This window comes from Xiphias gladius, chromosome 18 (genome assembly GCF_016859285.1).
Source record: "Xiphias gladius isolate SHS-SW01 ecotype Sanya breed wild chromosome 18, ASM1685928v1, whole genome shotgun sequence".
NCBI classification, from domain to species: Eukaryota; Metazoa; Chordata; class Actinopteri; order Istiophoriformes; family Xiphiidae; genus Xiphias; species Xiphias gladius.
In genome coordinates, this window is record NC_053417.1 from 25,214,705 (window position 1) to 25,358,883 (window position 144,179).

Consider the following 144,179-nt stretch of genomic DNA (forward strand, 5'->3'; position numbering starts at 1 on the left):
CCTCCACCACTGGTCACGTCACATAAAGACAGATACTGCCATCTTGTGGATAACCTTATGAAGGACCCGTGCACAACAGTGGGTCTTCTTCCCCCCCAGAATAAATTGAATCAGCGATACCCACCCCTTAACAAATGTCTGAGCAACAGTTACACCCTTTCGTCGTTTTTCAGCCCCGGGCTAAAAGGTTATGAGACTGCTTTGCGCTGATGCTTAGTGGAACATAATGAATCCTCAATGACGCTTTGCCCTTTGTGCACAACACACCACTCAATGGTGCAATTAAGCCGGTAATTAATAATAGATTACAAATCCACACTGAGTGGAAGGCAGCATGACAAGCACGCTTCATATCGATTTGGCAAAATGGCAAAAAGTCAGAAACTGTGACTGAACAAAGCCTCTTTGGCATTAAAGCACACACACACACACACACACACACACAGTCACATAAACACACACAATTTTACAGGCAGTGGCCTGCCAATGCCCTCGTCTGCTGGTTCCAGTCAGGCAATGTGGTCCAGATTAGATCATACTCCTGGTTGCCCATTTCGATTCTAAAAGCAGCCGTACGGCACTTTGTTACCATGGCGACACTCACAGTCTGGTCCGCTGTCTGCAGGCATAAAAATAGACAGGGGTTGTGGTTCAGTTCAGGACTCGCCGGGATGACAGTGGGCAGGAGACGATCAGGAAGGAGCGGGACTAGGATCCTGTCTGTAGTAGGCTGCTGGAGGAGTTGGCAACGGCCTTCAATCAAACCATGATGGCGCAGCAACAAGCTGGAAGCCTCGAACGTGAACTTTCCTGACGCGTACACAGCCTTCACAGTTCACAGTTTGATCCGTTGTGACTGAGGTGAAAACCGGTGCGGGGGACGGAGGGGTGGCCAGGGTTTACCCCCCCCCCAGAGTTGCAAATTGACTGAGGAGAGATGCAATTTGACCACAAACAGGTGCAAAACCACTAAGAAGAGATGCAAAATGACCACAAACAACGCAGCCAAGACACAAAACAACCAAAAAAGAACAAAAAATAGACATAAAACAAAACGAAGAGAGACAGCAGAGAAATAGCAAATGAAATATCCCTGTTTGGTGTCTGTTTCTGTCTGGGGGTCTCGCTCTTATGTAGGACTGGTGGTGGACCTTTTGCATGTCCGTGTCTCTAGGCCCTTTGGAGATACTACTAGCAGCTATTCATTGATTTCATGTCATTTTAGAACATTTAAAGTGGTTTATTTGGTATTCATTTACTGTACTGAATAAACAATGTAAGTATTAATAATGTATAGTTATGATTATTAATGCCAAGAACCAGGGGCTTTGCATGAGAGTTTTAACACATTTATAGTCAATTTACAAATGTGCCCTCCCTCTGTAAAACTCTACCTCGGTCTGGTCCCCCAAAAGATTCTAAACGCGCCTCTGGGGTGAAAGGTCACGTCTGGTCAGCCAGTGTGATTGCCTGTGTAATGAAACCCTCATGCACTGTTTCCCCCTGCAAGCGAGGCTAATCTACAGTATGCGCTGCTCGCTCACATCGGAGCAATGCAATCTCCGTCCAAGAAGCAATGAAGTGTTATTGATTAACTCCGGCTGTCAATCTGAGTGTGTGTGTGTGTGTGTGTGTGGGGGGGTGTTATATATGCTTGAACCAATAGGGCAGATCAACCGTGGGGACCAGTGAAGCCATAAATGCTTGACTCTTCCTTGATGGAGCGAATTTTCCACTGCATGTTTTTTTCTCAACTTTTAAATAACTGCAGTTTGGTGCGAGTTTAACAGTTTCCTGCTTTTTTCAGTTTGCTTTAGCGTCTTGATATTGCTTCTGCTGGCACAGTCTCCGTTTTAACACTTCACCGAAACTGGGCTTTTTCCTCCAAGAGTTTTCTGGCATCTTCTTTTACTCTCTTTTTATTTATCAGCTTCTTTACCACTTTGTGTAGTTTTGTTCTATTATTATGATGATCATTGCATATTTTTCCCTTCTGCGTTGTTTGAACTTTATGGATCCCTTTTATGATTCCATGTTTATCTTTATTTCAAAATATTACTGTTTTCATCTTACAGCTCTTATTGCATCCATCCTTCTCTGAGAAGCCTTTAATGTTTCCTTTCCAAACTTAGCTTAGCCTTAGCATTTATAAACAATATTCAAACATTTAATAAACGGTTTATAAGACACCATAATGTAGTTGTAAGCAGATCTACTGTATATATGGCCAATAACTTTGTAATATCAATCTCATATTCGTATATTCTGCTTTCGTGGTGACTTGATATGGAACATATCCTCTAGGTTAATGCATTTACAGCAATTTTTGTTGTCGTGCACCGTCCCTGGTAAATAAGCCAATAAATAAATGAAACAATGTAGCTGCAGTAGCATGCTGTAATGAGACTGATCAGATTTAATCATGAAGCTGTGATAGCAGCGTACGACTTAGATAGTGTAACAGTTTATAGATTAATATATGGATTAATATATAAAACTGCACTCTTATTTATTGCTTCAAAACTCAGACAGAGCTATAAAATGCCGAGCAAACGAATGAGTGTCATCTCGAATGAGTCTCCACTTGTGTTCTGTTTGTGCTACGATCCCTGCTGAGATGGCCTGAGACAGTGTGTACAAAATGTGCAACAAACACACATGCACAGAGTGCGTGATTTTTTTTTTTTTAGGACAGCAAGGGGCAAGAGGCACAAGGCTCCTCCCTGAGAGTTTGTGAAAACATTCCAGCAAAGTGAGCGCGGTCGAAGAATTGGAAACTCTCAGAGCGGCCTCTTACTCTCTATCCTTCTCACCCCCTCGCACATGTAGGTGCACTGTACACAAGTGTTTATAGCTTGTGTGACGCTCTGAGGACAGATCTGCGGGGGGAAAAACACATCAAGGGGGAAAACGTGGAGAATCCTCTAATCCTCCGGGCAGACAAAGAAACTCAGCTGTCCCATTAATCGGCTCACAATGAAGCCGGTGTTAGTCCTCCTTGTTTCCACGGCCTGGACTTTCACAGGAGCCCAGTATTATTACCAGGGGTTGATGGATTATCTCGACAACAGATTGATGGCTATTGAGGTAAGACGCAATCCCCAACTGAATGACTCATATTTGATCAATAAAACTGTTTTTTTTTTTTAAAAACGCATAAAGTGGCAGCACACATCTCTCTGATGTAACAGTCATTAAAAAATTGGAAATAGCACTTGGTATTTTTGAGTTCCTGATGGCCTCCTCCTCCTTTCATTTGAATTTAATGCCTTAACTAATGCAACCCAATTAAAGCAATCTCTGCCCAGCTCATCAACTTTGCAGGGGCCTCACGCAACACGCAGCTTCTGTTCGACAACATCACAGTACCTTCAGCATTCAAAGCCAATGACGCACCAGTAATGAGTACAAGCCCAACATTTGCTGCCATGGCATCAGGCATCCCAACAGCCTAATAGAAAGATTTGTTCCGCAAAGGAGGAATAAATCTGTATTACAACAAAGTGCCTCAGGGAAGGAGTTTAAATTACTGAGAGTTTGTTATTGTTTTAAAAGGGGTTGTAAGGGAGTATCTGTGTCATGAAAGACAACAAGCAAAGTTTCTGTTAGGAAAGACTTTTCACTTCTTGTTCTAGTGTGATACGAAATGAAAAGATTTTACACGTTTGTTTACCTCAGGGAGTAATGTCAGTGAACTCCAATTTACATAATTCCTCTAACGTATTCTTTTGGAGTACGTTTTCGGAGTCCTGAATTTTCTTTTTTCATCAACCGTGCGGCTGTGATGCAAGAATGACAATTTTAAAAACTGTTATCCGCACGAAATGAATCATGTATTTACAGCCAAATCCCGCTCGCTTCGTCCCCTGTGGCCTCCCTCCAGACTCAGTTCCAATATGCTGGCTCATCCTCTGTATTGATATGAGCACGGCAATTCATCAGCAAGTTTTCATTGAACTTTCATTTCCGCCTGACCACAGGCCCACAGCAAGCGAAGGAGGAAAATGAAACCGAGGCGGAGGAGACAGCGGAGGAGCCGTCAGCTAATACATCTTCCTTTGAATAATTCACCCGTCCCTCTGACTGTGTCAATCACTACGCCGAAACACAGCGCTGCATTCTAGTTGGAGATGGTGATAATGCCTTGTTTGAAACACGGAAAATTTATTATGGCAGGCGGCAAAACTAGCAGCTCTGCGAGGCTGTACTGAGGCACAGAGGTGCTTTTTCAGGTAAATGCTAACCTCAGCATGCTGACATCCTCGTGATAAAAGCGCTAGCAGGTTGGTGTTTAGTGCATATCACGCTGCATTCACGCAAAGTCGGCAGAATGGGAAGAACGAGAAAAACGGTCGTTATTCCAACCTGGGAGCGTTCACACATTATCCCAAGGTGGTTAGCTGTAGTGCTAACCTTGTAGTCACACCAGAAAAACAGCCTAAACTTGCTTCTTTCATCGCATTATGTGTTTATAGCAGTTCATTACCACGTTAAACTCCATACAAACGGCCTGTAACTCGTAAAATTAGCTGAATTGATTGTATTAGAGTTATATTCGATCTTATTTTGCCGGCAGGGGTGCTGCATTCGTGGCCATTTGCCAACAGTTTGTTGACAGGTCTGTAGTTGGCTTCACTAAGTGGGAGTTTTTGTAAGTGTCAGAGGTTCCCGATATCTGCCATTCAGAATTACAAGTCGGAGGCTGACGTTAACTTTTTTTCCCCACTTGGCTGCTCGTCACTATGGTTTAAACGATATGACGCGGTATAACTATCGTGTTCACCATCTTATTTTAGCGTGTGTTGTAGTACAGGTCACATTAAAATTTTGACCTCAGTGCGACTTTTTTGTACTGCCTGTTCTGTGACTGCAAACTGTACAACTCTGTTAAGTGAAACAAAACAGTGTTAGGTGTCGTTAGCTATCGAGACAGTCAGACACCTGCCCCGTTCTCCACTGATTCTCATCACACCACAGCTCGGTTTCTTGCCTAATCCTCCCAATTTGTTCCCGGTCCCAAGGATGCATAGATGCGTGGATGCATGTGTATGAGCATATATTTTTGGAGTCACCGGTGTTCATATAAATTTTGGATATTCAAGTTGCTCTTTAACGGATCAGCAAAGTTATTAATCCTGAGGGTAACATGAATATCTCTACCAAATTTCATGGATCTAATATATGTCACGACATTTCAGTAAAACCAAAAAAGTCGATCTCGTGGTGGCGCCAAAAGGAAAAAGCCAGGGGATTCATCCTCTGGGGACTATGAACGTCTGCACAAAATTTCACAGCAACACGTTCAGTAGTTGTTTAGATATTTTAGTGGACCAACAGGCTGCAGTCCCTAGAGCCATGGCAAGAGTGTGGATTAAAAGTCGAACAAAGTAAACAGTGTTTTTCCTGGATTGTTGGCTTTTGTAAAAACCAGAAAAACCTTATCCTGCAGTACATTACAGGACTTGTTTTGCTCTCCCCATGTCTTGTAGGACCGTATACAGTTTTGGCAGGAACAATCCCACCGCTACCACACAGAGCTGCAGGATTTCAAGAAGCTAACTGGTGAGACCATGGACGGGCTGAGGAATGAGCACAGCATGCTGTCCCAGGACCTGAAAGGAGCTGCAGTGCGAGTGGACCGGGTGGAGCGAGAGATGGACTACGTGGAATCCCAGACTTCGCCGCGGGCCTGTGCGAACAAGGCAGACAAGGTGGTGGAGCAGGGGGTCTGGGGGCTGGAGGAGAGGAGAGGAGAGGAAGAGGAGGAAGAAGACTGGGAGGAGCTGCACTCCAGAGTCTCCGGTGAGCTGCGGGGAAATACAGACACACTTCATCCAAACTACCTCTGCAGGATGTCTGCGTTTGATCTTGCGTTTTCATTCGGAACACTGTAGGATAAATAGGATGCATGTTCTGCAGTTACATTTAGCACTACACATCTTACGAGGCACTGCACCACCCCCTTTTGCTGAGTTGCTGTCTCGGAAAAGCCATGTGGCTGGAAAATGGGAAACAAAAAGAGTGCTGTTACAAGTCATTAAATGGAGTGCTTTCAGTTAGTGGACAGTCATGTTTTCCTGGAGAAATGTAACTCGCAGAGCTACTCCCCTGCTTCTGCTGTTTGTCTTTATAATCTCCGTATCCAAAGGCATGCTGCTACAAACAATTCTTAAATACAGCTGCAGCACTGAGTCATTTGACTCAGGTAATACAGGGATTTATGACCCCCTCAACGCATGATGTGGAAAGTTGTGAAATCGGATTTTAATTCCATGACACACATCGGGCTTTATATCGGCGGATTTCACAGAGCGCGGCACATTAAGCAACAGATCTATATATTCGCACTTAATTGGTTCCAGGTGTTAAACCCCTGATGACGGATCAATAAATTCCTTCGGTACCATTTATACAGACTCTTCTTACAAAGCAAATGAGAAAAGTATTGATGTCTTTGTTGTTCTTGCTGACTTAATAAGACAATCAATAACATAAATTCATGAATTATGTAGTAATATGATAAACCTCTGTTCAGAATCATAATGCTAGTCCTCCTCTTAATAATTCTGGGATTCAGACTTCTAAATACAAAGTGGGTGATAGCACAATGCAGAATAAAGGCCTCTCTTGTCGTGCCTATGTGTGAGATCCCCTGTGCAATCTCTGCAAGAGAGGAGGGACAGGAAACTGCCCTGAGGACAGCGTTGTTTCTCTCCAAGCTCGTGTTCGCAGGAGGGAGGTCTGCACACAGTGATCCATTGTAAATGTCTGTGAAGTGACCCAAAACAAACTCCACCGCATTATAGGGGACAACACTTCAGATTTGTGAGCATAATGCTAATATTGCTCTGGGACACTGCGAGGGGGAACTCCTTTGTTCGTGTTTTTTGGTGAAAGCGCGGAATTAGTCTTACTTCGCTTACAGAAAGCATCTTCGCGTCGTCTCATGCTGTCTGTGCGCTGTGCTCATACTTCCTCTCATTATGAGTCTGTGTGTCCAGTTTCCCCATGACTGCTTGGATTTGCCTTAATTCGGAGAGTCAGATATTGACTGCTGCAGGCTGCTTAAAATTTTTCAAAATGTTAGGTTGCGGATGCACATTTCAGTCGGGGAATGGCTCTTTACTCAAACATGCTAATGGAACTAATTGTGACAGGGGAAATTCAATTATTATAATTATATTAACCCCCCCAACTGCTGTCCCAAATATTTATAGAACACAATTTATTATTTATTTTTATGTAATCTGAGGTGTAGCATCTGGATGCAGCCTTTTCCAGTATACAGTTCTTTGACATACAGTTTTCACCTTTTATTTCCCTTCAAGTGGATGTAAAGCCCCCAAAAACATTTCAAATCGTATTAATTTCTTTATAACATTAAATATTCATGACTACGCAACAGTCAGAGTTTAAGTTTAAAAATGAAATACCCTTAGGTATTATTTATTAAGAGTTAACTCTAATTTAAATGGAACGTTACTGCATTACTGCATCGATAGAAATATTGTAGATGTTTCATGTGTCTTTTTACACAGTACCTCAAAATTCAGCCCGATATAAATGGTGTCTTTGAAGACACTGGGATCTCCACTCGGATTAAATATGAAGTTATGTGGGTTTGAACAACTTTTGACTGCACAGAACGAGTTTTTAATGACTGGCCCATGAGTCAGTGGGGTTGCCTCCCTCAAATTCTTGAGATGAGCAACACGGTCCTGCATCGAGTAGACTGGGTGTCTCCACATACCGAAGCAATGTGCAATGGTTGGCATTGAAAAAAAATTGGAAAAAAAAAAAAGCCCTGTTGACATCTAACACATCCACTGTTTTGTATTTCCATACTGTGTGGAAGCCAATTCTGGATGCCATCGAAATTTAGGGTAATTTTAGCAGCTCTATCGTGCTATTAGTTGGAGTTACACCAGCAACGCTTACAACAAAGAGTTCTTCAACAATACCATAGGAATTCATTAAATAAATTAAATTCAAAGACGGTACGTCTCCGAGTAGGTCAGTAGTGTAAGCAATGTCTGTGTGAGTGGTCTGGAGTGTGTGGGTGAATGGACTTGTGACACGAATGACAAACAAAAGAATAATGTCAGTTGGTAAGCCAGGGGAAGCGAGCGAGAGAGAGACTCCTGAGCCCTGCATACTCAGGTGAACTTCATCTCTGACAAGGTCTCCACTCTCCGAGGTACAGGCCTAACCGCGAGGCAGTCACAATCAAAAGCAGTCATCCGGAAAAATTAAAAAAAGTCAGACGGACACCAGGTTTCCAACCAAATTAAGGGTGAATTAATGCTACCTTAATTAGCTCCCATTAGTTTTTACCAAATGAAGGGTACGTTAATGCTACATTAATTAGCTCCCATTCATTTTTACCTCGGCCAAGGAGGTCGTGTCTCCACCCATGTCTGTTTGTTGGTTCACCTGCTGAAGCGATTTGCACCAAACTCGGGGGAGGGACTGGGCATGGTCCAGGAAGGAACCCATTACATTTTGGTGCGGATCTGCTCAAAAGGGCAATTCCAGATTTTTTATTTTTTTTTATTGCTTTCCTTTTATTGCTTTATTGCTTTCCTTAACACTGCAATTTTCCAAATTTTTGGTATGAGCTCTAACGAGCACCACTGGAGTTTCCATATGCGAGAGGTTTATCCAGATATAGACAGTGTTATGTGACGTGGGTTGGCATGAAACTTTCCCAGCTGAATTGTGTATAAAAGGGATTTAGACCTGAATTAGAAAATATCCTGTTCTTTGATAAAAAGTCGAAGGTACAAGCCTGTGTGCACAAAACGTCGGGGTAGAGGTTTAACTACGACTCCCAAGGTGCAGTCTGGCAAGAAACATCCATTCGCCAAGCTTAAAAAATTCTGTCACCTGAGCTGCTAGCGGCGGGTGGAAGCTAAAGATTATGGTGTTGAGAAAACTAACAATACCATCTGCTGCTAAAATGAATTTACTTTTGGATTGTAGGTTAATTTTAGATGAAGTTTTTTTGGTTTCCACGAATTTGATACCAACAGCAACACCGAAGCATTTTAAATTTGCTACCGCTCCGAGTCGCGTCTCCGACTGGCTTCTTCTACGTGGCAATGGCACCTGGCCGGTCTGCCATGCCAAAACGATGGACAAAACATGATTCCTCAGAAAAGAAGTTGGAATAATTAAAACCGGTGGCCATAACATATAACGATGGGAGCATTACAATTTCCGGGGGAGCCCCGTTTACCTGTGAGTAACATTAAGGATTTAATTGTAGAAAATTTAGAAATGGGAATGCATACAGAATGGGCGATGAACATTTTAGGAACCAGCAACTCCTCCCTTCATTTCACAACTCCGTTTTGTGCCGTGTGAGAGTGGAAGGCTTGATGGACATTGGGACAAATGCTCAGTTGTGTACATGTTCTTCCGTAGTTATTGCTAAAAAACATTACCCTTCTCCTTTGTGATTGTCTCTCTGCAGACTGTGTGGAAATCATCTCTGGCATCAGATCAGTGAAGATCCTGAAGAGAGTGGGCAGCCCCAAGGGCATGTGGACCAGAGACCCCAGGTCCTCCAAGGTGTATGTTTTTAATGGGACATCAGGAGACATTATCTACCAGTTCAACTCTGTACGTGACTTTTCCCGCTCTCCGGGCGTCAATGGCAGCAGGCAGATCAGGCTGCCGTCTGAGTGGAGCGGCCCTGGCAGCGCTGTTTATAACGGCTATTTGTACTACGTCAACCAGGAGGCTGATACAGAGGTGCAGGTGGTCAAATATGACTTGCTTAGTGGCTCGGTGACAGATACTGCCATGTTGCCAGTGGACAGCCACACCACTGTTTACAACCTCAACCCGGAGACTGTTGCCGACCTCGCAGCAGACGATGAGGGCCTCTGGCTCCTGTACGCCAGCAGTGACAGTGAACCAAACATCAACCTTGCGAAGATGGACCCTGCCACGCTCGATATAGAACAAATCTGGGACACTCGTTGCCCAAGGGAGAACGCAGAGGCGGCTTTCGTGGTCTGTGGGACTGTCTATGTCGTTTACAACACCCGCCTGGCCAGCCGCTCCCGGGTCCAGTGTGTGTTTGACGTCAACGACGTGGTCATCACCGAGGAGGCGCCGCTGCTCTACTTCCCCAGGAGGTACGGAGCCCACACTAGCCTGAAATACAACCCCGAGGAGAAACAGCTCTATGGCTGGGATGATGGCTACCAAATCATTTACAGACTGACCATGAAGAGGAAACTCCTGGTTTGACAGCAGGGAAGTGGTGTCATGTTTTCAAAGGCAAGGAGAAAAAATAAGAGCAGTGAATTTGTTATGCTATCCACCTTATTCCTAACCTCATGATACCTTGCCTGTAAAACTCCTTTAACTGAACAGGCGTCTTCGATAGTTAACTTATGTGCAACCTGTGTTCCCGTTTTTCTTTTTTTTTTTGAGGGGGAAGGGATTTTTTGGAAATAAATGATGTGTGAATGCAGACCGTCTGACCTTAAAGGAAAAGTTTGAGCATGTCTGGAAATGCACTTATTCGCTGAGTTAGATGAAAAGAATGATACCACTCTCGTGTCTGTATGGTTTTTACACTTTTTTTTAAAGTATAGATTAAATGAACGAGATATAACGTGTTGATATGTGAGCTTTAGAGGAGCTAGGAGATGGATTTCTGTTACCCTTGGACAAAGACAGGCTAGCTGTTTCCCCCTTGTTTCCGGTCTCCGTGCTAAGCTAAGTTAACTGGCTGCTGTCGCCGGCTTCATATTTAGTGTGCAGATCTGAAGGTGGTGTCGATCTTCTCATCTCACTTTCGGCAGCGAATCGTCAAACTTTTTCTTTAAATAGGATAATGTGATCATACATCTGGCTGGGGGGGGGGGGCGAGGGCGACCCGAAGAAGTGACAAACTAAGTTATCTTGGCGTTAGTTAAGGGGTGTGGTGATGCAGGACTTTGCGTTTATTTCTGCTTTGAGATAAAGAGGGCTCTGTTCTGCCTCCTTCGGTAAAACATGCTTGACATTATTACTGTGAAAGTACCGATGAGCCTCAGAGCTTTTCAGGTTGATCGTCAGCAACGCAAGAGTAAAGTAGCGGAATATGCTACTGTACGTTCCTCAGGTTGCCCTCCCTAGAAGAAGGCAGAGGTGTGATTATATCATCCCGTTTAAGGTGTGACAGGCTGTTCTAACAGTCAATTATTTTCCTTTAATCTCTAAGAAAAAGGAGGACTATTGTAGTGTGCCACTAACTCTCTCAGGCGCCAGTTCAGTGACAGGAATAACTGGTGGTCGCACCCATAACGGGGCCAGGAATATGGTGGGTACCAATATCTTACTGTAGGTGTGCACTCTTACCTCACAGCCTAGAGATGCTTCATTCATGGTAAATTTAAAACAGTTCACGGATAGCATCACGCATTTTAAAAATAAAATAGGCATTGAAAGTATTATTTATTAATTTTATCTTTTTTTCTTTTTTTCAACTGAGTAAAATACCAAAAAAACAAAGAAAGACATGGAAATGCCATTCAGTTTATTAGAGGCTGTCAAGTCTTACTGCTATGTGGTGTGTGTGTGTGTGTGTGTGTCCTCTCCTCATTTAATTTGACCATTCGGTAAAAATCTAATTTCATTTGTGCCCGTTCCTGCTTGTTAAGCCACTGGCTGTGCTGTTACCTCCACCAAAGGGGTTATGTTTTCACCTGTGTCTGTTAGTTGTTTTCTTTTTCTTTTTTTAGTTATTACAAAACCAACATCGCTGAGCCCATTTTGCATGAGTCTTTTAATCAAAGAAATGAAAATCATGTCACAAAACCGATAACACATCACACCCCATGGGAGAAAAAAAAACAAACTCTTTTCTGCGGTTGATTTTCAGATTTTTGTTGAAACAAAAGAATTATTCTTCATTCTTAGGCGGAAATGCTGAATGCTATTTTCAGTTTACTCTATTACACACTGGGTCACTCATATTGTGAGTCTGGATAATGATCTAGAATCTAAACTGAACTCATAATAGACTTTTGTCTGAACTAACAACTGTTGATTTAAATCACCAGAACGCTTTTTCAAACATTTCTATTATTACAAATACAAAATGTTCAATAAAAAATTGGAAATTCAGTGCTATTGTAATAGTTGGAAAGGATACAAGATCATATCAAGAAACATTACAATAGTAGGCAAAGCTAGAAGGTCTTGAAACAGTCCCTAAACTGAGGCAATTGATTTAACAGGTTTCTTCTACTGTGAAAACACACCACATTTTCAGAGAAATATATGACCATCAAAAAGCACGTTTGAAAAAAGTGGAACAGAAACTACAGTAGTATTTAACCACTTGTTTCGAATTTTACACTTAAATAAGAAATCTATGAATAATGCCATTAGTCTAGAGAGGAGTTTCACCACCAAAACAACAGTGTGAATGAGAGCCAATTTCAAACTGCCACATCTGCGGAGGGGTGTTGACGCCATGATGGATTACGTCAAGCACAAACAATGATGCTCTGACTCATTCCTGCTATAACAAGTGCCAATTAGAGAAATGCCACTTCTCTGTAGATGCTGACCTGTCCACCCATCATCTGCCCCCGCGCTGTCATCTCAGCCTCGCACCCACACTGAGGCACTAAACAGCTCTGGGTAAACCTACCCATGAAGGAAATGGCTAAAACAGACTCTACGGGGTCTGCTGAATGCATCTGCTCCTGTTTTGATGTGAGGCCGCTGACATTTTCACAAACTCTGTGATATATAGCGCTTTTATTGTACTGCATTCTGAGCTGTAGTATTACTTATGCTCTGTTCCTGAATACAAATCAGATTCAAGTTGCTGTGGGCTGCCGTTAATCCAAAACGGGATGATGTGCAATCAATGGTCGTTATTAGAAAAAAGAAGTGATCTGTACAGGTCCTCCCCAATATAAACTCTGAATGTTTCCTGGCAGTTTTCCTGCCTGACTGTGTAGCTTAACATTTCCTGGCCTGAATGCACTGATCGTATCTGTGTCTTTGCAATTACAGCAAAAAAAAAAACTACTTGTGGAGGGTAAACCTTAAACTGGAAGAAAATAATGTTAATTGCAAAGATATTAAAGATATGAAAAGCTGTTGACGGGTTTCCCATTATAAACAACTGAGGATGCAGCAGGGGGGTAGAAAACATATTGTCACAATGTCATGATAGCATACAGTATAAATGGACATTTTCTGCATTTAGAAATAAAGAAACTCGCTGTAAACCAATCAAACGATTGTTAAGAGGTGACTTTGTCTGTGGCACTCACGCTGAGAGACGCCTGTATGCTCTCGGTAGCTAACATGACATGGCTGCTGCACTGCAGTGAAAAAAACAGTGAGTGCACTGCCTCTGCAGCATTGGTTTAATGGCACCCGGCTGGAGAATTAGCGCCACCAACTGTTTAACTCGATATGCCCGACCCAAAAAAGTTTCGTACGACAGTTGTGGACGGAAACGCGTCCTGATTTGCATTTTGTTTTTTCCGATTTTCCAGAAATGTGGTTAAAATTTGCGCTGATGGAAACTTGGAAACTGGACTAATTCTCGTGCTAGTAACACAAAACCCACAAACTACACAAAGTTAGCTTTCGCTGGTAGGTCAAGTCCGGGTAGCATAAAAAAGTTACCTTAGCATTAATGAAATTCCTGCTGTTTTGCCCGCTGCACAAGTTAAGAGCACAGAACCTCCTTCATGACGGATGTTGCATTAGTAATATCAATAGTAACAGAAATCAGATAGTAATAGTAATATACCACACACTAGATAGAATTTTTGCCAGATCTAAAGTGTATCAGCAAAACTGCATATTAGAAGCAGTGTATACAGGCAAAGCTTCATTCCTAAAAAACCTATGTAAATACAGGATTTTTCAGCCACACAGGATCATGAGGAGACTCCGCACACGCTTGTGATTTTTTGATTTTTTTGGGGACCGACAAATTATAGCCGTGACAATGTGATGCCTTTTCCATCAAAAAGCCATTAGTTTGCCAATTCTCCTTTATTAGCCGTCACTGAAAATCTAAACGCACGTCAAACCGATCACCTAAGCGCTGATCACAAAGTCTGACAGATTGTCGCAATATTCATTCAACAGCCGTAAAAAACACGGTGTTCCTTAATCACCATGTTTCTGTGCCAAACAATCCAGCGCCTTATTAAAATCTGACGAGAACACTAGATAATAGGTTATTTTTTTCTTCATGGGATATTAAACATTTTCCAAGCATTGCTTTTGTAGTTTGTTTAGTTTATGGTGCAAATACAACTTTTCATGTTCATCTCCATATCGGCTCCCAGTAATATGTCGCCCCCTCCCCCCTCCCGCATGCACTGACATCTTATGATGATGTCGCTTGGAAACCCGTGTGTTACAGCAAAACAAAAACACTACTAGTCCACTACTACTAAACTGGAGGAAAAAGCTATTTGAAAATAATTGAATCAGTTACAGAACAGCAATCCAGCCCATTACTTGAATTCTGTGTATCTTTTAACGAAGATTTAAGTTATTGCAAATAGAGCGAGTAACGTAAGGGGACCCACCAAAAGCAATGAAAAAACGATGGAACAGCAGCGCTGCAGTCTTTTTCTCATCGTATCAAATATTTTCAAAAATAATCCGTTTACCACATGTTACAGATCAAGCATCTGGATGGCAAATTCATGTACACGGTATCCCTGTACAGCAGTATGATTAATGACAGAATAAACATCAAGAAAGTTGCAGGTTTCTAAGTTTCAGAGTTTAGAGTTTTCTCAGTCATAACCACCAACAAAGCTACATATATATGAATGTCAGTATTTTTCTTTTCTTTTTTTTTTTCTTTTCTTTTTTTAAATCTATACCTATCATCGTATCTTTTCTGTTTTTCTGTTTGGAAAAAAAAAAAAAACGTACACAGAGTAACCAGCAGACGGCTGTACATGATATCAACACATCCACCAAAACCTGCCCAGAAAAAAACAACGAAGGGCCTTTGAAGAGCGTCTGTCTGATGGAAAACATGAGCGTTTGTGTGAGTTTTCACTTGGAAGAAAGGGTGAGATTGCTCAAAAGCAAACATCGAACAGAGGAGGTACGGGTGTGTAACCTGTGCTCATAATTTCCCTGTTTACAGTAACCTCCATGGGTCCATTCACGGAAACCTTCTTTTCTTTCAAAATGACTGTCTCTTTTAAATTCTTTTCTTTTTAGATTGGCTTGTAGTTATAGTATAAGCTATTTGTGCGTTTATCAGGCAATTTAACCATCTCCGTCTTGTAGTGAGAACCGACAAAGATTGAAAAAGAGCTGAAATCAGTAAAAAAACGCTGCAGCCAATTTGCTCTTGTTTGAAAACCAGTAATCCTGTTGTTTCTTCTTCTTCTTCTTCTTCATTACATAAAACCGTTTGTCATGGTTGCTTACGATACCACACTAAAGCTTCAAATTGTCAAGCTAAGAAGATTTTAGTTTCAGCCTGGTCCAGCGTCTCCTCGGTTAAGACGGAGATCGGCTACTTGCTTACGTGATCGCAGAAAGTGGAAGTACAGTGAACTCAGCTGGAGCTTCGAAATTCAGTTCAGTGTTGTTTTTCACAAACAAAGCCGGATGGAGCGCTTTTACATCTAATAGTTACAAAATGCTACAGTTCAGTGTTGTTTTATAGTAAAATTCAATGTGAGAGAGCTGCAGAGTTTTGAAATTGCTTCCGATCCTGTTCAAGATCGCCTCTTTTTCAACCTCGACACGTGTCCTCAGCCTCCCCCCGCGAACCCTCTGCTCCTCTCAGGGAGCGAGGGTCGACTGAGACTTCCCGTCAAAGCGTCTCTGCAGCGCAGAGCTGAATCTTCAGTGTCTGGAAAGTCTCCCGCGAGGAATGCCGGGATCCGTTTGCCTCAGCCCCGGAAGGCCGTATATTAAATGTTTGCAGACTGGATGTCCAGCCAGTCTCCTGTGAGGACAACAGGGGCAGCTCTGGGTCATCACAACAACCACAATTCAAATCAGAGACCCTACAACTTTAATCCGAAAAGACTGCGCTTCACACAACTAACTGACTGACGGTGGTCCTAGATCAGTTCTTGACAGGGCTCTGGGACTAGACTTGAGGAAGGGAGGACAGAGAGAGAGAGAGAGGGAGGGAGGGGGGAGAGAGAGGGAGAGACAGAGGGGTTGTGTTTCTCCTCAATCAGACAGACAGGAAGTGGATCAGCAGGAGGGAGGAAACCCCCTTCTGGGCTGCTGGGTCACAGGTGGCTCTGCTCAGGGACTGGCAGGGGGCCTGGGTGAGGGGCAGGAACCTTGGCTGTCGAAGCTGGCTGTCCTCGCCTTCCACTGCAGAACACAAAGACCCAAGGCAATGATTCATGGAGCACATGCTGTTTTTTGTTTTTTGTTTTTTTTGGTCTTTTTACAGCACCGTTGCTCTCAGGTCACTTTCAACGCAGGGCAAATATCTGCACAGAGGAGAGTGTCTGTTTTCCAGGAATAAAAGAGGAATAATTTTTTTGGTTTAGTGCTTTGTGACCAAATTTGATTAATATCTGCCAAAATACCCACATCCGGTCTCATCAGACACAGCAAGATAAGGAAAAAAAAGTTAATTAAAGTTACGACTCCGTGACGAAGTACGATAACTGACCCAAGTACCTTGATTGGCTCCATGAGCAGCGTAGCCGCCACTGCTGCTGCTGCTGCAGCTTGACAGTGTTGGAACGTGGTCCAGATCAGCTGACCACACCAAAGTGACCAACTTCCAGTTGTGTTCAGAAGACCAGCATGCACCTGTCCCCTTTACCGCCTCGTGTCTCCCCCGCCCCGCCCCGAACTCTCCTCACAGTTCAAAACCTCTGCCCCAGAGCCATTCTGTTCAACTGGGCTGCGAACTACCAGCGAGGCCCCTGGCTCCTCATCCTAAACAATGAAAGCGTGGGGGATAAAAATGACTCCGGTCCCGAACCTACCTCCTTCTCTGATTTCTTGGACTCCAGCAGGGGGTGCCAGTGTGCAATCGGCTTGCGTGGATAAGCCAGCATTTCATTCCAGTGGTCCCTGCCAAGTCCCTCAGCACTGCATCCAACCCGCATCACACCAATGATCTCATTATGACCTACCCTGTGGGGACAAACACGTACTGTATAAATACCCCTGACTTGACCTGACACGACATCTCACGCATCAAAATCGTTTTTTGTAACTTCACAAGGGGCATTTTGTAATCAAAGGAGGCACAAATCTGAATCCGCATGTCGACTGATACAGTAGATCTGCCGCTGACTGTCTCAGTGACACCGACTCATCTGACGAAGGCCAGACTTTGTTTTTGATGACATAATCCCTAGATTATTAGCACAACCCGATTTAATCCAATCATAAAAGCAGACTATAAAGAAAACGCGAGGGACTAAGTTTCTGATCCTGGGAGTATCCGCTCCTTTTATACAACACAATTGAAAAACTAGCACACACACACACACACACACACACACACACACACACACATACTCTGACCTTTAACACACATGTTCTCTCTCCGTCAGCTGTCTGCACTGCACCCATTTTCTCCCTTTCCTGCGCTACATAAAAGTTGTGCGTTACTTTTTCTCCAAAGAACCTCAGTTCGACTGACTCTAATTTCAACATGAGGAATAATCTGAATCTTTTTTCGTTTAAGATTAACCTCAGACATGTTTTCAGACTATAACACTGCTATTATTAATAATATCGTTCATCGTCCTGCATAGTAGCGCTCAAACATCCAAATGAAGTAACAATAAGCCAAATATGTTTTTAAAATGGCGGTGTGCTTTACTGTTGTCCTGATCTGTTGGTTTCTAGCATTTTTTTAGACTGGTGCAAAATGAGATTGGTACTACTACACTTGTACTTCGGCTCCAGCTAACAATTACTTTCATTATCAATTAATCTGCCGATAATTTTTTTTTCCGATCAATCGATTAATCTATGAAATGTACAAGGTGACGTCTTGAAATTTTAAAGTTTCTCATTTTAGAGGCTGGAACCAGAGTTTGTTTGGTATTTTCCCCACTATTTTGGCCTGAAACGCTGAGTAGATTATCAAATTAGCTGCCGATTTCTTCTCATCCACGCATCGATTAATCGACTAATCGTTTCAGCTCTAGTTTGTACGTACAAATCGTAGTCCATGACGGAGATGTGCAGGCTGACATGGTCCATACTGTCCGGCGGGATGTCAAAGATGATTGCCTCATTGTAAGTGGGATTCAGAGTGTTCTTTTTTATGCTCGTCTTCTTCTTTTTCAGACGTCTCCCGTCACATATGAGCGACACTTTGACATAGGGATCTAATGGGTGAGAGGAAAGGAGTGAGAACAAGGGGGCAGAAAAAGTGACTTGACTGTTAAATATCATCATGTTCGGACACCCTCCAGGTTATCCATCATACTTAGGAATCCGCCAGAGCAATAATTAGCGTGAAGGTCAGGCCTCTGGGGTTCTTAAAAAAACAGTGCTTTTACTATGTTTACCTTGACTACGAAAACCTATTCAAAAATGTCCGTGAAAGTCGAGCCATCGGTGGCCTATTTCATCACCCAGTGTGTGATTTATTTCTATTTTTCTTAATTTTTTTTTCGGTTTCTACTCAAGTATGAAAGAAACCCCGGCGGACCCGGCCTCAGTAATGTGCAAAAATCTAGATGAGTCAACGCCTTGTGTAAACGAAGAGGATGAGAGGCCATAGACGGCTTAAAAAAGAGTGACTGAGGAAGCTTCCCGATGAATGCTGATTTCAGTCTTCATCCGTCAGTGGCAGGTTGCCTGGTATGTTCCATTATGCCGCGCTTTAGCCCAGATGCAAGCTGCACTAAATCTCTAAACAACAAACAGCCCAGTATGCTTGGAGGCGAAATTTGATAGCTACAGGTTTACGATGCACTGACTGAAATTATGGCAGACAGCTGAAACCCCTAAACACTCGGGGGGGGGGGGAGTAAAATTGTGACTCACATTAAAACCGTGAAATGTCACTAAACATGGGAAGAAAAACGTCACATTCAGTCACATTTGCACCTGAACCTCTGGCATTTAAGGCACAATAAATGTCACATTTTACAAGTGAGATCTGCATTTTAGGGGAAACACGTAATGGAAAAGTGGAACAGCAATTTATTAAAATAAACAGACAGGCCTGGAACAATTTGCTGACAATGTCTTAATATTGCAAGTGTTGAATATTAATAACTGCTGAAATAAACAGAACGTGGCAGTAGAAAGGGCTCTCCACTGTGTTGTTCATTTTATCTGACACTCTTACAATTGGATATTCAAATGGGGGATCATTCATTCCGACTCATTTGGAGCTTCAAGTGAATCAAACAAACACATGCCGGGCCACGTACACCACAGTGCGCACACACACACACACACACACACACACACACACACACACACACACACACACACACACACAAACATACCCGAGTATCCAGTGATGTCCATGGCCTTGAGGTTCCTGCACTTGATGACAGTAAGTGTGAGTCTGCCTGCAGTGGGCAGGTAGCATAGCGAGAACATGATCTCTCCAAGGTCAACGCTTTCCTGTGGAAGCACATACACAAGCAAAGAAGAAAAAAAGAAAAAAGAAAAAAAAAATCTCTGTCAGTTTCACATTTATATTCAGCGCAGACGCTTTGATCCAGAGTGATGTGCAATAAGTGTAGGGTCTTTTTGCTCAGTGTCTGTTTCTGGGATTAATGCTATACTTTTTCATGGTCTGGGTAGAGCAGAGAGTTGGTGGTTTTTTAAATGGATTATCTGGTACCCTTCTAAACCTCTATCACGAAACTGCAAAAACCCCAAATTTATGGCTCATGTTGTTACAAAACGGTCAAATTCTCACCACTGAGACCAATAAACTTGCTATTTAGAGCACAGATTACTCAGAAACACGTGTTAAAGTGTGACACAATGCAACTTAATGTGACTGTTGTTTGGTTTACAGATCAGGTGCAGGGGAGATGCAGGCGAATTTTGAGTTGTGTTGAAAGACAAATGGATTATGTTGTATATAGGTTGTAAAGCATAGTGCACTTAGAGAATGACTTGTGTTGTCTGTACTTTTTGTCAGGGGAAGGTTGTTTCCTGCCCTTTCCTTGTGTTCTCCCTCTGTTTTTGCCCTCCGTGGGTTCTTTGTCCCCAGTTTGCCTTTCTCCCTGTCTTTCGCTGTGTGTCTGCCTGAAGCTGGGCGTGGTTACCTGGTTCATCGCCCGCCAACCCCATCTGCACAGCTGAGTCTCATCATCTCATCAACCCCACCATCCAGGCCAGTATATAAACCCCGGTCCAACCCTCCAGTCTTCCCCAGATCGTTCAGTCTACCAGTGCAGTAAAAACCCCGCGGCCAGCGTCCTGGTTTTGGTCAAGTCGGTTTCCTAGTGTTTCTCCTGCTCCATGCTTATGCTCTGTTCTCCTGAGCCTCAGATATCACTGCCTGCAACCCCCCCGTCCAGCTCAGTCCACGTCTGGTACCTGTTTGCATTCAGCTCCAGTCTGCCTGTCCTGCTCTGCCATTACTGCCATTCCAATCTCGGCTCCACCAGTTCCCCTGATTCGCTTGACCCCCTTCCCATCGACCCCTTTACTTATCCTGCGGCTCAGCCCGCACATTCCAGCCCACGCCCCTTCTTCCAAACCCATTTCTATATCAGCAATGAATAACCCTTTAAACACCTGCCTCTCGAGTTGTGGTCTGTGTTTTGGGTGGGCTAGTGAACTTGGTTGCTAACGGAAGAAAAAGCTTACACAGTTTATTCAAGGGCACTGTTTACAAGTATCTATGTAAGTTCTTATGATTTTTTATATTTATTTTATTCATTTATTACGTATTCTTCACACCAACTCGCGTTTTATTAGTGTTTTTCAAATCGCTCCTCTTTTGTGGAGCATCTTATACTCCGACGGAGGAGGTTCAATAAAAGTGGATGATGCAGCACAGCTAATCCACAGTAGCTTCCTCCTCCTTCCGGCGCCCTTGCTCTTTGTTCCTTTTAAAGGTCAGCGCTGTCGAGACGGTGTGTTACTGGTCAATGGCACGAATTTGCGGGTCAAACTTCGACCGAGGCCGAACTCGGAAAAATTCGTGTGGATTTGTTTCACCGCAGCGTGCAAAGCCACCAGTCGCAGTGATTCCATTTGGATTTGGCTGATTTTAACACAAGATTTTGTTTTTATTTGAAAGTTTTCAGTTTTAAATGCTGTTGTGACCAGGCCTCGTTTTTGACCGGGCCTTTTTAAAAGCTCACTTATTAACATGTTGTCATTTCATTATTTGGTACACCTAACGAAAATGTAAAAACGAATTGTGGTTTTACGATTCAAGAAAAACTAAACGCAAAGTTGAAGGTGCCACAGGCCTCATCACCAACAGTGGAGAACTGAAGGACCGGGGGCTTCTTTCCACGGTTATCCAGCTGTCAGTATCTCACTGAAGCCATTAAGTCTCTAATTTTGATAATAAGGCTGATCAGCTATATGCATTTGCCAAACAGCAAATTTCCTCGTTCCCATTGCAGTTTTCGTTACACTATCAAAAAGCCTATTTTTTGATAATGTTTCCAGATGCTCTTCATCCCTCAAGAAACCAGAGAGGAAATCAAATTTACAGCTCAGTACCTTAAGATAATGTAAACCAATTACCCACATAATGAACGAGTGAATAAGTCTCCTAATAAGTTTTTTTTTCAGAGGCTTGTATCATCAAGATCCCTCGTGTAAGACTGTTTTCTGTACTCTAAATTACTTTTGAGACAAAAACTTTCCAAGCAAAACCCATCCACCAGATAAAATATCAGCTTTCGTTTGTGTAGACAGTCTCGTATTAGTCCCCTCTGAGATAACAGTCTCCAGTTAGTGAGAGTCCTGTTATCTGTCCCATGTGGGCTCTTAGCCCCATCCTAGAAACAGTATTAAGGTTGCACAGACCCCTAATCACTCTGAACGAGCTGGGTGAGAGCCCCGCTGACTGGCAAATCCCAACACGTCTGTCTGAGTGCAGCTGTGCAGCGGTCTAAACGTCTCCTCAGAACGTACAGCTGCGATTTCGGCTTTCTCCGCCGCGGAAGTGAGGGATTTCACTTGAAGGGTGTGAGGGTTCAGCCATAATGTGAAAGCGCAGCAGAAATGTCAAGTGTCGTAAAAGCATGGAGTGACACTCTTGAGTGCCCTCGTGGAAACACAAGGCTGCATTGGTGCCAGTCAATATCATATTAACCATTTATTAGCCACGCCGACGGTGTCGCTCCGCGGACGGCCATCAGTCCATCATCATGCGGCATCATCGTCAGGTAAAAACATCAGTTTGTCCAGCGCTTTTGGTTTATGACCTGACATCTTGTGAAAATTACCCTCGCATTCAGCTGTCACAATTGAATATAACCAGGACCCACGAAGCCTCTCCATAACCGAGTGCACACTTTCCACTTTCGGTTGCAGCTGCCGTCACCAAATTAAAACGGATAATGAAAGTAGCATTTTATTACAAAGAGAATTAGTTCATACACATAAATGAGTAACTTAATAGTTTTCCCTCTTCCTATCATGCATGTAGCCTATTTCCCTTCCTGCAGCCGTGAGAACGATTTCTTTTTTGTTAGTTCCGGCATTTAGATATTAAAAGAGCTCCCTTTTTCATTATTGTTAACTCTTAAAAGATAATTATTCATGTTTTTATTTGTGTATTGCATTCATTATTAGAAATAACCTCCCTTTTTTTTTTTTTATGCCATCAACAAGAAGACGGAGGCAATTAAACTCATTTCGTGGTTTTGAGCTGAATGTCTCAGCAACTATTGGATGGGTTGCCATGTAGTGTGGTGCAGACATTCACATCGCTCCCGGGATGACTGACTTTTTTGACCTTGCATCACCATTAAGACAGAATTTAATTGTAGCGTACTCGTCTCCTTCAGACTCTTTATCTTACAAATACTTGCAGGTTGGTGTTATTGAGAACTATCTCTCCTTGATCCATGAACTGAAGAAAAGCTGCTGGCTCTTTTCTGTCACCCTTCCTCCCTCTGCTTGATACCGCCATCTTCTTCACTCATTAAGCTGTGCTTTTTAAAGCAGCGTCTTTATCTTACCCAAGACTTTCATGACACACCACTTCATGTTTGTTTTGTTTATTTATTTATTTTTTTTCTTTCTACTGAAATCCCACCATCTGTGCATTCTTTATGTTGCCAACCTTGGATTTGATGTGAGCAAGAGAGTTTGTCATATAAATCATTTGGTGGTTCAATAAAGTTTGTGTGCCAAGGAGCGGGCCCCTGTGTTTTTGCCCCCTAAGCAATAACGTTGAGTTTATTGAGCAATCCTTGAAGAAGCTCAAGTTCGACAACCGGAGGGGGGCTAGCTGTCTGATGCAAGGGCACCGAGGAGGTGATATAGTGACGAGGGGTCTAAGGTGCCCAACGTGGTGCCAGAGACAAGGCACACTTTGTTCCCGAAACTGGCCCCCGGACATCAACAACTAACAACGCTAACAGAAACAATTGCATGAGCAAGCTGTGGCTGCAGATAGTCCCTTTGGGTATTTTAATAAGCGAAACAAATTTTTTTTAGACTAAAAAAACTGAACAAATGGATCTGGTTCTTAACAATGCATTTGCTGTTTGATGCATTTCTAGTGATTTGTTTCACATTACGGGGCCGGATTTTAATTTCCTCAACGCTCCCCTTAAAAATGTTTAGCCACACACTGAAAAGAGATTCTCTAAATCTTTTTCTTGCTGATTGGCTTTTAATCATTCAGCGCATTGTTAAATTAAATTATCTGTGTATTTCTGGAGATTAATACTTAATTAATGTACGATATCATATTCATATTGTAATTAAATAATGATTAGAAATAAACAGTAAAAACAAATAGTTTGGTGAAGCCGTTTATATGGTCGCATCCATCCGACACTGTTTCAGGCATTATTGTGCTGCGTGCCTCAAATCGGAGGCTGCAGATTGTTGTCGAAGCTTTTCATACAGAATATGAAATTCTTACAGATGCTGTAAGAGTCACCCATGTTAATATTCAAATAAATGCAGATTGTTCTTCTGACATTCCTGCTTTAAGCAAATTAAATGTTGTTGTTATTTCATGTTGATAAACGCATCTTAAATGCATCTACCGGTTGTGATCAACGTGTTTGTGTTAACGATGGCTCAGTTCAATCCATTGTCCCAGGAAGCCGTGCCAGTGAGAGCAGCATGCATCACACCAGGACCCTGGAACTAGCTCACCTAAATTGAATATAGTCTAAAACGGTCTACGAGGCTGGTCCCGGGCAGAGCCAGGTCAATTCAGCGCTCCTGTATGGCAGCGCCGAGGTGTTGACTTTGATGAGCTACTGCTGAACAGAGAGCCTGCATCTGATTGGACGACATCTGTCAAGCCAACTTAGCTCCAGATTTGTTTCCTTTTATGGACCAACCGCAAGCGACAAAACTCGAACAAGACGTCAAAGACGGTGAACACTGCTTGGGCTGGCCACCCGTGGGACAGCTGATGATAACTCGCGGTAAGCCCCAAACAAGCCCATATTAATGAGCTGCAGTCTGTGAGCCAGGCAGCCCAGGCAGTCAAGTCTGCCGCCACACTCACGTGACTTACTCCTCCCACTGCAAAAAAATACCCAACACACCCTCCTAATCACAGTAGCGCTCCTCTCGTTCCTTCGCTTGCATGCCCGCTGCCACGCTGCACACCTGAAAGCAATGCTTCCGCTTGTTGCCGCCGCTGCACTTTTCCAACAAAATACCGACAACTCACTTTGGGTGGTCTCTGCGCTGCCACAAAAATGTCACCCATTCAGTTTTAAAAGCACTTGAATCAGCAAATAAAACGCGTACGTTTTAACAGCAGGGTCTGAACTTCCACTTGTGGTGCAGAGGACATGTCCGCAGTATCTTAAGTGGTGATAAGGGATATGTATAGATTCAAATGTACACTTGAGTTTACCAGTCTACGTGAGACATACAGGTCATGTAGGATATACTGTCAGCCTCTGTGCAATCTGTTATTGGATACTGAATCTAGAATGAACAGAAAAAGCCAATAGATTCTTACACTGGTGGCATATTGGATGTCTCTCCATATGTTTGTCTCCCTGGAGAGGTCTGATGTCTCAAACAAGTTGTCCAGCACCACCTCCCCGATCATATCATGCCGTGAAAACCGGTCAAAGTCAAAGACGCTCATGTGGAGCTTCCTGACTGCCAGCTCCTCATAAGGCACGGGAAACTGGAAGCTCTCATTGAAAGTGGGGTTGAGAGTTTTCCGGTGGACGCGTGTCTGGAACTTCTTGCGGTCAGGCAGCAGGTAGACCTTCACGTAAGGGTCAGATGTGCCGCATAAGTCCTTGGCGGGCAGGTCTACTGCCGTGAGGATGTTGACTAAGAGGGCCTCGGCTTCATAGTCATACTTGAGAGAGAAGTTAATCCTGCCACAGTTTTTGCTGCTGCCATTCTTAGAGGAGTCCTCCGATTCCAGGGTCTTCTGTTGGTACAGCTCTGGCTGGATGCGGCCAAGGCTGGTGGGCTTTTCGTCTTTTTCCACCACATAGTCATTTCCCAGGTCTAGACTGCCTACCTGCATCTGCCTGGGCAGGTGTCTTTTGAATGAATTGTGCCTGCAGGGACAGAAAAGACAGGAAGAGAGAGAGAGAGAGAGTGACAGGGAATAGCTGCAGTTTGTGTTGAGGAGCTGTAGCGCAGACGGGTAGGGAAACTCTGGGAGGTTTTGAATTTAAGGGCTCCCACACACCAAGCTGACCTCAAAGAACTAGCGCTGACAAAGGGTGACTGATGGTGTCACTTCACGTCTCCTCACATCTTCTGTTAAAGTTGCAATTGATCAGACAAAGACAACAGCCAACGCTAGCGGAGTCATTTCCTGCGTGAGAGGCAATAACTGGTGGCCTGTGTTTATATTGTTCTTAAAAATGCATGAAAACAATTTCCCTTGAAAGCTCGCCTGTTCTCATGCCACTGTCAATCCCGAATATGCTTGGGAGTACCGACTGAGAACATATCTGTTTTACATCTGCCACTGTTTGAAAAGTTTTGCTTTTCTTCGCTTTGCACTGACATTGTCTTGTCTTGCTTGAAGAAACGGGGAAATGCAGTGAAAGGGTGTAGGTTAAAAATAAGGATAGAGGCCAAGTCAAGATAAAACTGCACTAAAACTATCCAGTGAGGATCAAATGGGGACCCAGGGGTGACTGATGATTTGCTGTGTCAGGACCCTGAATAGGAATTTTTGCTGCTGTAGTTAGAGGACAAATAGATGTGCTTTTCAAGGATACCTGCATACATGAGCAGAATGGACTTACTGATTAGCACTTTGAAAACGTGCAGTCCTGCTAGTATTGCTAGTACAGCAATTTTTTTTTCTTTTTTTTTTTCTCCTCCACTATATTCCATTTATTCGCATGAAGAAGCCATCACATGTAATTAGCTTTACCATAATGACCTGCAAGGAAATGCCTCTGGGGCAGAGAGCAACAGAATCTACAGAATTTATTATAATTAACTTTGTAGATGCCAAATTGCCTAGATCGAAAATATCTACACTCGTTAGTGATATATTAAGGGTGTTTGGTTCCTACTCCACATGATGTTCTGTCTTAAATTCTGCTTATGTGTGCGTGCATGTGTTACTGTAACCCTAAGCATATTTACACGTGGATAACCGTATCACACAGCACACGATGCAGTGTATGAGACTAACCGAGTGGAGGAGGCTGGCTCAGTGGTCTGTCTCTGCATGCGTTGTGTGCGGCGCAGGAAGTGCTCCCTCATGGAGAGCTGCACATCGGTGGGGATGTCGGGAGATGTATGGCTTATCTTCACTGCCGCCTCCAGGAAACCCATCGAGCCCATGGGGTCCTTCATCTTCTCTGTCGCCATGGCGATGGGTGACTGCTGGGAACTGGGCAGCTGGAGAGGCGGCTGGAGCGGGCAGCGATCTGGGCCACAGGCCGAGATGAGGGACGGACTTGGGAAATGGGCCTTAGTCCTCCAAGGCACCCAGCACAGCTTCCAGGTAACGAACGTAAGAAGGCCCAGCAGAGACAGGCCGCAGACCACAAACACACCAAGCAGGAGGCCAAAAGTAGCGTCTGGTGGCGAGCCAGGGGGACCAGAAACAGAGGATCACACAATATGGACAAACAGATGGTGATTGCAAGGTTGAGAGAGGAGAGAGAGAAAGAGACAGTCTATTAGAACTTGGTTTTTCAAATGGTCTTGTGGTACGTCAGTGGTTTTTATACACTGATCAGCTGCAACATTAAAACCGCTTTTAGTGCTTTGGCTGAATGGTGTATATACACACCATTCAGCCAAAGCACTAAAAGCGCTAACTGGTATTATTAGCGTATATTAGACTTAAGACAGCGAGCCAAGTATACTGGGAGATGTGCTCCATAAATAATAAAGTAACCTCCATTAGTCTTCGGTTCAGCCAAGGGATAAGAAAAGCATGGTAGCATAGTAATGTAAACATAGTTCAAATGTTGGTATAGTACACAGTCATGCACAGATACATACACGGATAATCTTCTCGCCAGAGACGTGAAAGTAATTATAGTCTGACAAAATAAACCCAAACAAACAATATCATCTGTTTCCATTTTTAAAAAAAAAAACAAATGACTAATGGGATCATAACCAAGGTGTCAGGAGGCTTCCTCTGGGAACTTACGCTAAAAGAAATAAAAAAGAGCCGGGCACAGCCAAACTCATTTATTTGCCCATATTTTGAACATGATTCCTTGGGAAACGGCAGACAAAGATGCACCAAGAATGCTGACAAGCACTATTCACACGATTCACCGGGACCGAAGAAAAAACAGAGCAAACCCAGAAAACATACAGCATCCGTATCTCTGACTTTTTTCCCTTGGGATTAAATTCTCTAAATTTTGCTGGTGTGTTATTTTCAACGCAGCAAGATTGCTCGGATTTATCTGCAGTAACTCACGTTGAGGGGGGTCTCGTTGGCCTCTCAGAGGATCCCTGAAGTCTCCGTCTCCGCAAAACCCTCCAGAGACAGCAGCAAGCTGCTTCGAGGCACATTGAATTGGCTCTTTTTCTAATATTTACCTGGCTCAACCTTGTGAAGTAAAACACAAGCATCAACAGGCGCTGAAACCCGCAGGTGATTGTTATGCTTATTCAGGGTTCGATTTTTTTATGAAGTAGTTCATGCATCATGCATCAGTGTTGATAATGTCATATACACTAATATATCCGTCGCAGTGGCCATTTTACTCCATAATGTGTACTTTTACATACATTTTCTAGTACATTTTGCTGATAATACCCATGTACCTTCACTTCAGTAGTATTTTGAATACAGGACTATAGTGGGTGACCTAGGGTGAGCTGATTTTAACTATTTTATATACTGTTGGGTAGTTTAATCTGTAGCAAAGCATCATGTTTTATAAAGTCATCTCAAGTCTTCTGTGTAAAATCGGAATCTGCAAAGTAACAGAGTAAAAAGTACATTGTTTCCCTTTGATACGTAGTGGAATAGAAGTATAAAGCAGCATCAAATGGAAATACACGAGTAAAGTAAATTCTGTCACTGGTCTTTGATGTCATTAAGTTCAAATACATGAATAGTTGTGTGACGAACAACTGCTTTTATGTTTAAACTATCCTTAAATTAGTAAAAGGCTATAAAAAGACTTTTTCATACACCTTATTTTGCATAAATTAAGAGCTTTCATGTTCAAAATTCAAACTAAATGGTGTGTCCACTAAGGCGAATTTACAGCTTAGCCAAGCGATGGACAGGATTTGAAGTCTGGAAGATTTATGTCTGAGCAGGATTTCTCAGCTGTCCACGGCCCTGGCCTTTCCATATCATTTAAAATTTCACACAGCTCTCCACAAAGCTTCATCTTGACTGGACTGTCGCCTGGCCGAGTCTTCATCCGCCTCCACGGCAAACTGAAGCCGACCCTGCGCCGTGCACCGAAAATATACCAACAAACACCCTGTGGCGACAATCCGTCGCTACAAAATGCGTCGGCAGGTCAGAAAATCGGTTTTTGAGTATGTAACTTTGGCTTTTTTATGCTTTTCCCACAGCAGCGGCAGCAGCAGCACCCTTCAAAGCGAGGTAACCACTCAGGCAGGAGTTTCCTCAGTCGGACAGAATGGGCTACCCCCAGACAAAACTGAGCCTCAGCTTTGTCAAAAAGGTCAATGTTAATGGAATCTGTCACTCGTATTATTATTATTTGACCCACTTAGATTTGAGGGATGCTGAACTCATGCTCCGATTTCAGAAAAATTAAGTTTCCATAATGTTCTGGGGGATGTAAGCAAGAAGCACAATATTGCCGTGGTTCAACTCCAATAAGTTGAAAGACGTGATGATTTTCAGGCAAGTTCTGAGAAAGAGTTATGAGGAGTGTCTTTCTTCTATGATTTTGAAGTGGATTTGTGGACAGTTATTGACGATGGACATCGAGATAACGATATCCTTGGAAAGTGTAAGTGACAGTGAATCTAAAAAATGAGCATCATGTCTGTGTGTTCAGATTTGACTGCGTAATGACTCGGAGAAGGAGTGAAGATTTTAATAGCGCCCATGAGCTGCGCGCCACGGCCTCTGCTGCGGTTCCGAGCGCTGACTGTGTTGGCGAATGGGCCAAATCGCTTAACTACAAAAACTGACGGCCCGCTGCGGCATGCACCGCCACTTCACAGTTTAAAAAACCCCCTGCACGTAGGTAACACCAAAAAATAACAACACTCCAACTCATAATAAATGAGTTGGAGTGTTTGTGCATGGACCTTGTGTTCACATCACAGCTGCAAAATGACACTGCTACTCCACCGACTATTGCTTTTTGAGCTTCTGTACTTTGCATGACGGATGCCGTAACTGAAAAAGTTATGAGGTATGAATAACTGACATAAAGCATGAATAACTGAAAAAGGTAAGAAGCAGTTTTTTTTTGTTTTTTTTTTAAACTCATGATGGTTTCTATGATAATCAAAGCGGCTGTATCTGGATCCTGCACCTGTCACCTCTCCAGTTTGGTGCGATCAGGTTAATGAGAGAACTCCAGCACCGCAGTGCCCAGGGCCCAAGCCGTTTCTACCGTAATGACTGAAAAACCAGCGGAGTTGAAGCTGAAATCCCGCTACTCTCTCAGTCCTCGTGGCCTCTGCCTTCCGGTGTTGAGAAGACGAGACGCGCCGTATGCAGAGAGCTAATGTTGCTGCGATAGTGAGACAAAGACAGAGAGCCGGGCGCGAACGTTAAAGAGAAATAGCGATTGATAGAAAAGCCATTGTTCTTCCTCTCCAGACAGATGGGTAATGGAGCAGTGCTGTGTGAAAACATTGTTCCCTCTGGACTCAATCTACCCTGACTGCGTGGGACTAGACTGACCTCAGGGTTTAGTGCACTATTAATGATTACTGCCATGCCACGGAGGACTATCACTATCCCCCATTCAATCAAAAGGATCTTTTTTGGGTCCTTTCATGCTGAAAAAAACCTTTTCACAATCAATACTTCAAAGGCTGAATCAATCTCACCTTAAAGCTCCTTCACTAGGGTTTTAGAGCAGGAGCAAAGGGCATGGAAGCGAGAAAGATGGGTTAAAAAAAAAAAAAAAAAGCCCAAACATCCAGGTATTGACTTCTGACCTGGGTTACTTGCATATAAATGCAGTCACAGTTCCAGCGCTCTAAAAACGTTGTGGCATGCTTGCCCTTTCCCACAGGATGAACCGGTGGCTTCTCGCCTCGCCGCCACCGTGCGCGATGTTTGTTTGATTCAGTCGTGGCCGTGGATATGATCAGGTGTTTTCTGAGGGTGTGCAAATGTAATAAACGTTTGTTGTGAAGGGGGAGTCAGAGAGCAAAGTGAAGCCTGAAGGCTTTTCCTTTTTTTTTTTTTTTTTTTGCCCTCATCAAGTGCTTTCAAATCTAACCTGGTTTCCATAGTAACCTGGTCATTAGAAAGAATATGCGATTGCTGTTATGAATTGACTCTTTATCAGCTCACACTGAAGACAACACACACAGGTCACAGAGACATCAATACGCTGTTTGCAGTGAGTAAGCTGCAGTCTGTCAGTTTGATGGGGACACATTATAGGCTCTGGTACACCAAGGCGAAGGCAGCAACTTTATTGCGGTGTAGGGACTGTGCGAACATTTCTTCCTTCGTGCTTATGGGAGTGTGTTCTGAATTATTTCTTAGATTTTTGTTGCTGTTGTTTTGTTACCCCAGACGTATATTTTTTATTTCAGCCTTCAGGATTGGTTTAAAAAAAAAAAACAAAAACGGTTTTATTGTGGGCCATAAAGGTGCACTTTGCAGTACGCAGATGACAACAATCCAGTCTCTGTCTGCAAAATCCACAAATAATAGAGCCACCATGTCCGTGTTGAGAAAAACAATGCACTGGATCACTAAATATAATCATTTACACATTATCTCTTCCAACAGTCGTTCCCACCTTCATAATAACGAAGTAAACATTAAATGTGTCAATTAAAATGAAACCATAATATAGACGATGACAAGGAAACAAGGTGCAGAATTGGGGCAGAAAACACTTTTCAACAATAACATTACAACAAGAACATTTTAACTATTTAGACATAAAGCAACTTGCTGAAAACCTTTTGAAATTATTGTCAATTCATAATCAGTATTATTGATCAGCCACACAGGCTCATGAAAAGAGACTTTGTACACCTGTTTAATTTTTTTCTCTGGAATATTATAAGCATAACATTTTCCATCCAAAGCCATCAGTCTGCTCCTCTATCAGCAGTCAGCGAGTCCCAAACTGAAACTCTAAACAGCGGAGCCTTAACAATATTCCTTAAACATCCTGAAACACACAGTGACGGTCTGAGCTGTCTCACCATAAAACCTGGTCTTTATACCTGCAGGCTCCTGCTGTAAAACCATCCACAGCCTTCGCGAAATCCACGGCACCGACCAGATCACTGGATCTGACGGCTAACGCCGCTGCCTGAGCTGACAGGCAGGTTTCCTCAATTGAGATAATAAGCACTGAGGCTGATCTCCTCTGTCATTTTGGGTGATTTTCTGCCCCATTTCTGCACGTGCGTCTCGCAGATAATGTCGCTCTGGAACTCGTAAATAATTCATGTGCAGCCGGACACGTCGTTGGGCCCGGTTCGCCCGCTCGCTCACTCGCTCGATGGCAGTCATAACCGTTTATCTAGCTGCTCGTAATTTTAACAAAAGGTGACCGATATTAACCATTCTGTTACGTTTGATATCGATTTGGCAATTGCTAATTCAAATTTTAATATTCTGTTGACCTTTTTCTAAACCCTGAGGAGCTTTTTTTTTTTTTTTTTTTCCCAAAACCAAATACACAAGAGCCAAAGTGTAAGGAATGGAGGAAGCAGTGTGTCTATCTGTTCTAACATGAGGTGTGAATGATACCATTCCTGCCGTACTACTACAGTCATGATCTAGCGTTATTTCCAATGCAAGGGGGGCATATCATTAGCTAACTAGACTATTTTGTAGGGTTTCAGTTTACATTAGAAAAATGCCTGTTTGGGACCGGAACATCCACGGCAGTGGAGTCAAGACGCCGCTTTGTCAGAATTTCGTCACAGTAGCAGCTACATCCTGCTTTTTTTTTTTTTTTTAGTTTGGGGAAGTTCAAAAGTTTAAACAAGACCATTTTTACTGGCTTTTCATATTTAAACCTATCAGCTGGAAACATGCAAAAGTCAGCTTTCGTTTTCACCAGCTAGCTACAGCTGATAAAATCAGGCAACAGAATTCACAGTTGTCGGCTTGAAATGTTACATCTGCTTTTATTTACTTTTGTGGGAAAGGGAAGATCCATCGTTTCAAAACCTGCTGTGAATTTTTATGGTAAATCTGCCACGGTTGTCACTGAGCTTCTTAAAGAGTAACTGCACCCTCGAATTCTGCTGGAAGCATCTCTCCCAACACAGTGTTTAAAAAAAAAAAAATGCAACGGAGGAGCGGGGGAGCTGCGACTGAAGGAGGCGTGACATTGTGGCTACGTAGCGGATGAGGCGGTGGAGGGTCACAGGACGCGGGGGGAGACTGACTTGACCGAGAAGCTACTTCTGGACTCTCCGTGTCCCTGCTTCCAAAATCGGGGAGTCTGGTGGAGCTTTGACGATTAGTAGAAGCCGATTATGGCCCTTTTGAGAGAGCCGCTGTGTGGGTACCTGTGTTGTGGCGGAGTTAGCGGCTCTGCTAACGAGAGGCTCTCCGGTGTATGTGTCTGTGGGGGGGGTGTCAGTACATCGCCATGACCCTGCTGTTCATGGCAATTTATGTTACTGTTCGTCAGCCCTGAATATCTTGCGAACAGCACCTGTGTGTGTGTGTGAGAGGACCGAACTGAGGCTATGGGTACCCAGTGTTGCGTGGGGTTAACGCACTACATTCACCTCGGAGTCTTGCGTATTACGTCACAGTCGGGGGCTAGCGCACACACCACATGTGTTTTGATGGAAAAATCATCTGTATTAACAACATATTGCCAACAAGGATCTTTGTGATTATGCGCACAGCACAGAAAATCTAATGTAGTGTGTAGTTCCTCTCCATTGTGCTTTTGCCTCTTGCCTCGTGCTTTTGCCACACGACAATAATAATTTCCGTACAGTCTCTTAACTACTCTCCGTGATCAATAGGAATAAAATGACTGCTACGTCGGGTACCGTCGTCCTCGTCTACCGCAGAGGCAGATGCCTTGAGGATGCTGCTGAGTGCCGGTGCCGTCCGAGCCCTGCAACCCACAATCTCTCACGCTTTCTGTCTGTCACGCATGGGCACGACATCTGACATTTCTGCGGGAAAAAGAAATGAGCTGCAAAATTTAAAAAAAAAAAAAATGTGACTGTGGGTGAGCCAGAATTTTTGACAAAGTAGATGGTTACAAGTAAAAATTCTTATTTTCGTTTTTTTGACATTTAATGTAATCCCATTTGACAGACTGTTACTTCGATTTTTCTGACATATTAATATATTTTTTCCCCAAAATTTTAGCTGTATCGCCTTCCAGCACTCACAGATTCACATTTTTCTCTGCAAGACATCGGTGCGTTGGTGGTACTGAATAAACTACAGCAAAGGTAATTTCAGCCCGAATATTAAGTGTAAGAGGATCCTGTTCAGCTGACTTGTTATTAATGGTGACAGTCTCCAAAGAAAATGAAACTGGTTCAGGAAGAGTTCCCTTTAATAAACAGGCAATGACATTTCACGAAATTGGAAAAGTGCAACAACTTCACACAACTGCTTTCAGCACAAAATAGGCTTTGTAGTCAACTACAATCTCCTTAAATTGTAAATGTTTCCCGAACACACTTGTTTCAAAGCTGTCAGCACTGGCTTCCCTGTCTTCTTTCCCTAAGGGGAGAAATAATACGCTCTAATCTTGATGTGGGTACATCAGCCATTTTTGGATTTCTGTATCCCATGGTGTCTTTTTCAGAGTAATCAGAAAATCCCATAATCCCCCAGATCCCCAAATCCTAAAGCTCCACCACATGCGAAGAGGAGTTTAGACCCCAGCAGATCAGCCGGAGGTGTGAGGCTGTGGAGGAAAAGAAATATACTTTCGCACTTCTCCAAGGTGGGAATAGATGTTGTGTTTATGGGGAAATTCTCTAAATTTGCCACAATAAAGTATGTCTCAGTAATTATCCTTACTTAAAATACTTAGAAACCTATTATTCTTTGCCTTAATTTTGAATTCATCTGTTCATCTGTCATCCACTCAGAGTGCCCGGCTGTGTTGGCAATAAAGATGAAAGGGGACAGAGCCTTTAAAAACACAATAGATAACTTTTTTTCCATTATGTGAACTCAGCAGCCTTTTAGTGGAAAAAGCTGAATATTGGATACTACGTCAAATGCAACAGTACAGACAAAAGATTTGGGGGATGCACCGTCTCTGCAATATCCACTTTTGATTGCCATTGTTTGTCAGCTCACTCATTCAGTCTGGATGACAGTTCCAACCTGCAAGGTCAAGATATTCTGTCAAGTGAAAATGTGTTCATACGTTGTTTTGTCCAGGAAACTGTCACGGTGAATGTGTTTAAACTCCGTGACAGCTGAAGGATGCCAACAAGCAAAGGATAAATTTTGCTGCTGAAATGCAAAATAATAAACATATTCAACGTTACTCTCCCCTATAATTTTAAAGGAAGATGGAATAGACCTCAGCTAGAGCGTCTATAGTTTCTGGACAGACTGTAAAAGCTCCACAAGGTGTTAGGGATCAAAGCCTTCGTTACTTTCAGATTCATTAGTTCGGGCATTGCACAGTATCTAACAGATGAAGAATATATCAGTGTTTGTCCCTCTTTAAAGGAACAGTGCGACATCAAATGTAAGTTCTGCATCCAGCGGGCGGTTAGCTTAACTTAGCATGAAGACCGGACTAGCCCGGCTCTGTTCAACAGTCACAAAAATCAGCCCACCGGCACTTCTAAAACTCACAAATTAATATGTTCTATCTCGTTTGTTTGATACGTACAAAAAAAAAACCCCAAAAAAAATGTGTAAATTCTCAATTTTATGGGAGATTACGGTCGGCTGGTTGCCTGGCAACCGCTCAAAGCCAAGAAATAGCATGACACATTACGCCCGTAATACGGCAATTTGTCATCATTACATTTCAGTCGGAGACACTTGCCTCAAAGAATTTACCGTTTATTCAAATGGTTATACAGTTAGATTTGGCAGGAGAGGCTCTGCTGTTTGGGGCAGCTGTGGCTGAGTCTGAGCAAATCATGAGGATTTGCTGAGAGCGCTGAGCCCCCAATCAATTTAAAAAAAAAAAAAGAAAGAAAAAGGGATACAGCATCAGATGCAGAAATGCACATGAACACGAGCCTATCAAGATAATACTAAACGTTCAATGACATGAGGAGGAAGCAATGAGCGTTGGCATTAGACAGAAACGAGAAACGGAGACGGTTTTATAAAGTCCGCCTAGAACATATGCATGAATATGATTGGATGATATATGTATTTTAACATATCAATGTCCATGGAGAGTGTTCCCCACCTGCTTCGAGACAGCCAACGTTGTGCCTGTACCTAAGAAGTCTGCAGCGTCTAGTCTAGATGACTACCTCCCTTTGGCACTCAGCCCCATTCCGACGAAGTGCTTTGAGAAGCTGGTTCTCTAGTACATCAAAGACAACACCCCAGCCAGCCGGGACCCTCACCAGTTTGCGTTCAGAGCCCACAGATCTCACAGAGGATGCCATCTCCGCTGGCCTCCGCTCAGTCTTCGCACATCTTGAAAGTAACACCACCTACATCAGCATGCCGTTTGTTGATTTCAGCTCAGCGTTCAATACAACTTTCCCCCCGCGAAATTGATTAGCAAACTTAGCACTCTGGGCTTGAGTACCACGCTCTGCAGTTGGATATTGGACTTCCTCACACACAGACCCAAGACGGATTGGACTGGCAGTCACACCTCCTCCGCTCTAGAGCTAAGGACTGTGTGCCCCCCAGGACTGTGTGCCCAGCCCCCGCCTGTTCACGCCGTGCGTCCGTGACCGCATCCCCGGCCTGGAGAGAACTCTTATTGGGAGATTTGCGGACGACGCACCACCTCCAAAAAATGATGAGAGTTAATATCGGGAGGAAATTAACGATCAACGTACTGCTCAACGTCAACAAAACCAAAGGAGCTGATTGTTGATTTTAGAAAAAAGGGGGCAAAGACACGCACCCCTGTCTACATCAGTGGAGCTGATGAGCCAGGCTAGCTGTTTCCGCCCGATTCCAGCCTTTATGCTAGGCTAAGCTAACTGGCTACTGACTGTAGCTTCACATTTAATCTACAGACATAACAGTGGTATCTTATCCAACTCTCTGCCGGAAAACTAATGAGCCGAAAAGTGTCAAACTTTTCCTTTTGGAAGGTGAAGTCACGTGCGGCACTCGTCTTCGTGTTTCCAGAAGTGGGCCTTCATACAAATGCACAAAACTAAATAGGAAAGTACATATAAAATAGCACAAGGCACAATGACACTATGAAATTAGCATAAAACTCAGTGACAAGCACCGAATCGTTCGTGACTACACGAGCTCGAGCTCTAGCTAACTGGCTCTAGCTAGCCAACACAAAGTCAGGGGAGAAATGACAGATTTTGGCACTAATGACTATCCACCACCTTATTAAAATCCAGGGACTCTGACTCAGATTGCAACATGCAAATACCTAATTTCCGCACTCTGAGCTAACTGGGAGGATTCCTAATGGGGACACTGACAATTTTGCACCCTTTACTTTTGCATTTCCTGCAGTTTATGGCCATTCTAGTTCTTTTCCTACCCCCCCACACCATTCCTCATTTCTGGCCATTCACAAACTGATTTATAATTCTGAGCTATTTAGGAACATCCTTAAGCATCAGTCACATTACAGATTTCAGCTCGAATGATATGTGATGATTGTTGTTTTGTCTGATTAACATTGAAGTTTAAAAAAATCGGCCTACTTTAAATTAATTTTCTGTCACCCAAAGGGCACACACTCCATGCCTTGTGTTTCATGTCTCCCAATTTAATGACTTGAGTTTGCTAATGGACTTCAGGGGGTTCATACAATGTGCCAGCGCTCGCACTCAATAATCCACCCAGGACAGACTCTCAGCAAGCTTTTACCTCCTCCACAAGTGTGAAGTTAATCAAAGTGCAGTCTCTGTGCTCCTCAACATCTCCAAATCCTCCAAATGACTCAGAAACTGTTGTCCACTATCCAGGAAATCTGAAATATTAAACTCATTACAAAATTCAGTACATTTTGGCCTGAGCACATTCTCCGTCTTGTCAAAAAAGCCATTTGATTGCTGCTCTTCTGAAGCCAGTCAGAGGCCGCGGGGGAGCCTCCCACGGGGCTGTGCGGAGTTCACTGCGGTTCCAGTCTTAGCATCTGGTCCTATCACACAATTAACCTGCTTGTTGACCAGGAGCGCCTATCTCTGTCGCACAGCTTTCGGCATGCCAGGTTGCCTTTATTCATGGGGGCCGTTTTGCAGAGAGCAAGTATTGAAATAAACTGCAGACCTTAACGGGCCAGTTGAAGAGAAAATAAACAGTAAAAAATCAAAATGAAGAATCGAAGTGGTACATGTTTGCCCATTTCACATTTCTGTAGCAATTTACATGACTTGGGAGATATGTGTGCTGCAAAATCAATCCATTACTCATTAACACTAAAACTGCATTGTGGCTTCCCTGGGGCGAACCAGGAGCACCATTGATTTACTACAAGACAGTCATTATCAGCACCATCTGACAAACAAAAAAATGTGTCATAAAATATACAAAAGATACAGAATTGAAAATGGTGAATGTGTGTGTAGTTGTCAACGCATTCAAATCAAAAAATACTTTGAAGAAAGAATCTTTTGTATCATTTGACACCAAAAAGACGTTTTAGAGCAGCAACAGTTACTTGATTAATTGATCAGTTGATCGACAGAAAAATAATTGTTTAAATATATTGAGTTTTAATTGATTTTTCAAGGAAAAAATTCACTGGTTCCAGCTTTGAAATGTGAGAATTTGCTGCTTCTCGTAGCGTTAAGATATGTGAGTATCTTTGGGTTTAGGATAGATATTAGATAGTACCAGAAATTTGACAACATCACCTTGCGCTTCAGGAAAGTGTGATGGGTATTTATTTATTTTATCTGTTTACTGTTTTTTTGACATTTTATTCATCAAATGATTAACTGATTAAGCAAGATAATAATCGTCAGATTAATCAATAATGAAACTAATTGTTAGTTGCAGCCCTAAAGTGTTTTTTCAGCTACACTAACACTATCAAACTCTGCTTTGTAAAGAATGGGAAATTAAACCAAAAACCTAAACCTAAACTTTACGTTTAAACCAAATGTTTTATAAATTCCATTCATTATTCTAGTGCATCTTTAATATATGTAATAATAGTAATAAAAAAGGTCTATATTTCGAATTATGCTTATTAAGTAAGACCATAATTCAGATTTTCATGTAGAAGTTAAACTATTTAAGTCAACTTGAAAATATTGTCTGCAATGTGTAAATTCTACAAAATGCTGACGGAGCATTTCAAACTTTGCCAACTGCCATATCAGTCTCAATCCGGTTGCCCATGAGACAACTGAGATTTGTCTTGTTTACTCAAATAAAAAAGAAATCAGCCATGTGACTGGTGGGAAATCTTCTCCTCCACCCTCAGGAAGTGAAACAATGAACCTTGCATATTTATGGCTCCATAACAGCAGTGAGTCCAGATATGTTCAGCCTCAGCCATCACTTTCAACTACGACGTAAAACGTGGTTAAGGGAGAAAAGTCTGGTGATATTCTACATTTTCTAATGGTCAGCACATACCATGAAAAAAAACAAAAACCAGCCATTATAGTATCTGCTCTTTGCAACTATGGCAAGCGTTAGGTTCAGAAAAGATGCGGTTTTGGCAAATAACATATGGTTAAGCTAAGGCCAAGGTTACGCAACGTTTAGGGAAGAATCGGGATTAAGTTCAATAACACCAACATGAATTGCAGGTCCGTAACAGGATGCAAACTCTAGTTACCTGCATGGAAGTTGAACATGCGGCTATTGCTGGATTAAAATGTTTTATTTGCTGTCGGGGCCCCTATTAAACACCACTTTATTTAATGGGCAATGGGTATTTAGGAACGTGTACCATGTGAGCACAGAGCCCCTCTACATAACAAGGCCACAAAATAAACTAATACTACATGGTCTGGCTTAGTTGATATTGTACGTTAATGGAGCAAATTTCTTAACAAATGTGCGATTGATTAATTGCCAAAAACCGACCAACCACACTCTGAATGTACAGACAGAATCTTTCATGTACGGGCAGAATTTTTCAGCTCTGGAAAGTTACCTCACGACACAAAGTAATCAACCAGGCACGCGCACCGCAGCATTAGGTGTCATGTCGCACTGAAGCAAAAGTTGAGCCTGGGTCAACTTTTTAGCACAGAACGTTGGCATAAGACGTAAAATACGAGTTGCAAGATTGCAGAATGTGGACAAAACTCCTGGGCTGGGACACTGGGCTGAGACTAACACACACTATTCAGTCTGCGTGTTACACCCACGGCAGGGACAGACAGGGATCCCTCTCCCTCTGTGAGCCACTGACCTCGAGTCGCCTCATCATTGCCCTCGATCTCCTCAGCACCCCAAGTCAGTTAGGTAACCGCATTGTTCCCCTGCCAGATGTGCTACATCTGCATCCTGCCTGATCCATCATCCTCCACGGCCTTGTCTCAGAGACGAGCCTTAACGCTCTGTAACTAATGAACTTTTACTGTGCGGAGAACTATAAATATTATAGCCAATATGAAGTTGAATGATTTTTTTGATATGATTTATATGGTCTGGAGGAGCAGAATATCGTAAACCTGCTGGAGTTAGAATCTCTATAATATAAGAACTCATGAGATCAGCGGAGCAGGTCTACTGCATGATGGTATCGAATAATAAAGGCCGACAATTTACGCCATTACAAGGGTGGAGAACCTTCATCGATTTGGCCCATGCTTCCTGCATGCCACTATATGGACGCTTTAATTTCCAGGGTGTATCACGATGAAACTAACAGGCTGCAATCTGGCCCCGTAAAAAAAAAAAATCGCTTAAGCTCATTTTCAGTCTCAGTAATTTTCACCACCAGGGATTTTAAATGGATGTGCTACATCCATTATAGGACAGAAGTTATAAGCCCCTGGTATTGCACGATGAAAGCTTTTGCTCCACTCAAAATGCTTCATTGCCCTGAAATACTGCATTGTTAATCATGGCGAATAAATATGACTAGCAGCTACCCTGTCGTGTGTGTAGAGAGGATGTGAGTGATGTGGGTGTGGGAAGATGCTATAGCTTCTTAATGTCTCTGATTAGGTTTAGGAACAAATATGTGGGAGAAACATAATAGAAACGTTAATATGTTTTGGCACATTGTTAAGGCCCCTTTTAAAATGTTTGATTGTTTACCAGAGGCTGCGAGAGCAATGGGTATTTAATAGTTTGTTTTAAAGACAGAGGGAGGCAATAGATATGTGTACATTTAATAATATTAATATGTATTGTTATGTATTTTTTGTTGGTGGTAAGTGAAGTAGTATTTTAAAGGAAGAGCTCAACAGTTGGGGAAATAGGCTTTGATGCATCATTTGAAGAGACCCTGGCCAGCTGGTTCCCCCAGTTTCCAGTCTTCATGTTCGGCTAAGAAAATCAGTTGTAGCCTCATATTTACCGTACAGACGTGAGCACCTAGTTTGACACTTTGGGTAATTACACTCCTTCGCTTTCTAGCCGAGAGAGATGAGGACGTTGAAACCACTCCGGTGTCTGTACGCTACATATCAGGCTGATAAAAGGTTAAAAAAATCCGCTTACTAGCATCTCTAAAGCTCATTTTAAAGTGCTGGTAGGTGGACTTTGTTGCTTTTGGACAGAGCCCGGCTAGCTGTTTCCAACTGTTTCCAGGCTTTATGCTAAGCTAAGCTAATTGGCTGCTGGTTGTAACTTCATATTTACCATACAGACACGCACTTTCAGCACGAAAGCGGATAAGCGTATTTCCCAAAGTGTGAGACTGTTCTTTTTTGCGATATTTGTCTTAATTAGGCTTAATATTTAATTGATCACATCGATCCCAGTTTTACTTCCCAAGGACACATCAAATTATGCTCTGTTAAACACCTCATACATTAAAAAAAAAAATGCCACCTCATCATATTTCTTTGAGGTGACAGGACCTTGGTTTGACCCGACCTTCGGCCTTGGGGCCCCGAACGATGGCAGCAAACAACAAGTCAGCATGAGGAGATGATGCATCCATCACTGACTCTGCTGAATAAACCGAGGCCTGACATTTGGGACCCACGTGCTCGGAAGCCAGTCGCCTCATGATGCATTATAGCTCCGCTGATAACAAGAAAAATGGCGAGCACAAAGTGTTTTATCATGAGGAGAGCGTTATCAGGCCAAAACGAACTCCAGCTACTTGCAAGGGGTTTAGCAGCTGCATCCACTCACTTTCCCTCTCGACATCTATCCAGCAGAGCTTGATGAATGACTATTGAATGTGCAAAGCGGATGCAACTCGGGGGCTATCTACATTGTATATGTGCAAGGTATATTATTGTTTAAAGCTGAAAAGACTCCAAAACTATTTCACATTTACAAAGAATGCAATGATTTAATCATCGATTGATGCAGTTTACCCTATTTTCTGTGAGGTGACTTTATATATTTAGTTTAGCCCCACCACAAAAGCACCTCTCTCCCCTATAAAACATTCCCGGATGCAACCTCCACCGCAGAAACTGTCCGTATTGACTTTTCTTCAAACACTGACCGTTCGAAGAAACCTAAATTTATATTGTTCTTTATACCAGACCGAAACAGTGAGAGCGGAAGGGTGCCTTTAGGGCGCTGTGGTATTGTCTCTGCTGGTGATGTTTGGGAAGAGATCACAGTGTTCAGCAACACCAACAACATCAGTTTGTGCTACAGTTTTAGGCGCATAGCTGCAACGTGAGTAACAGTGAGAAACAAAACCTGAGCACATGATGAAACAAAGGCTTACAGGCTCGCCGCTGCTCTTGACTGTCATGGATTTCATGATATTTTTTATTTATTTAATCTATTTTCTTGCAAGTTTAGCTAGAAAGTGTAATCATGAAACACGTTCACCAATAATTTGTTGAGTAGCTGTATGAAAAGGATGTCGAGGGGCCACAAGTAGACGCTGCTCTGTTTTTAAGACGTAGCAAGCCCACAAATTCGGTGTTAAGTGATAGTAAAGTGAGTGTTGGCGAGGCAACACGAGCAATGGGATGGCATAAGTGTGGGCCACAGGAAGTTGTCGCGGCCACTTTTAGAATTGTCTGACATTTTACAAAACTAAACAATTAATTGAGAAATAATTACCACATTTGTCAGATATCAACCACAGAGACTCTACTGTGTTTAAAGGGTGTGGGGGCCTTCACCATGTTTTGCCACTGCTCTGTGACATTCATTAACCCCGTCCTGACTCATTTTTGCTTTTGGGGAAAACGTTGCCACTCTCTCATTCTCACCATCAAAGAGCAATACATACAACACCCTGCTAGCAGCTTAACCTTTTCAACTGGCGCTGACCGCCGGCTAAAATGACAAACGGCGGCGGCAGCAGGTCATATCAGCTCTCGCTAATTAAAGTTAAATCCATGAATAGCCAGATAGCAGGCCAGAATTAAACTCGCCTGTTGGCCGGTTAAAGCGCTCTTGACTGTGCCAGCAACTCCTACAGAGTGATCCATCTTCTCTCTAGCTGTTCGCCTCACGTCAGTTTCAGGAGTCACACTCTCGCAGTTAAATCTTCATTTATATAGCATCGATAACTTAAGCCGATCAGCTTCATAGATTTGAATCAGGACCTTCAGTATTTGTGTCAAGTAGCCTCTTAAAAGTCAGATTTAGTAGCTACAGCTTTTATTTCAGTTTGTCAGATACATATTTCATCAACATTTAGATAAATATAAGTACTCGATATGAGAGATACCCAATACTAAAGGACTAGGACTTGGATAAGGACCAGAAAAACTTGGTCGAGACATCCCCAAACAGTAGATGAATATTTAAGCGAGCGATTAGTTGTTGCCCCCTTTTATCTTAATCAGGCTTCATATTTAATTTATCAGTAAAAGATGTCGCTATGTTCAGTAAATGTTTGTGTACATCACTGTTTTTTTCCTTTTTCCTTTGTAGATGGATGGTGTGTCAGAAAGGGGCGAAAGAGAGTATCTAAGAGAGACATTCGATAAGGGATTCTGCAGAGATCAGCGTATCTGGGTATTTTACCAAAATGGATCCGGCTATCAGCACCCATCCCCACAGCCATTTGCATTTCAGTAGCAGCTTTGCCCTGCAGAGCTTTTTCTCAGAGATGGAGCACTTGGCCACCTCACAAACGCAGACTTTCCCTCTTCTCTCATGTGCTTAATTTAACATTAGCTTCTTGTGCTTCCACTGAAGAGCTGCAGTCATTGTCAGTATAGCATGTCCCCCTTTTTCACAAGAGCAATAATGTTTCCCCCTCACGGACGGCCGGGGTACAGCCACAGGTCTGGCAAAATTCAGCCCAGTTTTATATTGTATTGAAACAAATTGTACCGGGAAGGGGGCCGTCAGAAAGCTCAGCATCATCTTACCCATCCTCCAGCCGTGCATTCCCAGCTGTGTGCTTTACTGGGTTTATGACACCGCTGTGCACGGCTGTTCACACACTAAGCTCTCGCACGGGGACATTTTACAGTCCAGCTTTAGTGAGTGACATTTTAACAAGAAGTCATAAAACATGTCACAGAAGAGAGGACAGAAGAAATGCCAGAATCCCTGAATCTGCTCACAAAGGGAAGCAAACGACCCCTGTGGCTCTCCTGATCACACACAATCATGTCAACCACCGCTCACTACACTCAGTCACGCACGCACGCTCACATGCATGCATGCACTTGGTCACATTGCGCTTTGTAACCACGTACATCCGCACACATCCAGAGCGGAGCAGCCACACACACACACACACCCACAAACACGCACGCACAGACATACACAGCCTGCCAGGAAAAGGCCACCGGGGTCCAGTCGTGGCAGGAGCCAGTAGAAAGCTGATAAGGCTTGCTGGACTTGTTTAATTCAGCCTTTTCCCAGAGCTGCTGCTGCGAGGAGGGGGAGAAAAAAATATAACCGCACTGTAGGAACAGGTGAAGGGAGGCAGGGAATCCAAGTGAACCGCAGAGATAAACATAAACAGGATTAACACTCAGCTCGTCATAACAGGTTGTAAATCTTTGTAGAAGCTATCTCCAACAGTACTTTCTGATATATTCAAGGCAATAATCTTTGTTTAGTATCACATCTGAAGTACTTTAAATCCTAAGTGACAAGGTGGCAGACGATGATCAGAATAACACAATTTCCCCACACTCAGGCGGACATGAGGCACAGCATGCATCCTGCTGTATCTCTCCCCTATTAGCCCCACAGCCCTGGCGTTTCATCAAAGTGTCATGATGCACGTTGATCAAACCCAGCAAGAGCGAGGAGGAGGGGAAAAAAAGTGACATAAGCATGTGCAAAAACAAGCAGACGGAGACATAAATAGAAAACACGCGCGCACACAGAGAGCAGCGACCTGACTTAACGTTTTATGCTATGCAGCTGGGTAAGTCTCTTCACCTCTGCCATGCAGGTGGAGCCTTGCACATCAGGCATTAGTTCAGTTGTTCAATAATTGATAAAAACCCGATTCGACCGGGTTTAGGACAGCAATATAATGGGCAGAGGTGTGTAGGATTCAGGGCGCAAAGTGCAGCTGCAGACATCCACTCTAATCAAATATTAACATGGTGCTTCATAAATGATAGACAAGAGTATGGTACGCTCAGGGAGGCTGCCAAAAAAAGAGAAGTAGTTTTACATCAGCATGTAATATTCAAAAGTAAATACACACTGTTAGACAAAGATTAAAAATTGAGGGGTTACAACAGTATTAATGATTGATTAAAAAAATAAAAAGCCACTGCTGCTCTGCATCTGTCCCCGCATCTGAGAGCAAAGCACCGTGTCTCACCCTCTCACATCCCCCAACAAACTGACAACCTGTTTCACAGCACCTCAGCACCACTGAAATCAAGCCAGAGAAATCAATCATCAAAAGCAAACAAAGAAGAAGAAAAAAAAGAGGCTCTAAGCATCAGATTTGAACAACTGATTCAATGTGCTGTGACAGCTATGTACTCACCAGTGACAGGCTCTCACTTTTCCTCTCTTGATCCCTCACTCTCTCCCTCTCTCTCTCACTCTCACCTCTCCCTCCCTCTGTTCCTCTTTTTCTCCCTGTGTCTCTTTTGTCTCCCCCCCTCACTCTCTCCTCCCGATCCTCTCCCTTGCTTGTTCCCGACCAGAATGAGCCTCCACTGCACTCAGGAACCCTGTTTCTATGGCAGTGTGAGCAAGCGAGCAAGTCAGCAGGATACTGTAGTGCAAATGTCTGGGGGCAGATCCCTCACTCAGCCCAGCCGAACAGTCTAACGGGCTCGATAGCCTCTCACTTCAATCTTGGTGTGCTAAAACACCCGCCGGCCCCCTTCAACTTCTGTCACAGAAAGCATTGTTGAGACCGAACACACGGTGAAGGAGAAAAGAAAAGAAGAAACCCAGTAAGGAAGTATTTATTTGCTCCCTGAAAACACGGGCAATGCAGCAAAAGAGAGGAAACGTGCACAAGTTCAGGAGCATGAATATTGATGAGGGTATCCTCATAAATATCAAAGCTTTTCTTTCAATAGATGTCCCGATAACACATTCAAAGAATTGTTTTATTTCTACGTAGAATAATATTAGGCAAATGCGTCATGAGGGATCAAAACGGAGTCTTTTTTTTTGATGAGCAACACATGCAAAGCCCCTCGCTTTGTTCCGTGTCAAAAGAGCTTGCGGTAAACTGCTGTGATGAACACATGTACATCCACACACTGCTTCAAGGGGCACACACCATTGATTTAATAAGCATGGGAGAAATTGCGCCCCAGTCTGCAGTTCTGACCATGGTCATGCGACATATTGCAGCACAATCAGTACAATCTTCAACAGAGAGAGACAGAGAGAGAGAGAGAGAGGAGAGAAAAAGGAGGGGTGGGGGAAGAAAGTGCAACCCCTCAGTCTTCCCTCTATCTAGATTAGCATCAGTTCCTCCAGCCGCCCTTGGTCCACAGAGGGTGCTTCTCTGACCAGAGGCTCCCACTGCAGGAGCACCTGAAATCAATTGGATGTGCAACACTGACAAAATAAATAGAAATTAATTGCATCTGATGCGCTGCACACATGTATGAAATGGTGCAGCTGGCGAGCATTCAAAATTGTGATCCTAGAGAGCGTGTTCTGGATAAGATGAACAGCACAGATCAACCAGGGCAGAGCGTTTCTTTGCTAACTGTTACAGATGCTAATGCATTATGCATTACTCCAAAATACTCCTGCTGTATGTTTTAAAACAAGTGGCACGAGAGGGCAATTTGTTGGCGTGTCCCTGATCTATATTTTATCTTGCAAGAAATCAGGACACCTCCCAGGTTTTGAGACCATCCTACCAAGAAGAACGACAGCATCAAGTGCCCCAATAACACATACATTCAAGTGACAAAGCCCTCTAGCGGCTGTCGTAATTATGACGGGAGCAACAGACGTCATGGTGGATGGATTGGTGAAGAAAATATAGGACTTCAACACAGCAGACCGCCGTGAGTCTCAAAAAACATGACCACGATCGTTTCCGAGCCTTAAACCTGCAATAACTGATTTTTTTGTCCACTCGGGGGCAGCAGAAACAAGTTGTAAACACGACACTGCCATATCCTTTTGAGTTGACATAGCCTACTTATTAGCAAACAATTGCTACAAAGAAACGTTGCTCATTTGGAGAGTCATGTTTGTGTCCCCTTGTGCGAATCTAAGTCCAATATTCCCTCTCCTTTAGCTCTGTTTTGGTCTCCACCAACTCCTGAGGGAAATGTGTCTGTTTAGCTGCTAAATGCTTCACTATGTTCACCAGCTGGTCTCTAACTGTGCCTGCTTGCCTTTTTGCTGCTCAGCAGGTAGTGTACACCAGGTTTTCAGAGCTTTTTTGCTGAAAACAGCTGCCTGTTGCGGCAGAAAACGATGCCATGAGAGCAGTGAGGGTGAACCAAAAATAGTGAATTTATGAACCAGGGAGCTGAACAATGAGCTGAATCTTGCTGTAAAGCTCCATAAAGCCGAGTGGAGCTGCAAATTTGAGTGATAATTCTGCGAAGGTCCATCACTGTGCTCTACCACGTGTCTGTTATAGTAACAATGACGACGTAGCTCAACTACAACTTTAACAAAATAGTAATTTTAAGCCAAACCACAATGTCTCCCTGAACCCAACCAAGATGTCTTTGTGCCAAAACCTAAGCAAACCTTAACCATAGTGTTTTCATGTTATAAAACTGGTTTGTTGTTCCACAGTGATTTGTAACAGTTTTGGGCTGCACAGACAAAAAATGTTTAACCTGCCGAAAGAGGCGTCAGATCAGACAACGTGGTGTATTATGTGTATTCTCAGTGTTCACACAGATAGTTTTTATCAACGTGCCGCGGATGGAAAAATTAACTGGTGCTGAGGAAATTATTCACTGGGGCTCGAGATCAACTCCTGTAAAGCCTGCGTCAGTAGACAGTTTTGTCTGAGTACGTCTGTCTGCTTCGACACTCAGCGCATCCCGCTAAGAAGCTTGTTGCGATTTTCACTTGCAGCACGTCCTTTAATTTCTTTAACAATTAAAATCAAATCAAGAACTTCTAAGCTGAACAAAGAACAACATGTTTAATATCAAAGAAACAGGCGCACCCATAATCTAGTGCTCCCGTGGCCGAATCACATCTTTCAGTTTCTTGTGATGCGGCTGCTGCAAAAAGCACACGCACAACAGTATCTTTTAAACATTAACAAAGCATGACAGATTGGTTTATAGGAAGTGAACACCATGACAATCGGCTGACAGCGGCCGGACGGGCGCTTGATCTTGCATTGATGGGTGTAAGCAGGGAGATAGTGATGCCTCAGCTAAAGGTAGACTGCTGAAGAGTGTTAGCCACACAAATGCCACTATTTAAAACGGCTCAATATGTACGAGGTGGGACTGTAACACGAAAAAAAAAAGTGCTTTCTCAAACACAATTTATCTTCTATTGGCCGATAACACAGTAAGGGTCAAGTCTACATAATTAACAGTCAACATTTTAAACAGACATGACATCTCAGACATATTTCATTTTGATTAAACTTGGACAGATGATTTATTCGAGTTTGTGTTCTGGATTTAAAAATACACTATATATTAGCCCAGTAATTAAAGGCCTAGCGGAGTCTAGATCATAAACATAAGACTCACTACACACATATCCCTACAAATCCCATTAATATGAGTAATTACAGTGCTATAATTAAAGAGCAAAATTTCAAACTCAGACTTTCTGCGACATGATTAAATGATTATTTTTGGCCACTTTGGGGATAGTGGAAAGACCTGTAAACACAACACTGACATATTATCACCAAAGATCTACAAATCCAAAAAAGTAAGGCTAAAGCTGCAGTTTGTTCCCTTTTTGTAAGAATTTGGCGTCAAATGTCACAGTAAACAAAACTTATAATAGTGGACCTCACCATATTACTGCAAAATGCTACTTGCGATCATATATTTTTGTATTTGTTAGTTAAACATGCATTCACTATTTTTTTTGGCCACTTGAGAGCCATGCAACAAACTGTGAACACAGCATTTACATATCATCACATTGATATAGCAAACCTGGAAGCAAGAAAGAACTGAATTACACACGAGGCAACATTTGTATTCCTTTGGAGTCGTGTTTCTGGCCACCTGACCGATGTAATGCCAGTTTTCACTCTTCTTTTAGCTCTGGTTCAGTCCTCATCAACTCCCGAGGGAACTACTAAATGCTGCACTGTGTTCGCCAGCTAGTCGCTTACTATGTTTTTCTGCTGTTTGGTGCTGGGCAGGTAGCGTGCAGGGGGGGTTGTTATCGGTATTTTTTGTTGCGAACAGCCGCCCGCTGCTGCTAAACTATGATGAGGGAAAGGGATTTTTGAAGATACATGCCACCGGGTTATCTGAATGACACACCTCTTCACCAGCCGAGACAGATCACTGAAGAGAAAACAGTATTGGAGCAACATCAGCTTCAAAGTTTGATTATCCGGTCTGGGACCATAAACACGGTTTATGATTCTAGTTAACAAAAATATTAACCACCAATTTCCCCCTACTCTAAGCTACAACCCGCTCTGTTTAGCTGCATGATGACATTATACCAGGTGCGTAGTGGATCAGGCTGGTAGGACCGGAGGTAGCCTTGTGCTGTGGCGGCGGCATTCATTCCTGCTGCTGCCGATTCAAAACAGATAACACCGATGTTGCTGGACGGCTGCTCGCTGAAAACAACTTCAAGGTAAAAGCAATGTAAACATGGCAGACGTTTAGATTTGCACGCAGCTGGTGGCAGGACAAGGTCAGCATCAACGCAAACTCAAGGCGAACATGAGATGAGAGAGGGAGTTCCCCATGCGGCCCAGAGCAATGAGGGTCATAAGCTGAGTCTAGGGTCTGAAGCAGAGCACACCAGGGCATCCTTAGGCCCTGAATCCATATGGTCCAAGTCAAGCTCCCGGCATGGTCCGCGCAGTGACCGACATGGGTGTGTGGGAACAGTCCACAACATTTTATGTGTGCATGCGAGGCACTGAGGAGCGGCAGGCACTTGTTTAGGACTTCAACTGGGGAAAGCACGAGGGGTGAACCATTAAACTCACAAAACTGATTGCAGAGCTACAGGCAGTGAATTACCCTCTCGGTAAGACGGCACTGAGGGCTGTCTCAGGAGCAGCTGAAGCACCACCAAAGTGAGAGTGTAAAAATGTTTTCTTCGTCTCGGCTAGTTTTGCAGAGAAAAAGGTCACCAGGTGCCATTTTGCATGCTTGTGCTACAAAAGATAACCTAACATGGTAAATAACTAAAAGCAAAGACACAACAGGGTGAAACAGCTGAAAAACAGCGGCGAACAAAAACACGATGGAAAGTCAGCCATGCCACCTGGGATGGTTTGCAAGCCCGGGGAAACTGGGCAACTGATGAAAACACGCATATACAAGATGTAAGCTAACGTAGGTGTGGAGGAGCAGGCGTCTAGCGGAGGAGCGGAATTCACTTGTAAACATGCGGGAACCAGCAGACAGAATTTGCCTCCGGTTAGATGGATGAAGCTATCCCTTCTGGAGCAGCAACCTGAGCATGTGTATCCGACTAACATAATTGGGTTAACGCTGATTGAGGATCGCTCAGGGTCGACTTCTACCCAAGGTACTAAACAGAAAAAATGGCTGTGCTACATAGTGCACGATAGGCTATAATATAACAGTCTAGAATAAAGCAAGGAGAGAACATTTTGCTGTTTTCACCCACTCTGTGTACAGGCCACAACAAAGCCAGGAAAGACCCACAGTAATGGAAAGTCACTAAGTACATTTATTCAAGTATTGTACTTAAGTGCAGTCCTGAGGTACTTGTACTTTACCTGAGTATTTCCATTTTATGCCATTTTGTAATTCTACCCCACAACATTTCAGAGGGACATATCGCACCTTTCACTCCACTACATTTTTCTGACGGCTGCAGTCACTAGTTACTTTTCAGGTTAAGATCTTACCCTTGCCCTTTGATGTGTGATATTCCTATGAGTTTTTTAACAGTTCCATTAGAGAGACAATCAGATTGTTACATTTAAATAACTGTTAAAAGGCCAAATAGGTCAAATAATCCAATATTTTACAGAACAAATCAACATAAAAGCAAAGATTCTAGAAAAGATGAAAATATGAACACAGATTTGCAAAGAAGAACTTTGCTTTCTCTTCGTTCCTCTTTTCACTCCTCGGTTTTATCTTGTGACACTTTGAGGGGACCCAGCCACTGGGTTGGGAACCACTTGACCAAACTACCTAATAATGTACGTAGATAAATCAAGCTCCACCAGTTACAACAGTTCAATGCTGTTAACGATCCAGTGATAAGTAATATTATAAATTAACGGGCCAATTTCTGCAGAACTAGTGCTTTTAATTTGATACTTCATGTAAATCATGGTGATATTATTCATGAACTGTAGGATCTGCATGCAAGGCTTTTACTTGCAATTTTGAGTATTTTTACTGGGGGGTCAAAAAGTCTGAGACCACTTACCCATTCAAACAAAAGGGAAGGTGGTCTCAGACCTTTCGCGTCCACCGTATATGGTGGATCTTCCTCCACCACTGCCCAGACTGTTGAAGAAAATGAGGGAGTACTTCACACCTTCCTGCCCCACTGACTTACTGAAACTGTAAGAAGCCATCAGCAAGAAGATAACAGATAACAAGATGAAGAGATTCCCTGGCGATACGGTCAATCAGAGACTTCGGTGCTAAAACCTCTTCATATGCGTATGTGTAAGTCATTTCCCTTAAGCGATCAGGAAGGAAGAAGGAAACACTGCATTTCTCTACCGATGGCTTTTTCCACTTTTTTAACAATGGCTCTGATTGCAGATGATATCATCACTTTACAAGCAGCTCACTGACCCATATTTGATCATTACTCCCATGATGTTTCCACTGTTTCCCTTGACAGTCTTTTCGGGTCAGTACTCGGCTCCAGACCTAAAACAACCCTAGCTCTGACCCCTATCTGCAGAGTACCTTTGCGCATTTCAAAAATGTTTTCAGTTTTTTCAGTGGTCAATCATGTTCTTTTAATTTATGTTCAATTGGTTTCAGATGTACAGCGGCCATAAAAGCTCAAAGCACTGCAACGTAAGAAAACACACGCAGATGAAGACATCTTCATCAATTTGCAATGCGTAGTTCTTACACAGACGATACATAGGCAGTGGTTTCCTTGATACAGAGAAACCATTCTCTGCTCCCAAGCTGGTTGAAATTCAGATTTTCACTCATTGCAATTCCTCACCTCTAAGACAAGGACATATTGAAAACTAAATATTCTCTTGTGGGAAGCTCTTGTGGCCCATCCACTGCTTATCATTCTCTTCATCATGGAAATGTCAGAGTGCTGTAGCAGAGTGTGCTCTGCTTTTAAAGGGAAGGACAAAGGGGTGATCCGATTGGACCCACTTTGCCTACTTAAAATGTTTTCCTTATCCCCCTGAGTTGTGGCTTTTCTACACAAAGTTATCAAAAATCAGTCTGCCCTTCATGTGTGCTTACCAAGCCTTATCTGTGTTTTGGTGTTGATCGACAAAACTAGAGCCTTTAATTCCGTCGAACCCGACAGTCCTGGTAGGATGAAATCTCGCTGGGTAACAAATAGAGCTGCATTTGCTGGATTTTGGTGTGAATATGATATCCCCAGCACCACTAGTCAGATTTTGACTTTGACTTATCGTAGAATTTACTTCTCTTTAAATTTAAAATGTGTTTGTTTATGACATGTGCGTAAACCTTTCTTTGTTAGGAGGGTTGACATAGTCCCTTGCTGTGCAATGGCCCGGATACATACATTACTTCAAAAATGTTCTGGCATATCAAGCAGGGTCAGCCCTCACCAGGGATGCACTCAGCACATTTCATCTTTCTAACAAACTATACATCAATCCTGTCATACATCCGTGTCCTCTCCGGCCTCAATAACACATTAGACCTGCTTGCGGCTGGCGGCCCAGCGAGAAAATCTAAGTAGAGTTCAAAGGGAACTGAGCTCAGGCTGGCGGCCTGCGTCCCCCAGGTACTAATGCTTCAAGAATAAAAACCTAAATCAGAAGCCTCTCAGGTATTCACCTGAGGAGATTTAATACAGCTCACTGAAATCCTTCTATGCATCAGCAAGACTGACCTGAAACTGTGAATTAACTTGGAAAGGGTGTGGAGAAGGTTAAAGGAGAGACTTAAGTAAGACTGGACTGAAGAAGTGCAGGCATGAGAGCATTTTCAGGGACTGCAGGACTTTTTCTGCTTCGTAAATGAAGGAATAGAAGCGATAGGATCTATTCTCTTCCTCCCTGATATCCGGTATTTATTGCTTTTCACAATACACTAATCTCATATAAATCTGCAAAACATGGCCCAGTTTTTCAAGGTCTTCTAACAATGTTTTCCTATGATGGCCCCAAAATAAATCACGCCCACAGACCCAACTGTATTATATACGGATCTATAATCCTTTTGTTAGCCTAGAAATCATCATTTAGATCCCCGAGAGGTCTGACCCCTGTTAGACCTCTATGGGGTCAACAAACCCAATAACAGAAATTCAAGTAGCTGACTCACATTATTTGGGATTTGGTAAGGTCACTGCTGAGTGAAATGTACCAATCGCAGACGTATAGCATATGAACAAGAAATGTATTCGGCATTTCAGAGGGCCTGGGTTCTCTGATCTCATGTGGGTATCCTGCTGAATTCCTGAGGTGGCTACTTCCCACCTGTGCAGGCTGAATTTCTACGATTTTTGCGTGACGCACTCCGGCGCCGCTGCTCCTGACCTTGTTCGTGTATATTCACTCAAATCCGTTTTTTGCACATGAAGTGAAGGCAATGGGCAAAGCGGCGCCACGCTTACAGGACTCTTTTGATGGTGTCAGTTTCAGCTGGCTAAAACTAGTCAGAGTGTATAGCGGCTGTAAAAAAAAAAGTTGGTAATGGTCAGCTAGTCCTCGATGTCTCTTTTAAAGCGATAAAGCACAACTCAAACCTCTGTCTTGCTCGTCCAAGTCAGAATCAAATAAGAGTCTGATTTTACATGGATGTTGAAGACAGATTCCTTACCATGTAGAACCTGTTGGTATACAGCCCCTGCTCAGCATGATGGGTTATTTTAGAGTGGAGCTGCGAGCCGACAGTGGATGTATGTGAGAGGAATCTTTGATAGGGGGGAGATTCAATCATTGTCAGCCGTATAACAGATTGAGAAGGGAAGTAAAAAAAAAAAAAAGTCAGGCCACTTTTGAAAAACCTGCTTAAAGCTGCACCGAAGACAGCACACATGGCATATGGGTGAGGCTTCAAAGTTGGGAGAGGTAACATTTACTAATCAAAATTTTTATATTGACAATTGGTCAAATTAAGAAATGTAATATAAAAGCTGTTGCTCACGGTGATGAACCCACAGAATTATTACAGTTCCCCGCATATCCTCATTCAGCTCGTTGTTTTGGTTTTACAGCCCGCAATTTTAACGTTTTGGTTCACGCTCACCAATCTAATTTACAGCTTTTTTTTTTTTTTCCAGTGAAAAAGCTATAAAAACCCACTGTACGCTACCTTTCCAGCACCACGCAGTAGACAGACAAAGTTAGTGACCGGCTGGTGAACATAGCGGAGCATTTAGCGGCTAAAGAGCCGGATACTTCCCTCAGGAGTTAGTGGAGACCAAATACTGACTCAAAAAGGGAGAGTGAATATTGGACTTACTGTTCCAGGCAAAAAGATTTTCTCCCATAAATAACTATTAAAATTATAAATAATATTGTTTTTACTATCAGAATTGGGTCCATTTGGTCCAGTAGCATTTGGAAAGTCTAGAAGAGTCTTTCTGTGTTTCCACTCTGGGTTTTTATACACAAATTGAGAAATGCACACATAAACAGGTGAGCTGAAATGCACTTACCCTCAGCTGACAGTTTATTTAGGTACACGTAGCTAAAACTAATGCTCTACTACAACAGTCCTACAATAAAATCCCACCTTCATTAAGGTTTTAATGTTCTATTTGTGCTGAATCTGTTTTAGAGGGGTGCTGATTCAACTTTGTGCAACTTCAAGGCTGCAGTTTGCGTTGCTGTCGAATTGTATTGCACTATACAGACAGGTTAGACAGGTCTATTATTTTGTCCACCTCACATCAGTGAGGCTGGGCTAAATAACAGAAACACCTCTCTGTAGCTAGATGTACCTGTCAAACTAGAGTGTTTGACAAGCAGAGTGTATAGTCATATAGTCATTTTACCTGCTGATAAATGCTATCGTGAATTTCTTTTATACTTATTGTGGTTTAACTTTCTAGCAGAAACTATAAAAACTGTAACTCACAAGTTGGAACTCTGTTAGAATTAGTTATACATTCCATAAAAGTTATACGTCTACTATTTGCATTTTCCTAACTCTTCTTGTCAAATTGTTTTCTGGGCAAATCTTGCGCCTCAGAATGAGTGAATTTCGAGTTATTTCGTCGTAGGGCACAATCTTTATCTGTATATTTATTACAACATCCAACAGGCAAATGAAATATGCAAATTAAATGGGTGCATCTGTTGATGAATAATGGAACATGGTCGCCAGAGTGTGTGATTATAACTTTGTTGTTTTCTGGTTATATGTCAAAAAAATCAATATACGCTATATTTAACGGCATGAGAACATTTTTTTTCTGCCAGTTTTTTTTCCAAGAACTCTACAGTTCTCATCTCCTGCGCCACAGTCTAGTATTTGTTCCACTGATGTATATATGATAAAAATGCAACCGGAATACATGGCTGATTTCACATCTCCGGTGTTTTCCACTGGTGGGGAAGCTGTAAGGTCATTCCATCAATCCTTGTCAACTCAGGTAACATCATTTCGGACCAGGCAGTGTCTGCTTTGCAGAGGGTGCTAATATGGTCACAGGATGAAATGTCACAACAAACCTCAAATTGCAGCCCTATTTCTCAAGGAAGGAGATAAAAAAAAAATAAAAAAAATAGAAAAAAATCAAATTCTGTCTTTGGGTTTGATGAAACACGATCACCCTGGTGTTCAAAAGCCTCCTGTTCTGCCAACTGCATGACCCTACTTACTAACTCACATAAAAGACACACATTTACGCACACATATTGACATGCTCGCAAATCTACATGAGCGCGCACACACGTAGACACACTTTTTTTCCGTGGCCTCCTTGTCTTTTGTCACGAGGTTGTTATTCAATTTGTCCTTCCCCCATCTCCCTGATTGTACTTCTTGTGGGTCATGTTTCCTCGGGGGATTGTTAATGGCAGTATAAGTGAAAACACAAAATATAGGAAGCAGCAGAGATTCCAGGAAATGGGAATTATACAGTCTGAACGGATGGAGGGCCTAAGGCACCATATGTTCTAGGTGCACTGTGAGTAACACATTTTCTGGCAGCTCACGAACACTGGATTTATAGGCTGGCACAAAGAAGCACTGTCTACAACCTGAAATAGATATTCTACATGTTGCATAAAGGACTATCTTATCGACTAATAAATAATAAATAGATTGGTGCTATCACTTTGGCTGGACCTTAAAATAAATGAAAAACATCTTCAATCACTGTCATAATACATGGCGGCGGAGTTCAGTACTCTGCTGGAATCAGAGCACGAAACAATGCAGTGTTGCATACATATTACACCCTTGGTTTGTCCCATAAGCATTGGTATTTGTAACTAATTTAGCCTTTTACGCATCCAAAGTTTTCATAGAGCAGATCTCCGCATTATCTTGCCATAGCCTGTGGAGGGTTCCAGTTTTAGTAGAAAGAAAAACATCTCACATCCTTCACCCACAGGCAACGGATGAGACAGCTCACATCCTGATGTTGACTGGACCTCTGAGATGCGTGTGAGAATAACAGCGCTATTTCACTAAGTCACTTCACTTACACAGTAGGAGACGCATGGACGTACATTTATGTAGATGCAGGCAGGTCGATGAGTATTTGGACAGTGCCCCGATGGTAGTAATTTTGCCTCTGTACACCACCACAGCGGTTTGAAATGAAGCCATTAAGATGTGATTGAAGTGTAGACTTTCAGCTTTAATTCAAGGGGTTTCGCTAAAATTTTGAATCAAACATTCAGGAATTAGACCCATTTTTACACATAGTCCCTTGTTTTCAGAGGCTCAAAAGTAAGTCTACAGTTGACTGACAATCAGTTTCATGGCCAAGTGTGGCCTCTTCCTTTGTTATTTCATGACAAATTAAACGGATAAAAGGTCTGGAGTTGATTCCCACTGTTCAGTTTTCATTTGGTAGCTGTTCATTGGAAGTTTCTATATGCGGTCCAAAGAGGTGTCGATGCAAGTGGAGGAGGCTGGAAAAACAAAACAAACCTATCAGACAGATGCCAGAAAACAATCTAAAAAAAAAGCCTGCCCAGTTCTGGAACAAGATTCGTACTGAAGACAAAAACATGCTGCGAAAGCAACACAAGAGCTTCTCAAGGCAAAGAAATGGAATATTCTTCAATGGCCGAGTCAGTCACCTGACCTCAACCCAAATGAGCATGCTTTTCACTTACCGAAGACAAAACTGAGGGCAGAGAGACCCACAAAGAAGCAGCAACTGGAGCTGGCTGCAGTAAAGGCCAGGCAAAGCATCTCAAGGGAGGAAACTCAGTATTTTGGGGATGTCCGTGGTTCCAACCTTCAGGCAGTCATTAACTGCAAACAAGTTTCATCCAAGTACTTAAAATAATCCTTATATTTATAATTATGTTGGTTTGTCCACTTACTTTTAAGCCTCTGAAAATGAGGGACAATGTATAAAAATGGCTGTAATTCCTAAACATTTAATACTATATTTTTGTTAAACCCCCCTTGAATTAAAGCTGAAAGTCTACACTTCAATCACATCTTAATGGCTTCATTTCAAACCATTGTGGTGGTGTACAGAGGCAAAATTACAAACATCGTGTCCCTGTCCAAATACTTATGGACCTACCTGTATCTATATACATGCATCTCCTACTGTGTAAGTGAAGTGACCTAGTGAAATACTGCTGTTATTCTCACACGTATCTCAGAGGTCCAGTCAAGATCAAGAACTATGCACAGCATGTTGATTACTTAAGTAGTATAACAGGATAATTAAAAAAAAAAAATTGCATTCATTCATTCATTCATTTATACGCTTATAGCAGGAATCAGCAATTAGATTCAATGGTGGGTCAGTTCTGTTCATAGTTCATTGGGAGGGCCAATGTTTCCCAGATACAGTGGCATGTGTGTTTTCAATATGTTTGGTGTATTGCATTGCTTAATGAATCTTTTAATTTATTAAGAATGAAAATTCATTCATAAGACTGATTGTTTTAGGATTGAACCCAAGGGCAGATGTCATTTTTACCACCGATATTTAAGGGCTAACGGAGTTACAGCAGCGTATCTTATTATTTCTTTGGCAAAAAAATTTCCTTGCAAGTATTCAAATGCGGGTGTATGTTTTTTTGTGTTGCACTCAAGGACTATAGAGCAGTTCCTATTCGGTGTTTAACGGTCACATTTATAAATATTTTTGGTGGGTGGCCACATTTGGCCCACGGGCCAATATTTGCCTACCGCTGCTTCACACTGTCTACTGTTTTGACCAGCAACAAGCCCTGACAGGTACGTTTTTTTGGGTGATTTCTTTGGCATTAGTTGAAAAAGCAGAGAGTGGATGAAATCTTAGAGACACCCTTCAGAGTAATGCAGCGCCACAAACAACAGCTTTCAAAATTACCGTAAAGTTGAATCAACACCGCTCTGACAAAGTCTGAACAAAAACTGAATACAGCTTAATTTATTGTGCATTTGTTTGTCTGTAATTATTCTAATACTTAGCGATATTATCCTCTAAGTCTGCACGTTAATTTGTGTGTTGCAGATTTCAGGCCCCACGTCTGACTCTACACCGATCAACCCTGCGAGCCCGACAGGGGAGTCGGCCGCAGAGGCCTAAAGCTTTCAGCGGGACAGACAGCTCAACGGGCCTTATGTCAGACCAGCCACATGAACGGAACCAGCCAGTTGAAACTCTGAGAGAGAAGAGGTACACGGGACTTCGTTCGAACAGAAGGGAAACGAGAAGGGGGCTTGGTCTCAGCGACGTGAGGACGTCGAATGAGGCAAGAGAAAAAAAAAAAAAAAACAGGAGCCCATTTCTTTTCTCCTTCTCTCAGCTTCTCCCCGAAATTTAATCTACCCCAAAACATAGCAGAGCAATCTCCAACTGACCTTTTGCCAAACCCCGCCTATGAACAGTGCTTGTTAAATCATAGCTTAGCAACCGTAACTAGGCACAGCAGGCCTATCAAGCTTGCCAAAGGGGTGTATAGGGAAGCAGTAAGAGCAATACTGCGTATGTACAGAGTTTGGAGGGTGGTGTCTCCAAACAGGAAGCGAAGCGTAAGTAATGGATTAAAAAGTGTGCTTGCGTGCTCTAAGCCGCAAATGTTCTCATGTTCGGCTAACTACCCAACCATTCCACCGAAGCATAACTTCCAGAGCCAGAGAACATTTTAAACTCTGTGGGGTTACAGGATACGCCTAAAAAAAAACAAAAACGCTCTGTTCACAACAACACATGCACTGTGTAGGGTTTCCGGTGGATGCAATGAGAGTGCCAGGTACGGCACCGCCACTCAACCTGGCCGCCAATTTTCCCCAGTGGCCATTTGTGCTACTGCAACAACAACATAAAAAAATCCTCGACTGCCCAAACAGCATTTTCCTGGTTTCCATAAAAACTTTGACGGGACACCTGGAAACACGGCCGATATTACTCTTTGTTTTATTCAATTTGGGAAAGTTAAAAGTCCAGCTAACCATGTCCGAGATAACAGAGCTCACATTTTTCCTTATCACACTGATATTACTCAGGCTAACTAGCATTGAACTGCAATACAAGAATAATGCTGTTTCCTTATTTCCATGTCCTCTAAATATTTCATCAGCTGGTGAGGATGCTGAGTTTTCTGCCTTGGAAACGCAGCTTTAGCTCGGTGCCTTATTCTTTAATCAATAAACCAATGTCACTGCTCGATAGCTCAGCAGAGGCCTTGCCCAGTGCACTGGCCTGGGTAACACACAGCAGGTTTTCCACATTACTCATCCTCCTAACGCTTTCGCCATTAATGACACTGATGCATTTGGTAGGCGAGAACCATGCTGGGAGCCCTGTCCTGTGAAGCACTTACACGAGGTACAAGACAGTGTGGTGTCATCTGCACTATCAAGTCCAAGAAGAATGATTTTTGTTATTTATTCATGGAGATGGATTCATATTCACGACGGGTCCTCCGCTGTTCAACTAAGGAGCAGATTACATCACTAGAAATTAACACCTTTGGGGACGTACCAGTTGCCACTGAGCTTGAAAATTAAAATGTGTGTGTGTGTGAGTGTGTGTGTGTGGGGGGGGCACCAGGGAAGCCTTCAGAGAAAGACTGATGAAGGTGTTCCCGTTTGTAATGCTGTTCACAGGCTGATTGGTATTCAAGCCACAGTTTGACTTTTGTCTTTACCGCATTAATTTTAACGAAAAGTGTGTTTCCCTTGGCCAGTCATTATTTCCTCCTGCCACTGAACCAGCTCACTGACCTCACCCTGCCGTATCTGCTTGATTTCAGACCCTGAGGTCATCAAAACCCCCTTACAGTAGATAATCTTACACCTCCCCACTTGAGCAAAGCTGCAAAGAAAGGATTAAAGGCTGGATGAATACGTATGAATACATAAACCTACCTAATGCTGTAATCTAGGGGAAGAAAGTACAAAAATGTGTTTTATTATTCTAGTGATTACAGCAATAATGGCGCAAGCCTTTGGGGACTGGCGTTTGGTCTTTTCATGACAGCTGAGACAGACATTTTTCCGTGTGTTATCGCTCACAACAGGAACAGACCATGTCTCCAGTGTTCCTTTGTGGTCTACAGTGAAATGTTGTATCAATAAAATACTGAGACAGTAGACAGTGGGTATGAATTATTGAAAGGCACAGTGGTTCGGATAGGGTTCTAATCTCCACAGTGCAGTTAATTTGATGTTCCTGTTTTTTCCGTTTTGGATTCAACCTGCAATGCACCATCCGTCCCTGCAAATACCACGGACGGAGAGAGTAACGGACCAGCGGGGACTAAATGAATGATCCGCTGATGCTAATGCCCTCTGCCAGCCAAGGTCTTGCTCAATAAACCTCAAGATGAGATGGGCGTGCGAGAAATAATGTGATCAAAAATAAGCCTCGTCAATTCAAGCCCACACACCTGAAGCTGCAGCTGATAATGAATGTGGCATTTGTAATGAGGGCTGGTGTTTTGTCTGTGTGTGTGTGTGTGTGTGTGTGTGTTTGGACGAGGGGGATGGAAGCTGGGCCATAAGTACATTTCACCATTCAGGAGCTACACGGGCTTCAGCAAAACACATCCCTTAAGGGACGTGTTTTGTAACCTGCATCAATGCTCTGGGGTGAATATCAATATCTAAAGCAGGCAGCCGATCAGTGGGAAATGTTCCCTCAGCAGAGTGCGAGCCGCTAATCTGTGCTCTCGTATATCTCACTGGAAACGTCTCGTGTGTTGCCTTTCACACGAACAGCAGATGGGTCTGGCACGGTGACACATCCAGCCTTGATTGGAACACAATCAGCCAGCTCAAGATTCAACAAATTGTTCAATAAAGACAGTGGGTTATTATCTGCCAGCCGCATCAGGACAGGGGGAATTAAAGTCCCAGGCTTTCTAATTAGTCGCTCTTATTTTATCATAATCGATTTGAAACCAGTGAACGGGTGCTGAGCAAACAGCGGGGAGTTTAGAGGGAAATTTGCGCGGGTGAAATGACTGCTGCTGCGAGCCTGATAGCTGCAGATCTACTCAAACAGCTGTATGTTCACAAAAATAATGTGCTCGTTTGCACTGTCACAGAGGAGAAAATGGGGCAAATGAAAACAACGGGGTTTTATGTACTCAAATCTCCCTAAAAGCCGATTTGAAGTAGAAAGAAAAATGAACATTATACATGCATTACAGAACGTGTGTAGTGTCTATTTGGGAACAGATGTGAATTGATAGTTTCAGCGAAAAAGCACTGCATTTGCCAACATTTGACAGAGAAACTGAAAGAAACCTTTGCACTAAAAATTGAAAAAATACGGAAATATATAGTGGTGTATGAAAAAACATAGAAAAATGTGGAAGAATTATATTGGGGTGACTTCACGAAGTGGCCGAGAAATTGAGAGGCTGAACTGAAATTTGAATTCTCACTTTTTGCGTGAGGAAATATAAACCATAATGATACTTCAGCTGTTGTACATAATTTTCCGTTTTTGGATAGAAGATAATGCTGCTCTCGGAACGTCCAGGTGAGAGAGGACGGCGATCCATTGACAACTGTGGTAGAAATCTTGGGAGAGTTGAACCTCAACTTTCTCCAGACACAAACAATGACCTGAAAAGCAGTTTGGCTGAACCGAGAGCGTTATTTACCCCTCCCTTTTTTTTTTTTCTCGAACGCTGCTAGAGAGTCCCGCTGAAACGTCTCGCGATGGTAGCCGGCAAGAATCTCTTACTACAGTAGGTGATCCCGCACAGTTACCCTTCAAAACACTGAGTCAAAAGCCACAGTTATATACAGTCCACAGTCTACAACTGTATTTTTCCTCGTAAAATTGCAGTTGCACAGATCCAAAATGACATCTTTACTAGTACTACTAATTTAGATTATGACCAGCAACAATTGGACTGTAGATATCTGAAACGTAAATTGCGGATATTTGAAACCGAAAGACCAATATACAGGAACGGCACAAGTGACATGAAGTAATCAATGTTATTTTGGCTCGAAAGAATTGAATTACTTACTGCGATATTTATCCAGTCCAGCTATTAAATGTTAAAACCACCACTTGTACTTTTCAAGGTTTTTTTCAATATCGTAAATTGGATTTTGACAAGTATTGTGTATATCTTTAATAACCATTCTGAATAGTGAGAATACAATTTTAACTAGGAGAAATGCTATTATGGATATCTAAAATGTAATTACAGATCGGAGTGTGGCCCGATTAAATGTTAAAACGGCTTGCCATAAGGGTTTTGAGGTGTGAGGCAGGTGCCGTCTGGACCTCTGGAGTGCTGTGTGCAGTCATCGAGGCTAAGCTAGCCGCTGGATGGTCCGTGTATCCCTCCACATCTTACGGCCGCCTGTTTGTTAAACTTTAATGTCTTGTTTTCTGTTTTCTCCACGTGTTAAATACAAAAGTTTCAACGTGTGCGCATGGAGGATTTGGACTTTTCTCAAGGCAGCTGACAGGTCGGTAATGGACATAATGATACGAGTAATGTGACACAATGCTTTTTGCTGCTCAGTGATTAGTGAAGTAACTTAATTATTTTTTCCATGAGTCTTATGTAATGAGTCAGTTATTATTGTGTTTATTCATCTCAAACAAACAATTTACCAGCTGGACATTAGCTTGAAACACGCACCAGCCCCGAGTGTCTGGGAGTGTGCCAGTGTTTGTGTTTTTGTTCCCAGTCAGCCCCTGACTGTCACTGAACTCACCAGAAACTCCAGTTCGTTATGTTATTTCCCCCCCAAGTCAATCCCCTTTTTGCCTCTCATCTCTCTACATCAGAGTCACGAAGCCCTGGGAATTTTTTGGCACATTTTTCTACTCCTGTCGATTCCTCTCTGCGTCAATTCAGTCCATCCCAGGCAAATTTTGCATGTAACTGTGTTTTTCCATCGACTGTGTATGCAACCATGCCTCTAAAATTAAAAAAAAAAATAAATAAAAATTTGTACGCACTACAATACACCAATGTAGGGGGCGCTGTCACTGCAAAAAAAAACAAAAACAAAAACGTATAACTTAAAACTTATATTTCTTCTATTTGGTAATTACAATTTTGAGAAAGTAGGTACACAAATCAAAACAAACACCAAGTATATACGTATATACGGATTTATTACTTACCATTATTTTGAATTTCAGTTAGACTTCAACTCACATATATAAAATATTTGGAATTACAGTAGTGTGGTAAGGATATTACAGCTTTTGTCTTACAAAAGGGAAAGGCACAATAAGCTGAAGCGTCAGTCTTTTTCTCACCAAAGAAAATCTTTTGTTTCAATTTCAATTTAATCTCCACTCTTCACGGTGCACACCACCACATATTGCTCTCTGCTGGATCTCTGCATAATAACAAAAAAACAAAAAATACATGCGAGGAGACATTTCATACAACCCCCAGCCTACACATCATGAAAAGCAGCTTGTCTTTGGCTTCCATGTGGCAGAAATAATTTACATCAATGGCAACATAACATGCAATGGCATTTAATGTCCCCACAGCTCAGTAGAGGATGCCAGTGGCACTGTGATGTACGTTCAATTCCTCCACTGAGGATGATGTGAGGTGACATGTGGATTTGGTCAGGATTGGTGTGACAAGCACTCTGCGAACAGGGACCCATCCTTGAAAAAGCGGCCAGAAAAATGATATTTCCTCTTCCCTGTGCACCTGCTGACAAAGCTTAAGACCCGTGTTTCTGTCAAATGCAGAACCTCGAGTCAGTTCTCATAAACTTACGACAAACTCTTTGCATGGAGGAAAGCACATAAATATAAATTTGAATGGATTCGCAATTTATTACAGATTACAGATACGGATATCTAATATGCAACAGACCACATAATTGGTAAATTTACGGCATTCAAAATCCAATTTCCAGATAAAAAAATAAAGTGTTTTTTTTCAAATTGTAGACACAACCGTTTTAATGTTTTAGCTCTGCTATCTAAAAATCTCTGCACTGCGAGTGCTCACAGAAGCCTGTATACTCCAAATCTCTAAAGCTACAATTATTCACACCTCCATTGTTCATACTGTATCTTGTACAGTGTTATCTGCATCGTAAAACTCAATTCTAAAGTGTAACTCTGCCTCTTAGACGAATCAGCCGATATTTGTCGGGTTGAACGGCGCAGTCTCACAACTAGAATTCACACCACAAAGACTCAAAACACACGAGGTCTGCCAGGACATGCATTCGAGGAAGGGGCGGCTTATTCCTTTAAATAGTGTGAAGCCCACTACGGGTGCCGAAGCAACAGATGCACAAGGCTGCAACATGTGTGTAAATCACCCCTCACGAGTAAGTCAAAAAATCCAGTTCTGGATGATGAAACTTTTGCAGAGCAGCTTTAACATTGCTGCTTTTGCACCGACTGTTCATGTGTTCGTGTTCGTCATTCACTCAGGCATTGGAAGGTGCTTTTCCCGAAAGAGGTTTGTTTGGTTCTCATTTCTTTTCTTTGTAAGCCTGAGCGGTCGGGGCGGCATCGGCTGGCATGAGTCTGCCTTCAGGCTTATCTGCTAACCGTACAGAAGCCCTGCTCTCTCGAGCAAACTGGGGAGACAATGTGAGTTTGTTTTACACACCTATTGCTCCCTGTTGCCCCGGGGTCACAAGCACTCATTAAGGATGTATTAACGGCTTAGAGCTCTCGGTCGAAGCCGTGTCTGGGCAACCATCTGCGACCGTACATGTGGTAAACAAAAGGGGGGAGAAAGTGAAACCACATGTTAAACGGCAAAAAGGCAGATTGTAGCTACCTTTGGCATTCACAAACAAAATCATTCAAAAATTAGCTTTCTTTTCGGGGGGGAAAAAAAACAACCAAAAACTGAGCACAGAGACTCACAACGTGCATCAGGAAAGCTACAGTCTTACACTCAATATAGATGAGGGGTTAATTATGGCACTTACCCTGTTCTTTGTGGTCAGAGCTCTGGCTGGACAACAGGAAGAGGAAATCCTGACAGGTATCCCGATCCAGCAGTGTGCTGTTGTGCAGGCAGAGGTCAACAATTAGGGTCACAGCTTTCTGACAGACCATGTCATACTCCTCTCGGTCAGAACTCATGCTCCCAGCTGCATCCTCAGCTCAGTGTGTGCTCATCCAAGGGGAGTAACACACCCACACACACACACACACGCACATGCATGCAGCAGCCGAGCATGCAGAAGATAAAGCCAACTTGTCTCTGTGCCCGTCTGATTCTTCTCCTTCTCCCAGGATCTCTCAAGTGTGTCTATGCACAAACACGCTTGAATGCATTTGCATGTTTGTGTGTGTTTGTGCTTCATTATGTGTGTGAATGGTGTGTGGGTGTGTTGGTGTGTAAACAGGGCAAGATTGTTAAGTGGATGAATATGTGTGTGCATGTGTGTGTGCGTGTGTGTGTGTGTGTGTGTGTGTGTGTGTGTGTGTGTGCGTGTGTGTGTGCGCGCGCACATGCAACCACATGCGGACGTAATGAACCATATTTGTCCCCAGGGGATTTAGGGGCAGAAATATTGCATCACATCAATGCCAAAGAAGCTAGTCAAATGAAACAAAACAATCACGGGCAATACTTGATACACCGACAAGCGCTGTGGCCTAGTGACGACCCCGCCCCTCGCCCCCCTTCCTCCGTTTCTTCCTCCCTCCGTTTCCCCACCGCTACCCCACCTCCACTCCTCAATCTGACTTATAATGCCACCATCAGCACCCCAGCGTGCACAAACCCCTCATAACGACCAGTGGGCTTGTTTTTCTCAGGTCGACTGACATGGCCGGTCCCTGTAGGTCAGAGTGTCTCCTGTGATAAAATTCCCGCGAGCTGAACCACCTGTGGCTGCCAGGTCTCGCCCGCTCCCACTGACAGTCCCCCATCGCTCTGATTGTGGTCCCCGTGTGTTTACAACCTGTAATGATGAGGGTTTAACTATGTCTCTGAGTGTGTGTGTGTGTGTGTGTGTGTGTGTGTGTGTGAGAGAGAGAGAGAGTGAGAAAGAGGGAGGGACACTGAAGGAGATGGAGGGAGATCATTACATTAGGCTGCATGCAATATGTACAAATGGTCACTTTGAAGTGCTGATATCCACCCAGTAGCCAGTTTATTACAGTAGGTGCACCTCGCTAAAACTAATGCAGTGCACTCGTACAACGATCTTGTATTTAATCCTATTCATGAAGGTTATAATGTTTGTTTTTTGTTGAAACTGTCTTGGTTGAAACTTTATGATAAGTTTATTATTTTGTCAACCCCTTTTATATCAATGAGGCCGGCTAAATAACAGAAACACCTCCGAAAAAAAAGAAAAAAGAACATTATTGTTGTTTTAGACTCCATTAGTTTTACATGTGCCTAAACTGAGTGCCTGCGTTTATTTTATATTAGATTTCTTGCACAGCTTTGCAGCTGTGTGTAACTGTGTGGATGTAAATAAGTGTGAACTGTTATGTGCAATTGCCTTTATGCATCTTTTGGGACACTGTCGCTAATGAAGCTCAACAAAAGCAAATGCGTTTCTAGTAGCTGATCCCCTTGCGTTTTTTTTTTTTTTCCATAAACCTCTGTGGATTCAATCCAAATTAATTTTTCATATCGTATCCAACTGTCCATATCTAGGCTACGAAGAAAGAAAAAAAAAAAAAACAAAGCCCAGGTGCAGAAAAAAACTAATTGGCTTGACTTTTTTGCTGCATAACACTGAACTTTATAGGAACTTGCTTGACCTTAGCCCTTAATTACGTTCCTTTCAACTTAACCATTAATTATAGAGTGATTTAATAAACTCTGAGACGAAAAAGTCATCAGAAAAATAATTTCATGCCTATCTAATTACAAAGTAATATTGAGGTTAACCAGATCGCGGACTCCCTTCCTTAACTGAGTTAAAAGAGGGCGTAAATACTAGACTGTCTACCTCGGTGGGTTATTGTTTTCCGAAATAGCTTAGATAACTGAGAGCTTATCTAAGCTCCCACCCTCCACCCACTTGAAGGCCCACTGTGTTTCCTGTTACCGAAGATTGGATCTCCTCCTCTTAGGCAATCCTGATTAACAGGCAAACAACAAATTGTTTCTGGCCGCGAGTTTTCCAAAGAGTCAATTACTTCCCTGCGTCTGCCGCAGCTGGTCCTGACTAACTCCCCCGGCACTTGCCCCGCGGCCTTGCTCGTGCGTACAGGTTCGCTGCTACCTGCATTCACAAGCTCAGATGTCAAAACAAAGCCACTCAATAATTCCTGCCCCCCCCCCCTCCACAACAGTTCTTCCTTGTGCCAGCACATTATTCAGAAGGTACTGTCCAAGGGTGTCCAGTGCATCAGACAAAATAATGCTGCTTTATGTAATGGTTCCTTGTTAACTCATGGTTAATCGTCCTTTTGATGCAGCTGGGAAACAACCTGCCATAAAAAAGACAATGCACCATGACCATGAAGAGCATCGCATTAATGATTTGTGTTTTTCAAGTCCGAGGTAAACTTGCCATCAAAGTGAAGGCACACGAGTACAAGGGGAATCCTATGCACTAAAACTCAGCAGAGTTATATCAACGGTAGTAGGCAGTAGTGCTAACTGAGGCAACAGCGGCTGAAAATATCAACTCAGAGAGGATCACTTGCCTCATTCAGGGCACATCTGATAGTTAACCTGTAGAAATGGCCAACCGCTTTCGGTTAAACAGAATAAAACGCTGATTGATAGGATTGAACTTTGCAGTACATTTTATCCTATTTGTTAATTATTCATGAGGCGCAGTTAGAAAGAACACAAAATAGTGTCTCTCATATAAATGCATTTCCATCTCTAAATAATTCAGAGCTCCGCAGCTAAAAAAGTGCTTTAAAGAAAACAAATAGAAGCCTTACTGATGCCAACGGTGAATTAATGTGATAATCAAGGAAACTGCTGTGAAAACTCGTTTTCAATTGTAAAACTACTGTGACTAATGATCCAACAGATTTAAAACATTTCTTTCTGCTGTCATTAGGGATTCTGCCTATAAACTATAAATAAATGAGAAGGGTTGTGATGGTCATATTGATAATTTTGTAGCAGGTGTGGGCATATTTTTCACAGTAAACGTGGGAGTGGTGGAACATGAGGTCCTTGGTTTGATATGCTAATCGGCTTCATCTCTGGCAAATCTCTGGGTGGTCACCGGCCCGTGGCTGCAGATGTTGGACTTGATTCACCGTGGCAAATGCGTGACAAAGGGTTGGCTCACTCGAAGCTATTCCAATCAAAATCAGCCCTCCCAAACTTCTCCTGAGGGCCACAGTGGCAGGATTTCCACAGTGCACTGTATAGTGAGGGGGTATCGGTGTGTCCTAGTGTGTGTGTATGTGTGTGTGTGTGTTTCATTGTCATGACGTGTTAATCAAAGATTCTCTACTCAGCTGTGGGGCCGCGAGAGAAATATTTCTATTTTGACTCATAGTTAAGCTCATTAGTAACAGTCTTAAATTGTGTAGGCAGGATTTGATGGATGATGCTCTGCATCTGCTGTACAACAGATGAAGCGATGATCTGAGAACAAATAGATCCACCGACGGAAATTACACTAGAGCCTGTAGGATTTACGATGAAACACACATGAATGAATGAAACACATGCTATTTCCGTGAGGCCCCTCAAACAGGTTTAAAATACCTATGGATATTCATAAGCCATATCACAGTGTTCGCAGTGTATCACAGTTCAGTTAAGGCCGATTACACAACACAGTGATGAACGAGAACGACATTAGGCCGTAGCGTGGATGGGGATCAGCGCAATCAATCTGCGTCCAGGTGAAATGTGCGCAGGGCGGTATCGCATCCAAACGTCCCAAATGCCGTTGAGATGAGGTGTTTAATTGAGCTCCTGTCAGCATGGCCCAGAGGAGCGACAGGGTCCCGAAGAGTCGATTTCTCCGCAGCCGCTGTCGTGCATTTCAATCCTTCAGCGTGTAAATGCTATCGGCTATCGGCTGTTCAGTATGCCCGCAATTGCTTTACAGGTCAACACAATGCAAACCCTCAACGAAAGGAATTAGAGGTTTGCACCCACTTTTTCTTGGAAGTAGAGACCAGTGGTGATCTCCGTATGTGATGAGAAGACAGACAGCAAAATCATCTCTGTCTCTGGTGAATGGCTCTGTTTGGTGGTATGAGTTAATGAAACCTACAATAATACCACTAACACCACATAAAATGCTATTTAATTCCCCCCTTTCACAATCATACTGGCCAAAACATCATGAAAAACAAGTAGGGGCGATATGGCTTAGAATGATTATTATTATTATGTCACATTTTTTCAGTACTTACCAGTGGCATTTATGGCTAATAATTTGTAATGATATAATTAATTTAACTAACACAACCTGGACCCAGATAAGCAGCAGATAGATTAACCAATTAAAAGTGATTGATTCCTGTGAGTTCAACGCTCGCCCATTATGAGTCAACGAGCTTTATCAGCTACTGTGGCTCGCAGTAGTGAGCGCTTGCTACGGGTGTGACGGTGCTGACTGAAACGCCACCGAAAAAAAACAAAAAAGGATCGAATAGCCTCTGTTGCAGCACAACCCACTGTTGAAACAATCCCCACTTTCATTTTAAAAGCGTGTAAAATCCCTCCCCATGAGCCAGTAAGCTGACAGAAAAACGTTTTATAACCAGTGCAGGAGCGACAAAGGTGAGATCTGCCGCGCAATGTAGTAGTAGGAGCTTTTAATAAGGTGCAGCAAGCAACGCTTCAACACAGCGTTTCCCCCACCAATTTTATGACTGGTGCGACAGCGTCCAGCAGGCAGGAGAGAAAATATTTTTAGGACTATGGAGGAAACGAATGCTTCTCAAGACTTTTTTAAGACCCACAGATGCCCTGATTTTACCCAAAGAATGAAAATGTTTTAACAGCATCCCTGAATGTCAGGGCATGCAAAAATGTAGCTCAAAGGCTGGATAATGAGATCATCGTCTCAACCCGCCAGGAATAGTTAAGCACAATGAGAGCGCTTTTCTTTTCTGATTTCAAGAGTAACTTGTTTTTGTCCACACAATAATTGAGAGAAGCAGTCCAGACAGCTGAGGTTGATTCCATTCTAATAACTTTAATGCCCCTCTCAGGTCCGTGTACATTAAGCACAGAGCTACGGCTAGAGAAAGATTTAATATTGGTGTTTGTTTAATATTTATTTTTTATTGGCTAAAAGTCGGAGCTCGACAGCGGAGTAATAACAGCCAGTGAGAGAGGAACAAACAGCGTAGCTCTCTTTAAACAGCTCTGATTGTCGCTAGAAAGTTGAAAAATAAATTCAGAAAAGGAGCGTTTGTGAGTTTTATGGATATGGACGACACCAAGTTACAATGGCGCAAGTATCCGCACCTCAGTGCTTGTAGTTTTTTTTTAATAAGGGCTGTAGTTTCTTTGTGTGCCCGCAAAGTAGTCGTTTATCTTTGTTAAAAATTATGAAGGTTTCGATTTCTTTTTGCAAGTGTGGTAGTGAAGCTGACTTGTCCCTGAATATGGAAAGCACACCCCCGGAGCACGCTTCATTCTTGCGGAGAGGCCGATGAAAGAAACGCCGAATGAGAGATTGCGGCGAGTGACTACAGAGGCTAGCCCGGATGTGACGTCACGACGGCCGCTCTCTATGTTCCTGCACCGGTGGCTAAAAATTAGCGAAATTTTAGCGAGACACATTTGTCACCGGGCCAACACGTCCACAGAGGGCTAACACAGACACGTACAGGCCGGCCTGCCAAATGTCAAAGTAACAGCGCGTCACTGGGATTAGCTCCGGTACTGTAATCCCTGAATTTCAAATAGTTATCCCTTACACTACTCGTTACTGAAAAAGTAACAACACTACTGTAATATGCTTCAAAGTCACACGTTACTGCCCAACCCCGTCTATTACCATGGCCAGATTAACTTCCTGTGGGGCTTCCTGTTGTTGATCCCCACCTGAGGAATAACTAAAGCAACTTTTTTTTATGCGGAACCAAGTTACAATGACGTAAGTACCCACGCTGCCATGCTTGTAGTTTCTTCATGGGAGCTGTAGTTTCTTCTGTGCTCACAAAGTAAGCGCTATTTAACTTTGGCCAAAATGACAAAAGCTTCATTTTATTGTAGCTACTGCTGCAGTGGATGCCTATTTTGTCGTAGAAAATGAAAAAGTAGGTCCCAGGAACACGCTTAATTTTGGAGTGATGAAAGAAATGCTGAATGAGAGACTGCATTGACGTCGTGACTTCGGTTCTCTGTAATACAGACATTGGGAATATCATTCATCTTCTTATCCCTGGACTATACCTTTAAAAGTTATGAATCAGTATGCAATATCATTAAAAAAAAAAGAGTTATTCATGTTTAGTTTTGTACTTGCTAATGCTAATGCTAATTGCCTGTAACTGCCATTCTGGATGTCCACTATAGCATCAGCCTGTGCACCAAAAGTCTGTGAACTCAAGACAGAAATAATCCTTTCTTTCTTTAGACACCACTTTGCACTCCCAAAGTCAGCGTTGTCCTTTATAGCATTAGAGGCAAACAAACACACACACGCACACACTGAGTACAGTAAACACAGCAGCCCCTCCAGTCTGCACGGGTTTGTTGTAGCAGACTGCTACTCCGCGGATCTGAGAGCAGGTGAAGGCGGAGAGGATCAGTCATGTCTTTGATCTATTCTCTGGATTCTAGAGAGAGACAGAACGTAGCAGAGAGGCTCTGCTCAAAGTTGGAACCTAAAAGGTGGTAACGTGTTGGAGGAGCATTTTAATGTTTCATGCTGTATTTCCCCTTTCATGGTCTTAATGCATCATGTAAAGCAGTTTGAATTGCCCTGTATAACATGTACTATACAAAATCACCTTTCCTGATCTCGAAAACTGTTAACAAAACGGCCTTGTCAAACTTTTATTTTCGGTGACACTTTAAAGGGCTTCAAGTTGCATGAATATTTTTTAAACCCTGTTAACTATTTATTCTTGATAGCCTTCTGCAAAACAGGGACGCGAACAAACAAAAACATTTAAACTATTCACAGTGCTTGATGGATGAAACAATTGGTTCCTGCATCCACATAAACTTGTTTATTTCGCTCTAACGTGCATTGGGGGACTGGAGGTACCCGTCCCTACCAATAACTTGTTTCTTACAAAAACATCCTTTGTGCTTTTCAAGACCTTAATGTCTTACACCCATGGGCGTTGACAGGGAGACCTTTGCGGTGGCACTGTAGCCAAAGGATTTAAATGCTTTAGACGAAAACATCGTTCTGCAAATTGAATCATGATGAAGCATGAAAGTAGCATTTACTGAAAATACTGTGAAAGACAAAATACTACCATTTTCTTCGATTTAAAATAACTTTATTTTAGACAAGAAGCAAGAAACTTTTTTTTTTCTTTTTTTAAATCTTTAAAGTCTTATGTTCCCACTCTGCAGAGTAGAAATCTTGGTAATAAAACCGGACCCACAGTTCCATTGTTTGCCTGTGAAACACTTTGCTGTGCACTTGGTTGGAGAAAACAGGTTCCGTGGAAATTTTATACTGCTGGATGGACTGCCGTGAAGTTTTCTACAGACATTCATGGTCCCCACAGGATGAAGCCGTCTGACCTCAGTGAGCCCCTGACTTTTCCTCTAGCGCTATTATCAGCTTGACATTTTGGGTTTTGAGACAACTATTGGATGTATTTTCATGACATTTGGTTCAGACATTCATGACGCCCAGACGATGAATCCTCATGACTTAAGTGATCCCTTAACTTTTCATCTAGACCATCAGGTCATCGAAGTTTTCACCAGTGATTATTACACAAAATACATCATGGTGCCTACATGATGCATCCTAATGATTTTGGCGATCCCCTGACTTTCCTCTAGTGCCACAATAAGGTTCGCATTTCTTTCTCTTTGAGGAAAATTTCTGGACAAGTATCGGATGGATTGCCATGAAATTTGGTAAAGATATTTCTGTCCCCCCACAGGATGAATTTTAATCACTTCCAATACATACTGTAGTTGCTGTCATTGGAAAGAAAGAGTGTCTTTGCTTTATGAGAAATGTGTTTTTTGCAATCACTCTCAATGAACAAGGTGCTCTTTGGGGTCAAGGGCCACAAAAACAGCAACAGCAACAACAACAACAACATCAATTTAGCAAATATCGGCATGCTAACACACTAAACTAAAATGGTAAACATGGTAAGCATTAATCCAGCCAGACATTAGCACGATAGCATTGCCACTGTGGGAATGTTAGTACGCTGGTGTCATGATTAGAAAAATTCATCCCTTTCACGAGAACTCTGCCTTTAAGCAACTGCAACTTTTCCATAAATTAAATATTGTGCTGTTGTCCTGTATCTCAGTATATGCTGTCGTATCTTGTGCTGCATTTTTAAGGCTGTTAGCCGGGAATGTCTGATCCATCCACCAGTAACTTGGACTATTCAAATTGTGAGAAAGTGAGCGAATCAGATAGCTTGTGTATCCTTTCAAGCATATGCTAAAGTGCTTTAGAGATCTAACAGCCCTCTGAGCAATAAAAAGACAATATACAGTAAAACATGGGCAAAACAAATCAGTTTGTCTGGTACTCCAGCCCCAGAGTTCATACTGTCTATCCCTACTTTATATTTTCTCCCTAACCTCAGCTTCCCCGAGCATGAAATCATATGGGCAGAATGATAGGATGTTTGGCTGTGAAGCAGTACCGTGAGATTTGTTTCTGTGCAGATAAACACAGCCTCAACTGTTGTCTCAGCAATGGAGAACACTTTCTATTTCAATTTTAAAGCATTCAAGGCGGAAAATAATCACACGAGAAGCAAATAGGCTCAGCGGTTCTCCTAACTGCCATGGAAATCTTAGTTGTCGGTCTTAACGATATGGGAAGAGATTTTTGATTTGATACTGCTCGGACGTCACAAACACTTTCAAATTACAGCTGTGTTTTTGCGTGTTTAAAAGAGGCTTCACAGTCACAACTCAGACGGAGAAACTAGGATAGAAACACTAATACAAAGAAAAGCATCAAGGCCTAAACTAAGCCACATTTATTAATGCTAAATGAAATGTTAGAGTTTTGTCATCTTCTTGTCATGTACCTAGGTCTGTGTAACCTGAAAATCTGAGGCTTACAGAATCAGTGACATCTTTTAAATTAATGCTAGTTCACTATTACCAACATGTCTAATCTCTATTACTATTGTTGTTTTTATCATATTGTGGGATATTTTCTTTATTATATTTATATCTAATTGAATGATTATATCTGCCTCATTGAGGTCTTGAAATGTTTTTCTTCTGTTTCAATTTACATATGAATCAGAATATATATATATATATATATATAGAGAGAGAGACATTCATATAACTACTGTAAGTATACAGAGATACATATATGTCTATATATATATACATTATAATTGGATAACAGGAGTATCTTTTGAATGCATCTCACTGTCAATTAAGTTATTTTTTCTAACGAGAGAAGAACTTGTTAGTGGACCTTTGAGTTGAGAGTATTTTGTCACAGTACAGTCAAGTACAGTTGTGTTGAAGTGTAATCACCAGGGTCGAGCTGAGCTTTTTATGTCAGCAAGAACGCCGCTGGTCCAATTGCAAACAGCCCTGCCGTCCTCGTTTGGACCTCTGAGTTGAAACTTGCCCAGTTCAGAACTCCCAAGTGCGGGAGTCCACAATCTGGCATACTCTGCGTCGAGAAAGGCCTCTGGTTTCACCTCGGCTCTTTAACGGGTTTACCACAGACTGCGTCGGCACAGTCCTACAACTCCCCTCTCTAGAGGTGGGCAAATAAAAAGAACCCTTGTGAAATAAAATGTTTCTTTTTTTCAGTATAAATCTAATATTGGAACTTTTTGTGGCAAAATCTTCTTTGTTTTGAGAGATAGAATGGTGGGATTCCTTTTCTAACCTTTCTGTGGGATAATTTTCAAGAGAGCGGGAAGCAGCAATCCAGCAGAGGCCAGCCCTTAGCAGGAAGTGCTCTTTGTTTCCTTAATAATCAGTTGAGATCGTCTTCTGCCCACCAACACTCGGTTATCTCAATCCATAATAACACAGCTGCCTCAGAAAAGTGGCAGGAGGCAGGAGCCCCCAAATCTAAGCGCCTTTGGTGAGAAGGAGGCAAAGCAGCTCTTCGAAAGACAGGCTGAAAGGAACATAAGGCTCTCGAGCCCTCCCAGGGTTTAATGTCTTATTATTTTACACAGACAGCACCAAAATGAACAGTTCTGTCAGCAGGGACACTGCTGTGTTGGTGTCAGGGAGGTAGCTGGCTGAGAAATGAGGGAAACTGGGCAAACTTGCTTTTTCGTTATTGGCTGCTCATTTAGCTGACATCTTATATCTGAAGATTATTTGGGAGGGTGCTGTTGAGGAATCAATCATGTACTCGGGACGAAAAAAATGAGGCTGAGAATTGGAATATACAAACATAGAGCCAAATATAGAATAATCCAATTATTTCTTGAAGTCGCTGTCTCAGTCCTGGAGTGTCACCACATCCGTGGCCCCGTTACTGTTATACCACTTTGACTTATTGAATTTCTGTTTAACACATTTTTGGATTACTGCAGTTTGTTAACTTTAACTAGACTAATCTCATGTGTCCTGGAGACCTCATTAACTGCATGTCATGAGCACAGTTCGGATGAGTGGGTTGAGATGAAGAGTTCATTCCTTTTTATTTATTTTAGAAAGTTTTTTTTTTTTTTTTTTTTTCCTTTTAGCTTTTCGCCCGGCTCAGTGAAAGGGCACGACATCTTTGAGGGTAGCTGATTGACTGATTAATGTGGGCTGTGAGTGTACAAAATAATTATGCAAGGCACCATGACTTACGCATACTCCAGCACGTGCATACTTAAAGTCTCCCGCGTGGTTGCGGTGATAATGGAAATCAGTTTTTTTGCACATAAGATAGCAGTTAACATCCTCTGCTGTTTAGTTTGAACGTGTCACTCTGGCAACCGTGGGCCATCTAGCACTCATGCATGGACTGGGTGACAGCTTAATTAATTGTGTCGTGTTCAGGGGTGAACTAAACCGGCAGATGGATATGTGAGGAATCCTCGGCAGTGGGAGGGAAGGAACTGAAAGAGAGGACTGGGTCGGTGACAAATGAAACCCCCAGAAACATTTCACTGATGTCTGAGAAAAACACTGTCTAGGAGTCTATAAACAATATATTTTTCAGAAGGATAAGTGGGTTCTAATCTTCCATTTAAGTGCTCTGATGACCTCCGCGGCGGCAGCATAAACTATCGGGGTCATATTCAATTTGAAGGAGTGAGGAGGGACATCAGGCAACTTTGGTGCAAATACAGAGAGAATAGAGAAGATTTTGCACATTCCGACTATATTTCTCTTAGTGTGTGCTCAGCAAATGCAGATGTGCCAGCAGAGGTAACATCCACAAGTAGTGTCCCACTCATCAGTGGCATATGATTGGATTAGACTGCAGATTATCCTGTAGGCTGTGAGCACCAGGGAAGCAGATAACCATGCCTTCAGGAATTATTAATCACAATAAACCAACACCAAAGTGTTTTTCTCCCCGTGAATGCATCAGCAACAGAAAGAAAAAAAAACCTTTTTTTTTTTTTTTTTTTTGCTTACATATAAGATAAACTATAATATGCACCTGCAAGCACAGCACAAACAAGACTGATGACTGGGTGCAGAAAATGTGCCTTTTAGAACTTCCTTAGCCAAACAGTGCAAATTTGGTAACCGAACACAAAATGAAGCACATTTCACCATCAGCATTTCAGTCTCATCACTGACAACTGACAGGTTAAAGAATTATGCTTTGCAATTTTGTTTTCCTTTACAATTCACTCGCTCAGCAATCAGAAAGATGACGTCCGATAATGATCAGGGCTCACACATGAATGACCGTGAATGTGACGTTATAATTTCCCAATTTTGTTTTGACTTCACCGTGGCGTGTGGTACACTGACTCGATGAAAAGAGAGCACGCTCTGACAACAGGGAGGTGGCCTCGATGTGTAATTTGGCGTTAACCCTGTATTACATGTTAGTCATGGAAATAATAGTGACAACCAAACGTTTGACAGGGGATTTTCTGTCTGTGCTCGGATTCTGAGGCGGGCACACACAAAGCGATGGCTGATTGAAAGATACTCTTTATGGCACGGCTGACAGCACATGAACAGTGTGGCTGGCCTCCCGCAACATGGAACAGCACACAAACTGTGGTTCATGTGGATCACCTTCAAGCACGGGGGAGCCCATTACACTGCTCTCCTTCACTACACGATAAACATTCTGGCAGCTGCAAGACATTATATCGCAAACAAAAACTCTGCGGTGGAGAAAAATCTGCCATAAGGTACACAGTGAGTTGAGCTATACCTGTCAGAAGTTGCACTGTTGAGTCATGGAATCAACATTTAAACAAGGAATGTATGTTTTGATTTTGTCTTAGTAGGGTCCAAGGACAGTCATTTAGAACATAATTTCTTTCTTAAGAAAGTAATTAACTGCTCAGGGATGCACCTCCCACTCCGAGTGAATCAACCTACTGTAATTATCGAGGATTAATAAATGGATGGTGGGGTCCCGGTATAGCAACCCCCTTAACCACCACTGCGTGCTGAATACAGCTACTCCATATCTTAGCTGATACAAATCTGTCCCCAGGTGTATGTTGCACAAGTTGTAGACAATCATTAATAAAACTCAGAGCAAAATTAATAATCAGTAATTCAATTTGCAAGAATAATAATGACTTTTAAAAGAATGCATATAAAAAAAAAAAAAAGTTTTTCGACCCTTTATTTATCCAGGGAAAGGTTTGCTGACCAAGCATTCGCAGCATCCTGCCTCTCAGTGTGATACAGTTACGGAAAAGAGAACAATAAAGACGAGTTTGTTCAATATTTTATGCTGATACCCAATGTTTTGCTTTTCCCCAACACCCAGATCCACAAATAATACACTTTCTTATTCAACAAGCCCAGGGTGTTTTATTATCGGCCCTTCATAGCTGTCACCCCGTGGTGAGGCAACGCTGCGCAACAACAGATATGGAATTCAATTAAACAAAGCACGGCATGACCTTTGGCATTGTAACACAACATAAGAAGGTAGTTATTATCATATGTTATATGATTGTGTCCAGGTACAGCGTGCAGCGTTGTTTTCAAACAGGCTCAAGGAATTCAAACTGATGTAACCTGCGTTCTATTGATCTTCCTCTGTTTCTGTTGATCAAACTTTTGCATCGGGGGTTTGTTTTCACTTTCTATCTCCGGGGAGATCTATTGACATTCAAGGCTGCAGTCTGTCATATCAATAATTCACACAGTGGGTGCCGTGCCCTTAAATATGCAGCAGAGCATCACAACAACAAATATGCCGTAAAGCATCGATGTTATAGATGTAACCACTGTCTGGTCAATTTAATGCTGCACTGCACCATGGAAGGAGTTTATGGCTTGTCTGCTTTTATCCCATTAACCATAGCGAGAAATAATATGGAAATGAGTCGATTGATTGACTGATTGATGTCTGATGAATTACGCTCTTTAAAGTCAACTTCATACAGTGCTCGGAGGTGACTGCAATTATTGTTCCATTTGAATTATTTACATCAATCATTCCTTTTGCTAATGTGCAAATTCATTAATACTAATTTTCAAGTTTTGACTTGACTTGACAGACCAAATATTTGTCAGGGCAAATGAGCATGTGTCTGGCCTGGCCTTGTTGTCCAGGTTTGATTAATAGGAATATTTATACAGTCAGACACATTATAGACACATACTTACACAACAGTTCGTTAATAATAACTACATATATATGAAGCACGAATTTAAAAATTACTTCACAATTACAGATGTATTCTGTATCCAAGAACAGAACAATAGCCAGTTGCACCAGCTGCTGTATAACTTCAAACTGAGTAACTGTACCTGTTTATTAAGTAGCAAATGTACACATCTCTAAATGAAAACACAAATCACAGAATCTAGTTTTTACATAGATATAAGTTACAAAATTCTTACACCTGCTAATTACCACGTATACAGTAAGTGTGGCGTAGCTAACCGAGCTACCATTAACTGACGAAACTACGTTTACCTTGCTGATATTATGACCCAGACTGAAGAAAGAAAAGAGGTCATATGAAATGGGGTTGACACATCTGTGTAATAATAATATGAACTGTGAGGATTTGAAAATAAGTATCACAAAAATAAGACATATCTCAAATTACAAAACATAATCTTAGACTTCATGAAGTCAGTTATGTTAGCATAAGCAGCTATCTGAACTTGATAAACACTACAAGTTCAAACTTATACTAGTTAAAACTTACTAAGTGGCTAATAGAATATTAATTTTTGGGGGATTTTTTATGTTTCTGTCATTTATTATTTATTTTCATTGTTAATCGTTATATGTATGTCTGCAACCATGTCTGCAATCCTGTTACTTGGGCTGCTGCCTGTCTTGGCCAGAACGCTCCTGTAAAAGGGATTTTTAATCTCAGTGAGACTTTTCCTATTTAAATAAAAGTTAAAATATATAGACGCATCGGTAAATCAAGGCACAAGTCACACAATCCACTGCATTGATATTAGTTGTTACTAAATATTTACATCTACCAAATGCCAGATGTGACAGCTGTGTAGCTAACGAAACTAATGCTAGCTGACGAAACAAAACGTTAGCCTGCTGACTTCATGACCCAGATTGAAGAATGAAAGACATAAAATGAAATACAGTTGACGAATCATACCTGTGTAAAAGCAGGGAGATTTGAAATGACACAAAAATAACACACTATACCTTAAATCATAAAGGTGTTGTCAGTACCATTGGACTAAAGGATGGAACAGCCGTTACAATAGCATAGTCACAAAATCACACAACTGGTTGACACCTAGACGTTAGCCGTCATTATTTACACCGACTAACTGCCAGCAACTGTCGTGTAGCTAACGAAACCAACGCTAAGTGACGAAACCAACGTCAGCGTTATGTGACCCACATTAGAGAATATGACTTTGCAGTTGACACGTCTCTCATGTGTGACAATGAAATAAAATGAGGGGGATTTTTTACATTTCAGAAAAATGAGACAATGTACCTCAAATTACTTAACGTTACGTCAGTGTTGCTGGACTAAATGACAGTGTAACGGTTATGTTAGCATAATCAGACATTTGACTCTTGAAAAAACCCCCAAAAAACAGAGTCCTACATTTACAAAGGATTATTGGCAGTGAAGTCCAAACTCATCATTTGTTTTTGTTGGGAGTGATTGTAATTTTTTTTCTTTTTTTTGGCTGTTTTCTTTGTTTGTGTTTTAATCTTCACAAACTCTTTTTGTAGTTATTATCAGACCAAAATTGAATTTTAATTTTAATTTCAAACATTCAAATTGTTAGGAACTGTCTTTCTTCACTCGCTCAATTGTTTGAATCGAGCAAGTAACTAAAAACGTAGGAAGGACTCAACGCAAAGACCTGGTATTGTATTTAAGACTAGCTGGTGCCGCCCACCTGTGAAGAATGGAACGGACACTTTACATTATAAGTGCCATCAGCTGCAAAAGCTGCTGCTGTTGCCAGTCTGGTCTGATGTCTAATGATGTACGCCCGGAGTCTTGCCACAAGTGAAACATAACCCCTCTAAATTTATCGTTTTCCAGAGGCAGAGTTTTTTTTGTTTGTTTGTTTTGTTTTTTTACAGCTAAGGCAATTTAGATGGGGATACCCAGAGGCATTCAAGTGCCAGGATCATCTTTTTTTCCACAAAAAATTAGGGAGATGTCATTTTTGCCTTGGGAGCTACTGGTCAGCAGGTGTACAGTAAGTGTAACTGTAATAATAAACTACAAAATGTCTCCATCTAGTGACTGAACTATTTCTTTGGAGTATGTCTTGGGTGTTCTTGGAGCACAGTAGGAACAAGGATCACACAAAGAACCGGTAAAATCTTGGGCTGACAGTAGATGAATTTTTTTCCATGGTTTAACATGAATCTGTAGCCAACCAGGTAGGACGAGCAGTGAGAAGGACGGCTCTGCCCTGACTGTATTTTCACACAAGTATGTTTGGGGACCATGTTTGACTGTGCCACTTCCTTGGTGAATTAATGATCCCTATTTTGTTTTTTGTTTTTTTAACCTTCAAAGCTCCTATAATTAATATTTTTACAGCCCCAAAGGATCCAACGTTTATGAAGAGTGTTTTATAATTATCATCCGAATCTGCAGTTCGCCTCAGCTTTAGACTTTCTTTTACGGACTGATTAATCAAACGATATAAAACGTGTGACTAACTGGGATTTAGAGGTGCTGGTAGGTGGATTTTGTTACCTTTGGATGGAGCCAGGCTAGCATTTCCAGTCTTTCTGCTAAACTAATATATATATACTGTACAGATATGAGAGCTGTATCAATTTTCCCATCTAACTCTCTGCGAGAAAGTGAATATGTTTCCCAAAATTTTGGACAATTTCTTTAAAACTACTGAGTTTGGACTAAATATCATAATCTTAGTCAAAATTGAATTACTAAAACTCAGTCAAGTGGTATAAAATGTCAGTATCACTTGTTAGAAGATCCCCTGTGAGTTCCTAATTCGGCAGTATTGTACAATGTCACTGTGACCACTATGGAAGATGTCCGTCAGCAGTTCCCACATCTACACTGCCTAAGGGACACAATGAGGCCGGAGAAAGTTCAGCAGCAGGTCACTCTTAATTGCACTGCAAAGGCTATTTTATTTTACATTCAAGACCGTCATCTCTGTCTTGCCTCCTCATTATCTCCCTCTGAGGGATGAGCGACAAAGGTAGATGGACGTACATTCGTCCTCCACGGATTGAATTTTAAGCAGTGTATTGAATTAAACACTGTGATAGCCTTTGTAGATATTCCCTGTCAGTGTTCTGCTGGTTAAAATGAGTCCAAAGTGACTGACAATACCTGATGGATGAATTTATTCATTCACACGGAAATCATCGGTGCTCAAAAGGCCAAGTTTATACACATGATCTGTGATCATTTAGTTTTTTCAGTCTAAGACACACTTGTTTGTTATCACAGCCCCTAGATACCAAGATGTAGCAAGACAGGGGTCTATAAAGGCTGAAACATTCTCCATGTAAAGAAAGCTAAACTGTCTAATAGATAAACATGGAGGTCCAAAAGTTGTTTTTGATCTTTTGCAGTTTTGGTGAAGTAAATGGCCCAAGGGTGGGGACAATGTCATTAATTCTGAAGTGTTGGAAAAATTAAAATTTCGACCCGTTGATGTCCAGCAACGAAGTTCACAAAGACAGGATCTTTGTGAGCTGTGAAACTGTCAATGTACGTACCAAAGTTCATGATAATCCATCCCAAAACTTGTCAATATATTCCACTCTGAACCACAAATGTCAAAGGTCAGACGATCCCCGTCATTAGGATTCATCCTTTGAGCACCGTGGATATCGGGATCAAACTTCACTGCAATCCGTCTGATAGATGTTAAGACATTTCACTAAAAGCCAAAAAAGTCAATGTCATGGTGGCACCAGAGGAAATGTCAGAGGATCACCAAAATAAGTAGGATTCTCTGGGGAACATGCATGTCTGTGAAAAAATTCATGGCGATCCATCCAATTGGTTGTGGTCGACCAACCAACGCTGCCTTCCCTAGAGCCATGGCTAAAAACATTATAAATTTGTTATGTAAAACGCTCAATTTATCCAAATTTACAGTGTACACGGTTTATTTACACAAAAGAATAGGTTGTGAATACAAGTATAAAAAAATTACTAAGTCTCCAGTGTCGGAAGTGGGATGATGCCTGGTTTTAGTTTTCATTAGAAGATGAGAGATAATGGCCAGCACTCCGGGGCCTGGTGGAGCGCTGGTGGGATTTCATAATGGATCACATGAGTTTACCTTTTAATACTGGAATGCAATAAACATTTATGAGAGTCAAAGAAAATATATAGTGAAAGTCTGGTATAACTTTCACTGTTGAGGTTGTCAGCCAGCAACTCTCTATCAGTCTTCCTGGATCCTGGTTGCTTCCTCGACAATGGGCATCGATCCTTGATGATAGCCCCTTATAATTAACCTGGTTGCATATAACATGTTAGTCCTTGTACCTGTTTGTCACACTTAGAAGTCAATGATTTTCTGATTTAATTACAACATCTGATGGAGCAGGATTTAGAATTTCAAAATTTGGAAGGACAGATGGCTCCTGGCTAACAATTACTTTTTATTCTTCACTAAAAATATGAGGAATAACATACATTTTGCATTCTTTACCCTCAACTGCCACCAGGGGTCTAAATGAAATGAGAAATAGTCTCATTTTCTTCGTGTTTTGATCCCTTCAGATCAACACAAAACATGCATGCATTAAAATCTCTCTGAAACATGTCACATAACACACACATCAACATTGAAAGACCAGTTTCTCCATATCCGTCATTATCTTGCCTCATGATTGCTGTTTGTTTTACAGGAGAAGAGAAAAAAATATATGTGTCTAGTCAAATCATTGAAATGAAGATGTTTTATGTAAGCTTTTTCAACAGTTTCACCAGAACAGGTTGTTTTAACCAGTAGAAAACTAAAGAAAATTGTCAACCGGTCATCACAACATTAAGAAATCACTAAACAACGGGACGCCTCAGTCCAGTGTGCGACCGGTAGTTGATGCCTACCTTGAGACCAGTCCACAAACAGGATGTTGAGCTCGGGTTTTGAGGATGACAATTGCAGCACTGATGTCTTTTGGAACCATTTGATTGGATGGTTTAGAAGACATTTCGGCCGCTGCTAAAGTGCACACAACAAAACCTTGATATTTCATATTATTAAACAGGAAAAGGACAAAAAAATAAAGACATAAACAAGGACCAAAACTGCACGGACTAGACGAAAGTACAGCGTCATATCTACAGTGCTCACAACATTAATGATTCAAAAGTCTGTCAGCACAGCACCAGCCTTTGAAGGAGTCAAACCTGGAAACAAAGGAACGGTCTCTGTGGCACAACAAAATAAAAAAAAAAACTAAAAAAAAACAAGAGCCCATTCCTTCCATCTGTATGTCAATTCATGAAAAAGAAATATTCATAGTATGTCAACATGAGACATACAACCAAAAGGCAAATAACTTTCTCAAGAGTATCATGTCTGGCTCCCATGACATGTTTTTTCTCCTTTGATAAAAGATATATTCGGGTCTAACTTGGCTCTTCCAGGTACGTAGGATGACCCTAGCAGCTGAAATGAAGCCTGTTAGGGCTAGAGCAAATGCTGGCTGTGAGATCTTGGGTATACGCGGCCTGTCCCCAAGAGGCAAAGTTGACTTGATTCAGGCACAGGTATACCTAACCACTCCTGTATTGTTTTGATTAGCGCTCTCCAGAAATGCAGAGCCCGAGGGCAGGACCACATTGCGTGGATAAAGGTCCCCTCATGCCTTTTACATTTTCAGCACAAATTGTTTTCTGGTATACCCATTTTATGAAGATGGACAGGTGTAAAATAATATCGATGTAGCATCTTGTAGTGTGTAAATTTTCCCTGAGCCTCTCTTATTAACCAGCCTGCACTGGAAATGAACTTTACCCGAGAGTCCTTTATCAGTGTTCAAATTCAAATCCCTCTGCCAGATAAGCCTGAGGTTCTAACAGCTGCCATATATTGTGTTGGGAATCATCGTTTAAAAGGTGGAGACTGAATGGTTATTTCTAGGTAATTTAAAAAAGCGCTGACACCATATTATCCTCCCTGGGCAAGTGCTTAACTACACTCCCCAGACTACTTCTTATTTGGAAATATCTCCAGAAGTCTGATCTATCTTTTAGTGTGAGCTGCCTGCCGAATTCTTGATAAGATTTGAATGTTTTACCAGCAGCCAGATCATCTATATTTCGTACACCACCAGAAAACCAGGAGTGTGAAGAATATACCTGCTTATATTGTGAAATCTTTAATAATTTGTGAATTTTGGTCCAGACCATCCTTCAGTGTAGTAAAACTGGATTAGTCTCTTTAATTAGTCTCTCCCCAGGCTTATTCAGAGATGGGGGATTCTACTTATCTTAAAATTTTAAGCATAACTGTTTTAGCTGTGTTCTGTCCAATGTCTAAAATAACTGTTTCAAGTACTCCTTATAAGCATCTGCTTACAACTACAGACGTTCAGATTTTATTTAATGCTTTTGGTCTGAGATGAAATGATAAATGGGTTTTTATAACTACTTTTTTTACACACATTTCTTTTTATATAACAATTTTACATAATAATTTATTTGTTGTTTTTGTATTTTCAGACCTGCTGATGGCTGGTTGGGGGGTTCATTTCCACAACAACTTTGTGCTCATTTTGTGTCTAATACAGCTGCTGCAGAGATAAAATGGGAAACAAAAGAATAGAGTAAAAAATGAACATACATTCCCACAGATATATCATTAAAAACAAATATAATTGGGAAAAAAACAACAAAAAAATAAATAATGATTATAAGAAAGCCCCCAGATAAAAGTGAGTTTTCAGAAGGGACTTAAAAGAAGATACTGAGTTTGCAAGTCTGATTCTACTAGATTCTAGTACTACTATCACTACTACTGATAATAATTATAATAATATGAATAGTAATGATGATTATTATCATTCTTTTCATCTTCTTCCTCTTCTTCTTCCTCTTCTTCTTCCTCTCCTTCTTCTTCTTATTTTTATTATTACCAGTTTATGTAGTAGTAATAGTATTGGGCTGTACGTGTGCGTATGAATACGACAACACGAGTGGAAAATGCCAACGACCAATCGTATGCCTGCAACAAAAAAGACCCGACACAACCTGATGGCCTCTGTCATTTTCCCTTGCGTTTTTTTTTTTTTTCTATTCCTGAACCGGCATCGTCGACCTCGGGATTGTCTGCGTGTTCCCGCCCGGTGCCCATATTTCCGACGCCACGTAAAGGCAACGTCGGCTTTCAGCGCAGGGTATCATGGCGCAGGGGAGGCCAGAGAGCTCGGCGGCGTCAAACTTTAATCTCGGCCGGATTCGTGCGGCGCTGAGGCCTTGCACCGTCTGAGAGCGTCAACGCCAGGTGACGGCGAGCGCCGGTAAGTCGTCTTAAAAACCGAGTTGGCAGAGTTTGTTTTTTTTTGAATGTGGCTATTGCGGACGAACAGACCGACGCGAGCAGCAGCGAACGGTCGTGTCCCGTAGGGAAATAACGTTGCGAGCCTCGCACGAACATGGCGCTACTTTTATGCGCAACGCCGGTCTCGAACATGTGAAATTCCAGCCGCTGCTTCAAACTCTTGCTTGGTGTGTCACCACACTAGGTTCCTGCTGTACACGCCGCAAAACGGCTCTTTCTCGGCACACAGACGGGCATTTCGTCAGTGGTCAAATCATGGCGAAAGTTGATTAGCATGACCGAAGTTGCCGAACAGTCTTCATCTCGCCGTGTTGTAGTCGTACCGATAGCGACAACAATAATAATAATAATAATAATAATGATAATGATAATGATAAGTGAGCTCCACTGACGCTCCATCGCTGTGCGTGTGGCTTCGGGCCTAGCGTTGTATCTAGCGTTGTATCTGAGCCATGGTCTAGCACTAGCTACCACATTTGAATGTTATCATGGGCCACACAGGGCTATTTAAGACTGAGGCCTCACTGTGCGCAGTATTTGGACGCGTACGGCTGCATGACCCGAACGACACAAGTGTAAACCGGTGGTGGGACAAAACTATGTACATCTACACGGTTTACTGTACTCCGGTGCAGATTTGACCCACCTGCACTTTACTCGGCTGTCTTTTCTTTTCGTGCCACTGTTTGCTCCTGCTCCACTACATTTTCAGAGGGGAAATATATCGGAGTTTTGAATCCGCTACATTTATCTGAAAACTTTAGTTACTGGCAGTTACTTTACAAATTAGGATTTTTTTTTTGCATACACAAGATATGAAGAGCTTATAAAACTATGATGCTCCACTTATAGATTGAACTAGCCAACGGTATAAACAGCTAGAGCCGAAACCACTGGTCATTTGCCGCAATATTAAGAGGCAACTACTTTGATAAATGTCCAACAGTCATTTTTCATGTAAAAATAACAAACATCTTATCATGATTCCAGCTTATCAGACGTGAACATTTGCCGTTTTTCCTTTTTTAAAAAGTATTATTCGTAATAATTTTAAGGTTTGGACAGAACCGTCGTTATGAGGATGTGAGTCTGGGCTCTGGGCAAATGTGACATGCATTTCTCACTATTCTCTTAATTTTTACAAACCGAACAATCAATCAGGAGATTAATCCTTAATTTAAATAATCATTAATTGCACCTTTTCATATAAAAATAGCTAAAAATTAGCTCCACCTCAACCAACTACAACAGTAAAATGTTTCCACATGAATACAGCAGTAATAATTTAATGATGCAATACTATAACACTCACAGGGATCATTTTACTACATTTAGTACTTTTATCTTTAATGCTTTAGGTATATTTTCTTGATTACACTTACATACTTTTACCTAAGTAACATTTTCAATGGAGGAATTCTACTTGTAATGGAGAATTTTCAAAGCATGGATTAGTACTTTTATTTAATCATCTGAATACTTCCCCCACCACTGATGCTTATGATAAATTCTTACTATAACTGTCGTTACAGGAGCAGGAATTACAGGAATGCAGGAGTTGGATGATAGAGCACATCACATGGTATTTGAAATCATCCCTGGTGGTAAAGCCTGAGTCAAAATACAAAATAGGCCTTCCGAGCGGCGCTAAAATTTATTCTACCGGCATTCCCCTATGCAAGACTAATGAACCATTGGCAACTTCACTTGGACAGTAATAGTCTTAACCGTAAAACTATAAATCTAGCCAGGAAAACTTCCACTTGAACTGGTAGGGGTTCATTTGACTTTCTCAAGGACACGTCAGCAGAGCACAGTTGTGGTAACTTAAGTAAAAGTAGAAATACAACAGTATAAAAATACTACCTCGCAAGTAAAAGGCCTCCATTCAAAACTTTTAAGTAAAAACTTTAAGTAAAAGTATGAGTATTAGTGCCAAAACATACTTCCAAAGTATCACAAGTGAGATTGCTATACTTATCATATCTTTCTTTGGAATAGTATAAATTAAAATATATTCTAATATATTAATTATGTCAGTTTGGAGATAAATTTTAATAACTTTTTATAGCAGTTGGGCAGTTTAAATTATGATGCATTGTTATAGATTAAAAGCTGATCAGATATTTTACATGTAAAATTTTAATCTGAAAAGTAACTATAGCTGTGAATTAAATGCAGTGTAGTAAAAAGTAAAATATATCCCAATGAAATGTTGTTGAGTAGAAGTATCAAGTAGAGCTACAATGATTAATGGAGTAGTTGATCATCAGAAAATGAATCAGCAATTATTTTGATATTCGATTAATCGTTTTAGTGATATATATATATATATCCCCCAAACAAAAATGCCAAACATTCAGTGGTTCACTGGTTTACTGCCTTTCTTTGTTATATATGAGGGTAAAATGAATATCTTTAGATTTTGGACAGATGTTTGAATATAATAAATAATTTTAATGTGTTACCTTGGGCTGCAGAAAATAATAACAAGCATTTTTCACTATTTTTGGAAATAATTGGCAGAATGATTGATTGTAAAAAAAAATATTGTTCTTGTTAGTTTCAGTCCTAGTATCAAGTAATATAAAATTAAAATACTCAAGTAAACACAAGAACCTAAGAATTGTACTTAAGTACAGCACTTGAATACACATACTTGGTTGCACTCCAGGGCACTGGCAGGGAAGATGTTTGCTGAAATCGTGCTTGAATATGGGTTGTTGATGTTGAAGGTCTGGCCTTGAAACCAATGATTAGGCCCGCTAAGATCGTGTCTAACTACTGCTGGTCGTCGTGATTGCATAAAAAGCTCTACAGCCAAAACCACACTATTTCTATGAGAAGAATATGTCCATTCTCACACTGTCTCTTATCTGAGTCTTGTTGCTGCTAGTAGCCTCGTGCTGGCCCTCCTTAGTGGGGAATGAGACGAGTGCATGCTGTGGGGAGTCTGTGGTTGCCTTTTTATGGCCAGGCCAGGCTCAGTTGAGGAGAAACAGGGGTTTATGTCGCTCCACTCTGGTGGTTGCCTTGGCCCCGGCAGCCTGGAGCAATAGCAGACTGAGCAGCTGTCTTAATGTGGTTGTTGACGTAACAGGTGCTGCTGTAGACCACACGAATCTGAGTACTGCTATTTTACAGAATGGGTTACACGTTGCTGATTTGATGACTTTTTATTATTGCAGAAAAAAAAATCCTTCCAGGTTATATGCTTCATATTCTCTGTCACGTATTCATTGTTTTGATTTTCAAAGAAGCCTAAGCTTAACACTTGCAAACTAAAATATGAAATATGCATAGCCAAGATTCAACAAGGTGATTCTGTAAACAGTAGAGCTTTTCTACTGTTGATGCTGAGATGACAAAAATGCAAAATAGTGTTGAGGCCTGTCTGTAAATTGCCTTTGTTGGTAATTCCAAGCTTGCACCAGCAAGGGGCAACACTTGCATTGAGACGGAGAGGCAGAGAACACACAGTAAGCACCTACATGTAAACTGTTTTTGATTTACCATTTTTATATGCACAGAACAGCTCCCAGATAAACAAGCTGTACCTTCACTGAATACTTGGGACTCTTGGAAGTCACACTGTGTTATGAAACTGGGATTCATAGTCACGCCCTGCAGTGAATAAATCTAGCCAACTTTTTTTTTTTTTTTTTTTTTTTTTTTTTTAAGCTTTAAATGAAGCAAGATGGCTTTTACAAGAGGATGCTTTGTTTTTTTTTTTTTGTAATGTTTTGCTTTTGTTTCCATTCTGTGTTCTGCCTTTGAGTATTTTGCCTTTGTATTTTTACTCAAATATCTCAGTAACTTTTTCGATTGTTTGCCACAAAAGTGTGTACAGACATTATATGGTCTCAGACAATGTATCCTGATGACTTTGGAGAAAGCTTGACTTTTTCCTGTAGCACCACAGTGAGGTTGATATTTGTGGCTTTGGTTGAAGTATCTCTACAACAATTGGAAGGATTGCCATGAAATTTGGTAGAGTTTCTTGGTGCTCTAGAGGGTGAATCCGAAAGACTTTGTTGATCTCCTGACTTTAGAGTTTTCACTTATCCTGTGAAATATATAGACGCCCAGCTGTCGGATTGGCACAACATTTTGTGCAGACATTAATGGTCCCCAGAGGATGAATCCTACCGACAGACATGATCCGCAAAGTCAGTACTTTTCTTCTACTGCCACATAAGGTTCACATATGTGGTTCTGAGTGAAATCTCTGGAAAACTATGGCATAGATTCCCATGAAAATTGGTGCAGACATTAATGTTCCTCTCAGGATGAATTATAATAACTTTTTTTTAACGTTTCTCAGTAGCATCATCTCAGTAGTATCATCAGATCAAAATTTTAATTTGTCCAATACTTCAGTTTATGTCCAAATACCTGCAACCTTTGTGTTTATTGCTAATTAGCAAACGTTAGATGCTGAAAATGGTCAACATTATACCTGCTTAACACCATCATGTTAGCATTGTGAGCATGCTAGCATGTTGACATTGAAGTTTTGTTCAAAGAGTAACTGTGCCTAAGTACATCCTCACAGAGCTGCTAGCATCACTGTACACTCTTAGCAAAAATACCAAACACGTGATGGCTCCAGCGCCTCAAATTTGCATCCATTTTGATAATTTTTAATTATCATTTAAGTAATTTTTAAGCAAAATTCTCAACTATTGCTGGTTCCATCTTTTTTGCAGTTTGAAGAGGTGCTGCTTTTCTCTGTTTTTGTATCACTGCAAACTGAATATCTTCAGGTTTTGCACTGTTGGTCAGACAAAGAAAAACATTTGACGATGTGACCTTGGACTGTGGGGAACTGTGATGGGAATTTCTCACATGTTTTCCTGACATTTTATAGATTAAAACGATGAATCAATTCAGCGAGAAAATAATCAGCAGATGAACTGATAATGAAAATAGTTTCTAACTGAATTCATAAAATTAATATCTTAGGGTTTTGGACTGTTGATCAGAGAAAAGTAAAAACATAATGACATTCCCATCAGTCTCAGTTGTGCTCTGTGTTAGCATGGTAACACACTAAACTAACATGGTGAACATTATACCCGCTAAACATCAGCGTGTTAGCATTATCATCGTGAGCATCTCAGCCTTTAGCCCAAAGCACTGCTGTTTCTAAGTGCAGCCTCACATAGCCGCTAGCATTACCGTAGACTCTGAGTCTTGTTCTTGGATATTTTAACTCTGACTCAATAGGTTTAATTTGGTCAGAGCCTTAAAATGAAATTACTCTGAGGTTTATATTTACAGTAGTTACGATTGTTTGTCTGTCTACAGATACAGTAGTAACATGGTTCCCAAATACAGACATAGACCCTCTCATCAACCTGTTTAAGGAATAGAAAATAACATACTCCAACAATCCTCTAGAGTTTTAGGCAGGGTGTTACCAAGTCTTGTGACTAACAACATTGTACCTCACTGAGTGTTTTTTATCCTGAATATAACCGCAGATCATGAGTTCAGCTCCAGGGGCATGAGGGCTAATGCTGTGTATAGTATGTGATGAAAGGGGGCACAGGGACCCTTTCACCTATATAGCTAGGCTGTGCCTGTGGGTGGGGTAGTTGTCTGGCTGTTAAACTGGTCTCTCTGTGCTCTTCAGTCACAGCACTGAGATTGTTTCCACACCTCTGCTGTTTCCCTCCCTCTCACCTTCCCTCTCTCCCTTTCCTTTGAGAGTATAAATCTGTGTCAGCTATTCTTGGAGCTAGTTGGTAAACACACTGATTTTAAGTTGCTCAGTATTCCTGCCTGTTGGAGTTTGAAGCTACCCATTAGAGTTTGCTGTTTGTGATCATGTGTTGTAAAAGATAAAACAGCCAAAACGTGAAGATGAAGAACAGATGTTAGAGTTGAATGACTCCCACTTTTGCTAAAGACTTTTTTTTGCATTCATAACACAGGACAGTGGGAGTAAGAAATCACATACACGATCCCGTGAAAGAAAAGCTCATCACTTCTATGTAAGGAAATGTCATTATCCACTCTAAGATAAAGACAATCACTTACACATAAGTTATGAAGATGTTTTTTTTTCAGTGCAGGTCTGGTTTGTGAAGCCCTGTTTGCCCTTCAGAGAGCAGTTTGATCCCCTGTAAAGTTATGTGGACTGCTGCATTGCTGAACCCTGGTGTGGAATGTGTGCTAAGTCCTTTGGCCAGAGGACCAGGGGCTTTATTGCAACCTTTAAACAAATCTCTGAAAGGAGATACCTGTGTATTTTGAGAAGGGATGATCATCTCCAAATATTGACAAGAAGCTTGGATCGGCCTTAAATGCAGGTTCCTATTAAGTAAATAAAAACTGGTGTTTTAAAAAAATCTGTTGAAATGTTTTACTGCTTTCTACCATTTGTTCTTTTTCTTCTGGTGATTTTAATAGGAGTGAATACCTGAAATTTTATCCCCACTACAATGTCACAATCAAGTGTACTTCTCAGTAAGCAGCAATGACGTATTAACAGGATTATAGTATCAAATATATTTCAGAATTGGAAGCAGAAAACCTTTTCTATGATCCGTATTTAATAGATTATTAGGTGGTGGCGGTTCAACAGATTTCAACAGGGGAAAAATATCCACATATGTGGGGTCACAAAAAAAAAAATGTGGAAGAACGTGAAATTTAGCTGACTCTGTTTGCTCTGTAAAGTGTCAGAAAATAGTGAAAAATGGCTTTCACAATGTTCTAGAGACCAACATAAGGTACTCCAATTTTTACTTTTGTCTGACCAACAGTCCAAAACCCAAAGATATTAATTTAAGGACTTCAGCTAGCAACATTTCAATTTTCAGTTTAGTTCATGCACCGATTATTTTCTCGATTAATCGATTCTTCGTTTAAGAAGAATGTGAGAAATGCTAATCTCAGTTTCCCATGCTCCAAGGTGGCATCTTCAAATGTTTGGCTTTTTGTGACCTACAGTCCAAATCCAGAAGATATTCAGTTATATACAACAGAGAAAAGCAGCAAATATTCACACTGGACAAGGAGCGGCAAATTCTCAGATTTAAGAAGCTGGAGCCATCATATGTTTGGTATTTTTGCTAAGAGTCAACAGCAACGCTAGCAGCTCTGTGAGGCTGTACTTAGGCACAGTGGTTCTTTGAACCCAACGCTAACACTAACATGCTAGCATGCTCACAGTGACAATGCTGACATCATGATGTTACGTGGGTATAATGTTGACCATGTTCACCGTCTGAGTTTAATGTGTTAACGTGCCAGCATATGTTAATTAGAACCAAAAACAATGTGCAGCTAAGGCTGTTGGAAAAGCCATTCATTTTGCAGATATTTGGTCATAAATCAACACTTAAAGTATTGGACACATTAAAATTTTGACCTGACATTGGCTAGATGAAAATTTGTGGGATCAACAAAGTTATTACAATTCATCCTGAGGGGGTCATGGATATCTGTAATGAATTTAATGGCAATCTATCTAATAGTTGTCGAGAAATTTCACTCAATTGTCAGAAATTTCAACCTCATGATGGGGCCAGAGTAACAGAAAGGGGATCACCAAAGTTAGTAGGATTCATCATCTTGGGACCATGAATGTGTATACAAAATTTCATGGCAATTAATCCAATAGTTATTGAGATATATCAGTGGGGACCAAAGGGATGGACCACCGACAGACAGACCGACATTGCCATCCCAAGAGCAATTATCCAAATAGTTCCGAGTTGACTTTCTGTTGATTGTCTAATCATTTCATTATTAAGAGTGTGTTTCTGACACCTGAGTCGTCCCCGTGCCTGTTTGTCTGCGGTGAGTAGGGCCTGTGCTGGTGCGTTTGTGCTTTGGTAAGCTTATTGGAGAATACCATGACGGGAAGGTCTGTGTTTTGGTCGGCTGCTGTGCTGATGGTGGTGTGGGGGCCCAGGCTCGGCTGGCTCTTCTCTCAAAGGCAACTTACTCACACTGACTGACCGCACAGACATACCAGGGTGTGTGTGTGTGTGTGTGTGTGTGTGTGTGTGTGTGTGTGTGTGTGTGTGTGTGTGTGGTGGAGGGGATTATATTCTCCCCACTGCATGTTAGGTGTTCTTCCGGACCCCTCCCCTTCCCTGGAAATGGACACTGGTGTATTTTTAGCCCCTGAGCACAAGCAAGCTCTCTTTCTTAAACACGGGCAAGGAGCTGGTTGTGTTCACCAGAGTCGTGCTGAGCTTCGCTGTCGTATATTCGAGACTGTTGTACGCTGTCAGTTTGCTTGTGAAACGTGCGTGGAGGGGCTCGTCAGGTAGGAGAAAGAACAGTTTGGGATTTTTGATTGATACATTTTTTTTTTTAATTTATTTGAGCCAGTGCCCTGGAACATGGCTTAAATGTAGGGCTGTATTGTTTCTAAAGTGATCATTATTTACCAGTGAAATTAACTCATGGAAAATTGTTTTGGCTTGTGTGTTCTGTTTTGCTTTTCATCTGGCATTGAGCTTGCAGAGTTGTAAACTCATACACCTTTTGTTTTTGATCTTTGCTAGGACTATTGTGTGACTGTGAAACTTTCTTCAATGTTAAACGACTTCATAGCCATTTCTCTTTTCCTTCACGATTAGAGACCGCTGTGTTTGATAATGGTATTTTTTGGTATAAGAGATTCCACGCTTTCAGAAAATTAGTCAACAGCTGTTTTGATAAACAATAAAGGATTTAAGTAATTTTTCGAGCGAAAAAAATCCCTAATTCCAGCTTCTCAATTGTTAGGATTTGCTGCTTTTGTTTTTTTTTTGTTTTTTTTTTCTTCGAAGTGAGTCATAGTGAGTCTGAAGTCATAGGTATTTTGCACATTTTTTTTTTGATATTGCTGGTTCCACCTTGTGCAGTGTGAAGATTTGCTGCTTTTCTCTGTTTTTGTATCACTGCAAACTGAATATCTTCACGTTTTGGACTGTTGGCCAGACAAAGCAAAACATTTGACGATGCGACCTTGGACTGGGGGGAAACTGTGATGGGAATTTCTCACTGTTTTCCTGACATTTTATAGACTAAAACGATGAATCAATTAAGAAAATAATCAGCAGAATAATTAGTGAAATAATCGCTAGTTGTAATGGTATGTAAACTGTAGCTTTGTAATTTGATGTACGTTTCCGGCGTTTCTCTCTTTCAGATGAAAACGGCATTCTGAGCACAACCACCGGACACTGATCACCCAGAGAGAGGAGAGATGGAAAAGCCAGTCTTGCAGACACAACCATCCACCCTTCCCTTTTTCGACACGGCCCACGCCTTCAACCTGCTGAGGGGAATCCATGAACTCAGAGCTGAACGGAAGTTTTTCGATGTGACTTTGTGTGCTGAGGGCCGTGAGTTCCACTGTCACCGCACAGTGTTGGCCGCTGCCAGCACGTACTTCCGGGCTATGTTTGCAGGAACGCTGAGGGAGAGTGTTATGGACCGGGTAGTTCTACACGAGGTGTCAGCTGAGCTTTTAGGTCTGCTGGTGGACTTCTGCTACACGGGACGGGTCACCGTCACTCAGGATAACGTTGACCTCCTTCTGAAGACGGCCGATCTGTTTCAGTTTCCCTCAGTCAAAGAGGCCTGCTGTGCATTTCTGGAGCAGCGCCTGGATGTTTCCAACTGCTTAGAGATCCAGGACTTTGCAGAGGCCTATGCTTGTCGAGAGCTGGCAGCCAGTGCTCGCCGCTTTGTCCTGAAAAACATAATGGAGCTGGCTAAAGGGACGGACTTTGAGCGCTTACCTTGGAAGCGCCTGCTGGAGTTTATGTCAGACGACGAGCTTTGTGTGGACAAGGAGGAAACAGTTTATCAAATTGCAGTGCGCTGGGTGAAGGCTGATCTCCAGCGGAGAATGCACTACTGGCCCGAGCTCCTCCAGCAGGTCCGACTCCCTTTTGTCAGGAGGTTCTTTCTTTTGGCCCATGTGGAGAGCGACCCACTGGTCTACCTTTCACCCACCTGCCTCCGCATGGTGAATGAAGCCCGTAGCTTCCAGTCCTGTGAGTATGACCGCCATGACCGGCCCTGCCACCGCATGCGGCCACGGCCATCCACAGGATTGGCAGAAATCCTGGTGGTGGTGGGAGGATGCGACCAGGACTGTGATGAGCTGGTCACAGTGGACTGTTACAACCCCCAGACTGGACAGTGGCGCTACTTGGCTGAATTCCCTGATCACCTTGGAGGAGGCTACAGCATAGCTGCCCTCGGAAACGATATGTACGTCACAGGTAAGTCATGCGCCGACATCCAAACACTTTTCTACACACTTTTTCAACAGTTCCTTTGTATCAGAAGGCGAAGTACAAGCCACAGACAATGTGCAGTGGTTACAGTTGCTATGTATATTAGACTCATGGTACTGTGAAAGCTCCAGTCAGTAGATTTCCACTCCCGCTATTTCATCTCATGAAATGGCTGTCGGGCAGAGCTTATAAATAAACTCCAGGCTCTTTGACGTGTGGCTCTATGTGAGAACAAGGCTAAGTCAGGCAGGACGGGGTGTGCTGCCAGGACAGCAGCAGTGGGGTGGTGTTGTCATCTTCATCATCATCATTGTTACTGGTGATCCTCCCTAACCTGAAAAGAAGGCCTGTGATTCCCTTGAGAAATCATCCTAGACCTTCACTCAGAGATTGCGGGACGCTGACGCTGGGCCATAAATTTAGCAGTGTTAGCTCACTGCCTCGATGACAGAAATAACAGCAGCATATGATTGCATAATGTTGACAGGCACATTTAGTTTTTATAACATTTTGATACGAATTTTCTTCAATCATTTAAGATATAATATTTATGTATTTGGTGTCAGGTGTACTTTAAATTTGAATAAAAATGTAATTAAAACTTTCAGAAGCTACACTGCGTCTTTAAGGGCAATAAAGTATCTTGAAATATTAAATCTTTGCTGTTGGCTTGTCAAGAAGGAGGACTGCAAGTAGCAACTACTTGCAGAGGTTATCTAGAACGTTCTTCGCACATTAACTGGGTTTCTGTGAAGACAGGGAATCAACAGGGTGTCCAAGGCTCTTGGAAAAGTCTTAAATTTGATTTTTAAAATTCAGACACATCTTTTGGCCTTACTTTTAAAGTAAAATTTAAATTAAATATTGAGGTGACGTCTAGACCCATGAGTAATCACACGACCCGCAAGATTTAACACTGGGCAATAAAATATAAAACTGTTGTTCTTGTGTCTCGACTTTCTAGTACAAGCACTATTATGTTGGCAATTTAAGATCAAACGGGCTGTAAAAAGTTCTCTGTATGTGAGGCAAGCGGTCGGGTTGTTTGGATTTAATTATTTGTGCAATCTGAGCCCGGACTAGTTGAAGTGATAAACAATTCAGCAGAAGTGGTGGGAGTCAACCAATTAGGAAAAGTGAGATAAGTCATTTATGTTTGATGCGGTCAGCTGATAGCAGCAGGTACCACATCTGAAGGAAGATATCCAGACTTTGTGTGCAAGTAAAGCTAAACTACCAAAAACTTTGACTGGACTGCCCACTCTGCTATTTCAGAAAAGACTATGCCAGTAATGATTTCCTAATCCTGAATGTTTAAGACCTGTGTATTCTTTTGATTCCCGAAGTTATATCATGTATAACTCATAAATAACAAAGACAAAATGTAGAGCTAGTCCAGTAAATCAACCAGGCCGACATATCAAGGAGAGAAGAAATTCCAAACTAGGTTTGGTCATTTGGAAATTTTCTCCACCAGAGAGCACTGATAAAGTTGTCTCCCGCTCAGTATGTGTCTTGGTCACAATTTTCAAAAATGATAATAATCCTAGAGAAAAGTGTCAAGATTGTTATGCCTCCGCGCTGGCGACATTTTCTTTGGCCGGAGGCATATCAACAGTCTGGCATTATTTTTTCCTATGAACACGATATCTCAGGAACGCCTTGAGCGACTTTCTTCGAATTTGGCACAAACATTCACTTGGAATGAAGGATGAACTGATTAGAATTTGGTGGTCAAAGGTCAAAAGTCAAGGTGACTGTGACACAAATGTCTAATAGGGTAAAATGATGAAGTGATGATATTTTTTTATCTAAAAAGTCAAAGGTCAACTTCACTGTGACATCAGAGTGTTCTGCAAAAACACTTTTCTGGGCATTTTTCAACGGTGCAACTAAGGAACAGAAGGGGGAGATTGCGACCGTATTTCACTTTTTGTCGGATAATGAATCGGTGACACTAATCTCGGGTGCCCACCTTGAAACTGTAGTGATTGTATAGATCGTCTGTGCTGTCGGGTTGAAGATATGTGTCAAGCATCCACGTTTTAAAATTTGTAGCTTCTGTGCTTCTGTTTTTGTTTCTTTCAAAGAATTTATACCCTAATACAGTAGACATACAGCAGAACAAGAGAACAAAGTCATGTCAAATCAATTTTATTTATATATCCCTATATCACAAATAAAAAAATAAAAAAAAAATTATACTTAAGAGTCTTCAGTACATATAGTATGATTCTGGACAAACCTGGCTGTAACCTGCAAGTTGACTGGTTGGCTGAGGCATATAACCACAAGACCGTAATTCTAGTTTATGTCATGTGTTTATGTAAAAAAATTACTATTGGCTGATAAAATCATTATTAGATTTTTTTTTTAAAACTCCAAAATATTGATATTAGTATTGGACACAAAAATCCAGCATTGGTCGGGCTATATTATAAAGTACAGTGTGCTTAAATCTTGGTTTTGTGGGTTAATTTGGACTCAGTTTTACTTGGACGTGTGTTTAAGTTTCAGGTGGGGACAGGGTCTGTATTACATATTATAAGGATTTCTAGTAAATTAGAATGAAAAGCTACTAAAATTAGTTATTTAGAAGGCTTCTTTTTAGACGTGTGAAGGATTATGTTTTGTGTAATGCATGTGTGATTGAAAGGAGGTGATCAAAATTACAAGGGGTTGAAATTAGTTTCCTCTGTAGAATGGCTGGACTCACACTTAGAGATCGTATAATGAGTTCAGACATCAGGAGGGGGCAAGGAACAAGTTGAGGTGGTTCACGCATCTAATCAGGATGTCTCCGTGACACCTTCCATTGGAGGTTTTCTGGGCACGTCTGACTGGTAGCGGACCCCGGGGTAGACCTAGAACACGCTGAGAGATTATATATCTCATCTGGCCTGGGAACGCCTCAGGATCCTCCAGGAGGAGCTGGAGATTGTTGCTGGGGAAAGGGACTGGACTGGCTTGCTTAGCCTGCTGCCACTGCGAGCCGACTGAGGATAAGCAGCAGAAACTGGATGGATGGATGGATTACTTTATGTGATTTTTGCATATATTTGTTAAAGCAATATTGGAAAAATATCCACATTGATACCATGATTTATTTATAAAGTATAGGCCACTCCTAATGTTAATTTGTTCTCCTGTGAAAAGGGTTTAAAACTTACTTTGTTGACTTCAAAAAGACTTCAAAACCATTAAATTTGATTTCAGAAAGTGCACAGACACCCTGGTGAAGGCAGACAACATTGTTGTATATCTAATAACACATACAGACAAACCAAGAACACTGTTTTGCTCTATAGCATATCTCATTGTGCACCGTGATGCTGAACAGCAACAAATGGCAACATTTTTGCCTGTTAATCGTTAAGACTTCATGTCTGTGTCCTCCAGGTGGCTCTGATGGCTCTCGCCTCTATGATGGTGTGTGGCGCTACAAGTCCAGTGTCAACGAGTGGACAGAGGTGTCGCCCATGCTGAAGGCCCGCGAGTACCACAGCTCTTGTGTGATGAAAGGTCAGCTCTACGTGGTGGCGTCGGACAGCACCGAGCACTACGATCACGCTCTGGACTGCTGGGAGGCCTTACCAGCCATGCTGCACCCCATGGACAACTGCTCCACCACCACATGCAGCGGGCGCTTGTATGCTATTGGCTGCCTGACCGGGGAGGACACCATGGCCATCCAGAGCTTTGATGCAGACACCAACCGCTGGTCCATGGTCAACTGTGGACAGCTGCCTCCTTGGTCCTTCACACCAAAAACTGTGACCCTCAATGGCCTCATCTACTTCGTTAGGTCAGGAGCAAACTTTAATTTTACAGGTTCCGTAGTTTCCAGCTAATTTTCCCGAAAATTTCCTCATAATTTCCAAAAAATTAGCCGGTATTTAGCTATTGATTACGAAGATACTTCTGAGAGAGGCCAACCAAAATGCCAACTGGTACTAAATATAGGGGAAATGGAGAAAGTGTTAGTTGCTACTGTTATTATGTACCTGCTCATTATATTCCAAAATTTTATAGCATGAAGTGTGTTTTATTTATTCATCATCGCATCACTTTGAAAGACAACACTAAGGAATTTCCAGTGCAGTTGAAAACCAGAGGTAAGCACGCAGTTCAACCAGTTAGCAGCATAAATGTAAATTAAGCGTTAATTAGATATTTTCCAATTTCCAAGTGGATCAATAATGCATGGCAGATCAGTCACAAAGAACTGAAGCGAGGAATTTTTGTTAGTCTTTCTAGAAAACTCTGGATACTGACATCTGTTTATGAACTATTTTTCATTCAGCTTTTAGATGATTTCCTAGTTTTTTTTAGGGGTTTTTTTTTAACTTGAATATAACAAGCGGATACTTATTAACTGTAGCCACTAACACTTAAATTTACTTTAGTACTGTAAATAAGAACAGCTTGAGGAACCTGTACTTTACTTGAGTATTTTATACTTCCTTTCAAGTTTATACTTCCACTCCACCACATTTCAGAGGGAAATATTCTTTTTTTTTTTTTTCGATTTGAATTTATTTGACAGTTGTAGTTATGGTTATTTTTCAGATTAAAGTTTAATATAAAATTATTTTAAGCTTGTAAAATATGACACATTAAAACGAGTGGTTCCCAAACTTTTTGAATGTGGCCCCCAACCAAAAATACTGTCTAGTTGTTGACAGTTCCACCAAAGGGAGATTTACTGTCTTCTCAAATATTTCTCATTAAAATAACTGTTTGAGATCCAACTCAAAGAGTTCACACAAAAAAGCATTATTGGGAGGACATTTTTCAAATTTATAATTTAAATAATCATCTCAATGACCCCTCAGATTTTTCTTGTGAGGCTTTGGAGGGGGACCAGACCCCTAAGCTACGAACCCATGTATTAAACTACCTAAAACTATATGTAAAATAGTTAAAACTGGCCCCACCTCACACAGATATAAATAGTGAAATGCTGCTTGCATATTGATGCGTCAGTATTAATCATGTAATTTATTATATCAGTCAAAGGAGCAGGTTTTCTGCAGAACGATTAGTTTTACTTTTAAAAGTTGTAAATTTAACTGATAGTATTTGTTAATACTTTTACTACTAGTACTACTAGTATTTTACATCATTGTACCGGTACTCTTACTTATGTAAAGGATCTTAGTACTTCCAACACTTATTCCAGTGAAGGGGACGGGAGTTAAACCACTATCCTTTTGTTTCTTTTCGCTGTCAACAGCTTTCTACATAAATTTGTTACAATGCATTGTTGATAAGGCTGCTTTATAGATGTCCTTACTTGTAGAATAACTGAATATGTAGGATATGATTATTTAAAAGGCCAGTAAGAAAGATTTGTTGAGAATACATCACGGGTGCAAGAGTCAGTGAGGTCAACACGAATACATTTGAAGCATCGATTGTTTTGGCAGTGGCTTGACTTTGGTTTGTCTCCATTTGTAGGGATGACTCAGCTGAGGTGGATGTTTATAACCCTCAAAAGAACGAGTGGGACAAAATTAGTCCCATGACACAGGTTTGTATTTCACATCAGACGTTTGTCTCCTAGCATGCTATTATAAGCTGTCTTTTCATTATTTTTCCTTAATCTTTTAGATCTCTTTGCACCGTAAACAGAGGTGTCAGCCACACCGCAGTATATCCATCGGAAGGTGTGCTGACGTTATATAAATACATAAATAAAAATAAAAGCTGCTTCAGTTTAATACGGCGGTGTGTCACTAGTTGATATTACTTTTTCTGAATGGAGTAAACGTGTAGATGGATGAGTGAATGTGGCCATTTCAGTGAGGTCAGTGGAAGACTCTGAAACTCTGTCGCCAGGAAGTTTGATTGATTTCTGTCTAACAGTAAGACATGAACCTATGAACTTAATTATTGCAGTAAATTAATGCAATAAAAGATTATCGGGTGAGTCAAAAACATTGCTTATATAAATAAATAATACTATTAGATAAATTAAAATGCAATAAGAAATTAAGCTTTATACTCCCCCCCCCCCAAGTCGGTTAAAAAAAAAAAAAAGTCTTCTTTTACCACCAATCAGTTGTTGAATTAAAACTTTATTTATTTTACTTCTCTCTTTAGATTAATAGCTTTTTTTTTTTTTTTTTTTTCCCCCCTTCCCCCAGTTTGTTAGTTTTCCTATAATTTTGGTCTTGGCACACGTTAAATCATTTATCTGTTCCCTATTTTCCCAAAGCAACATTACCAATTTTCCTTATTCACCTTGCAACATAAAGTATATTTAATTTCATTTAATTTCTTTTCTCCAGGTCCATGTTGGAGGTAGTGTGGCAGTCCTGGGGGGTAAATTATACGTGTCTGGTGGTTATGACAATACGTTCGAGCTGTCAGATGTGGTGGAAGCCTACGACCCGACCACCCGCACCTGGACTCTCGCTGGACGACTACCTCAGCCGACCTTCTGGCATGGCAGCGTCAGCATATTCCGCCAGTTCATGCCCCTGGTGTCCAGTGCATTCGAACCTACTGACATACCCGAGTCAAACGCCATTCACCTGCACCGGCACCAGCGTCACCAAGAGCTCCACAATCTTAACAACAATCTCAACCAAAACCAGAACCAGGATGTGAACCCAGCGCACTGAGTTTGGACGTAGAAATCCCTCTCACACACGTTCTGTTCTCCCTCATTATGCCATCATTAGTTTACTGCGAATTTACCTCATTACAATGTTAAAGCTGTTTCATGGCAGAAGAGAAGACTGAGCATGTACAAAGTAGTCTGAGCTCCTTGTAATCCACTTGACTGCTAAGCTGTCAAACTGACAAGTCTGTTGACTGGATGAATTACAAAGAGGCCATGTGTTTCTTAGCCTTGTTCACTGGGAAACAGTCCCAGGTGGTTCCCATAGAAAATAGGGAAGCGGCTGTGTACTGCTCTTTAGTGGAGGTGGGGAAGCTAAACACATTCAATGGCTAAAATAGACACTTAGTCCTTGTCCTCGAAGTCTTTCGTCTTGTAAAACTGAAATATAGTGTCTGAAAACACTTTGGATTTCGAGCTGAAACAGTTAATTGTTTAGTCTATCGACAGAAAATTCATTTGCAACTGATATAATAATCGATTAATCATTTAAGTCACTTTTTCTACCAAAAATGTTTAACAGTCACAGGTTTCAGCTTCTCAGTTTTGGCGTTTTTCTGCTTTTCTGTTATTTATATCATAGTAAACAAAAGATCCTTGGGATTTGGACTGTTGGTTGGACAAAATAAATCTGAAGACGTCACCTTTGGCTTAATGAAATTGTGACGTTTTTCTCAATTTGCAGACATTTTATAGACCAAATCAAAAATTTAATTGTCTTGGTGTGGGTGGGTTTTTTTTTTTTTAAATTTAATTTGTTTTTTTTTTCTCCCCTCCCACCATCAGCCACAAGGAACAGCAACAAGCTCAATGCACACTCTAAAACAAACTTGAATAAGCCACACAGAGGTGGGGTTTACGCTTTATGTGAATCGTTTTCAAACAGCAGCTCTCGGTTTTTTACGGGAGAGAAGACTTCGAGGATGAGGACTATATGAACATCTGGTTAACTGTCCCACCTCCAGTAAAGAGCAGTAAACGGCAGTTTTTCTATGAGAACCACATAGGACTGTCTCCCACACAGTGGATGAGACAGGTGTTTCTGTTTATGGACATCTGTGTGTTAGCAGTCGATCACTGTGGAATGTTTTTTTTTTTTTTTTTTTTTTTTTCCCTACAAACACATTAAATTTGAAATGCACAGATTGAAGTAAGTGTTTACAAGCCTTTTGTGGCTCCAGAGGGACTTCTTTGAAATCTGATGAATTGCCTCAATTGATGTCACTTGAGTCAGTGTCGTTCGGGTCTGAAGACTAAAAGTTTGAAAATGGGAAAAAAAAATCTCGGGGTGCGGAGCTGGAAAGAAGTGAGATCTGTAGCCCGCTCCTCATCCATGTTGAGTCTAGAGGCTCGAGGCTACATCAGCAGCTACGAGCATAACACACCTGAATCTCCGACAGAATTGTCAGCGGTCAAGTAGTGGCATTGTGGGTAATGTAGGCGCCAGGATTTGAGGAAGAATAAGAATGTGTGGAATGAAAAAGGCGATATCTTTGGTACTGCTATGTCAATTATGATCCCTTCTTAAAAAAAAAAAACTGTCCACTGTGAGTCCGACAATGTTACGAGTGCAAAGCTAAAGTGGTTGAATGTCTCTTAACGATTTGTAGCCTTGAGCAGAAGCCAAATATTTGGCCAGAAACGGTGACAAGCAAAAATCTGTCTACATTCCAAAAATGACGACAATCAAAATTGATATTTAGCACTAAGCAGACAGATGGCTTAATAGGATGGGTTGAAATTCACCATCAGAAATACCTGGTACTTGGAAGGTGTGCTGAGTAGCCTTCCGTCATCATGGTAGAACTTAGGATGGTTGCATGTGATGTTAACTTGTACTGGGTTGATACTCTACTCTATTGATAGTGATAATTCGGCTGCACGGCATCTCCCTGTGTCCCACCTGACCTTGAAACTGGGCTAGATCAGCCTCTACAACCACCAGTCGAATGTGCATGAAGTACTTTCTTTAAAAAAATTGTATTTATGAATATTTTACTGTTTTGTATGTTTTTATTTATGGATGTATTTGTGCTGTGGTTGCTTACGATGTCGCTGCCTATCAGTTTCAAAAAGAGCGGTAAAAGTTGGTAACTGCTAGTGAAGGGTCAGCAGTCTCAACTGGAAACTCGAAAGTATCTCAAATTTGCTCTCATGTAAAATAAATTTAGCTTCAATGGAAATTGTAATTTTGAGTGTTTCTATGGTGTTAATGCATCGTTGTTTTCTTAGTTTTCATACAAGTTTGTGATGTTTAATCAGTTGTGTAAATACAGTATATTCTTAACCTTATGTACTGTGTTTGTGTTTACAGTGTGGTTACCATAAATTAAACTGCGGGCAGGACTGAGAGTTTATTCTGCTGAGTCACATGTGATTAGCTGTTAGCAATACACGAATGTTCACTTGTATTTCTTCTAAACAATGGACAGTCGCTGCGGCAGAGTGTGAAAAGACAATAAATGCATTAAGTTTTTTATAAATAGAAAGCGTGAGCTAATGTGTTCACTCATAAAGTTGTGTTTTAACACAATATCATAAAACTGTGTAGCATATTAATTCCAAGTAAGGATGTTCGGATATCTGTAAACAATGTACATCTTTTATGACCCGCGCTGATTGAGGACATTGTAAATGAAATAACCTTTCACCTTCTTACATTAAAGGTGCCTGTGGAATTGTAAACAAACAAAACAAACAAGTGTTTAGATTCAGTGATTCTCACCAAAATGCCTCTTGTGTTACCGTTCAGGTTGAAGGAACGCAGTCAGTGCATTTACAATTACTATGTTTGCTTGCTAGCAGTCTTCTTTTTCACCACATTTATGGAAGCATTGGTACGCTCCCTTGAGCGTTATCGCCGCCAAATGTGGCGAAATTGGTCGCCCACGTCCTTGGTTGCGTGCACGATACAAAAAAAAAAAAATCGGGGAATCACTCATAAAGACATTGCTCCATAGCACTACTAGTGGTCAGAAACTCCACAGGGAACCTTTTATAACCAGGTTCGACATTTTGGAAAATGTTTATTTGCATTCTTGCCGTGAGAGAGATGAGAAAATCTAACGCTCTCATCTTCTTGTTAAATATGAAGCTACAGCTAGTAGCTGGTTCGCTTAGCTTAGCATAAAGACTGGAAATGGGGGGGGGCTACCCTGGCTCTGTCAAATGATAATATAATCCGCCCAACAGCACCTCTACTTGCTATTGATGAGCAAGTTATATCTCGTTTCTTTAGTCTTTACAAAAACTTGAGTGTTAACAATTCTCAACAAAAATTTGCGCCCAAGAAATAAATAAAATGAAATAAATGACCAAGGTGTTTCAATTTAATCAGGTGGCCATCTGGTAAGTGTATTTTGTTTAAATTTGACAGAGCCCGGCTAGCTGTTTCCCTGTTCTCAGTCTTTCTGCGAAGCTAAGTTATGCTATGCTAACTAGCTTCTGGCTGTAGCCTTGAATTAAATGGTCAGATATGAGAGTGGCAGCCATGTTCTTGTCTAACTCTCCACCATAAAGAGAAGGAGACCATCTCCCAAACTGTCCAACTCTTCCTACCTTCATTAACGTATCTGAATGCCACTGAAGACTGATTATCTGAGTCCAGCTGCAGTGGGCACGCTGATAAAAGGAGGCTTAATAAAAACAAACCAAAAAATATTTAAGCAGTTTTTACAAGCATGCAGTTGACTTACTGTGTATGAACTATTGAAAGCGTGAAAATTACTTGCTACTGTTAACTTGCATGGCTAGAGACTCGACAGTAGCCAACGTTGTTGCAGTTTCGTCTTTGGATCTGTAGGTGCAAACGTCTCAGGCTGTGCTTCAGCATCTGCATCACACTTAAGTGCTTCTCATTTAGGACGTGTTCTTCACAGTAACCTGAATTTCTGAGCGGGTTTCACACAGTCTCTGGTCTTCAGCCCTCAGGTCTTCCTCTCTGATCCGTTCTCAACCATTCCCTCCATGTCCATCGTGGACTCGTAAGCCTCAGTGACCAGCTGTGTTTGCTGCAAGACTTCAGGCACGGAGAAACCCTCCGCTGCCTCGACATGTCCCAGGGTCTGATTGGACACCACCTCCTCCATCACTGCGTCCCTCGACTCGATCACCACCCTCACGATGCAGCTGGAGCCGAGGCCTGTCGCGGAGTCCGTCTCCGGGTTTGCGGGGTCCCGGATGTCGCTGGTGTCCGGGGCGTAATCTGACTGCTCAGCGATCAGGGAGGCTCCCACCGTTTTAGATGCTCCGTTCTCACCAGAACCTCCGTCGACATCCTGCACTATCACGTTCCTCAGTTTCCTCTGCCGGGGGTTGTAGTTCTCGGTGCGTTTGTGGATTTGAATATGTCGTCTCAGGTGTGCCTGGAGGACAAAAACATGTAGAGATGTGAGGTTTAGGTGAAATGAGCTAAGGAGTAAAATGCAATTAGTATTCGTTCAGCCTAGCGAGTAAAGCAGAAACAATGTGTCGATTAACCGATTCGTTGATCCAGGAAATGAGTCTGGTAACGACGTAAAACACACAAACTTAAAAGAAATGGTCTTCTAGGGATAATAATATTGGAATTTAAATAAATATAAATTAATTACAAGTAAAAAAGTGAAAACAAAGCATGAACAAAGTCTTTGTCACGCAAATGAATTACAAATCATGTTTCAATCGCAAACACAAAGATACCCATGTTCACCTATATCTTTACAAATGTACACCTTGCACACACAATCAAAAAACCCTGCGCACACTCCCGTTTGGTTTTGTGCAAAAAAAAAAAAATGGACGAAATGATGAAAAAGAAGGTCGATAGAAGACGAAACACAACTGAATAAATGAAATAAAATCATTAGGGAAAATTGGGTGCCGTTTGCCCAACTCCTGTCCTAAAGGGCCGATTTTTTTCTAAAGGCATACATTTTGTTGTACTTATTGTGAGTGAGAAGGGGGGATTTTCTTTTATCCAGATAGACATTATACATTTCTTACAGCTGTCATAACCAACCCAAAAAAAACCGTAAGAACATACGAAAAGTCTCCGGCGGGTACCGTTGAATGGTGATGAATGAGATTTCTTTTTTTTTACATTAAGTGTATCCTCTAGAGCTGAAAATGTAAATCAGCAACTACTCTGGTAATCGATTAATAAAAGTCATTTTTTTAAACCACAAAATGCCAAAAATTCACTGGTTCTAGCTTCTCAAATATGAATATTTGCTGCTTTTCTCAGTCCTGTGAGAGTAAACTGAATCTCTTTGAAGGCATTCAAAGACGTCACCTTGAGCTTTGTTAGGAGCATGTTTATTATAGCCCCAACACTTAGTCTGCAGCGTGGGACACGGTGAACAACATCACACAGGCACTAAACACATTCAGGCACGTTCCCTGATTTAACTTCACACAAACGCTACCATCCCTGTCCACAGAAAAGTGACTCAGAGAGGATTACAGTAGCAGCCCCAGTGGCCTAATGGATGAGGCACTGCCCTCCTTAAGCCGACCATTCTGGGTTTGAGTCCCATCTCGGGTGTGCAGCAGAGTGGCGCAGCGGAAGCGTGCTGGGCCCATAACCCAGAGGTCGATGGATCGAAACCATCCTCTGCTATGTCATTGCTCTTATAAAGGAAAACAGAAGATCTTTGGGTTTCAGACAAAAGATATGTGAAGCTGTCACCCTTGATTTTGGGAAGTATTTTTCAATTATTCTGAATTTCACAGACTCAACAAAATGTCTTTTAATGAAGAAAACGATCTGCAGTTCATCGCAGTGCTAGTATTTTTCTAGCTTCTAGCTTTGAACACGACCAGGTCTTAGGAAGTCAGGAGGAAGATTCCTGTCTCAGTGTTGCATCTGTTACAGTCTGGAGAAACATTACGATTAAAGCAGCTCATCCTCTCAGCTTTATAATAAATTCTGTGAAGGGTTTTTACCCTTAAAAGAATTTTATAGACCGAACGAACGATTAATGGAGAAAGTGATCAGCGGAATAATTAATGGTGAACCCACCTGTCGAGTGAACTTGTAGCCGCAGTCTATACACTCAAACTTCCTCATGCCTTTGTGGCGGCGCAGATGAACGCGAAGTTGCTCCCTCGCTGGTGAAGACAAAAACCACAAAGAGAATCCGGGTTAGTGAGCCATGCTCCTCGGGACACAAAACGTGACGTACTGCGGAGGTAAACAGGTTCCGTGGTGCATCTGACCTTTGAAGGTTTTGCCACATATGTGACAACAGTGGGGGCGACCTTCCTCGTGCTTGCTGGCCTTGTGGCGGACGAGGGCGCCTTTCTCCGTGAACCGCTGCTCACAAACGTCGCAGCTAAAGGGACGCTCGCCGGTGTGTGTGCGGTGGTGCTTGTCCAGACTGGCTGGTATTAAAAACACGACGACAAATACATTTAACAACATCTGCCGTCAATGACAGAGAAATAGTCAGGGATTCAGAAATGTATCTCTGACTCCTCAGAGTGCTTGGATTCATCCAATAATTAATCTAATCCAGCTGTTTTGGAAGTCTGGCGCTGTGCACCCTGGCCCTTCCCCCTCTCTGGAATATTCTAATGTCAAAACATATATTGAGAGAAACAAAAAAGTAGATCTCTTTGGGGAATAAAGGTCTGGCCTCGAGGGATGTAAACAGTAGGTGTAACGTTGCCATGAATTCAGTGAGTTACGTCAGTTGTTTACATTTGGCAAACTGGGACCATTAAGATTGGGCTGAAGGCGCTCGGGTTCAAGTGCCTGAGTCGCCTCCGTGAGCCGCGTGTAACTGCAGGTCAAATCCAGTTGTTCCCAGAACACCTGCACGCACCTGTCCCTTTCAGCTCACACAGTATCTTTGCCCCACGTCTCTCCCTCCAGGGGCTGCGCCGCACAGGTTGAAAACCTCCGACCTAACGAATTTATTGTATTGAAGCTCACACTGAAGGCAAAAAGAGGCCGACCGGGAAGGGCGGCCGTTACCTTGCGTCCTGAAGGTTTTGCCGCAGAGATGACACTGGTATGGCTTCTCACCACTGTGTATACGCAGGTGCATGTTGAGGTTGTTCTTCTGGGAGAATGCGTGGCCACACAGGTTACAGACAAAAGGGCGCTCGTTTCTGTAACGCAAATTTAAAAAAACCGACTCAGTTAATTCACACGAATGCTCTGACAGTCACGAAATTCCCAGGTGCCCATTTTATTCAAAAGAGTTGTTAGGCCCCTCTCTTCTGATTAAGGCAGTACTGCAACAGACCAAAAAAAAAAAAAAACCTGTTCCACTACCTGTGAATGGCTTTGATGTGCATCTGCAGGCCGTTCCGACTGGACGCTCGATGGCCGCACTCCTCACACACAAACGGCTTTTCACCTCGATGTTTGGCCGCTTCATGCACACGCAGCTCCGTCCGAGTTAAGAAGGTCTTGGGGCACTGGGGACACTAAAGATGAGATATCGTTTTAACAGAACGAAAAACGACGAGCTCCAGCACCGGCAGGCTCAATTCTCATTGAAAGAAAAAACCCAAACACTTACAGCATGTGGTTTCGGATAACCATGGACCTTCATCATGTGAATCGTCAAGTTTTTCTTGTACATGAATTGTTCAGGACAGGATGAACACTGAAAAGAAAAAAAAAAAAAAATGACGCCGTGTCAATGAATGTATTTTTATTAAACCTCATTTTAGATGTGATATAATTTAGTGTCGTGCATGTTTGTCGGCTGCGGCTTGCACCTTGTGGGGCATTTCTCCTGTGTGGGACACAACGTGCAAACGTAGCTGTTCTTTTCCGTTAAACGTTGAGGAGCACGTCAGACAGGTGTACGTCTGGAGTTGAAACACAGCACAAACACCGACGTTACGCTTTCTGTCTTACTTGATTTTGAATTTTTGCTTTCGCATCAGTGGAGCTGAAACACTTTTTTTTTTAATTATTGTTACTCACTTGTACTCTGGCACAGTCTCTGATCTCATGTATCAAAAGATTCTCCTTCCTGAAGTACCTCTTCCCACATTTAAGGCAACCAAAGGGCCTCTCCCCTGTGTGCCGCCTGTGAAAAAGACACATTAGTAGCTATTCGTTCAACAGTAATTCGAAGTAAGAAAAAAATGCAGAAGACGTAAACCTGTTGTGGACTTTGAGGTAGTATTTGCTCTTGAAGGATTTGTCGCAGACAGGACACTGCACGGCGTCCTTCTTGGAGTCTTCCTCCACGGCCTCACCGTTCTCAATTCTCTCCGCCTTACTCTGGGCCTTGCGCTTCCGTGCCGTCGACGTGGACGGGGCCGAAGAGGTGGGCTCGGCAGCGGGCACGTACTCCTCGTCCGAGCCTTCGGCGATCCCGTCGAAATCCCCCGCGTCATCATCTTCCTCCGCCTCCTCCATCACCCGGGCGACACCATTGTCACTGATGTCAGTCTGTGACTCCGTCATCTGCAACATAGCACAAGACAAGCGTAACAGCCGGCACCACGTTCATCTTTTAAATCACTTGTGGTTACGTGTAGTAGCAAATGCCCAATCACTGTAAAGCTTTTTGCTGCTCATGTTCATGTAGAGTACCTCAGTTTCACCGGTTGGGCGAGCTGGGTTTTGATTGTCCACGGCGGCATCACCGCCGTCTTTCTCCGCGGGAGCATTCGGGGCTCTCTTGCCGGCTGTTTCGGCCACTGCAAAATCGGTGGTGGGGCTCTCATCGGTCACCAGTCGCCTGGGGCCCTTCACTACACGCCCGGAGCGGGTGGTGGTGGCCGAGGTAGTAGTGGTGGCAGCCATGCTACAACTGGCCGTGTCAGTGTGGAGACTGGACTCATCTTTTGTGACTGCAAGCAAGTTCTCTTTTTTGACCGAGCAATGAGGGGTTGTGTCTGGTGCAGCCTTTTTAGGTCTGCCTCTCTTACGCTTGAAAGGCACAGGGTCCGCTGACGTTTCCTTGAACTGCTGACAGAGTGCCAGCGCCTCTGGCACACACAGGCTGGCAGCCGCGTGCTGCACCTTGTCCAGGTTGTCAAGATCCAGCTTCAGCTCCCCGGTGTAGACGAAGTTCAGGAGCAGCTCCACGCCGTCGTCGGGGCACTCTTGGAGGCAGAACTCCATGCACGGTGAGGCGGGCATGTTGGACTGCTGGAACAGTTCACTGAAGCAGGCGAGGACGTTGCGATGGGCGAGGTAGACCACCCCACCTCCCACGTTCAAGGCTGCATCACAAAACCTCCCTACTGCCCTCTGCTGGTTCAGGGAGGACAGGACGCGCTGAGCGTGGTGGCTCTCGGCTGCGGGCATCCCTCCAGCTTCACTGTACATTTTCGCTGCATGGGACACATAAACATCATACTGTTTGTATATATAATGGTTAAAATGTATCTCTGACTGATTGATTGACTGATTGCAAAAAGACAGAAAAAGCAATTAACAATTATCAGAATAGTTGGTGATGAATTTTCTGTCTAATTGGTTCAGCTCTAATGTACAGTAGATGCTGTATGTTGTTGTCCATTGTTTATTTATCTGTTTTTATCTACTTGCCAAACATAGCTGCCGTATCTTATGTCTGCTTATCTCTGCTGGCTTGCTGTCCTTGTTCGAGCTGTCGGCTGTATTGTATCCTCCTAGAGCTAAAATGATTTGTTATTTAATTGATTGGTCGACCAACAAGTAGTTTTTTCAAAGCATAAAAAATGGCAGAGAAAGGCAAGTCCCAGCTTCTCAAACGTGAAGCTTTACAGCTTCTGCTCATCTTATGTGTCAGTAAGATGAAAATCATTCGGTTTTATGGTCAAATCGATGAGGCGATTGATCGGAAAAATACGCGTAAGATTAGGAAGAATAATAAAAATAATTATTAGTTGCTGCCTTGTATCCTCCTATACATTTGTATGTAAGTACATTGAGAGCCAGTGGAAACCAGTCACATTCCTTTTATGTCCAAACATACTTTGGCCCACAAAGCTGGTTCTGATAAACAGTGGCGGGAAGTAACTAAGTACATTTACTCAAGTACTATACTTAGAAATGTGAGACACTTGTACTTTGAATTTTTCTTTTCATGTCACATCATACTTCTGCTTCACTACATTTCAGAAGTAAATATTGTAGTTTCTAATGCACTACATTTATTCAACAGCTTTAGTTAATTTACAAATTAAGTTCTTTGCATGCAAAACATAAAATATGATGCTTTATTATAGATTAAACTATCCAACAGTATATACAGGTAGAGCCGAAAACATTAGAAGATTAATTGGCAACTTTTCTGTTACCTGTCAGAAGTAATTTTCCATCTAAAAATACCAAATTTGCATGGTTCCAGTTTCTCAAATGTTAACATTTGCTGCTTCTCCATTTAATATTTTCCATAATTCGAATTTATTTTTTGGTCATTTTAAGGTTTGGATTATTGGTTGGACAAAACACGCATTATGAAGATGTCAGTTTGGTTTCTGGGTAACTGGTGATGGTGGATTTTTACAAACCAAATAATCAACCATTGAATCAAGAAAATAATCAGCAGATTAATCCGCAATGAAAATCTTTGGTTGAAGTCCTATACAAAATAATTAAAAATCCAACCAACTACAACAATAAAATGCTGCTTTAACATGAATGCATGAGTAATAATATTTTAATGATATAGAATATATATATGATATGAATGATATGATATATAATATAAATAACAGTATAAGTCACAAGGATCAATTTTCTGCATCGAGTAATATTACTTCACTACTTTTTAACACATTTTCCTGATACATACTTTTACTTAGGTAATATTTTCAGTGAATGACTTTTACTTGTAATGGAGTATTTTTACAGAGTGGTATCGTATGAGGCTGCAAGTACAACATACGGAGATTAATTTGAAATGCATAAAATCAAACCATAGCATATCTGAGAAAACAAGACTCTTGAGTGGCTGTTGAGTATTTAAGAGGGCGAGATACAGGGTTTCTGCAGTGGTAATCAATTCTAATTTAAGACCTTTTTAACCAAAGAATGCAATTTAGTATCTTTTCATGGTCAAAGACTGACAGAAAAGCCGTAGGGAAAATAAGGCCCACGCTCATTTGAATTGAGTTAATCAGTTACTGGGACCTGGACCCAGATAAGTGGAAGACAACTGATGGGTAGATTAACAAATTGAATTTAAGTTTTTGCTAAAATGAGCTCCTTGGCAAGCAGTGATAATAATAATGATAATAATGATAATAATAATCCACCGCCACACGAGTCTCACTTGTAGTTTATAGATGTGTGGTGTCTCCTGACAGCCCACAACCTCATACAATAAAAGTTAGAACTTATATTTCTGTCTACAGCAGGCAAGAAAAAAAATATTCAAGACCTTTGTAAATGAAATTTAAGGCCTTTATTTGAAGGAACTGAATTCACTGCTTTTTAATAGTTGTCAAGGGCTGCAGATGCCCTGTGGATACTACCTCATCAAATTAAGTGAGCCGGTTATTCCATTTAATGACTTAACGAATTATATTCGAGTTAACGATAGCTACCACATTAACTGTGTTGATCATTAGAAAAATAATGTATTCTAGTATATTTTCCCGGTATGATTATATCCCTACAGTTGAGACAGCTTTTTAAAAATTATTGCAAACCCCCGTCTACCTGCGCACCTCGACGTTTATTTCCTAGCACGGATCTTTAAAGACGCTCCCTTAGCGTGGTACTCACTCGACAGCTGCATTTCGACACTCACATCTGCAGGACCGATCAAAACCGCTTATTTACTCGTATCTGTTGATACGCTGCACCCGCCTCGGATGTAATGTAAATGGGGTGAGGGGGAAAAAAAAAAAAAAAAACAGCCGAGCCTAGCTACATGCACCTTGTTTTCGTTTCTTGTAGGCCCCTAAAAAATTGCAAAAGGAAGAGGATGTGACGGTATTTACGCGACAGAACTCCGGGAAAGATGTTTGTTGTCCAGTATTAAACAACAACATTCACAACATTAACAATAAACCTCCTAAAAAAGAACGTGTTTATTTGTGGCTACGTTGGTTTTTTATATTTTTTAATCTCCAGTTTAATAGGCTAAAAAGAGGGGAAAAATGGAAAATAACTTGATCGTTAATAATAACACTCCGGGTAATACCATAGTCGACCATCTGAACGCGGCGTCTGTTTGTGGCTCACACATGTTAGCTAGCCTAGTAGCACTGCCGTATTAACAGCTGGCCAGCTCCTGGGATTCGCTTTGGCAAATTATGAACGCTCTCCGCGTAGTGAAATCGCAAAGGGTCATCTCAACAGCCCTGCATTGATTTTTTTTTTTTTACACAAGCAGGGGGGTAAGTTTTCTCCACCTGAGTGCAACGGCAGTAGCTAGCCTACCAGCTAACGCTAGTTTCTTGTTAAGGCTGTGATAGTTAGCCCTGAAAACTTCACGCCAAGTTAAAAATACACGTTTCATTGTTGTCTGACATCTGGTTCCTCTTTAACGGTGAACGTATTGACTACTCAGCCTCACATGTTGAGAAATTAAAGTTAAAGAATTTACACGGCTAAATTACCTCGTTTTTGTGTTGGCATGGTTAGCTTAGCTTTGGACTTCTATCGATATTGTCTGGCTGCTAAATCAAGCTAGCGGTGGCTAATATGTTTTGAAAAACAAACGTCGGTTAGGGCTGCGACCAACGACTGTTTTTTTTTTTTAAATAATCGATTTGTCTAATTATCTTATTATTATCGGTTAACCGCTTTAGTTAGTCTATATAATGCAATCGGAAGATGACCCAAGCGTCATGTTCTTGATCTAGACCTGGTCTGTTGTGGTCGAGACAGGGGGGAAGCAGTGAAATCGCTTTTTTTTTTTTTTTTTTTTTTTTTTTTTAAATAAATGTTTTCACTAAGAGAAAAGAGATTTCACAAATCTGAAACTGTCTTGTCAACTGTTACCGGCATCTACTTGTTAATCAAGCCCGGGATTGATCAGTATAAACGCAGGGGGGTTTAAGCTAGATCTGGTCTATTGATGTACTTTCTGTTTTGCTTTCATGAATAAAGTATAGGTTCCACAAATTTGAAAGTGGGCTTCAAACAGCAGCGAGGCTTTGCCACACTTGTCACACCTGTGGGATGCTGTGGCCTTTATTTAGGGTACATTGTTTTCCTGCTTATGCACAAAAATGGGGGTGTCTGGTAACAGATGAACCAGGATGTCCAACACCCTTCAATAACAATATGGGGATCAAAAAGGGGGAATCAGTCCCTCATTATTTGTCATTAAAGTTTCCCTGGAGTTTCCCCTTAACTGCCAAATCGGAAGGTAGCTTCAGCGCTGTCGGAAAATAACGAGTCCAAGTCTTCAGATGTCTTGTTTTGTCCAACCAGCAGTCAGAAACCCAAATATATTCATTCAATTGACAATTGTATAAAACAGAGAGATCCTGAAATCCTAATATTTGAGATGGTTGAAAAGTAATATTTGCTTGAAAAAAAAACTTGCACCATTAATTGTTTACCAGAAGATATTAAATATATATAGTTATGAATAACTAGTAAATGGTTTATTGCCATTCTGTGTTCACAGAACTAATGAAACTACAGCTGAAAAAGTTAGTTGATTTAATCAATTAGTAGATGAACAGAAAATCTAACTGCAACTGTTGTTTTTTTTTTTTTTTATTGACATTTTTATGAGTAATTTTTCAAACAAAAATGCCAATGATGTACCTTTTCTGCTTCTCCAACACAAGTTTTATATCATCGTATACTGAACATGTTTAGTTTTTTGACCATTAATGGAACAAAACATTTTAAGACATCAACCTTGGCCTGGAAAATCGTGAGGGTGTTTCTTCCTATTTTTTGCTAATTTTCTGCCCCTCTCTTTGCAGGCTACCCCCTTTGTTTTTCATCGGCACCCACATGAATAATTGTTGATTAGGGAATTATGAAGGTGAACAAACAAACACAGGGTAAAGGCCATACTAAATCTCAGAAGTGGAAGGATGTGAGGGGCAAACGATGCAGGCCTCCCATCACTTCCTCTGAACTCAACTCTACTCCTGTCATGGCCAGGATGATAAAAGAGCACCAGGCATCTGTGAAGAAAAAACCCAACGTCAAGAGACTGAAAAATAAGGCAAAGTCTGTGTCCAACTGCAAGAAAAACACTCCTCAGTCTGGAGTGAAGAAATCTTACAGGCAGGCTAATGGAAGTTCAGTATTTGCGATGGACAATGAGTCTGATGACTCGCAGGACTGGAAGGAGTATTCCCAGTCCATTCATGGGAACGGTGTGGAGACCTCGGCTGACACGGAGGATGTCAGCCCAGGTAGACTGGAGGGAGAGACTCTCCATTACTGTGCAGAGAGAGATGATCGGCGAAAACATGCAGTACTTGTCATGCAGAAGGATCAGGTATGCTTCAGGTCATTTTTGTTGAAGGATCAGTCAGATTTGGCAACAATTAAGACCAATTTTAATCCATTTTAGTCCATTTCTATAACTTAGCATAACATTACTCTCCCGCAGACCCTTTGTTTCCGTGGGAAGTGCTTTTTGACCTGCCTGTATGGTCGGGTAGAAGTGATGGGTTTCACTATTGAAGAAGGCCAGCAGTCGTATCCACTCTTCTCCCCGGCCTCACACTGTCCACTCACCATTAGAGCACTAGAAAGCTCTGATGACACCAGAGATGACAGAACAGAGGCTTCATCCATCCTCCGAAAGTATCTGTCATCAGGTAAACGCCTAAGCAACCCACCTTCCATTTTATTAGAGAATGATGTGTTTATTTTATGATCTTTTTTACATATTTGAGGTTAGTTGTTATTTGCTGACACAGTACCGAGCTGCCTATTAGGAAAAGATTGCACTGAGAGCGTGTTGTTCGATGCACTATACTTTTCTTTGAATGTGGTTTGTTTTTTGTAGCGTCGCAGAAAAAGCTGCTAAAAAGGGTTATGTCACACTCATCCATCATCCTACTGGAGCCCATGGAGACGCTCCTGACACGGTTTATGTCAAGCCTCTCAGATCTCAGTGAATTGTTCAGCCCCCCGATGGTAAGCTGACTGATATTTTTACATTTTGCTGCTATAAATATTCACCAGGGATAGAACTGGAAACAGCAGTCCGTCTCATATATGTCTAACAGAAGCTTTTCCTCGCCGCTTGTTTGTAGAGCGAACTCATGTCAGCTGTTCTTGACACGCCTCTCAACGGTTTGGGCATGATTCCTCTGGTCAGAACCATCGAGGGCCTGAAAATGTCAAAGAGCTACAGAGAGGCTCTTAGCACGGTTGTCAGTGCCTGCAGAGGTAAGCCCTCAGAGGATGTAATGTCAGACATGAAATTTCTAATGTACATGTGATGGGAATTTTCAGTGTCTGTCTCGAGTCTGAAAAAGCACCTCGAGTCACGTCGATGTAACAGTCCTCGTAAAACCGAGTTCCATTTTCCTGACACTTTGAGCAAGGCACGAGTCTGACTTAAATACTGTCAAATTAACACAAAGGCTACAGCGCCGCAAGGTTAAACGCACGGTCTGTCTGAGCACGGAGATACATGTATCACCATTATCATCCCTTATGCACAAAGAAAATAAGATCAGTGTACTAAACCATGAAACACTATAAATGAGCCAATTTTAAGTTGCTGAGTAGAGTATTTTCATGTTAGATCACCCGATATTAAAAATCATGCTATCCCAACACAGTGCAGGGAATAAGAGATTTAAAAAAAATCTGATAAGATGAATGAATGAGTGTCCAGCAACATGCCCTCACATAATGATTGTGAGCATATAGGAATTAAATGAAACACCCAACTTAATGTCTTGTCACTTTATTCTTGTGCATTGCTGGACATTATAAAATAGGCAGCAGAAATCAATATATAATATCTTATCGACCATCTCTCCCTCCCTTGTTTCCTGTCATCTATCCACTATAACTATTTGTGATTTTAAAAAAACAAGAAAACAAAAAACAAAAAAACTGGAGATTCACTATGAGACGCTGGGCCGAGTCTCCCTCGCACTCTCGATGGTCACTATATAAAGCTTCAATTGTATAATAAGTTTTAAAATACATCGCTGATGCAGCCTGTGAGAGAAGAGAAAGCACTTTTTCATCTTCATATCATTAAACATTTCATTTCATCAGGGACACTGTTCCCTGTTGTACATCAGGTGCCAAATATCGCAGCATTGTAGCTGTTTCCATAAGAATCTTGTCAGGTCTTTAAACAGCCATTTATAGTATGTAACAGACGTCTGTATCTGACTAACAAGACGTCATTACTTTAATAGACTGGTGAAGCCAACACAGTTATGTATTCCTTGTCCGATAGTGGCTGAACACAACCACGCACAACGATCACATTTGACCCTGCAGTGGCAAATTATTGGACACATGTCTGTTACTCACAGGGGACATGGACGGTTGTGCAGTCATCCTTGTATGTGGCAGCAAGAATGTGGGGAAGTCGACGTTTATCCGCACCCTCATCAATACCTTACTAAATCAGTAAGTTCTCGTCATATTAACATACCACGCTTTCTTCATTTGTATATATAAAATATATACAGATATTTTGTAATATTTCAATTTTTATATGCCCATATTTTTCTATACAGTGCATCCTTAACATGATCTGTTGTTGATAAGATCCCTGTGTGTTATACTGTACAATTGGTTATACTCTATTTTAATTTGTTGCCGATATAACATTCCTGTAGATGTCATTACAGTTCACCTTGACAGTCAATGTAGTCATGGGATGATAATATGGTCGTGTGTGTGTGTGTGTGTGTGTGTGTGTGTGTGTGTGTGTGTGTGTGTGTGTGTGTGTGTGTGTGTGTGTGTGTGTGTGTGTAGCACCACTTGTGTAGATTATTTGGAAGGCGACCTCGGTCAAACAGAATTCACCCCTGCTGGTTGTCTGTCTTTGTCAACTGTAAGAGAACCACTGCTAGGTATGTTTTTATCCTCTTGTTACTTCACATCACGTCTTACACATCTCAGTATATCGTTTAGTAATATTTTAGCTTGATTCCATAGGGGGGTTGTGTTTTTTTTTTTTTTTAAGTTGTGTGTGTGTGTGTGTGTGTGTGTGTGTGTGTGTGTGTGTGTGTGTGTGTAAATGGGATTGTTAAAGACATTTAATGGTGGGTTATGGGCCAGACTACTCCTGGGCCAGGACCAGTCCTGCAACTGGTTTTTGTAAGGATTAAACAAATGAGATAAAACATGGGATGGACAGAGCCAGGCTAGCTGCCCCCCCTTTCCAGTCTTTATGCTAAGCTAAGCTAAACGTCTCCTGCCTGAATGTTCATATTTACTGTAGTCACATGATAGCAGTGTCAATCCTCTCATCTTACTCTTGGCAAGAAAGTGAATAGGTGTGTTTCCCAAAATGATGATTTGTTCCAAATGTTATTCCTGTACTGTTCATGGTAGGTTGGATTAGTATACTTATATTGAGTTGTTTTCAGGTCCACCTTTCACACATCAGCGCACACCAGAGCACATGATCTACTATGGTCAGTCGTCATGCGAGTCGGACTTAGACCGCTACCTGGAATCCCTGAAGTCCTTATGGCGTAGACGATCCCAGAGCAGAGAGACTCCCGTCATTATCAACACCATGGGCTGGGTCAAAGGTCAGCAGTGAAAGAACACGAAGAACTTTAAATACACCAGTTGTAGACAGGGCTGTCTGAACGTGTGCTCGTCTGTGCCGTCCACAGGATTTGGATTCCAGCTGCTAGTGGACATGATCCGCTTCTTCCCGGTCTCACATGTCATCCAGCTCGGTCATAGTGGCATCACCCAGTGTCCTGCCCTCAGTCCAGAGTTTCTCAGGACGGCACACGGCTGTCAGACGCACCCACCTGCCCAGACCGCTCTGGACGAGTTTACAGAGAGCCACAGTCCCCCCAGAAGCTACACTCACCTTATTGTACAATCAGAGTTTCAAGGTGCGGGACGTCAAGGGACAGCGTAAGTACGCCACAATCAGCCTGTGTCTGCATTAACATGCAACAGCTTTCGCCATCCAGACCCACTTGCTTTATTGTCTATGTGTGCATTGTATTTGACAGGAAACACCAGCGTGCTAATGAGCACAGAGAGCTGTCATTGCTGGCCTACCTCAGTCAGCTGCAGTCTCCTGAACCTGGACCAGTTAGACCCATACACAGCCTCACCCCATTCCAGGTACATGAGAAGGATAATGCAGCAGTTGTATTGTTGATAGGAGTTCCAGTTTTTTATTATTACCTCAGAAAATAGTTAAAATTGTCTTAGTTATGGGTCTTTAAAATCAGGGTACCAGGGTTCAAAATTCACAATGAGGAGCCAAAGGGCGGCGTCACATATTCTGTATCTGCTTTTTCCAGCATTTAAAGAAATGGTTTGTCATTTTTGGGAAATCTGCTTATTCCCTTTCTTGCTGAGAGTTAGATGTCGAAGATGACTCTGATCTGTACGCTGTCGTGAAGCCGGAGTCAGCACCCGATTAGCCTAGCTTAAAGACTGGATGCAGGGGAAAACAGCAAGTGTGGCTATGTTCAAAGTTTAAAAAAAAAAAAAAAAAAATTCACCTACCAGCACCTGTAAATTTCACCAGTCACTGATCCAATAGCCAATAAATAGTTTGTATAAAGATTAAAAAATGAGATATAACACGTTAATAAGTGCCTGGCTATTCTCCCTCTGATCCCACAGGTGCCCCACACAGCCGTGGCTTTAGGTGTGATCCACTGCGAGGTGGTGCCCAGTCACATGTTTTATGCAGCCAACGCCGCCCTGGTGGGGCTCTGCTGCCTGGCAGAGAAAATAACGAGCAGAGGAGGTCCAGTCCTGCTTTCCCAGGCACCCATCTGTCCATGTGTAGGCTTTGGTACGTACCCCGTCTCCTCTCTGTGTGAATGGTCAGTCAGGCACCGTAGCACGAATTGACCTAGCTTGTAAAAAAAATCAAAAATCACACTCCTCCCATCTTAGAGTCATCACTCAGACAGATCTGAACAGAGAGATATGATGCACACATTTTTAGATGCAGTGTAACCTACTCTTTCTGAGGTTATAAATGTCTCAGATTTCTATTGTAGATAAATCTAAGAAATCATATCTTCATAAATGAAAAAACTTGGCTGAGATTCATCACATTTTTAAGTGTTCTTCAGTAATCAGGTAACTCAGCGATGGTCGTCTTTATATCCATTGGTACACTGCAAACAGGAAATGTTAGTAGCTAATTCTATATGGTTTTAAATGGTGCAAATTTGCCAGACTGTAAACAACAACTCCAGGCTAAAAATGGGGCTCAAGGTGTCGCCCACAGGAAACTCCATGGCGCCATTGTACTTCCTGCTTGCATCCACGATGGGAACTCTAGTTTTGCACTATCAATATTTTTTGGTTTTTGGACATTACTCAGGCATTTTAAATTGCATAATATTATTATTTAGAACATGTATAGTACGATTCATATGCAAAATTCTGGTATGTCTGAGTAGCCCCAATTAATCTGATATTAGCAATATAGAGGTTGCCTGGCCGAAGCCCTCTTGGAGTGGATTTATTTCTCTAGGGGAGGTTGGTTTAACATTAACTGTGCTGGTCAGGAAATTTAATCCCATCTGGAGCATGTATGTGGGTAATTTTTTTTTTTTTTTTTTTAACCCCAACCCCAGTTACAATTATAACTGCAATTACCTGCTGTTTTTCTTTGTACTCACATGTCCTCCGGCCTTTCTTATCCTGTCTGGAGCAATGTCCTTTTATTTTAAAATGAATCTACATGTTTTTTTTTTCTGTGTGAAGAGCTGCGTATCCTTTTTCCCATATTGTTTGCCTTTTGGCACATTTGCACCATTAAAACTGCGCAGAATGAGCTATTAACAGCTCCTGTTTGCAGTGTACCCATGGATGCGCAGACAACCATCAGTGGATTACTTGATTACTGAAGGAAACGTAAAAGGCAAGCTCTGAAGCATCTTTATTCCGTGATTTCTAAGCAGATTTATGGAAGTTTATTCAGGATGGAAATCTGAGATAATAATACGTGTAAGTTACACTGAATGATGTCGATATGTTTCATGTTTTTGTGTAATAATTTGACTGAGGTATGACTTCATTTCACCCCGCAACCCCTTCAACTCTCCGGCGTCCCTTCAGCGAGGCTTTTGGCTTTGTTCTGCAGAATATCCATGTCTGTTACAGACCATATCCTGTAATCTCCTGATGGTCATAACACCATCTGGAATGATGAGTTAAATTACCGAGGAGCACAGTGAACATTATATTCCCCGCCTCCCCAGTGTGATGTTAAATCCTGTTAAGACATGTAGTGTCTGCTGAATAAAGGAACTGAAACTGAGCGTTCAAAGGTTTAGAAGAAACCAAATGTCAAAAATCAACAAATTGTTCACGTTTCATGTGTTCCAGGTGTGCTTCGGGGTATTGACATGGCACGAGGTCTGTACTTTTTGCTGACACCTGTAGATCCCTCCATCCTTTGTAAGGTCAACTGTCTCCTACTGGGAGCCATATCGCTGCCCTCCTGCATCCTCACAACACAGGTCAGATGACGGTTCTGTTCTCTGAAGCACACTACTCCTCAAACAACATTACACCTCCATAAAACTCATGACTTGCTACATAGATATCAGCCCAAAAGCTTTCTTCTACTGTGACTTATGAAACCTGCGTCTGTGTTGCAGCCCGGCTTTGAGGGAGAGATGCCCTATGTCACTACGGACTACAGTTTTGATCTCACTGGTGCCGGAAAGTTGCGAGTCTTCAAAGGACTGATGAGACCGGGTCAAACAGGGATGTAGTGACTTTTTTCTACAAAGCATCAGTTTATTGCCCTTTACCTTCTCGACTGGTGTCCTACGCCAAACCAGTCAGCACTGGCCTTTGAATGTACAGAACTGAGGTTGAGTTGGGACAGTTTTTTTTTTTTTTGGACAGAGCTGCCAGAAATACAGACCTTGCAGGAGAAGATGGCGGCCTTCCTGGGTGCTCTCACCATGTCTTACAACCTGCTACTGTACGTACATTTGACGGGGCTGTGAAGGAGTTTTGAGTTTCCGGCTTTTCTGTCACTTGGACAATAATATCATCATCACGTTGTAGTTAAACTTCTTGTTTGATGTCTCTTCTTTGTAGGTGACATTCCAAAACTGAAACCATAAACCTGCCAGATATTAAATGAGAAACAACTTTTGTTCAGACTTTGCTCTTTTCTTGCTCTCAAGTGCTTTTCAGACCAGTGTCAGTAGTGGTTGTTACAATTGCTATTTGTTTCACACTCTTCAACCAGGCAATGGCCATTTAACCAGTCTATCACAGTATACAGTATAGCCCCAAATTCAGACAGTAGTTTGTTCCTCTGAGACAGTATTGTGTTTTTATGACAGTCAAAATGTTTCACTGAAATGGCTCTATTTTTATCGCTGACAAACTCTGCTTTAACTGTTGTACGTTTGTTATTGTGCTAAATGGTCAAAAAAAGTGTTCCTGCACTTAAGGCTCGTTCAAGAGGTTTTGTAGATGTTTACAATTTCTTATGTAGGCTCTTGTGGGATATAAAAGCTAAAAAAAAGAATAAATAAAGATAATTTTTTGTTTTTTTTGGTGCTACCTTTCGTACCACAAGGGGGCAGCAAATATATGTTGAGATTTTGCTCTGAGCACCAGCAGATGTTCACTAACAAAAAGTCTCAAGGGCAGGAAAACTGCAATAAAAACTGTAAAGACACAATCCTATGATACTGAACTTTAATGTTTCATAATGGTCTTAAAAGCAAATCAATCTTAATATAAGAAACGAACACCACAAGAGCAACTCGCCATTGCACGGAGACTGACATTTACGTTATCTGACCGGAGGAATGGAAGGAGGGCTCTTGGTCGTAAACAACCGCTCACGGAGTGGAGGATTGCTAATTTGTTAAGCGGGCTGTTTTAACGGCCCCTCTCTGCCCCCTCGCTATTCTTTGTTCACTGTTCCCCACCTCTTTATTGAGGCCGGGTGCATAGAAACACAACACAGCGCAGCGACATTTTGGCAGAGTCATTGTTTTGGCTTTGTCAGGTCAGATGTTTTCCCATAGACCTCATGCAAGCCAAAGAGAAATCCCAGTGTAGCGGTGCCACTAGACGGCCTGCATGTCCCTGAATGAACAGAAACAACAACAACACACATCTGTGCGACGTGTTCCAATGCAAGATTTAAATTCAGTGCAGTTACAAGCACCAAACAAAAACCACAGATGTTCTGAGTAAAAGATACGGTTCATTCACCCTCTGGATTCGTCCGATGCTGTGTGTGACGTGTGTGTGTGTGTGTGTGTGTGTGTGCGCAAACTTCAAATGAGATCTTAGAATATGCTAAACTTACGAGGCACTGAAGCTGGAAAGAGAAAGCACATAAATAAACCACCAATGCTACTCAAAAACAGAATTTGAGCTGAAATTATCAGTTGACTATCAACTGAAAGAAAACGGACAATTTTTGAAATACTGAGCTTCACCCAAAAAAAGCATCACAGACACCCGCCAAGAGGCAAACGCCTTGGGCGGTGATAAACCCCTGATTTTTCTCAAGTAGTCTGTGCCACGCTCACGTGATGTCTTTCCTCCCAGACAAAACATCATCCAACAATCATCTGCTGCCTGCAAAGACAATTGTGCTGAATAAACAAGCAACGCAGAGGCAGTGTGCCATTATAACCGCTCAAATCCCCCCTGTTCGGTCCAGAAATTCACGGGTGTAGAGAAACTCCACAGATCGGGTGGAAAATTTGATGATGTGGTTTGAGTTTTTGGAACAACATGGAAAATAACATGGCTTGAACAATGTGGTAAGGGTCCCCAAGACAAAAAATTAGCTGCTGGGCCCTTCTCAACCCCCCATTTGTCACAGTTTTGTGTGTTAATTTCACCCACGATTTGCTGTCCGGGGTAATCTGATTTAACACAAATTCATTTAGGAAAATGCACCTTGTAAACACAGTATCAGTTGAAATAACAAAGGCCTTAAAACTAGATTTTGATGCAGGGGGCCCCCCTTCAAGACGGGGCCTAAGATCAGGTAGAGCAGGATGCATGAAAAGGCATTAACGTTTGTGGATCTTGTATAGCAGTGCCCCCGCTTTGGTTTGGGGATGTTTACACTCAAGCAGCTCCAGCCAAACTTGCATTAGGTGTGCGTTGCATCCGTCAGACACATCGGTGGATCCTCATCCACAGTCTTTTCCTCTCTTTTGAAATGAAAACATACCGTTGGCAGGAGAAAGTGCCTTCAACCGACTCAAAAAGATTTAGCGTTAGCACGAGCTTACGCTATAGCTAAAACTGATAAAAATCTGCTAGCGGCGGTCGTCGCTTCAGTCGACAGAATCAGCGGCCGTCGGCTGCAGATGAGAGGCTGCTTCTGTTTACCTGCGTGAGAATTCAAAGACTCGTCGTTCACAAAATTACTGTGGACTTCGAGAGATTTGTATTCCACCATTGAACCTGCTATTTGCCCCACGAGGACGGGAAGCTCGACAGGTTGAGCTACAGGTTTAACTAAGCAGGGTCTCGGGCCCAGGGCAATGGCCTGCTTTTTTTGGGGTCACAGAGATTTCTAGCTTTATCTGTCACCTCACTCCCTTGAAAGCGGAATGAACAGAGATGGGTATGTTGGATAATGTGTTCACTCTTTTTGACTACTTTCAGATCGACGGTACAGACGCCTGAGTGCATGGACAGGCGATGAGAACATGGGCCCCTGGGCACAGACGGGTAAAAGGCCCCCCACCCCTTCGACCACCAGACTGAAAGAGACACGAAACGACTAAGAAAGGACGTTCGTAGTCGTTTCGTGTCTCTCTGTGGTAATTTTTTGTCTCTTTATAGTCGTTTTCCATCTCTTTGTAGTTTCTGGTTTCTTTATGATCGTTTCGTGTCTGTTTCTGTTTTTTTGTGTCTCTATGATAATTTTTTCTCTTCATTGTCATTTTCACCTCTTTATGGCCGTTTTGTGTCTCCTTATGGTTGCCCTGTATCTCTTTTTAGTCATTTTGTGTCTATGGTCATTTTGTCTCTTTATGGTAATTTTGCGTCTCTTCATGGTCATTTTTCATCTCTTCATGGCCGTTTTTCATCTCTTTATGGCCGTTTTGTGTCTGTTTTTAGTCATTTTGTGTCTATGGTCATTTCTCTCTTCATGGTCATTTTGTCTCTTCATGGTCATTTTTCATCTTTTCATGGTCATTTTTCATCTCTTTATGGCCGTTTTGTGTCTCCTTATGGTTGCCCTGTATCTCTTTTTAGTCATTTTGTGTCTATGGTCATTTCGCCTCTTCATGGTCATTTTGTGTCTATGGTCATTTCGCCTCTTCATGGTCATTTTTCATCTTTTCATGGTCATTTTTCACCTCTTTATGGCCGTTTTGTGTCTGTTTTTTTGCGTCTCTTCATGGTCATTTTGTCTCTTTATGGTAATTTTTCATCTTTTCATGGTCATTTTTCACCTCTTTATGGCCGTTTTGTGTCTGCTTTTTTGCGTCTCTTCATGGTCATTTCGTCTCTTAATGGCCATTTTGTGTCTCCATCTGTTTGTCTTGCGTCTCTTTGTAGGCGTTTCGTGCCTCTTTGCGGTTGCTGTCTGTCTTTTAACTGAGCTCCGTGACTTTCAAACAAGAAATCTCAACAGTCACTTCGCTCTGGGGCCCCGGCCCGACCCCTCGGGTCCCTGGGCCTGTGCCCGGTAGGCCCTCTCGGTAATCCGCCCCTGCCTTTTGAACTCACACAGGAGCCGACTGCACCTCTGGTCTGTGTGCCGAGGGGTGGACGTGTTGTCGGTGCCTCTGGCGCCTCTAGCTGCGCCACTGCGCCACTAGCGAGAGAAACTGCAGTCTTTGTGGATCCAGGTCGGTCTGAATGAATGGAGGGGAGCCGATGGTCGGTCGGAGAGGCGGCGAGACGAAGCGGCGGACCGTGTGCTTTCAACTTCGGCGGCGCGCCGTGCAAAGTCGGCAGACGCGAGTCGCTCCACGGAGCCGCCGCTCCGAAGGCCCCGGAGGGGATTATTTCCTCCTAATCCCGATCCTGCGCCGACCGGGCTTCAGTGACCAGACGCTGTTCGCCGGAGGTCGAGCTTTCTTCTTCGCCCGTGTGCCGCCAGCAACAGGTTATTTGCAGCTTAGCACGGCATCCGACTCGCAGCTGTAGCCCCGGGGGTCGTAAGATCTGCGTGAACTTCTCGCCCTGGGAACCGAGAGATGCTTCCCCCCCCCCCTTTTCTTTTCTTTTCTTTTCTTTTTCTTTTTGTTTTTTTGGCCGATCTTTTCCGTGCCCTCACCCCGCAGCTTTGTGCTCGCCGCCGACCGGATCCCGCAGCCCGAGCGCGCTGCGTCTGAGAGGAGGGCGACGGCAGAAAATGAGAGAGAATATGAAAAAGCCATAGAGGAAGGACCGGTCGTCAAACCGTAGCCGGGGGACTGACACGGAGCCTGCAGCACCGACAGACAGACCTGCGAGGGAGCCGGTGTCGGCTCAGTGGGGGGGGGACATTTCTTCTTCTTTTTTTTTCTTCAAGAAGGACTGCGTGCATAGATGGTGCCAAACAAGTGGACCATGAATTCCGTTCTGCACAAATCGCCACCAAGGAGCTGGCTTGGGCTCAGACTGCGACTCAGTAAGTAAGAATTCACCAGGTGAAGCCGCTGACCAGCCTCGTCCACACGCCACCATCGCCGCCCCCCGTCGTGGGCAGGCTGGTCGGATAAGTCAGCATCTCGAAATCGGTCACCCGAGTGCTTCGTTCTGGAAGAGAGAAACACCTCGAGTTTCTCCCTTTTTAAGAGCTCAGATGGGAAGGGGAACAGAGGAGCTCTCAGGGGCTTTGATCCTCAGGCACCAGATCTTTGTTTCGTGCCCCCCCCCAGGTCATCAAAGTTAATGGCTTGATTTGGCAAGTGACCTGAGCAGATGCCCCAGCTGGAGGCAGAGAGGACAGCACACCCTGATCTGAGGTTCTCCTCTTGATGAAGGGAAAACCCCGTATACACTCAGATGTTAGACATGGCCTCCACTAAATCTCTAACTCGCTCTGTTTCCTGCATGTTCCCCCCGGACCTTCTTACCTGTCTTCCCCTCTCCCAGCTCAAAATTAAGATCAGAGTGACCTAGTCTCCTCTAGGGCTGCAACTGACTTGTTTATTTATTTATTTTTCACTAACCCATTCATCTTTAGTCAGAAAAGTGTGAAAAATGCTCATCGTGTATTTAAATAGTTGGTTTTGTCCAAAACCCCAAAGGTAACGCGTTTATAATCGTAGACGACCGAGAAAAAAAGTAAAGAAGTAAATATTCACATTTGAGAAGCTGGAACCAGGGAATCTTTGCTTTGAAACGATCACGATTTGCTGCAAATTAATATTCGGATCAATATTAATATTCAGTCAACCAACTGCTTCAGATCCAGACTTTTCGCAGAAGCGAAACCCAGTGGTTTTCAGCTCCTCTCGCAGGCATTACATGTGTGACGCATGTGGCGCTGGCAGCTCACGGGTTCGTACAGTAAGTCAAGTGAGCATCGAATTAAAGTTTAGCGGCCTTAATTGGTTAATTGGTTGAATCTGGAACCCCTCAGTGTTCCAGGCCACCCGAGTCTTAAGCCTGTCTTAAACACACTGGTCTAATCCGGGACCAGATGTCTTGTCTGGTCTCTGTCCACAACTGAAGAACACAAACACAGACTAGAGATCTCAGCTCTTTACTCATTGATTCACTGCTGTGGTGTTAAGAGTGTCAGTCATCATAAATGGGGACGTCTGCAAGGGGGACACGCCACGCTCTGGGTTAAATCAAAGCTCTCACGAGTGTGTTTTCCTTTGTTTAGTTCACAGCCCAACACTTTGCTTTGGTCATTTGATGCACTCATATATCTGAATATCAAAGGCATCATCTGTCGTTCACACACAAATTTGACTGCGGGTATTTGGCGGATTAGCGACGATGTGAAATTGTGGCCTGTAATCTAACAAGGGTTCCAGTCAATTTAGAATCTATCTTATCGGTTAATGTGCAGATTAAGTTCTTAACAGCTGATTAATTATTTAGTCTATGTAATGTCTGAAAATACTGAAGGAGGTCCATCACAGTCTCCCAGAGTAAAGGGGACATCTTCAAATGTCTTCTTTTGCCCGACCACCAGTCCAAAACACAAAGATATTCAGTTTACAAAAAAAAAGCAGCAAATCCTCCCATTTAAGGAGCTGGAAGCAGTGAATTTTTATTATTCTTTTTGCTTAAAAATGATTTAAATGATTTAATCAACCAATCGGAACAGTTGCCAATTTAACCTTTGCCGATCTACCATCAGTTTACTGTTTGCAGCTGTAAGTCTCGCCCCAAGGTCCATGTGCTAGCTGCTGGAAGCTGATCGAATTGTAGAGGCTCAGATTTCCAGTGTTTCTAAGGACTTGAACGATTTCTTGTCATTGACGGCTTTAAAGCTGTGGGCTAGAGTTCATCCTTGACCTCGGACACAGCAGTTGACAGAGCAGTCTCATCACCAGGTCCATTTAGTAGCTGTTCCGGAGCTTTAGATCGAACCGCGGGATTTTTCAGCACGTAAAGGATTTCTCACCCGTGTTGGCTTTAAAGCTGAGGCTCAAAGTTTATTCAGGTCTTACAAAGAGCAACTGAGGAAAAAAAAAGTCTCGCCGCAAGGCCCATTTATTAGTTGTTCTGGAGTTTTTGATCGTGTCGCACGATCTTCATCCGTACGTGGTGTTTGCCCAGTTGGCATGGAATTGTGGATGCTTAAATTAAAATCTTTTTTTTTTTTGTGAATTTTCTAAGGACTTCTTGTGCACATTGGCACAAAAGCCTGGAGTTAAGAATTCGTCCTTGATTAAGGAAACAGCAGCTGACAAAAAGTCTCGCCACAGTGTCCATTTAGTAACTTGCTCTGGAGCCTTTGTTCATGTCACACAATCTCCGTCAGCAGATGGAGTTTTGGTAGAATTGTTGATGTGTAAAAGGCCTTCATGTTTGTGCCCCGGTGCTTTTGGTCATACCAGTACGATCCCCATCGGCAGAAAGTGCTCGGGAAATCAAAATTTGAACACCTACAACTCCATGACAACTGGGCGAACCCCATATGCTGATGAAGGTCATGTGATTTATAGTCGAAAGCTCCAGAACGGCGAGTAAATGGACTTTGAGTCGAGAGGGTTTTCTCTAGCAGAATGTTGGGGGTTTTAATGTGAAAGAGCTGCGGAGCTCTGAGGGAATATTCGGAGTGTTTAGTCTTTCTGCTGCAACGCACTGACTAGACTGGTATAATCTGGGTGCATGTGCCATGCTGTGTGTGTGTGTGTGTGCGTGTGTGTGTGTGCTAGGGATTTTGGTCTGGCTCGTGGCTTGTTACAGTTCAAACTTCCTTCTTCAGACTGTCTTTCCATTGTTCCATTTTTTTTTCCCGGCAGTAATTTCCTTTCTCTTTTCCCCTCTTTGCATTTCTGCCTTTTCCTGATGGCGCGCCGGGGTCATAGTTTGCTCTTACTTTTGTTTTTCTCTTTTGTCTCCAACCGCTCAGGAATATTTATCCCAGCTTCATGTGCAGCGTTGTAACTCATCCTAATATTTTTGCACGACAACGTTTATTTGTTTTACGAAGGCCTGCTCTGCATTTGATGTTGCTAACATGCCAGGCTCAGTAATAACTTTTTCATGGCTCTGGTGGTAGTTTCGATTGTACTTGTACTTTAGGTCTTAAAAACTGCTTTTGAGACGGCAAATTTGCCTTTTCTTGCACCACAATAAATACTGGCCAGCCGTGTAATGCAGCCTGCTTTTTCTCTGATTGAATGTGATATGTGTTACAGACTTTAATGGAAAACAAATCAAGCACTCAGGCAGTGAGTCTTTGATCCCCTCCCTCGTGTCTGACAGACAGAATTAATTTCCTTTCTTGTATATCATCATTTCTGTACTGTTCTTCCTGTATGTGTATTTCACTAGAGCAGGGAGTTCATAAAGGTCACATGGAACAAAAAGTCTTTCATTTCATTTACAACCATAAGATCACCATTTTTCTGCATTGGGAACAAAAACCAAAAACAAACTTAAGATTCTTGACCCCTTGCTATTTGAACATTCGACGGGCTGTCAACCTCTTGGAAGCAGTAGTTGTGGAACACTAACAAGAAAATTACAATCTCAAACATTTCACGGTACCTTTTTGAAATTTTCCTTTCAGGCCCAAATTCTGTCGGTTCCTTTTTTTTTTAAAAATTCACTAGCACTAGCAGATCTAAATCTGAACAGTGATACGCTGAACGATGGGTCTGGTTGTGCTCGGCAAAATTTGGTGCAATGGTATAGTTGGATGAGAAACTCAGCATCTCAGTTTATTGACTGAAAAACAGCTGGCTGCTGCGGCCGAAAACAATGCCATGAGAGTGGTGAGAATGAACCACAAAACTCAAGTTATGGGCCCAGAAAACCAAAACAGTAAGCTTTAAAAAAAAAAGAAAAAGAAAACCCCATAAAAGGCTCTATAGAGCTGAAGGGAAGCTGCAGACTGCAGACTCAGGTGATTATTCTCTGTGGTTTATTTATACGACCTCTCTAGTCATGTGATCTAATCCGATGCAAGGTAGTGATTATAGACGCTTTAAGGGACGGATACGAGAGTGGTATCGATCCCGTCCGACCCTCGGCACAGGTGAATATCGCCTTACACGACGGGTGTCGTGGCTCTCTGCGCTTCACTACGCCGCCGGTTTTGCTGTTTACAGTCACGGATGAGGTCACTGTCCGGAAGGTGCTCAGAGCTGGAGGCCAATTTTTCTTTCTCCCCTCCTCTTTCACGCATCTTCTCCCTTCGTCCCCTTCTCTTACAAAGGACTCCCAGAACACTAGGAAGCGGCTGATGGTGAACAGAGGCGGATACTGTTCCACTAATCTTAACTCGGCTTTTCTTTAACCTCGTTCTCAGCGCTCTGTGTAGCTCTTATTGTCACTTTGGTGGGACATTGCTTCGCAGCATGCTTGTAGAGTTCATATTTCAGATAGTGTGCTGCTTTTTGACCTGAGGGGGTATTCTCTGTCCTTGTCCCACTCTGCTGTTTTGAATCACCAGAGAGAGAGAGAGAAAACTGCTGGGCCCTGCTCTGCCTCTTCATTTACTTTGCATATAGAATTACTTTTACCTAGGACGAGCTCGTATATTCGTTCATCGGTCAGTTTTGATCTTTACTTTGGGACTAAAGCTTGGTTTTTAAATTCCTGGATCACGTCAATCAGCTAATTTCAGACACATTTAGGGAGCTAATATGATCAATATGATCCTATTGTATGGACCAACAGCGAGCTGCTTCTCTTCAAACTGTGCAGCAGCTAATTAAAGGGGCTATGTTAAGGTCATGTACAAACGCACACATAGACGTTCTTTAACTCCAGAAACGTAACAGCCAGTGCTTATCTCCGAACGTGTCCTTCCACACTTATAACCTCCACCCTGGATAAATGACTGTTTATGCATATTGCAGCCTTCCACACGACAATAACTGTACTTTTATAGAATAAGTGTTTTTGATTCCTGTTGACTCTGTTATTGGCTTCTCGGCGGCAGCCCCCACTGCAATTTTAACCAGATTGTTTCAATTATGGGATTATTCATATCAACAAGCTGAAGGGTGGTTGTGTGTCCCTCTGAACTGCTGGTTTAAGGATGGACTGTAAAATTACATGATGTCTCATAGTAATAAACTCGGCGTGGATGGTCCCGCACACCCTCCTGGTGCAGCAAGGGTCTGATGGTTGATATATCAGGGCTTGGGCTGTCATTAATGGAAGATATCGGAATAGCTCTGTTGATAAAATGGTAGAAGCCGCTTCATTTTCTGAAGTTGCATCTTACACACATTTGGCTGTACAAGGTAGGTTGGTCCAGACTGAAATATCTCATGTATTTGATGGATTGCCACGAAAATCTCGGAGACAGACATTCGGGATGATCCACCACCATGAGGCTGACCCCTCAGGATTACTTGTAATAACTTTGGGGGTCCCTTAACTTTTATCTAGCCCCATCAGGTCAATATTTTAATTAGCCCAATACTGCAAATACCTGCAAATGCAAAACTGACATCCCCGTCAGCCTCCAAATCACTTTGCATTTGCAAAGTAACCCTCTATAGGCATCAAACAGGTATTAAACATTATAGTTGGGCTGTACCTAGTGAATATTTTCATTATTGATTAAGCTGCCGATTACTTTTTCGATTAAGCGATTAATAGTTTGGTCGATAAAATGTTGGAAAATAGTGAAAAATCACAATTTTTTACAGTCATAATCAGGGATGTTCCCAACGATTAATTTCCCTGTCGGTTAAACGGAAATTTAAATTTAGACAACTCGACTCGTTGGGGCGAAGCAACAACACAAAACATTACATTTGGGGGGGGTCCAAGCCTGTGGCCAGCGGCTGCGTAACATCTTAGATGCAACCGCTAACTGGTGTTGTACATTAGTATGTATTAATAATCAGTTTAACCGACCAGCATTGCTGGTGCCGACCCGCCAGGGTAGCAACGTTTAATCGACTCATGAGGCACATCCCTAGTCAAAATTTCCCAAAGCTCCCCGTGACTTCAAACTTCTTGTTTTGTTTAACAAATTGTGCGGAGCTCAAAGATATTCAATTTACAGAGATATGAAAGAGAAAAGCAGCATCTCCTCACATTTGAGACACTGGGAGTAGCTACTAAATGACTAAAGCGATTAATCAATTATCAAAATATTTGCCGATTAATTTTCAATTGCTTGACTAATAGATAAATCATTTCAGTTTCTACATTATACCTGCAAAACATCAGCATGTTAGTATGTCCACTGTCAAAACGCTGGCTTGCTGAAATTAGCATTGAGCTCAAAGCACTGCTGTGCCCAAGTACAGCTTCTCTGAGCCGCTTGCATCGCTGCAGACTCTTAGTCTTGTCAGCAGCAAGATGGTAATTAAGCAGATGAATGAGAAATCGGGCACAGGCTGTACTTATTATCCTCTTCATCCGAGATACAGACACAGACAGTCTGACTGGAAGCTTTTACAGTAGATTTTTTTTTTTTTTCCATTTGGAGGATTCGCACAGAGTAGTTATGAAACGAGTCTTAGTTTGGCGGTGAAGGGTTAACCTCGGCCTGTTTGATGGGCCACCTTGCTAAATATAACCCCAAACCTCCTCCACATGGGCACGCACAAGCCTTCAACTGCACTCCCTCTGTCAACACCCTGGCTCTCACACTTTTTTCCCCAAAGCGCACACACTCCAGCAGGCTAATTTACAGTCTTGTCGTACTGCAGCCACTCACACACTCATTTCTCAACACACCATTAATACTTCAGTGAGTGTAGTTCTTTTGAGGAGCCAGCTCAGTCAGGCTCGGCGCACCAGGAGGTTTTGCCTGCAGTTTCTGTCTCACTCTAAAACTATCTAGAGGGTGTTGAGTCAACATTACTTATAACTGTGATACTCACAGTGTGGGAAATACATTTGTCCTAAGTTTTTTTTAATTTCAAATATTTTAGGCGTGTTTACTGTGCTATATTAGAGGAATAGTTGGACATTTTAGGAAAAATGCATATTCTTGCCAAGAGTTTGATGAGAAGATTAATACTGCTCTTATGTCTGACCCTTAAATACACTGCTTTCAGGAAGTATTCAGACCCCATTAATTTCTTCACAGTTTGTCATGTTGCTGCCTTATGCTAAAATCACTTCAATTATTTTTTTCCCTCATCAAGCTCAAAAATAAAATTGAATGAAATTTAGTTCAGGTGCCTCCCATTTCTCATGATCATCTTTGAGATTGTTATACACCTTTTGATTAGAGTCCACCTGTAGTAGATTCAAATGACTGGACATGATTTGGAAAGGCACACACCTGTTTATATAAGGTCTCACAGCTGGCAATGCATATCAGAGCAAAATCCAAGCCATGGGGTCGAAGGAACTGCCTGCAGAGCTAAGGGACAGGATGCTGTCGAGGCACAGATCTGAGGAAGGCTACGAAAAATTCTGCTGCACCGAAGGTTCCCAAGAGCACAGTGGCCTCCAAATTTCTTAAATGGACGAAGTCTGGAACAACAAGGACTCTTCCTGGAGCTGGCTGCCCGGTCAAACTGAGCAATCGTGGGAGAAGGGCCTTGGTAGGAGAAGTGACCAAGAACCCGATGGTCACTCTGGCTGAGCTCCAGAGATCCCGTGTGGAGATGGGAGAAGATTCCAGAAGGACAACCATCACTGCGGCACTCCACCGATCTGGGCCTTATGGCAGAGTGGCCAGACGGAAGCCTCTCCTCAGTGAGAGACACATGAAAGTCGCTTGGGGTTGGCAAAAAAGCACCTAAAGGTCTCAGAGACTGCGACAAACATGATTCTCTGGGCGGATGAAACCATGATCGAACTGTTTGGCTTCAATTCTAAGCATCATGTCTGGAGGAAACCAGGCACAGCTCTTGACCCGCCCAGTACCATACCATTGCTGAAGCATGCTGGTGGCAGCATCACGCTTTGGGGGCGTTTTTCAGCGGCATGGAAAGGGAGACGGGTCAGGGACAACTCTGTGGATGTCTGTGAGTGGCCCAGCCACAGCCCTGACTTGAACCCAAGCGAACATCTCTGGAGAGACCTGAAAATGGCTGTCCACCGTTGGTTCCCGTCCAATCTGATAGAGCTAGAGGGGATCTGCAGAGAAGAGTGTCAGAAAATCACCAAATCCTGGTGTGCAAAGCTTGTCACGTCATTACCGAGAAGACTCGAGGCTGTAAACGCTGCTAAAGGCTGCACCATAACAAAATGTGTCAAAGTGTCTGAATAACTTTGTGAATGTTGAGAGCTTGAGAAGAGAGAGAGATGCTTTGAATCTCAGCATTGATATTGAGAGGATGTTTGCCCTAAACTACTGGATGCCTCATTTGGAAAACGTTAACGCTGTTATCTGATGTGATGATCAAAATGATTGACGTCTAAAGCAGCTGTGCATGATGCTGCATTGTCAGCCATTTAATTTTTAGGTGGATAAGAGCGTCCAATGCAGGTGTGATTACAAATATTTTGTGACAGTCATTTAAAGGGGTACTCCACCCATTTTACATACAAACTTCAGTTTACCCATTATGATGACCGTAAAAACAGTTGCATAATGTCCTCTGTGACTCTGGAGGAGCTTTCCAGTGTTAAACTGTGATCAGGGTCACCTCAGCTTTGGCTTGCAACTTCAAGATTTTAGTAGGAAGCTTGTGCTACAAACCGGGGGTGTGGGGTTTGAAAGATGAGGGCGTTTAGGGGTCAGTAGGGGTTAGTTAAATCTGTCTCTCACAAGTCCCCCAACTTTAAAAAGAGTGCAATAAAGAATTGCTGGAGTGCTCCTTTAAGGGGAGAAAAAAGTAAAACTTGATAAGCATCAGAGCTCTGTACCTGGAATAGCCTATGTCCTGCTGATGGAAAAAGTAGATTCACCGACATCCTGGTTGTCATTAGGCTTTGGCTCTCTAGCGGATGACTGGATCTAAACCATGCCAGAAAATGCACCCTGTGTCATCGCTCAGCTGCCAGAGTCATTTGCTATTGAAGGGCTCATGTCCATTCCTAAATTAATGTAACAAGACTTTTTCATAACCTGAGTATTTCTTGTCTGAGATCAGATCAGATAAAGAGTACGGTCTAGACCTGCTCTGTATAAAAAGTGCCCTGGGATAACCTCTGTTATGATTTGGTGCTATATAAATAAAATTGAATTGAGTAGATCAAAATGCATTTGAATACAAGTTGTACCATAATGGAGAAGGTACTTTCTGGCTTTGCCAGGGCTAAAAAAAGCATGTTTTTTATTAAGGGGTGATCTGATCGATGATGATGAAAGCGAGGCCGTCTGATACCTCCCCTGCTTCCCTCTTTGTTTCTGCAGTAGGTGGAAATTGGCCCTTGTATTTGCAGCCCAGTTCTCATGCTGCACGACTGCTCTCTTCATTAAAAGGGAAGCCGCGTGCTCAAAGCTGCTTCAGATTATTACCATATGTCTGCAAAGCCCAGAGCTGAGCAACAAACCGGCTCCCATCCTACCCTCTAATTTCTTATCCCAAAATTGGACATGTGGGTCGTTGTGTGTGACAACGTCCCTCCCTTCCCCTAGCCGGCACAGTACATTCTCACAGTATTTCTTCTCCCATTTTAGATGCATAATAGCAGTGCATCAGCCTTTAAGAAACACTGGCTTGCGATATCTAACTGCATGTTGTTTTAACCCTTCAGCTGTTTATCAAAGATATTAGACAAGTGGAAAGCATTGTCTCGGTTAAGCATGTTATTGTGGGATTCCTTTTGCTCATTTGGGATTTCTTATCTCCAAGAGGCCAATGTCTGCATTGTACCTCCACAGAAATAACTGAGCTAATTCGCCACAGAGTTGGTGCATTCATAAAAAGGAATAAATCTTTCGGGCGACATAAAAGGCGCGGGCACTAATTAATGCGGAAAAATGTCAGCCTTTTACAGTTTGCGCAAAACATAAAGAAAGTTCACTCTGGATGTAGGAGGAGGTTTAAAAGAGATCTTTGTGTCACCCAGTCCAAAAGCCATTGGCCCAGATTGCCCGTCCCAGCATGCAACTCACCTCTGCATGAATACAACACTTGTCTGATGGAGTGGGCAGAAAGCCCCCCTATCACCAGGAGATCCTACACAGGGCTTTAACATGAGCAGCTTTCCACACACACAACTTTTGTACAGTTTGAGAAAAGTTGTCACGGATGAAATTGAGTTTCAGGGAAGGCAACAGCGGAGGATATTTTACTGGCTGCTGAGGAGAAGTTTGCAACACCTTTTAGCAGTTGGACATCTGTAATTTAGTCAGGAATAGCTCAGTTAAATGGATTAGAAGAGGGCAGCGTTTGGTGCTTGACAGCTCTTGGTGGGTGGCTTTCAAGTGAATGATTAGTGGAGGACTAGAAATTCTACAGAATCAGCAGGAAGAGGCATCGAAAGGAAGGTTCAGAGACATGTTGACATTAGTCTTTGCTTTTTGGACAGAAGTGTGGTCAATGATAGCAGTTGTTTCCTACTTAAGTCTTGCCTGTTAAAAGCTGGATGGCAGCGGTAACGCTTATTCCAGGTTTAGAATCAATAATATGTTCCCCTGGAGATGTGAGGGGATTGTGCTTGAGGGAAATCTGTTTGAAATCAGACTTGAGCAGAAAGTTCAAAGTGTTTTGTGGTTTAGCTGGATGAGGTAATTGTGCAGGTGGAGATTTTGAATAAACATATTGGCACTTGGCAGAGTTTAGAGTTGAGCTGGGCTGGCAAGTTGTACATTATAAAGATGGTAGATGAGAGGAGTGTTCTGGTTGTCTGCAGAAGCTCTTGGAGGGTCAGGGGCTGGTTGGGTGTATCGGTTCAACAAGTGGCGCTGCGGGACGAGTCAGATCCAAACACTGGTTTTAAGGCAATGGTCTGAACAGTGAAGCTACATTCATTGATATTTAGCATTAGCTGGTAGAAGAAGTGACAATGTTCCTGTACTGGAAGAAACGCGGCGCGTATGAGCTGGAGGCACTGCCGCCCTGTCTCACTCAAGTGGGAATGGAGCGCTACTCCTGGTCGTCATCTCTGGACGTCATCCATGATCTGTGTGGTAAGCCGGGGAACGAGGTGAACATCCTGACTAAGTGGTGGATTTACATTTGTGTGTGTGTGTGTGTGTCTGTATGTGTGTGTGTGTGTGTTTGTCCATCCATTTTAATTTTGATTATTTGCAATGCCTCAGATGCCACATACCACATGTCAAAGGTTTATTACAAAAAATCAAAAACAATTTCGAAAAAACAAATCGTAAAATCTATAATTAAATCAGAAATGCACATGGCGTTTTTTTCCTGAATGAACAAAATCGTGTTTCTTACAAAAATAGTTTTAATTACAGTCGCATTTAGACCTTCCATGTATGTCTGACTGGAATTTCTACCTTATTTTTCTGTTATGAAATAACAATAACACAATATATGTAAAATACTTGCATTAAAATGTGAGTTATGGTACCTTTTAGTATTGACGCTGATCTCCCGGTTCGATTTGACTTAGATTTATGAAGACCAGAATCGGATAGTTTCAGTTAGGTTCGGTTCTCTTCTACGATTCAGTCAAATCAGATAAAACCCCAAAGTTGCTTAAAGCACCTCTCAGAATTTATCCAGGGATCTTACATTTCCTTTACATTTTTTCCCTTACATCCAGCAAGTGAGCAACACTGCGCAAATAAAAAGACCGTTCTTGGAATTTTAAGCGTCGCTATTGGATCGTTGAAATAAAAATCGCGAGCTGTTCACCTCCACACGCATGCTAACACCGGCGCTGTTAGAACACAATGAGGATAACAATTAAAAATTGACCTCATCCACATTCTTCTTTTTCACAAGTTTCGTCAGATGAAAACCCAACACACAACAGTGGCTAGTGTCGCTCATCGTGATCTCGATCGTCCTCAGGAATGCTCGATCGCGTTTTGAGACTAAAAACTGCCACGGACAGCGTCTTTTCGGGCCCTGCCCTTTCGGCGCTGCCCACATTCGTCTAACACGTCGACGGGCGATTCCGTGTGACATTTAACACGGATCAGACATTACCTCACATTGTTATATGTAACTTTTCTGCAAGCAGATGATCTGGTTCACTTGCATTTTGACGCTAAGGATTCAGCCCCCTCATGGAAAGGCTTTTTTTTTTTTTTTTTCCATTGCTCTGTTCTTCCTTGGCAAGCGCTCAGTGACCTGGCATGAAGACAGCCTCACATGAGTGAGATGAGTGGGAAAGAGCGGATGAGACCAGCTCCACAGACGAAATATTTACCACTGAAGAAGTGCATAGCTGAACTGAAATGCTTCCCTGTCTCCTGTGTGCTTTTTTTTTTTTTTTTTTTTGACGTGGCACAGGGGCACTTGCTTTCCGCTGTGCCACCCGATTCATTCCAATTCTGAAGGGGAAGTGATAACACAGGGCTGGCGAGGAATGCTCTTCATCCTCTCCCCTCTGCCAGCCAGCCTCTTGGAAATCCAGCTACTTTCTGGTCAGCTTAAGGACGGTGCCTGCTGAGGCAGACCTGTTTGGCACGGGCTGAAGGGAGGAATACCACAGAGGGAGCAGTGAGGCTTTGATCCTTACCTTTTCACCATCTCTGTAATTAAGCCCCAAGCTTCTACTGAAAACATTTCCCAACTGTGCTGGAGCACTCAGCCCTTTGAGCTTCTCAGCTTTAAGAGCAGTCCCTTTCTTCGAAATAGAACAGAGCAGAAAGTAGTCCCTTTGATTCCTTATAATAAATCAGCCCCAAAACACTTTTCCTTTCCCAGTCACAACTCACCTACCACATTCCACGTCTTGTGACACTCAGGAGGTAGAGCGGATCGTCCGCCAACTGTAGAGTTGGCGGCTGGATCCCCGGCTCCTCCTGTCCCATCATGTCAGAGCGTCCTTGAGCAAGACACTGAAACCTGATCTGCTCGCGGTGGGCAGCTCTGCTGCCATCTGTGTGTGAGTATGTGTGAGCATGGGTGAATGAGAGGCAAATTGTGAAGTGCTTTGCCTGTTAAGATAGAAAAGTGCTGAATTAAGTGCAGTCCATTTGCCATATGAAGCTTTGGTATTTATGTGCTGCAGGTAAAAATTTCAAATTTGTACGTTTCCTTGTGAAGCAAAGAACAAGACTCAGAGAATCGGCATCTGTACTTACATTGTTCAGCCAACACACTCAGCTCTAACAGTGCATTCACACATACGGACACAAAGCAGTTGGCGATATCTGGCCTCTCATGAATCTGTAGCTCTGGGGATGTGCTGTGGATGTGCGGGCTCTGACCGGACAGTTGTTGTCCGATCTATCTGCCACCGCCAGACGCACGGGAACAGTGTCGGAGGTTTTATTTCCACGCATTGTTGTTCCTTTTTTAGGTCCCGGGAAGTCGTTAAAGACACATCAAGGAGAATTGGGAAGCGGGGGACCACGGCAAGCGGCTTCTCCTCCATTTTTGTTAAAACTTTAAAAAGTTTAAAGTTCCTTCGCTTAGTGGAGTGGAGTAGAAAGCTCCGTGTTTCTGTTTCCGCAGGAATCAAGATGACGGCAACTGGCTCTCGTGGGCTGTTACTCGCACGGTGTCAGAAGATATTTGCATAAAGTTGAGCCTTTCTTAATTTCCCCTGTAGTGTAGTTTTTTTTTTTTTAAATCTCAGCGCGGGGTGTAGGGCAGCAAAGCCAGCTCTCATTCACAGTGACCCGCAGCCATCGCTGTCTCAGCTTTTTGAATCTATATATGTTTAAACAGCCTGTGAGGACCAGTTTAGCGTCTTTCAGCTCATTGTTTTGGTTTTGCAGCCCGGAAAAAACTTTCCACCGAAAGCGTACAGAACTTTTTAAAGTTCTTACCTACCCACCACTGGACGACAGACAAAGCTAGCAACTAGCTGATAAAAATGGTTTAGCATTTAGCAGCTAAAGAGCCAGCTATTTTTCCCATTGAGCTGCTGAAAGGGAAAAGGGAATCTTTACACAGCGATAATATGGGTTATTATTATTATATTGTTATATTTTGTATTTAAAGGGTACTCCACAGCCACCAGAATGGACAAAAATGTTTGCCATTTTTTCATGAGGAATGGCTTGAATTGCTTGAATCAATGAGTTGAGTAATTTTCTCTGCTTTCTTTTCAAGTTATGGCTCTGGCTGTTGTATTTGTGTCCTTAATGCTTTTGATCAGAGTGGGGA

General features: G+C 42.2%; 6 protein-coding genes and 1 non-coding gene across 14 annotated transcripts in view; 5 read left to right on the forward strand and 2 right to left on the reverse strand.

The window, feature by feature from the left end:
- Window positions 1-2,803: 2,803 nt before the first annotated feature.
- Window positions 2,804-10,760, forward strand: olfml3a (olfactomedin-like 3a). Its single transcript, XM_040153408.1, has 3 exons — window positions 2,804-3,087; window positions 5,490-5,802; window positions 9,476-10,760. The coding sequence occupies exons 1-3, from the start codon at window positions 2,977-2,979 to the stop codon at window positions 10,258-10,260; spliced, it is 1,209 nt and encodes a 402-aa protein (XP_040009342.1). The 5' UTR covers window positions 2,804-2,976; the 3' UTR covers window positions 10,261-10,760.
- A 4,088-nt stretch (window positions 10,761-14,848) lies between these two features.
- syt6a (synaptotagmin VIa) lies at window positions 14,849-66,415 on the reverse strand. Its single transcript, XM_040153978.1, has 8 exons — window positions 66,259-66,415; window positions 26,756-27,167; window positions 26,533-26,556; window positions 25,115-25,676; window positions 19,473-19,593; window positions 18,167-18,338; window positions 16,977-17,127; window positions 14,849-16,347 (listed from the first exon to the last, which is right to left on the reverse strand). The coding sequence occupies exons 1-8, from the start codon at window positions 66,413-66,415 to the stop codon at window positions 16,276-16,278; spliced, it is 1,671 nt and encodes a 556-aa protein (XP_040009912.1). The 3' UTR covers window positions 14,849-16,275.
- Window positions 66,416-87,294: 20,879 nt separating this feature from the next.
- On the forward strand, window positions 87,295-104,866 carry klhl21 (kelch-like family member 21). Of its 4 annotated transcripts, none has more exons than XM_040153118.1 (5): window positions 87,295-87,477; window positions 96,676-97,759; window positions 101,174-101,579; window positions 103,235-103,307; window positions 103,388-103,739. In XM_040153118.1, exons 2-5 carry the CDS (start codon window positions 96,733-96,735, stop codon window positions 103,460-103,462), a joined length of 1,581 nt encoding a protein of 526 aa, XP_040009052.1. In that variant the 5' UTR covers window positions 87,295-87,477; window positions 96,676-96,732; the 3' UTR covers window positions 103,463-103,739. The 4 variants fall into 4 exon arrangements, with proteins under 4 accessions (XP_040009052.1, XP_040009049.1, XP_040009051.1 ...); XM_040153115.1 differs by lacking the exon at window positions 103,388-103,739 and adding an exon at window positions 104,068-104,866 and having other exon boundaries at window positions 87,296-87,477; XM_040153117.1 differs by lacking the exons at window positions 87,295-87,477; window positions 103,388-103,739 and adding exons at window positions 89,069-89,100; window positions 104,068-104,866.
- A 2,610-nt stretch (window positions 104,867-107,476) lies between these two features.
- zbtb48 (zinc finger and BTB domain containing 48) lies at window positions 107,477-117,178 on the reverse strand. 3 transcript variants are annotated; one of them, XM_040153235.1, is made up of 11 exons: window positions 117,161-117,178; window positions 112,945-113,690; window positions 112,508-112,815; window positions 112,327-112,432; window positions 112,116-112,208; window positions 111,914-112,000; window positions 111,664-111,818; window positions 111,361-111,497; window positions 110,601-110,765; window positions 110,404-110,492; window positions 107,477-108,766 (listed from the first exon to the last, which is right to left on the reverse strand). In XM_040153235.1, exons 2-11 carry the CDS (start codon window positions 113,683-113,685, stop codon window positions 108,329-108,331), a joined length of 2,319 nt encoding a protein of 772 aa, XP_040009169.1. In that variant the 5' UTR covers window positions 113,686-113,690; window positions 117,161-117,178; the 3' UTR covers window positions 107,477-108,328. The 3 variants fall into 3 exon arrangements, with proteins under 3 accessions (XP_040009169.1, XP_040009166.1, XP_040009168.1); XM_040153232.1 differs by lacking the exon at window positions 117,161-117,178 and adding an exon at window positions 116,913-117,154; XM_040153234.1 differs by lacking the exon at window positions 117,161-117,178 and adding an exon at window positions 116,074-116,400.
- Window positions 109,930-110,001, forward strand: trnam-cau. Its single transcript has one exon. It is a non-coding gene; the product is annotated as a tRNA-Met (tRNA).
- nol9 (nucleolar protein 9) lies at window positions 116,071-125,586 on the forward strand. Of its 3 annotated transcripts, none has more exons than XM_040153238.1 (13): window positions 116,071-116,178; window positions 118,239-118,765; window positions 118,880-119,090; window positions 119,282-119,412; window positions 119,532-119,667; window positions 120,780-120,876; window positions 121,228-121,325; window positions 121,845-122,012; window positions 122,100-122,352; window positions 122,454-122,568; window positions 123,079-123,253; window positions 124,804-124,937; window positions 125,079-125,586. In XM_040153238.1, exons 2-13 carry the CDS (start codon window positions 118,295-118,297, stop codon window positions 125,193-125,195), a joined length of 2,106 nt encoding a protein of 701 aa, XP_040009172.1. In that variant the 5' UTR covers window positions 116,071-116,178; window positions 118,239-118,294; the 3' UTR covers window positions 125,196-125,586. The 3 variants fall into 3 exon arrangements, with proteins under 3 accessions (XP_040009172.1, XP_040009171.1, XP_040009170.1); XM_040153237.1 differs by lacking the exon at window positions 116,071-116,178 and adding an exon at window positions 116,185-116,283; XM_040153236.1 differs by lacking the exon at window positions 116,071-116,178 and adding an exon at window positions 116,299-116,690.
- A 3,585-nt stretch (window positions 125,587-129,171) lies between these two features.
- Window positions 129,172-144,179, forward strand: part of plekhg5b (pleckstrin homology domain containing, family G (with RhoGef domain) member 5b) — a 78,109-nt gene continuing 63,101 nt past the window's right edge. The window contains exon 1 of the mRNA XM_040152770.1: window positions 129,172-130,048. Coding sequence (XP_040008704.1) covers window positions 129,967-130,048 — 82 coding nt within the window. The 5' untranslated portion in view covers window positions 129,172-129,966. The remainder of the gene's footprint in view (window positions 130,049-144,179) is intronic.

Bases quoted from the DNA above. Each gene is read 5' to 3' on its own strand.
- zbtb48 (XM_040153232.1), bottom strand. The intron at 110,493-110,600 runs GTCAGATGCACC...TGTCTTCACCAG, and splicing joins ATGTGGCAAAACCTTCAAAG to CGAGGGAGCAACTTCGCGTT. The intron at 108,767-110,403 runs GTGGGTTCACCA...TTTGTCCTCCAG, and splicing joins GCTACAAGTTCACTCGACAG to GCACACCTGAGACGACATAT.
- syt6a (XM_040153978.1), bottom strand. From the start codon at position 66,415: ATGAGTTCTGACCGAGAGGAGTATGACATGGTCTGTCAGAAAGCTGTG. The intron at 19,594-25,114 runs GTAAGAATCTAT...GTGCTTCCACAG, and splicing joins ACATCCAATATGCCACCAGT to GAAAGCGTTGACCTTGGAGA. The intron at 16,348-16,976 runs GTAGGTTCGGGA...TGTGTTCTGCAG, and splicing joins CCAAGAAATCAGAGAAGGAG to TGGAAGGCGAGGACAGCCAG.
- klhl21 (XM_040153115.1), top strand. From the start codon at position 96,733: ATGGAAAAGCCAGTCTTGCAGACACAACCATCCACCCTTCCCTTTTTC. The intron at 101,580-103,234 runs GTCAGGAGCAAA...CTCCATTTGTAG, and splicing joins GGCCTCATCTACTTCGTTAG to GGATGACTCAGCTGAGGTGG. The intron at 103,308-104,067 runs GTTTGTATTTCA...TCTTTTCTCCAG, and splicing joins AAATTAGTCCCATGACACAG to GTCCATGTTGGAGGTAGTGT.
- olfml3a (XM_040153408.1), top strand. From the start codon at position 2,977: ATGAAGCCGGTGTTAGTCCTCCTTGTTTCCACGGCCTGGACTTTCACA. The intron at 3,088-5,489 runs GTAAGACGCAAT...CATGTCTTGTAG, and splicing joins ACAGATTGATGGCTATTGAG to GACCGTATACAGTTTTGGCA. The intron at 5,803-9,475 runs GTGAGCTGCGGG...GTCTCTCTGCAG, and splicing joins GCTGCACTCCAGAGTCTCCG to ACTGTGTGGAAATCATCTCT.
- nol9 (XM_040153238.1), top strand. From the start codon at position 118,295: ATGAAGGTGAACAAACAAACACAGGGTAAAGGCCATACTAAATCTCAG. The intron at 122,353-122,453 runs GTAAGTACGCCA...TGTATTTGACAG, and splicing joins GCGGGACGTCAAGGGACAGC to GAAACACCAGCGTGCTAATG. The intron at 124,938-125,078 runs GTCAGATGACGG...TCTGTGTTGCAG, and splicing joins CCTGCATCCTCACAACACAG to CCCGGCTTTGAGGGAGAGAT.